Source organism: Zophobas morio, unplaced genomic scaffold (assembly GCF_036711695.1).
Source record: "Zophobas morio isolate AGI-343-1 ecotype UQ-CSIRO unplaced genomic scaffold, CSIRO_AGI_Zmor_V1 ptg000029l, whole genome shotgun sequence".
Lineage (NCBI taxonomy): Eukaryota > Metazoa > Arthropoda > Insecta > Coleoptera > Tenebrionidae > Zophobas > Zophobas morio.
The window spans coordinates 9,593,978-9,715,873 of NW_026972134.1; the positions used below are offsets into that span (position 1 = coordinate 9,593,978).

At 34.2% G+C, this 121,896-nt stretch overlaps 7 protein-coding genes and 1 long non-coding RNA gene across 11 annotated transcripts; 2 read left to right on the top strand and 6 right to left on the bottom strand.

Annotated features, from left to right (window-relative positions):
* Positions 1 to 508: 508 nt before the first annotated feature.
* Positions 509 to 8,120, bottom strand: LOC135137199 (uncharacterized). The gene is made up of 4 exons (XM_064066787.1): positions 7,966 to 8,120; positions 7,715 to 7,903; positions 6,416 to 6,601; positions 509 to 5,785 (listed from the first exon to the last, which is right to left on the bottom strand). Exons 3-4 carry the CDS (start codon positions 6,587 to 6,589, stop codon positions 728 to 730), a joined length of 5,232 nt encoding a protein of 1,743 aa, XP_063922857.1. The 5' UTR covers positions 6,590 to 6,601; positions 7,715 to 7,903; positions 7,966 to 8,120; the 3' UTR covers positions 509 to 727.
* Positions 8,121 to 40,148: 32,028 nt separating this feature from the next.
* LOC135137380 (uncharacterized) lies at positions 40,149 to 42,062 on the top strand. The gene is made up of 6 exons (XM_064067007.1): positions 40,149 to 40,171; positions 40,294 to 40,622; positions 40,704 to 41,073; positions 41,140 to 41,710; positions 41,754 to 41,851; positions 41,927 to 42,062. The coding sequence occupies exons 1-6, from the start codon at positions 40,149 to 40,151 to the stop codon at positions 42,060 to 42,062; spliced, it is 1,527 nt and encodes a 508-aa protein (XP_063923077.1).
* Positions 42,063 to 69,697: 27,635 nt separating this feature from the next.
* On the bottom strand, positions 69,698 to 77,945 carry LOC135137479 (uncharacterized). Of its 3 annotated transcripts, XM_064067149.1 has the most exons (9): positions 77,621 to 77,945; positions 74,881 to 74,996; positions 74,313 to 74,827; positions 74,097 to 74,260; positions 71,222 to 71,733; positions 71,067 to 71,166; positions 70,910 to 71,017; positions 70,570 to 70,725; positions 69,698 to 70,517 (listed from the first exon to the last, which is right to left on the bottom strand). In XM_064067149.1, the coding sequence occupies exons 4-9, from the start codon at positions 74,103 to 74,105 to the stop codon at positions 70,452 to 70,454; spliced, it is 951 nt and encodes a 316-aa protein (XP_063923219.1). In that variant the 5' UTR covers positions 74,106 to 74,260; positions 74,313 to 74,827; positions 74,881 to 74,996; positions 77,621 to 77,945; the 3' UTR covers positions 69,698 to 70,451. The 3 variants fall into 3 exon arrangements, with proteins under 3 accessions (XP_063923219.1, XP_063923218.1, XP_063923220.1); XM_064067148.1 differs by lacking the exons at positions 74,097 to 74,260; positions 74,313 to 74,827; positions 74,881 to 74,996; positions 77,621 to 77,945 and adding an exon at positions 72,027 to 72,934; XM_064067150.1 differs by lacking the exons at positions 69,698 to 70,517; positions 70,570 to 70,725; positions 70,910 to 71,017; positions 71,067 to 71,166; positions 71,222 to 71,733 and adding an exon at positions 73,155 to 73,839 and having other exon boundaries at positions 77,621 to 77,926.
* Positions 77,946 to 78,547: 602 nt separating this feature from the next.
* LOC135137401 (uncharacterized) lies at positions 78,548 to 80,450 on the bottom strand. 2 transcript variants are annotated; one of them, XM_064067032.1, is made up of 6 exons: positions 80,228 to 80,450; positions 79,866 to 80,142; positions 79,695 to 79,772; positions 79,141 to 79,646; positions 78,939 to 79,090; positions 78,548 to 78,733 (listed from the first exon to the last, which is right to left on the bottom strand). In XM_064067032.1, the coding sequence occupies exons 3-6, from the start codon at positions 79,770 to 79,772 to the stop codon at positions 78,690 to 78,692; spliced, it is 780 nt and encodes a 259-aa protein (XP_063923102.1). In that variant the 5' UTR covers positions 79,866 to 80,142; positions 80,228 to 80,450; the 3' UTR covers positions 78,548 to 78,689. The 2 variants fall into 2 exon arrangements, with proteins under 2 accessions (XP_063923102.1, XP_063923101.1); XM_064067031.1 differs by having other exon boundaries at positions 79,857 to 80,142.
* Positions 80,451 to 85,610: 5,160 nt separating this feature from the next.
* Positions 85,611 to 90,765, bottom strand: LOC135137261 (uncharacterized). Its single transcript, XM_064066875.1, has 5 exons — positions 90,443 to 90,765; positions 86,717 to 86,797; positions 86,159 to 86,658; positions 85,971 to 86,107; positions 85,611 to 85,837 (listed from the first exon to the last, which is right to left on the bottom strand). The coding sequence occupies exons 1-5, from the start codon at positions 90,611 to 90,613 to the stop codon at positions 85,794 to 85,796; spliced, it is 933 nt and encodes a 310-aa protein (XP_063922945.1). The 5' UTR covers positions 90,614 to 90,765; the 3' UTR covers positions 85,611 to 85,793.
* On the top strand, positions 89,325 to 89,774 carry LOC135137262 (uncharacterized). Its single transcript, XR_010281793.1, has 2 exons — positions 89,325 to 89,490; positions 89,531 to 89,774. It is a non-coding gene; the product is annotated as an uncharacterized LOC135137262 (long non-coding RNA).
* Positions 90,766 to 92,057: 1,292 nt separating the features above from the next.
* LOC135137260 (uncharacterized) lies at positions 92,058 to 98,955 on the bottom strand. Its single transcript, XM_064066873.1, has 2 exons — positions 98,784 to 98,955; positions 92,058 to 96,807 (listed from the first exon to the last, which is right to left on the bottom strand). Exons 1-2 carry the CDS (start codon positions 98,790 to 98,792, stop codon positions 92,134 to 92,136), a joined length of 4,683 nt encoding a protein of 1,560 aa, XP_063922943.1. The 5' UTR covers positions 98,793 to 98,955; the 3' UTR covers positions 92,058 to 92,133.
* Positions 98,956 to 109,463: 10,508 nt separating this feature from the next.
* On the bottom strand, positions 109,464 to 113,118 carry LOC135137221 (uncharacterized). Its single transcript, XM_064066816.1, has 4 exons — positions 112,944 to 113,118; positions 110,925 to 111,005; positions 110,199 to 110,860; positions 109,464 to 110,146 (listed from the first exon to the last, which is right to left on the bottom strand). The coding sequence occupies exons 1-4, from the start codon at positions 112,950 to 112,952 to the stop codon at positions 110,056 to 110,058; spliced, it is 843 nt and encodes a 280-aa protein (XP_063922886.1). The 5' UTR covers positions 112,953 to 113,118; the 3' UTR covers positions 109,464 to 110,055.
* Positions 113,119 to 121,896: the final 8,778 nt, after the last annotated feature.

The window sequence follows — 121,896 nt, forward strand, 5'->3', positions numbered from 1 at the left end:
TATTTCAAGGATGAAGGAGTGTGGCCAGTTAGAAATTACCCACATGTAGTATTATTAGAGCGATACAAACTTAATACATTGCAGTGCAGAAGAGTTGTCAGCGCACTTATTTTCTTGCATAAACTTCTGAATAATAAAATTGACTGTGGTGAGTTTCTTTCTGGCCTAAAATTTTATGTGCCGAGATTAAATAATCGATATTCAGTAACGCTTTATTCCAGTACACCACGCACAAATATTGGTAGAAGAGCTCCACTATATGTGATCAGCATGTATACGAACAAAATGGAGAGAAATAGCGATTGTGATATCTTCAGCTGCTCGACCAGAGAACTGAAAACTGCAATCTGTGACAAGCTAAATTTATGAAAGATATAACTGTCAATTTCTGCTTATGTTAAATGTAATTGTGATAGGAAAGATTTGGGAATATTTGCCAATTATTAGTTAGACTAAAATTGTGTTATGTTTTGCTGAAATTGTCCTGTAACTGGAAAATATTCTGTAGGACAATTAAATATTTATTTATTTATTATTATTATTTATTATATTATGTCAAGTATACTCGGGCCCGATAAACGCGAGTTTCGTTTTCGTCTCGTTCTTGTCTTCATCTCTTCTTGTTCACTTCTTGTTCTCTTATTCACCCCAGAGCTGGTACCGTCGAAAGGTGGGGTGATGTCGCTGTTGTAGATATACAGCAAAGACTGCAAAGATAATCTTCACTCTATGCTGCAAGGTTATCACTGCTGGATGTCATCTGTTCTGCTGCCTTTCTCATCAATAATTTTATTACATCTCCATTGTCTTTTTCTGATTCCAATGCGCAATGCAACGCGTTCTTGTAATTTTTGTCCGTCATGTTAATCGAAGCGCCGGCATTTAGTAACATTTCTACGATTTCATAGTCGCGTTCTTGACACGCAAGTTGTAAAGCGGTCGTTCCATTTTCATTTTGTGCATTTACGTCGATGCCTTTTTCAATGAGTAATCTTATCACATGTCGATTGTCTTCCCATGAGTCCGATGCATAATGCAACGCGTTCTCGTTGTCGTTGTCCGCAAGGTTAATCGAAGCGCCAGAATTTAACAAAATTTCTGCTTCCCTATAATCACCGTTTAGACATGCAAGTTGTAAAGCTGTCATTCCATCTCGATTTTGTACATTTACGTCGATGCCTTTCTCAATCAATAATTTTATTACGTCTCGATTGTCTTTCCATGATTCCAATGCAGAATGCAACGCGTTCTCGTTGTCTTGGTTTGCTATGTTAATCGAAGCGCCGAAATCTAACAACATTTTTACATTTTCATCAGCACCTTCCAGAAGTGCAAATTGTAAAGCGGTCGTTCCATTTCCGTTTTGTGCATTTACGGCCATGCCTTTCTCAATCAACAATTTCATTATAACTCGATTGTCTTTCCATGATTCCGATGCATAATGTAACGCGTTCTTGTTGTTTTTGTCAGCAGTGTTAATGGAGGCGCTGAAATCTAACAACATTTCTAAATTTTCATCAACACCATGTAAACAAGCAAGTTGTAAAGCGGTCGTTCCATTTCCACTTTGTGCATTTACGTCCATGCCTTGCTCAATCAATAATTTTATTATATTTCGATTGTCTTTCGGTGATTCAGATGCACAGTGTAACGCGTTCTTGTTGTTTTTGTCCGCAATGTTAATCGAGGCGCCGAAATCTAACAACATTTCTACATTTTCATCAACTCCTTGTAAACATGCAAGTTGTAAAGCGGTCGTTCCATTTCCATTTTGGGCATTTACGTCCATGCCTTGTTCAATCAATAATTTTATTATATTTCGATTGTCTTTCCGTGATTTGGATGCACAGTGTAACGCGTTCTCGTTGTCTTTGTTTAGTATGTCAGTCGAAGCGCCGGCATTTAGCAACATTTCTGCGATTTCATAATCGCGCTCTCGACCTGCAAGTTGTAAAGCGGTCGTTCCATTTCTATTTTGTGCATTTACGTCGATGTCTTTCTCAACCAATAATTTTATTACATCTCGATTGTCTTCCCATGATACCGATGCATAGTGCAACGCGTTCTTGTTGTTTTCGTCCGCCATATTAATCGAAGCACCGGCATTTAGCAACATTTCTACGACATCACAATCACCTTTTCGACACGCAATTTGTAAAGCGGTCGTTCCAGTTCCATTTTGTGCATTTATATCGATGCCTTTCTCAATAAATAATTTTATTATGTCTCGATTGTCTTGACAGGATTCCGATGCGTAATGCAAAGGGTTATTTTTCTCCTTGTCCGCAACGTCAATCGAGGCGCCAAAGTCTAACAATATCTTTGTCATTTCGTAATCACCATGTTTAGACGCCAATTGTAATGCTGTGATTTTAAATTTAACTGGTGCATTTATATCAAAACCGTTGTCTAAAAATAGTTGAATTGCTTTTCTATGGCCGTTTAGGATGTCGCATTTATTAGTCTGTCCTTCAACTTTAAAAGAAAATTTGTCTTTAGTTCTAATAACTGCTGTTGCCATGAGATGTTCTCCAAATGCTTCGTTATCGTAATCGAAACTTGTTTGGCGTAATATCGTATGGACGAGCCTTGGGTTGTTTGCTATAACACCGGAAAGAATGTTAGGGTAACCCATCTGTGCTGCGTAGTATGCCAATGTGTCTTCCGTATAGTGTTGATAAACGTCTTCTTGTATGTCACAAAACTTCAACAGTTTCCGTTCTAAAATTAGTTCGATGGGGTACAAACATTTTGCTTCTAGGCAATAACTTAACCAAATAAAATTGAAAACGTCATTGTCTGCGCTTGCCTCTATTATGTCGTTCTGTTCTTGAACGAGAATTTTTGCCATATGCACAAACCAATCAAGCTCTCGATTGAGTCTTAGAAACGGATGTAAATAAGAATAAAGAGGATATTTCAGACCATACGAACAAATAAGCTGCCATGGCGTTCGGCCACCTTGGTCTTTCGTATTTATTTCATGTTTGAATTTTTCAAATTGTTCTAAATTTTTATAAACTATAGATAAATGCAACGGTTTATTTTCCGCCAACATTACGTCAAATATGAGCCGTAAATTTTCGTACCTCGGAGTAAATATCACTCCTCTCAGTAAAGGCGCTTTTTCTTTATTCTTTTTCAGCCAAACACACGCAAAGTATTCCGCGTATGTTTGATGATCAAATACAGCCTCCCCACTTTCGTTTATATTCTTAATTATTCCGTTCATGTCAAGCTTCTCTTTAAAGTGGCTTATAACATCTTCTAATTCGTGTAAGTCCACATTTAGTTTCCTAAAATCCTCAGTATCCAGACATGTTTTTAAAGCAATAACTTCGTATTGTTGGAGCGTTGCTTTAATGTTTCCAAACATATGTGCTCTCTCCCTACCTGCTATTTTTTCAATGTTGGATGTTACTTTTCCCTCGAAAAACAACTTATACATTTGCGTTAAAACGAAAATATTTTGTTCTTCAATCTTGTTGTAAGCTTCGTCGTTGGTGAGAAACATTTCTGCGATTATGTGTAACTGCAACGGGATTCCTAAGAGCTCTTGACTGTTGTTTAGGTCTGTGCTAGCAAATACTGCATTTAAAATTTTTGCTACTCCTGTTTCTCCATATTTTTCTTTTAATTTTTTCCGGATGTACTCTTCTTGTTGTTTTTGGCTTAATTGTTGTATCTCTACAAACACCGTATTTAATGCTTCTGAGACTTTCTGGCGTAGATTTTCTCTTGAAGAAATCCATACGTTGATACAATTTGATGACGCTTCTTTAACAAAATTTAAAACACAGTCGATGGAACTACTTTCCACTTCATCTAATCCGTCAAGAAATAGATACAATTTTTTATTTCTGAGCAAAATAGTCTTAATTTGTTGTTCTAGACTTGTCCCTTTTGCCCCTTCAGGCCCTAAAAAGTGATTCCACATTGCTGTCGGATCTGGTTTCTTCGCTAAAAATGAATTACAGTTTATCAAATCAACGTAGATTGCCCAACACTCTGAAGGACAATTGTTGTAAAGAGCTTTCATTAATGTCGATTTACCCATTCCGGGTGGAGCACAGATCGCGTTAAGTGGATTATCGAGACAATTTAAAATATTCGTTTCTGATATATTCCATGCCTCATCTAAAACATCAGATGGTAATGCGTTCCCCTTTCTTAAAAGTAGGACACAAGACTTGTCATTAAATGTTTGCAGCAGATATACGTTCGACTTTTTTGTTTTATCACAAACCCGAAGAAACTCAGCATGTGTTAACTTGCCTTTTGTGGCAAGAATAATAACGTTATCATTTGCAACATATTCTGGACTAAGGTATTGAGATATTTCAACAAAATTGTACTTTGTATGCGTTAATAAACGATCTTTAAATGCCGGGTCGCAGTTAATTATTACCATTGCTTGGGATTTATAAATAGTAAAAATTTTATCTGTCTTTACGACAGTGGTAGATACATCTCTTGGGATGTGCAATACTGGCAGATCTTTTTTGTTTCCCATTACATAGAGGGCTTGAGACATCTTCAATAGTTCACCGACTCCAACATGCTTAGCGATTTCTCTGTCAATTGTAATAAACTTCTCCAAACAAACTGGTTCTCTTCCTTGTAAAGAAATCGTAAAATTGCGCAAAATATCGCGACAATGTTCCTTGTTTTCGGCCTTGTTCATCAGGTCAGATAAATCTTGAAAAACGTCCATCCCATCGAACTCACCCTTCATAACGTTACCCACCAAGATGATTTGCTTCTTTTCGACACTTTTATCCATCATTACTCTCGTTACACATTCGACTATTGCTTTATTCGATTCGTCCACTTTTACAATCAAAGGAAGTTTGTTTAAAAACCATGCAATCGTAACTTGATCCGTTACTTTTAGTCCAAATTTCTCTTTGGTTTTCATAAATTCTTCATTCGGGATGTCCACATTTGGCCATATATTTTCGATAACATTTTCCTCGCTGTTTTCTACAATCGTTAATGGATAATTCATTATTGCTTTTCTCAGGTTTTCTGTTTTTGTATTTTGTTTGCTAGCGCTTAAAGTTTTGACGTAAGGTGTTATAACTAACTGAGTTAATTTGGCAATGACTTCGTCTTTGCTTAAGACAAAGTTTTTCGACCACCATTCGCTCATAAAGTGCATAAAAGAGTCGTAAACGTTGCATTGTAACATCTCGTGTAACATTTTTTCCACTAGCACTTTAGTCTTATAGATGTTATTTTGTTCTGTAAAAAAATAAAACATTTGTGTTTTGTCATCTAGTTTTTGTCCAACTTGAAAAATGTGTGATGGTTTTCTTCGTTCGACGTTAAGTAGCAAATCTTCATATTCAATATTATCACATAATTCTAGATTAATATTTGCTGATATTTGGGTATTTTGTGTGATATATGTAGACGAATTTGTATAGAGAATGCAAACAACGTCTTCCGTGACATTAAGGGTCGATACAGAATTAAAATATTTTTGAACGCCAAAATCATTTTTGTCATTAAGTAGATTGTTACTTGTGACGGACTTTCCTCCTTCTTTATGTTTGAGTTGAATGAGATAGGTGCGTTTTTTCTGGTTTTTGAATGTAACCATGAGTCCGATATCATCGAAAAGTCCATATTCTTTGTTGTTCGTAGTCATTTCAAAATCTTCCACGTCATCACGCGCAATCAGTTTTAAAGCGTAGAATCCACACATCATTTTTTCATATTCCTTGCCATGATCTACAACTCCAGGAAGCTTTTTGTAGGTGCGAAACCGATCCTTAGGGCACTGAAAAATATTAAAAAAATACCACTGAACATTTCTGAAGGCTTACGTAGAAACAAAAACAAACATTTATTATTTCGAAGATTACGTTATCAATTATTATTGTTTAAATAAATCTTTTAAACAAATGTAACGAATACAAAAATTTTGGTTAAATACGAATTGTGTGTTGATTTTGTGGTTTTAATTTTTACCCCTCGAGCATATGCTAAGGAAGTGTTGTAAGCGAGTCCATCGGGCGACTGGCTACTTTGAAATTTTCTCTACGTTTCATGACCTCTTCCGTCTGTCTGTGCAGATTTTTATTAGATAGATAATCTCCGAAACTGCTGGACCGTTTTTTGTCAAATTTAATACCCATTTTAGCGCGTTCGATCCACCAACATGAAGTTTTTTTTTTTTCTTAAACTATGGCTAGTATTTTCCATATAGTTTTTATTGTATAAAAGTTATCACAAAAAAGTAAAATTTTGCAAAAACAAATTTTATAGTTTTACGCACGAATAGGGTTTATTGGACTATACCTCAGGAGTGAAATAAACTTTAATCAATTTTTCAAGTATTAATTACTTTTAGAGTTATAACGTTCAAGCTTTTCATTTGCCGCACAAAATACGGATTTAGTGAATTTACCACGTTGGAAGAGGAACTAGCTGCTTCAGGTTGCAGAGTGATGGAGGTTCCTGTGCTTTGTCTTGTCGATGAGTTTCTTTTAATTTTCTTTTCTTTTATCCGCTTGATTTCTTCTTCCAATTTTTTTAATCTATCATTTTCTTCTTGACTATCCTGGTCCGACCCTGAGTTCATGATGATATAATACTGAAAATTTTAAATCATAAGTTCAGACTCGTTATAATTTGCACATTTTAGTTAGGATTTGTATGGACAAAATTTTGAGCTGTCGTCATCAATTTTTTGCAGGAGATAAGCAAATATATTTTGAATTTATTATGCTCTTCACAACTTTAAAACATTTGCAAGATTTCAAACAAATTCAAAATTAAATTGTAAAATGTTCCATCATTTTGATTTTTTTTCCAAAAATCTGGACGTTTCGCGTGAAAGCTCAACACGGAGTCATAAACTACATGTGTAGGAATATGTTATCTTATACGATTTAAAACCCATTTACTAGGCACAATTTTGAAGTGACGTCATCACTTTATATTAGTAATCCGTAGTTTTCATCTGTGCAAACCGGTTGACGCCATGTTCAGACTTATTGGATTCAAAATATTTAAAAACTTGGTTTAAACTTATTTTAATCCTTGAAATTGGTTAAAAATAAAATTTTGTACGCACCACGGACATTATTAGATAGATTATAATATATAAATAATATAAACCCATGGGAAACACGTTTACGCTTCCTAATCTTATGCTTTGCGTCATAAAAAACACAGTTCTTATCGTGCCTTATCATCTTATCAAATTCTAAACAATTAAAATATTTTGTTAAACTTTTGAAATAATTTTGTGAATATCAAGATAGATCTTATTATTAAATTTTAAGTACGTATAGCTTTATAACATAAAGATAATAGCAGAGAAATAGTATGTTTTCAAAAATTTTGAATCCACAAATCAATGAACATTTATTTTCGAAAAAACGTACTTTGCTTACATTATTACCTTCCGAATAAACAAAAATTAATGAAATTGTTCACAGTTTTGTTTTCGCATTACAAAAATGATAAAACAATATATATTTAGTCTGAGCCAAAAAAATTGTATATATGTATACATATACCTACTTATATAAGAGAGAATTTCATTCACTAACAAATAAAAATTAATTAAATAATAACTTTATCTGACATTTTTTTGTTGTAACTTGTAACACTAATTCGTCACGCGTCGTGCCGCAAAAGCGGAGGTAATATTATTTTGTAATTACTAAAATAATGCAATGTTAAAAATACAAAAACTTACTTGTCTTTATAGCTTGTCTTGACTGCAGAGGTTTACAATTATGTACTTCCTAATTTTTGATTTAGCTGGTACATGTCACAGAGAAAAATTCTAAAAATAACACGTTCCCGTTTTCCGACAACAAAAGTTGATAAGCAGAAGTGTTACTGATTGAAATAATGAAAACTTGTTTATACGTTGCTATTCGATCTGGCAATAAGTTTATATGTTTTCATGTGTTTGAATATCATGATCACCGCAGAATTACTCACTCTGATACGGGGAAAGGCCGAAATAAGTGAATACTCGACAAATAACCCCCACTACAACTACGCACAGCACTATCTTGGGTTTATTCGTTTCCGTCCAAAACAATTTTGCATTGTTTGTTGTTTGTATACATAAATACCAAGTTTTTTACATCTTCATGGATCAAACGAGTGTGTTTTAATATTAATAATGTCTTGAATGGTGAAAACGATCGTTGAACATCGACACCATTCACAACTGGATGATCCAAATGGTGTTTAAATTGTTTTCTATGTGGATAGTTACCGTCTGAATCTGTGGAAATTAGTGTGTTGTAATACAATAAATGTCCGGACTTTTCCTAAAAAGTCGGGTATTTTAAGTTGTACACCAAATTCATTGCATATATTTTGTAAATAATAATTATTAGTAGTGGTATTCGCGGTCGCTTCGGCTGCAAGTTATTCCATTTGTCAAAAATTGTTAGATATACTACATAATTTACTTAATGACTAATGTGTATGTACAAATCAATACGCCCGATCGCGTCTACTGCGAGATGCGTTCTGTTAAACTGTTTTGGTCCAGGTCCGTACCACCAGAGAATATAGAGAAGCGACATAGAGGCTGATTTTGCAAAACCACCCTTATTGACACTGGAGTCCTCAACCGCCAAAGGCAAGCGCCAAATTTAAATAGTCGATGCCAATAAAAACCTTGGTTCACTATAATTGTAATTCGTGTGACTTGAATGAAAATGAAGGAAACAGTAAGCAGCTTGTAATATTCTGGTAAATCTAGTGTCAATTTGTCGAAAGTAAAACGCGTCGTTAAAAAAATTGTGACATTTCTTCTAGTTAATTTTATTCCTAGCTAGAACCAAACACTGCTGCCAACATAAATTTCGGAGTCCTCAACCGTCATTTAATTTAAACTATGGCGCTTCTCTGTGTTCTCTGGTACCACCTCGGTGCCGTCGAATGGTGGGTGGTGGGGTAGATCGCTGTTGTGCAGGGCTGTACTGCGCACAGTGTTATAGTCTTTTTATATTTTTTAAATAATCAAATTGATACCCGTGCGTTAATAAATTCTCTATGTTTTAATGAACCTAGGATTAGTAGCAGGTATTCTGTAACTTTTTGCAGCAGCAGACCGAGACAAAATATTGAGAAAAAGACACCGTTATATATCGTCAGTAGACTACATAAAGGAAACTACTTAAAGAAATCGAAAACAACGCTGATTTCGATATTTATAACTCTAGCATAAATTCAATAAAATCTACTATTAATCGATACCTGCTGAAACAATAATTGTTGAAAACACTGTATATAGAGACGCTACTTTGTTTAGACATAAAGCACTATTAGGTATTAGTTACCATGAAAAAATAAAGTTTAAACTATAAACCTGCTAAAACAAGTAATATTGTGAGATAATGGTGACAAAAGGATAAGAAATAAACACATTAATAGATGTAACCAATAGATTTAACGTTCTGCTGCATGTTAAAAATTATTATTTAACAAAATTTAAGTCACTTCTCTGATTTAATAAAAATTTTCTTCTGTCAGTTTCATATCTTCATAGATGTTTTCAGATTCTGAACAAATAATTCTGAATTTTGAATATTTTAAAATCTGTAATTTGGAAGGTGTCTAAATTCCATTCCTAAACGAATTTAAATAAAATTGTTCTTCTCTTACTTCTTTTACTCTTTGATCAAGAACCATTTTGAGAAAGCATATCATAGGAACATTCTCTTTAAGTAAACGGATTTTTGATAAAAATTCGCCAGTGTCACGCGATTGTAGCCACGAAAAATAAATCAAGTTTGTTTTTTCAGAATACTGATTTTACAACTTTTTGATCAGCGAAAATAGGTGCATCACCACTCCAGACAACGAAGACCCACAAAAATTGGTGTACACTCTTTAAAAGTGAAAGATTCTAAAAAACGAACTATATAAAACTCGTTCTAAAAACAAACATCGGTCCGAATTACAAAAGATGGCATTTTACAATTTTGACCTTTCCCTGTCAAAGCTTATTAATATAATAAAATCTTGTTTTCTAAAAGCGGCTAGTTAATTATGGAACTATAAATTCTGTGCAGCTAAGTTAACAAAATGTGGTTGCTATGGAAATTCGATACTTTGTACAATTTTGTGTCTTCCGATGAACGTCCATATGTTGTTATCAACTTGACTTGATAAGGTCTATTCCTAGCTTTTTTTGGGAAGTGCCCTAAGTGCTCCAAGTCTACCTCAGCTTCTGTTTCTAATAACAAGTGTGATTGTTGTGACATAATTCCCCATCTAAAGGAAGTAATTGATAAGCTATCAGCTACAGTTGAATCTTTAAAAAACCAGTTATCACAAAAAACGCCGTCCGACATTGGACTTGAAGATATCATTCGAGAAGTAAACGAACGTCAGCTCAGAAAATCAAATCTAATATTTTACGGCTTCGATGAACTACCCCAGCATACGCCCGCATCTGAGAGAAAAATTAAAGATCGAACCCTCGTCACTGACTGTTTGGCGTTTCTTGAAATAACTGGCGATGATACAGTTACGGATCTTGATTGTTTCCGTTTAGGGAAATATGATGTCAATAGAAGTCGTCCTCGGCCCATTAAAGTACATTTTAAGGATGAACAGCAAGCTAAAAAAATTGGTCTAAAGAGTTTAGACAGTACTTCCCTCGCTGTCGGAAACTTGACGATTGCATGCCTATTGTGTTTTTTTCTCATTACATTTTTGTAGTGGGAATTTAAAAAAAAATTGCGATGACGTCATCAACATTTTTGCAAGGACACGTATATCAGTTGGGATAGATGTAGTGTAATACTAAGAATAAAATTATTATATTCTAAAATTTTCGGGAAAATGAATTATTGGGTCGTTTTGAATATTGATTTGTAATAATCAATAAAATAACGAAACAATTTACTCACGTATACGTATCAGAGGCAACTGAAAATCGTGTATGTATAAACATTCTTAATTTAAGATGACAGGCGTAACAGCATACGTGAGAGTCAAACAGAGAAACTGTAAACAAAACGACCATCGGTTTTATTGCTTCGACTTCCGCTTATTATATAAAACATTGGGTTTTATTTTAATTCTTGACGGTGAAATTCACAATTGGTTGGTTATAAACATGTCTATTTCACATTCGCGGAACCAAGTGAGCGCATAAAACAAATGCAGGTCTGTAATGTTAAAGTCGATGTAAATAAGCGTGCTACCCTTATGTTTCAACCGAGTTTTTCCTTTAACAAATTTTGTGTCTACCAAATTGGGTTGGTTGGGGTGTAATACTAATAATAAGTGTTGCCTTTAATTTAATCAATAAAATAAATTGATTTCATTAATTTTTTTGAACCACCTCTTAAGAAAATCTAAAAAATATGAATGGAATGATAAATCACAAGTACAAACTCATCATATTTTTTGCATTTTAGATAGGATTTATTCAGCAAAATTTAAGGGTGACGTCATCAATTTTTTTAGGAGGGATGAACAAATACATTTTGAACAAAAGTTTACCATGCTTATAACAAGTTTAAAATATTCCCAAGATTTCAAAGCATTCGGTTTTGTAATTCCTGATTAAATCGATAAAATAAATTCACGCCTTCATTAATTTTTTTGAGTCACCCTGCATATGCAAATCCAAAAATATGAATGGAATGATAAATCACAAGTACAGACTCATCATATTTTGTACATTTTAGATACGATTTATTCGGCAAACTTTTGAGCTGACGTCATCAGTTTTTTGTAGAAGATAACCAAATATATTTTGACTAAAAATTTATTATGCTCTTTATAACCTTAAAACATCTGCAAGATTTCAAAGCATTCGGTTTTGTAGTTCCTGATTAAATCAATAAAATAAATTTACGCATTCATTAATTTTTTTGAGTCACCCTGTATATGCAAATCGAAAAATTTGAATAGAATGATAAATCACAAGAAGAGACTCACCATATTTTGTACATTTTAGATACGATTTATTCAGCAAAATTTTGTGGTGACATCATAAATTTTTTAGCGGGGACGACCAAATACGTTTTGATCAAAAATTTACCATGCTTATGATAAGTTTAAAATATCTTCAAGATTTCGAAGCATTCGGTTTTGTAGTTCCTGAGTAAATCAGTAAAATAAATTTACGCTTTCATTTATTTTCTTGAATCACCCTGTATATGCAAATCCAAAAAATATGAATGGAGTGATAGATCACAAGTACAACTGATCATATTTTGTACATTTTAGATATGATTTATTCCACAAACTTTTGAGCTGACGTCATCAAGTTTTTGGAGGGGATAAGCAAATATTTTTTGACTAAAGATTTATAATGCTCTTTATAGTCTTAAAACATCTGCAACATTTCAAGGCATTCTGGTTAGCAGATTAAAAATTAAATTTCAAAATGTTGTTTTATAATTTTAATTTTTTTTCCAAAAATCTGGACGTTTCGGGTGAAAAGTCGATTCAGAGTTGTAAACTACATGTGTAGGGCTATGTTATTTTATACAATTGAAAACCCATTTACTATGTACAATTTTGAAGTGACGTCATCGCATTAGTGGTGGGGATGATTAGACAAATTTTGGTTAGCGTTTTACCATCTACATGATATTCTTAATATAAGTACAAAATTTCACAACAATCGGTCGAGTACTTTCGGAGATTATCTGTCTAATAAAAATCCGGGACGGCAGACGGACAGACGGACAGACGGACGGACAGACGGACAGACGGACAGACGGACAGACAGACGGAAATGGGAGACCTATTTCTTCGTCTTCTAGGGGTCATGAAAGATCGAGAAAACGTAAAAGTAGAGAGTCGGCCGACGGACTCGATTACAATACTTCCTTTGCTTACGCTCGGGAAGTAAAAATTTTACAAGCCGTTCGTACAAAGACTGCTCAAATCCAGAATGATCGACAACTTAAAAACGTCGGTGTATCCATAGACAGAACCCCACTACAATTATCGTACCTACAGTCAGTCAAAAATGATCTGCGTCAACGTATAAATAACGGAGAGGATAATATTGGAATCAAGTTCATACAGGGTGTTCCGCAAATAGTTAAGTCAAATTTAAACGCTTAAAGCCCAATGGCTCTTTACTGATTTATTATCAGAATGCTCGTAGTATTCGCAATAGGACCCAGGACTTTTATAATGCTACAAGTGACTCCACATTTGACATTATTTGTATTAGTGAAACTTGGCTGTGTGACTCAATCTCCAACTCCGAAATATTATGTCCACAAATCTACACTACCTTCAGATGTGACCGCAACTTTAGGCAACTGGGTATTTCTAGAGGTGGAGGAGTTCTTTTAGCAGTAAATAACAAGTTACAGGCGGAATTACTAAACTTATCATATCTTCGCGATAACATCACTTCTATTGAAGTAATTGGTTGTAAATTTAACTTTAAGACCAAACCACTTTGTATCATAGTAGCTTATTTCTCTAAAAGACCATCTGTAAATGACTTGTCTATATTTTGCAATTTCTTTGAAGAGCACTACAATTCAGACAGCAATGATTTAATAATTTTGGGTGATTTTAATATACCATTCTTTAACATGGACATAAATAATAATGTAATGAATACAATTAATAACTTTTGGAGATTCTTGAACTTGACCCAATACAATGATGTGAAAAATTCTTCTGGTAGATTACTCGACCTTATATTTGCTAATGTAAATCGTAAAATCAGTCATGATAATGACTCTATTATCCCTGAAGACAGCCACCACCCTGCTCTGTTAATTTCTGTTGAATCGTTTAACACTTTTCTTAATTTTACTAATGATTACAGCAACTTTTGGACTTATAAAATTAAGAAAGCTAACTTTCAAACGCTTTATCGCTACCTGTTTGATATTGATTGGTCATTTTTAGACAAATGCAATAATGTTGATGATTCAGTTGAACAGTTTTACAATGTGCTCTATAGTACTCTTGATAAGCACGTTCCACGTTATAACTTCACTTCTAAACAAAAAACAACGTATCCCCTTTGGTTCCATTTTGATATTATAAGTAAACTTAAACTAAAAACATATTATCATAATAAGTATAAACAAACCAAAAATGAATTTTATGTAGACAAATTCAAAGAATATCGTAAATGTGTCAAAAAAGATATTGCCTTTGCGCATAAAAAATATATTGAGGTAACGCAAAATAACATAACCAAAGATCCAAAGAGATTCTCGTCCTACATTAAGTCCAGGAAAGGTGAATCAAGAATTCTGGGTAGAATGACATTCGAAAATGATATCATAACTTCAAGCGGAAAAAGAGTTGACGCTTTTGCAACTTACTTCCAGTCATCATACATAACGTCTGAACAAAATTCTCAAGCAAAAACGAGTTCGTCCGATATCCCCGCACTAACTATCCGCACAATAACTGAAAATGATGTTTTGAATGCTTTAAACAAATTAAAAAGTTCACTAACAACTGGCCCGGATAAAGTTCCATGCTTTATGGTTCGCGATTCCAAATATGTTTTTGTAAAACCCCTTTCAACAATCTTTAATTTGTCACTGAAAGTAGGTTCTTTCCCATCTTTATGGAAGCTCTCAAAAGTCACGCCCGTGTTTAAAAGTGGTGACAACACATATGTCAATAATTACCGTCCTATTTCTATCTTGAGTAATTTTTCAAAAGTTTTTGAAATTGTTATATACTCCTACTTATATCCTCATGTAAAAACCTACATATCGCCCCAACAACATGGCTTTATTAATAAAAGATCTACTTTAACTAATCTGACATGTATTACTCAATTTATATCTGATGCTATTGATAAACAATCGCAGGTAGACGTAATTTACACTGATTTCTCAAAGGCGTTTGACACAATCGATCACGGCATTTTATTACAAAAACTTGAGTTATTTGGTTTAACAGGTAGGATCTTTCAACTTATTAAATCATACTTATCTAACAGATGTCAGTTTGTGTATTACAATGACTGTCGTTCGTTGACATATGATGTGAAATCGGGGGTTCCACAGGGTGCAAATCTTGGACCACTAATGTTTTTGATTTTCATCAATGATTTAACTGCCACTGTAAAAAGTCCCGCCCTACTGTTTGCTGACGATGCTAAATTATATAGAATTGTGAACAACATCAATGATGCACTTTTTCTTCAAGAGGATCTTGATTCTCTGAATAAATGGTGTCTGGACAATAAACTTTCATTAAACGCCGCCAAATGTAAAATAGTGTCATTTACTCGTAAAAAATGTCCAATTGCCTTCAATTACAAAATTAAAGATAAACTCTTAAGCCGCCACAACGTTGTTAAAGATCTAGGCATATATTTTGACTCAGAAGTAAACTTTCATCACCATATAAACGAACTTACTGCCAGAGCAACTTCTATTCTTGGTTTCATTATCACAAATAGCAGGGATTTCACTGATTTAAGCATTATAAAACTGTTATATAACACTTTCATCTTATCTATTCTTCAATATTGTTGTCCTATATGGAACCCAATTTATGTCACACAAATTAACTTACTCGAATCTGTTCAAAGACGATTTTTAAAATTTCTTTGGTATAAGTACGGTGTCTACCCTGAACGAGGAATCGACAACGAACTTCTCAATAGAGCGTTTGATACGTTACCTTTAACAATCAAAAGGCAAATACATATTGTCATATTTTTCTATCAACTTCTAAATTATAATGTCGACTGTGCTGAATTGTTAGCTAACATATCTTTTCATGTACCTCGCCAAAATTCCAGAAACATTTCCCTAACGTATACCTCTACACCACGTTCTAATACTTTCATTAAATCTCCCATATACACAATGTGCAAACTTTATAATAAGGAATTCTGTATTATTGATATACTCCAGTTTAATAACTTAAAATTTAAAAAATTAATCATTCAACATTGTTATGCAAAATTAAATGTTTAGCACTGTTTTCTCACCTTGTTTATACATTATAATGATCTGTTATTTTTTGTCCTTCCTTTTATTACATTTATATGAGTAAATTTTGTTCGGTTTAGAATGCTAATAATTTTGTTCTTTTGTATTAATATCGTTGAACTGTAATTGCTGCAACTGCTAATAATAATTTTGTCCTTCTTTTTATTACATTTATATAAGTATAATTTTGTTCGGTTTAGAATGCTAATTATTTTGTTCTTTTGTATTAATTTTGTTGCTCTGTACTTGGTTTTGTAAAAACTGTTGGGCAATAAACGCTATTATTATTATTATTATTATTATTAAATACGTGGTTGCCAAAAACGCAGTTGTGTATACCACAAGCAGGGTAACCTGCGCCATTATGATTAGTTTGTGTTCAAATATTTTTACTGATAAGTAATGAACAGTAAACAAAACGTCGGCTGCAACAAAACACAAAATGTACATTTCTTTTACTATTAAAAAATGCGAGTGGATTGGCGCTATAAGAGATAAAATAAATTAAAAAAGACTTTTATGTCATACGCATCAACAGCTTTTTGAAAAAACACGAAAATCTTCCTATAATTATTTTTCATAATATCGGATGTAATAATTTCTAAGCGAAAATTGCCTGTAATAGTAAAGAGAACTGAACTTAATATTTGAATTTCAAACACGAATAATGGACTAGAGAACTAGGAGTTACAGTGTTTCGTTGGACAGGTCTCAACACTTTATTTCTTAGTAACTCTAATTTACACGACTTATTACAGAGCGATTATGTAAAAAAATATTCCGGCGCAACTTGACTGTACTCTCTTGGACTGAATTGACTGAATCTTCCCGTTCCCGACGGTGGTCTCTATTTGAACCTATACGTTCCTCTCGATGGATCAAGAACGCCGCTTCTACGTTTTTCTACGCCCCACAAACGAGACTTTCGGTAACCCGCTCCAGACTCGTCTTTATGGAACCCCGCCTGTCCACTGTCACCGATAATGACTCACCCATCATCACTGCACTTATTAGAAAGTTATCGACGCCACGGGCCATAGAACTTAATATATGATATGCCCAAAAAAAAAATGCTACAGGACCATCTCGATCCATACATCAATTTCGATAATTTTGATTTATCCCGGTTCCCACTGGAACAGCTGTCTTCCAGGATAACGACCAATGTAGGTTCTCGCTGCAGCATTTAAGGAATCGAACTAATTCAGTTTCAGTAGTTAATAGTTCAACGGTATCTGTGAAATAGTTAACTGGTCGAGCTGTTCCAATAATTTGCAATAAGTAATAAAAATAAGTGAACTAATTATTTACTTACTTGTAATAAGTGAATAGGTAAAATATTGTGCAGTGACGACTGATAATTGTGAAAAAAATTACAAAAACTTAATGTGGAAGGAATTTTGTTATACACGTCATGATGGATGAGCCCAATTACTACCTAGTATTTGAAAAAAGAAATTATGATATTTGTGAACACCACGCAGCACAAATAAAACGTTCGGAAGTGAAAAGCAGGCACCTGAAACACTTCGAAGTTCAAGTGGTTCCTCATGAATGACTATCCAATATTATAATTATTGTATTTAATACGAAGCAGAAATTAACCACTAGGAAATTTTAAAGTTAACGAACCATCAACAATCGATAGGTTAATATTTGTTTGTATATCACACAACAATCACAGAAAGTTAAACAGTTCTACACCTTTTTTGTGGAGTTTGTAGAGAACGACTACGATTTCATTTCAAGATAACATCTAAATTGGTATAGACAAAGAAAATATTAGGTACGTATGCAGATTCTACGTCCAAATATATAAATATATTTTATGTAAAACTCTGACAAAAAATGTTTATGCAGTATCGTAAGTAACTCCATGTCCTTGTGTAGACAGAGACCCAAAAAAAAACAACAAGAAATAAACGAAACGAAACTTTACCTGATGCCGACTGCCGATTTTGATGATGATCATCAGACATAATTTCTTCTCACACCCTTCTAACAACTTTGTAATTTACACTGTCACTGTTGAAACGTGGAAACAATTTGTATGTAAATTCAAACAATCGATCCTAGTTTTAACTACTTCTGTTACGTGGCCAAGATGGTAGCAAGCATTCATCAGAAAACACTTATCGCTGGAAAAAACAGCAGTCGGTAACTACCTTATTGTTTATTCATCTGTAGCATAAGCCTCCGAAGAGAAATGTAAAATGGTGAGATGAATGAATTATCATGTCGATGGTAGAAAACACTAATGATCTCCACCAACAGTGTGATGATATCATCTATTCTACGTTAAAATTATTTAAATGTTAGGCAAAATATACTCCCACGCTTCTGATCCCAATAAATTAAAAAAAATGTTTTACATATAACCGATATCTCCCGCATGTACGGTATAAATGCGCTCTGGTTATGTGAGATAAACCGTTGGAATGGGATCTGCACGCGTGAGTTCGAATCTCTTCCTCATGGAAACTTTTTTCTAAGACATTTAATTTGTTTGAATGTTTAACTTCAGATGCAAGGGAAGTTCTGTCTAAATGACTATATACCAATTTATATTTCCCGAGCGTAAGCTAAGGAAGTACTGCAACTGAATCCATCGTACGATTGTCTATATTTATACGTTTTCGCGTTTCGTGACACCCTAGATTAAGAAAAAATGAGTTTCCTTTTCCATCTGTCTGTTGTCTGTCGTCTGTCGTTTGTCTGTCAGTGTCGATTTTTATTAAACAGATAATCTCCCGAAACTACCAAACTGATTGTCAAATTTTATATATATCGTGTACTCGTACATGGTGTCATCTCCAAAATTTACAATAGTAAATTTGATTTAAATTTTCAGTTTATTAGTTATTAATTTTTGATTTACTGCTGTTAATGCGTTCTTATTTAAAAAACTGGACATCTTACGTTGCTTATAATGGTTATGTGTGATATAAATTCTCAGTTAATTCCGGGGTTCCGCAGGGTTATTATCTTCGTCCTCTTTTGTTTATCAATGATCAACTCGAACAATTTACGTGCCCAGTCGTTGCATATGCTGATGATATTAAAGTATATCACGCCATTAACAGTGCAGTTGATGTAGATCGGAAGTGAGTTCTAGAGCTCGAAGTCTAGAAGAAACTCTGTTTAGCTAAGTTTCGAAAATGTTGAAAAATGGTTGTTACTTTGCAGACGTTATCACAAAACAAAAATCGCAAAATCAGATTTTATAATTTTTCAAAGAAGCTGGATTTATTGGACATTTATTTCAGACCCGAGGTAGTCGAAATAAACTTCTGCCAATTTCTTTATATCATTTTCTGTACTACATTAGAACTTACCTCGTCGAGACAACAAATGCAAACATATTTTTTATCCTGACTGATATTTTCTTAATTATCTTTCTTATCCTTGACTCTTCGTTAACTAACAAACAAATAATATATTCGTGATCAATACGAAACAGTTATAACTCTAGGTAAGGCTAAATTTTGGACATTCGTAATTTTACCTGCATCTAAAGAACTACGTTGCTATTAGCATGATGAACAATACATCAAAAAAAACTAACAACCAACAAACAGCACCGGGTAAGATTGTATTTAGTTATTTAATAACAGTACATTAATTAATTAGCACATAATGTAGCTTATGATACAAGAGAATAATAAAGTTTACACATGAGCCGAAGGCGAGTTTGTAAATCATTCCGAGTGAATAATAATCCTTAGAGGCGACTTTTTAATTACGACTCGTACCTACAACATTTTAATATGTATGCATTTTGTAGTAATTGTAAACGACAAATATTTGAACTCCTAAGACTCAATTAGTTCTATTGAGAATTAAAACTAAAATTAAAATATCATGATTTATTTCAAAATTACAACTGTGTATCATTCGTATCAAAACTAACATACTAACTAATTTTGAATTTTGAATCAAAATTCATATCATTTCCAACGGTAGGCGAATTTTATAGCAACCCGTCTTTAAAAACCAAAATTCCGCTAGAGTCGTAGGTATAAATTATAGGAGTATTATTCATCCACTTGAAATTCAATCTCTAAAATGTTTGTTTTACTTTTGCAGACGATGTTTTATCTTCTATATATTTCCTTGTAATGAAAATTTATGAAAATAAATACATGGTAATGCTTCAAATTTTTGTACTTGTTGTGTCGGTATTCGTTGTCCTGCTTAACTCATACTACTTCATCAAGGAATTCAATATGAAATTTTTTAATCAGTACGTCTCAGTATATTTAGCTACATTGTCGGTAAGTACAAAAACCTCAAATGTATTTATTATAAAGTTTTTTAAATTAGTCTGGTCAGACAAATTATAATTAAAGAAAGATTTAACAATCGTCAAAATTTTACTCAATTCCTTCCTACTCGTATGTTTTCTCGACTTTTCATAACCCCTGAAGTACGAAGAAATGGGTCTCCGGTTTCCGTTATCTGTCTGTCTGTCTGTCTGCCTGCCTGTCTATCTGTCCGCCTGTCTGTCTATATGTCTGGTTGGCTGATTTAATTTTAATATAGTTTATCGGTAATGTCACGTAATATTGTTTATTCTTGTTATTTTTAGAGCTTAGTTACTGGCGCAGCTCTATTGTGGAAACAACCAGCATTCAAACATCTTGATACAGAATGTAGACAGTACACGAGAGATATAAATGACGCTACGCAAAAGAGAGCACAACTTATACAAAAAGAAGTCAAATATGTAACCATTTTCGTAAAAGTTCATCTAGTATTAGCAGTAATAACCGGATGTGTTATTATTCCAATTGGAAAAGAGAAAAAGTTCCAGCTTATACTCACCTTCTTGGAGGACCACCATTTGTCTATCTTGGAAGTATTTTACTATACTATATTTCCGACATATGCTTTACTGTCCGTCCGCTTGCCACATGGACTGTTGTATTTCGTCTCACATGCAAAGTTTAATGTTTACATATGCCTTGATTTCATACAAGACATGTGTTCTGATTATGAAAACAAAGACGACAACGAATTACTCGAATCGAAAGAATATCAAGATGTGATCAGAGAGCGACTCATATCTGTGGTTACCAAAACGCAAAACTTGTTAAAGTAAAACAACATTCTAAATATAATTCGCTTAACTGCCTGTTTTCGTTTTAGAGTAACTAATTGTACATCGAATATCTGCACAGAAATGATACCAGCAATTGCAGTTTCGGGATTTTTAATGGCTCTTAGTGCAATGAGTTTCGCTTATCTTGTAAGTTGACATCATCTCCCATGTTTTGGGTTAGAGCTATTGCATTTTGTAGGGTGATTTTTTCGGCTACTGGTGTTATTTTCAAAATTTCATGTGGTGTTTCGCGACAGCGCCTGTCTTAGTAATATACACGCATTGTGGGCAAACCTTTGAAAATGTGGTAATTATCTGAAGCCTATTTGAAGCGACACTAAATCTAAACGCCCAGCTTGCTTGTAAGAATATAAACTTTAAATTCAGAACGGGAAAACGGTTTCCCTTGTTTTCTTACTACGACTTGTTTAAATTTAGTGTCGTGCGACTGTGCAAAATCTCAACTTTATTTTGTGGGAACATTTCAGACAGGGAAAGTTTTTGATGTACTTTATGAAACGCGTTGGACCTCGTTTGACCGAAGCAACAGGAAAATTTTTCTCCTGACGTTGATGGCGGTACAGGAACCCAAGAAACTTAGTTTTACGGACACCGTTTCTTGCAACTACGAACTTGGAGTGCAGGTAAACTCATATTAAAGAACGGTTATCGGTTTACCGAACAAATGGAGTTGTAAAGGTGCGTGGTTTCACGTGATCTTTTCAAACCATAATAGATTCACCAGCACAAAAACTTTTTAAACATGTTAAATGCATTATATTCATTTTTAGTTATTCGTAGACTTACTTTAAGAAAACTTAACGTATGTAATGTACATGTTCCATGAAACCAAGTAAGTTGGAATACCTTGGATGTATGTACACATGTTAATATTACAACTACACAATTAAAGTTAATTTAATATTTGTATAAGTAATTTATAAATAAGAATAAAAAAACAGTAATAATTTAGCTCAAAAACGAAAAATGTACTCTTTGCAATTTCATCAAGATTAAAGAAAATAAAATATAATTAAATGGAAATAACATAAACTTTACTACAATCTCTCCTAACTAAAATTACAATTACCTAACGTTACTGTTATTTTTACTTTGAGTAGATCATACAGCTACTTTGCTTTATAATAATAGTGTAAACTTGTTGAAGTAGATAATAAAACTTAATACTATTTTTTACTAAATATTATTGTAAAACTTTTCACTAAATAAATGACACATCTGAAAGAAAGATATATTGAACATTTTTTAATTCTGATTAACTGTCTATGCAGCGTGCCTATGTCGGCATGGCAAAAGAACCCGACCCGAGTGGGAGTCTCCGCAGTCCAGCACGTGCAATTGTTGTCAAGTCCAAACACCGACACCGACACCGACACTTTTCAATTAGTCTTTAGCTCGCTTTAGATGTGTCGGTACATACATAGTTGATAATACAAAGTCCGACTTCACTGGCTTGGCAGAAAAAAAAATCTGCCTAACCTGCAAAAGTTTTTTATTAGCGCTGAATTAATCAATGAGATTTAAGCCTAGTCGTCGTATGTGTTAATGTTGATCTTCTAATTGTCGAAGTTTTGTACTGCCAATGTCAATCACAGACAGCTGTCAAATATCAATTCCCACTATTCCGTCAGAGTCGAGTTTATAATAATTGTACTAGAACTTGTCCTTTATAGATTTTGCAGGTGGCATACTTTGACAGGGGTTGTTTTAAATAGCTGGAGTTGGAATATTAAACAAGAAGAAAAGGCATTTCCGTTAGTAAATTTTTCGACTCACCTATTTTCACATCAAAGGGAAAAACTGTATGGATATTGAAAAAAAATCACAAAGTTTTAGAGTATAGTAACTCCACTTTATCTGCCTAGGCGGTAAAAGTGAGGGGTAAGTACTGTTTGGTTTATGATCGTAATTCATGATCAAAATTGTCTTTGAATTTTTTAGACTTTAGAATAAGCGTCAGTTATCGTTTTAGTGCTTTAAGAATCAGCTCCAATTGATTTTGGTCACAATTTTTTTATATTTCAACATTTTCATGTCCAATAAATTGAATCCAGTTTCACGTTTAATGAAAAATGTATGTTTATTCGGAGAAAAATGACTTTTCGTGGGTCATCTGTAATAACCGGCCTAGAGATTCGCCACGAAATGTCTCATTTTTGCCCCTAATAAAACAATATGTGTACTAGTATCCTACACTATAAAATGAAAAATATTCAACAATAAAAAGTGTTATAAAAAAATAAATGGCTATACAAATTGGGTTAATTACATTAATTACTTAAAATATTTGTTATTTTGTTGTTAAATTTAGCTCTGCGTTTATTTGTCTTCTTTTTTTTTGCTAATTTGTAGATCGTGTGTCAATAGTGAATGGTTCTTTAATAAAATAACGATCACTAGTTAAATTAATAATTTTTAAAGTGTTTTTGCGAAATTTTTCAGACTGGGCGGTTTTTTTTTTGCCGGTCAGTGTATAATAATGGTAAGTGAGTCAATTTATTTTATTGATTAATTCATGAATGGTTCACTCCGTTTTCCTAAAAAATTTGGGGAATACAATACTGTTATTTTTAGTATTGCACTGCACCAATCCAAGTTGATATACGTGTCCTTGCAACAATCTGAATCACGTAATTACAAAATTGTGGAAAAAACTCAACTCGAAAATACTTGATATGTTTCATTATATTTCAGTAGCAAGGGAAGTTCTGTCGAAACAACTTTCGACCAATTTTTTTTGTTTTGTTTCTTCAACTGTCAATATTCCAAGTTTGTCTCCACGCTACCATAGTAACGTTGGTATTGCCATCCACTCACTTTGGTCAAGATCTTTCGAAGTACAGACTTTGTTAAATTAATATTAAGCTGTAATACTGCATTTGAAAACAATGGGGAGATTTTTTAGTTGAGAAAATACAATCGTTAATTCAAGGTCCCCACCGTTGCAATTCACCATTTTGCATTAGAACACATTCCACCATTTTAAAACAGCGCGTAGGGCTGCGCTTTATAGACAATCACATTTCATGACCACTTTTTAAACGTTTTGTGAGTTAGAATTTTGTGCGCATGCAATAATTTTGGCGGAACGTTTGAGTTATCACAGTACATACCATGGAATGAACAATTTGGAAAAAGTGTTTCAAGATATACTCGTATATCATAAACAAGCTTAAAAATTGGGGTTTAGAACATAGCTCTTATTTAAATACTAACCGACTTAACATGCAACTCCTGGAGTTTATTATTTACGAATCCCCAACTAAAAAAGAGGGGTGTTATAATTTTGACCCCTTTGTCTCTGTGTGTGTCTGTGGTATCATAGCTCTTAATGCGGCTTTTATTACTTGAAAGCTTGTTCGGTCGGGATGGTTCTTGGCTATGTTTGATGGTCATCACTTAAGCTACTTTTTAACTTTGTAGTCTTTATTTGTCTGTGGGACCATTGCTCCCAAATGGACGAACCAATTTCAATATAATTATATTTTTTAGTTGAAAGTTGGTTTAGTCAAGATGATTCTTAGCTATTTATGTTTGGTAAGTTGTTGTCTGTGTGTCTTTCTCTTGCACCGTAGCTCCCAAACGGATGAACCGATTTCAATGCGGTTTCTTTTGTTTGAAAGTCGGCTCAATCGGGAAGGCTCTTATAAGGGTGGATTGATGAATAACTCGGTTCGAATTATCTTGGAGGGCGAAAGAAGAAAATCGTACTAATGTGTTGAGTGATATGAATTTAAAAAATGAGAAAATTGCAATTCGTAATGTGATTCAGTTCTTCTTTTTGGAAGGGAAAACTACGAAAGAAATTCGCGAAGCACGTCAAAAAGTTTTGCTGTCTGAAAAATGTTCATTCTCATGTAATGAGAAAACCTAAGCACTTTAATACAACCCTAGTTTTAAAACACTTGCAACGTGGATCCAGAAAATAAGGAAAATCGTTCTCTTATTAAGAGTTTAAGATTCAGATTTTTCTTGTTTGTATTGTAAAAGTTGTGCCGGGCGGTGTTAAATAGGTTTAATACATTACCATATTTTCAAATTCTTGCGCACATTGCGTGTACAGTATCAAGTGACACACCACATAAAATTTTGAAAATAACACCAGTAGCCCAGAATACCACCCTAAAAAAATCTAAGGGATGAGATTTTACGAGTACATGTAAAAATGTTTTGTTTTAATTATTGCACGTAAAATTATATCCTGTCCAAAATGTAAAATATATAAGAAAATAGAGCTTGTGTCACCGTGTAGAATATTCGAATGGAAAAGGAACACCCAAGGGGCAACATCTCGAAGAAATGCGCTTTAAAACTATCAAAGAAAATTAATGTTCTAGATGGGGGCACGTTCATTCTTATACCAGAAACCTCCTAACATTTGGCAGGTGAAGGACACTTTTAACTTCGAATTAATAATAATAAGAATAAAATTTATTTACCACATTACTATATTATACAAACAGTTTGTCGCTGCTCAAACATGTAAAATGGGACAAACCAACATAATATAATAATAATAATGTTGATTGCCAAAAAACTTCGTATATCATAGGCAATTTTAAAATACTATATGCGAACAAAATAAGAAATACGTTTAGAAAAAAATATAACTCAATTATGACAAAAAAAAAACATAAATAAATAAAATAACTGTCTATATATACTTAATAAGAAAGAGAAAATAAATAACAATTATATGGTCCTTGGTGGCAGTTATTTCTTTCCATCTCTTCCGGTCTGTGGCTACACTTTTCCAGTTTTTCACTCCATTTGTTTCCAGATTTTTCTGCACCTCCTCTAGCCATTTCTTTCTTGGGCTTCCTCTTCTTCGTTTCTCCCCCCCCCCCCCTTCCTTCTTCTAATACTCTTTTTGCTATTCTTTGTCCTGACACTCTAATTATGTGTCCTCCTTCTGTACTTTTGACCTCTCCGAAAATTTTTCTCAGTATTTTTCTTTCCCATGTTTCTAATTTCATTCCGTCATGTTTATTCAGTGTCCATGTTTCACTTGCGTACGTTGCCACTGGTCTTATGATTGTTTAGTATAAATTTATTTACATTTTTTTATCTTGTATTCTTTTCTGTTCTGTTTTTAATTTAATATATCTGTCTTCTTTTACGTCGTCATCTTCTCCTTTCTTTTTTCTTCCCTCATCGGCTACTATATTTTTTAAAAGACTTCTTTTATTGAATTAAACTAAACTCCTGAACTAAAATTGAAGTCGAAGTAAAAAAAATCGAGCGTCAGCTAAGGAAGTATTGTAATCGACTGGTTGCTTTTACACTTTCTCAGTGTGTCATGAACACAAGCGTATGAATAAAAGGGGCTCGCGTTTTCGTCTCTCTGTGTGTCTCTCTCCCTGTCTGTTTGCCGTCTGTCCAGATTTTTATTGGTATATAATCTCCAAAACTACCTCACCGATTGTTAGCAAATTTTACATGAATGAATTACATGTGATATCGTGTGAAACGCTAAACAAAATTTGACCAGTCTCTCTATCAATCTCTTCGAAATTTTTCATAGTAGGCAGGATTTAAATTTTATAAAATAAGATACTCCTTTACCTGTTTTATTTATCAAATCTATAGAACGGTAGAACTCAGTGTCTTATTTTTAGTATTACACAGCATGTGTCGGAACTGACATACGTGTCCTTGCTGACATAATGTCGTTCGAAACATTTTTAAATGGGAAAATTCACCAACAAGCATAGCCTATATGTATATTGAGTAATTTCTTTTTAGAGCAAAACACAGCTGTAACTGTAAATTCTTTATTTATCCTTCAATTTAAAATATAAGACAGCCATATTGCTCTGTCGTTTGTAATAAACATGTGTAGAACAATTACTTAGGTATACTTAGTGTACTTAGTACTTTTACTACATAATAAATAAGCTTACATAATTAATAATAAACAGTGCATTGTTTTTAAAAGTAGCCGTAGAGATACTCATGTTAGATTAAAATTTTAGACCTCACATAATTTAATTGTTTGAAAGAAGTATCGTTTCATTTGAAGCATACATTTTAATAAAATCGACAAAGGATAACCCAAGTTACATCCAATATAAATTTCAACTCTGAATCTTTTCTCAAACATAGCTTAATATGGGGTATAAAACGTGAGTTAATATACAATAACAATATTAATTAAGTATAAGATTCTAGTAGATTTGTATCACACTGAAGGTCAGACAAACAACTTGGTTTAATAATAAATTTCCTTCCTTAAATTTTACTATTGCTTCACAATTGTGGACTTATATCAGAAGAAATCCGCATTTTCAATATTTTAAAATCTCGAATTTGGATCCTGACCTTGAGCCGTTCTAGAAACAAACATTGTTCCGAATTACAAAAGATGACAATTGATTCACATATGCAAAAATCGGCTAGTTAATTATGGAACTGTGGTTATTATTGAAATTCGATATTTTGTACAATTTTCTCTTGCGATGCACGTTCATATGATGAAGAAGAAAAGTGCGGAATTATTTATTACTTTGAGCGTCGCCTAATCTAGACATAACAACGGCAAAAGACCAACCAACCAACAATCAGTAACTACCTCAGTGTTTATTCATCTCTAGCATAAACTTCTGAAGATGAATTTAAAATGGCAATGATCAAGGAATTATCATGTCGATGGTATAAAATTCTAATGATCTCCACCAACAATTTGATGACATCATCTCAAACGCGTCTACATTAAAATTATTTAAATATTACATTTGTGGTGTATGAATCCGCATTGGGTTTTAACTTAGATCATATAATAAATAGATACCACCACGCCGTGTTCTTTCCCTATGAGAGCCTGTGACGACATCCTCCTGTCACACATCTCTCTTGTGCATGGAGGGATTACAATAAAGCTCTCCTTGCCTGATCACTATTTGAATTTTGCGCGCCTAAATTTTAGGAAGTATGTCTGAACTAACTTCGTACGAAAGATGTTGACAGCTTGATTTTATAAATAATTCACAGTAGATAACGAAAGGAATGGTAAATTATTGGGCAGCAATTGTGATCCTTTATGATTACATCACTTAAAATAGGATCTTTGTTCTAAGTTCTAAAATTGTTTCTCGTACAAGAACTCGAAAGAGAGGTTAGAAGAAACATCTGTCAAAAGCGATTTGTTGCGCTGGTGCGGTACAAGGATGGAAGTGAAATAGACATATACAGATGAAATGCATATAACAAAGATGAAGATGTGGTGATCACACAAGGATAGCATTACACTACTCCTCTTGACGTAGAAAACGACAACAGATAGCTTCATGTCTAGTCATAGCTTTCAGTTTGAGTATTGGTATCTATTTATTATATGATCTAAGGGTTTTAATAACATTTCCATATAACCGATATCTCGTGCATCTACGATAGATAAAGAATTTGTTTGAATGTTTAATTTCAGATGCAAGGGAAGTTCTGTCTAAATAATTTTACACTAATTTTTACTTCCCAAGCATAAGCTAAGAAAGTACTGTAACTGAACCCCTCGGACGATTGTCAGTTTTTTGAAATGAAAAAATTGTTTGAAAGAAGTATCGTTTCATTTACAGCATAAATTTTAATAAAATCGACAAAAGATAACAGACGTTACATCCAATATAAATTTGAACTCAGAATCTTTATTCAAACCTAACTTAATATGGGGTATAAAATTAACATGGAAATCTCTATGGCCACTTGAAAATAGATGCACTGTATATTTCATTTAGCGAAACAATGGCATATATCGGAGTGCCCCTTTGTTTAGACATAAACCACTTTTATAACTAAGTAGAAATCAATTTCAAAATATATATGTATAAACCTGCTAGATTATGAAATACTATGAACTGATGCTGATACAAAGAGAAAACACAACACATTAATTATAATTAGATAAATATTGTACAGAACGTTAAGGATTATTATTTAAAAAAAATTAACCTCAGTTGTTCAAACAACGCCACTGCTTTTTTATTCATTCAGCGTGAGTTAATATACAACAACAATATTAATTAAGTATAAGATTCTAGTAGATTTGTTGGTTTAATAATAAATTTCCTTCCTTAAATTTTACTATTGCTTCAAAATTGTAGACATTTTGACTTATATCGTTGATTCTTCATATATATCTTCAAATCCGCATTTTCAATATTTTAAAATCTCCAATTTGAATCCTCACCTAGAGCCGTTCTAGAAACAAACATTGTTCCGAATTACAAAAGATGGCATACGACTCTGATCTTCCACTGTCAAAGGTTATTAGTTTAATAAAAACTCATATTCAAACTATGGCTATTATGGAAATTTGATATTTTGTACAATTTTCTCTTGCGATAAACATCCATATGTTGAAAAAGTGCGAAATTATTTGTCACTTTGAGCGTCGCCTAATCTAGACATAACAGCGGCAAAAGAATATATCGTCTTAACAAGCTAAAATTTGAAATAATTTGATTATATATAAAATTTGTATAAAAAAAAAACACAAAATATCCTCTTACCTGCACACCAATTTCATAGTTGCAAGACATGGTGTCAGTAAATTTTAACTTCATGGGCTCTTGAAAAATAATCATCGTTATGATAATAGTTTTTCTGTTGTTTTTATTAAATGAAGTCCAACGGATATTATATATGGCATCAAATACTATTTCCGACTAAACAAGAAATGAACTTTAGACTGTACAAAAACCACTTTTTCTTAAGACCTACAATGTTTTCAAATTCTTGACCATAGTGGACATAAATGACCAAAGTTGATACTGAGGTAATACACCACATGAAATTTTGAAAGTAGCACCAATAGCCGAGAAAGTTGCCCTGTAATCGATAAAAAAAATTGAGTTCACAAGAAATTATGATGACTTACAAAATAAATGAAACTCAGGACACTAAGTCCCATCAAGAATCCTGATATAGCAAGCGGTGGTATGAAGTGTACAGCTAACATAGATGCCGCTAAGTTTGCCACTCTATCAAAAATAACAGATTGCAGTAATTACTCACAATTTGATTTCATACCTTGTCAACTGGATTAGTTCGGTAACAATTAAATGAAGTCTTTCTTTTATCACTCTTTGATATTCACCACAATCAATCAGGTCATTATCACTTTGGTCATCATACTCAATGGTAATGTGTTCAATCGCATCAAGTATAGTGTAAAGTCGAAATTTTACATGTGAAACAAAATACAAAAGTGCGTATGATAATCGCACGAACACGTAGGCAGATACTGGAAAGCCGAGAAAGTAAAACGCCTCTAAGACATACGAATGACAATAATCCTGAAAAAAAATTATCCCAAATTGAAATTTCCTTTCCGTTCCGACGGGGATGAGGACACATCCAGCTATTAGAATAAAAGCAAGGTGAAATTTAACAAAGAGCGTTATGTCCTTGGATTCCTTCTTTATGCGATTAGACGTTTCTAGTGAAACTGCATCAACATCAACCATGAACGTGCGACATTCGTCTTCAAATTTCATTATAAGTGGTTGCTGGTACAATATGCTTGCATATGTGATTACCGTCTAAAAATATTCTGTGTAAAAAAATATGTAAAAAACAACACCACCTTAAAATTTGTGGCTTTATTCTTTTTTGGAGTTGACAAGAATTTAGGCAAGCCTCAGAAACTTACCGCTAATATAGCCAAATACACAGAAATATACTGACTTAGAAAATCCATACTGAACTCTTTAATGAGGAAATACGTGGTGGCTAATAGCGCAGTTGTGTATATCAGAAGCAAGACAGCCTGCAGTAATATGAACAATTTGTGTTCAAATATTTTTATTGATAAATAATGAACAGTAGGCAAAATGTCGTCTGCAACAATACACAAAATATTACATTTCTGTTACATCTAAAAAAAAAGGAAATTACGTTTTACAACGGTATGCTTGCGTGCAGTGAGGTGGAGTGCGGTGCTCTTTCGTTTTTCTCTATTTTTGTTGGAAAATATTGCGTTGACTATTTTGAATTTTAGTCAGTAGTAATACCATAAGTACGATGAATATTTGTGATAATTCAGACGATTTATTAGTTAAACGAATTTTGTGTTGCGATGGAAATATCACGAGTTGCAGCAACGAGTGGTATTTCCTCAGCGCAACAGAAATATCACGAGTTGCAGCAACGAGTGGTATTTCCTCAGCGCAACACAAACTGAGTTTAGTTAATAAAAGTCTGAATTATAAAAATATCCATCCTACGAATTGTATTTTGCAAGACTATTCCATGCAGCTAGTACTAAAGCGCAATAATTATAAACAATTTTCTTCTGTATTTTTAATTCACTTTCTACGAAAGAATTGTTGGCAAATGAACCCATTTTTTAATAATATCAAAAAATTAATTTGTTTACATGATCGTAACTATAGTTTGCTATTAAGCATCAAATTAAGATTTCAACGACAGTTTTCTATAAATGTGTGGGCTAGTGTCGGTTGGAGGAAACATTTAACCCAAGCAGCAGACTGTCGTCTAATTCACGTCAATTTTTGGTCATATCTCGTCGGCGACGTCATTCGCCCAAAAAAACACGTGAAAATGACGAGATTTTTATGACTTACTTCTGACGTCAATTAATGACGTCAAAAGGCCGTCGTTTCTTCGTCATTTTTTATAGATTATATGATCAATTAGATGTGGGTCGTCGTATTCTTTAAAAAGTGGCCTTCATAATGCTTGATTATATTTAGAGCAAAAAATACAACGGCTTAATTAGAAAGAATTAGAAGAACCAAAGACAAGTTTTTTGATTCTAATAATTTCTAATAAAACAATTATTTCTGAAAACTTGTTTACTCTGGAAGTGTCATTTTGTAAGTACCTGCTTGGCAAATTATAAATAGAACATCTGGGGTTGAGCGAAAAGACCCAACGACACAAACAAAGTCATAAAAATTCTTTGTCCATTGTCCCTAAAACGGGACAAGGTTTTGAAGAATTCCTTCGTCGAGTTTTGATTTTATTAAGACGTTTATAAAGTGATGACGGTTACCAAAAAAATTCGAGAGTGATTAATATTCAGTTTTATTAAATTTATTCTTATCCGCATTTACTATACAATACATCAGATGTTTGGGGTGTGCATTCGGACTTTCCCTTTTTTCGGTATTTATGTTTATTGCACTTTACAGAAAATCATTCCAATATTTCCAGTTGGTTCTCAACCACCGAAACTTTCTGGTGTATCCGTTACTCACTTTATTTTTAACGCAGTTTTGTGCAAATTTATGCCATTCAGTGTGGGTTGTACTTATTTATAGTAGGTAAGTTAATATCTAATAAAGTAATCATTTTAATTTTTACGTGTTTCTGTTATTTTTGATAACTGTACGTAGGTAACAAAAGCAGTTTTTTCAGATAAGCTGGAAAGACCACCATTAATCACTGAAGATACTCCCACTGATTATGAAGAACTTACGGTGATTGTTTTTGAAAATGAGGCGCTATAAAATATTGCAAAGGTATGTTACTGCAATTTTTTATGAACTAATGCTAATGAACATAATTTTATTTTAGATTTGAAACAAATACAAAACACATGTGCGAAACGAAAGAAATGCTAAAGGAAACGAGTGAAAAAATCTTCAACATAGAAACGTCATCAAATCTGACAACTGAAAAAGAAAACAAAAACAGAAATTATGCCGCCAAAACCATACCTAAACAAATTTTGGCGAATTACACGATTATGTTTGCATATTAGAACAAGCAGATTTCTTTGTAAGTTAAAAAAATACAATGAATTAATATATACATATATATAACATTAGAACATAATATTGGATATTATATACCGGTAGATGCCTGTAATACTACGATACTTTTTGGTAACTTACTATTTACACATACACATTTCGCTTCATTGTAAAAAGTATTGACAACGAGATTTTCCTGATAGGCTGTACGTTTTTGTCAATGCAACCATTTTAAAATTATCCGTTAGATTCAAGTAAATTTAGCATTTTTAAAATACAGAATGTGTCTTCTGTTTTAAGCTGTAATCCCTTAAATTTAATAATAGTCAAATGCTTGCTATTGCCCATAGATGAAAAAATGATTGCATTTCCATTAATCCATGCACTCTAACGGGTTTTTCTTTTCAGTGCAATAAATTGAGGCAAACTTAAAAAACTTAGGTTATTGATATGATTGTTAAAACAGAATTAATTCTTAACGGTACTTTTTTGTGTGTTGAGGACAGTCAAGTCATGGTGAATTAGATAGTTTTACATATACTGTGGTTTTACAGTGTATTTTCAATCAAGTAACTTCAACAATGCGATTCAATTGTCTTTTCCCTTTATTCTAGTTTTTTTTTAATATTTTTTGTAAATAGATTTGTTTGTGTTTTTAAGACTGATCTATAGTTTATTATAGTTTTTTTTTTAATATTCTTTGTAACTAAATAGATTTCTTTGTGTTTTTAAAACTGATTTTTCTTTAAATAGCATATTTTATTGCAACGTTTATTTTTGATTATATATTGTACAATATCCTTTTTTTTGTTTATACTAATTATACTCGTAATTACCTGTATGTAGATTTGTTTGTGTTCTTAGGAGTGGTTTATCTTTAATTTGTTTAATTGACATATTTTTTATTTGTTTATTGAAGTTCATTGTTGGTTGTACAAAACTAGTAAATTTATTTTTTTTACACTAATTTGTTTTAACTTTAATTAATATATACTTTGTTTTGGGCTTTACTTGGTGATTATAACGAATTATAATATTTTATTTAAGCTAAACAATATAAAAAAATAAAATTATTTCAGCGTTTTATTTATTGCATATTTTTTTCTAAAAATCAAAATATAAAAAACGTCTTAAAATGGACAATAAATGCCGTCTCTAGGACGTCAGTAAATCACGTCAATAATTCGTTACAAAATAACGACTCTAAAACGTTAGTACATCACGTCAATAGTTCGTGAGAAAATGACGTCATCTAGACGAGACATTTGACCGTCATTGGTACGTCAATATAACGTGAAATCTTTGGTCACTATGACGTAAATGATGACCATTTATTCACGTGAAAAAGACGACATCATGTTGCCTGGGAAATTATGGAAATCAACAGTGTCCAGAAACTATCGAAGAAGTTCAAGAGTGGATATGGCAGCCGCTACAGTTCGTAGAACGTGCAAACATGTTGCGACGCATTGGAGCCTGTTTTACTAGTCAAAGACAACATTTTCAACATTTATTGTAAAACGGTAGTAGCATTCTAAGTTGCTATTATTTTTGTTCTAATAAACGATGTAGAATCGTTATGACAAGGACCAAATATCCGTCATAATAATAAGTCGATCACCGTGAAGCATTACCAAAAATCGGCCCTTCTCAGGACCACCATTTGAATGAAATTAATGCATGAATGAACCAATGATAAGCAGCAAAAATATCGATTTTACTTTTAATTGAAGCTGAAAGTGTTTACATCGTTTTTATTCCAACATTTTTCCACCTATTCTTTAAAAGGTTGATCAGTGGCATCGCATCGAGGGTGGTTTCATGGCGGTTTTGCCCCATTCAACTTTCAATTTGGTTTTTTTTCCACATTATTATTAAATATATTATTGCATATACTTATTTGGAAATCGCCCTGTATTCTGGACACTAAACAATGCCATAATTGACATGATTAACTACAGTTGACCATAATCGTACATTTTTTTATTAAAAAAAATTAATAATTTTTTACAAATTGGATACTTATTTTGGGACAAAATTTATTTTCTAATTGGACACTTAATTTGGAACAGAGGGAGTTCTTGTAAACATCACTCAGTAAAAATCAAACTTTCGGAAGTGAAAAGGAAGCATCTGAAACACTACAAACTTCAAGTGGTTGCTAATGAATGACTACCCAACATTACAATTGTATTTGACACGAACTAGATTCCAAATTTATCAACAAAAAATTTTCAAGTTGAGGAATACATTACACATTTCCATAGAACGATCAAAAATCGATATGTCAAAGTTTATTTGTATATAGGACAATCAGAAATCTAAATATTCCTACATAAATTTTGTGCAGTTTCTAGAGAAACACAAGTGATCATTATTTAATATCTAGATATAATCTACTTATAGATATAAGAATATTATGTATGCAGATTCTATACCCATATATCTTTTGTGTAAAACTCAGTCAACAAAATACCTTATGACAAAAAAGTTTCGTGAGTACCCTAACTCGACGTGGTTGTGTCAATACAGAAGAAATAAACGAAACAAACGAAGCAAAACTTTACCTGGTGCCGAGCGCTGATTTTTATGCTGATCATCAGACATAATTTCTTCTCGCACTCTCCCAACAGCTTTGTCATTTACACTGTCACTGTTCAAACATGGAAACATTTTATATGTAAATTCAAACATCGATCCAGGTTTTAACTATTTCTATTACGTGGCCAAGATGGTGGGAAGCATTCATCGGAAAACATTTATCGTTCGAAGAAGGAGCAATCAGTAACTTACTACCTCATTGTTTATTCATCTGTAGCATAAACCTCTGAAGGCTAATCTAAAATGGCGAGATTCTTGATTGTTGATGATCGTGGTAGCGTTATGGTGATTACCCTGCCCGACACTAAAACGAACAGACCCCGAATATTTACCATTATTAATGATAGAGTTCCAGAAATATCTGGCGACTTTTTTTAAATTGTCAGAAGGGAAAATGTACGGTGCAGCCAGTTGGAGAAAATAAAATTTGCAAGATGCCGTCCGTTATTGCGTCATTTCTGGGCCTTGTGGATCCACAATGGTCAATCATTTTGGAGAACATCAGCTTCCCTCCTTGTTAATGGTGGAGCAGATATAGTAGAACTGAAAAGACATGTGGGTAGGAGTTCCACTACGTTGTAGATTCTGTGGAGAAGAAGAACCAAATATGTAAGAATATTTTTGGAAGTAGCAGCTCTACGTCAAATGTCAACATTTCTAACGTACCATTATGTTCGAGTGTGGTTCTAGCGCCTGAGAGAAATACAAATATTGTGTCTGCTGATGGAAGCATCCAAAATTGTAATATTGTTGTGTTGGACAACGCTTGAGTTAGTGATTTCAGAAATTTAATGCATTGATTAATTATTATTAAATTGTTGAACGTAATTGATTTATTTGTTTAATAAACATTTGGTGACTTTCAACTTTATTAATTTTACCGTAACCGTGGTTTTAAAGCAGCAACATAAAAATTTTATTTCGCTAGCGGTTTAAAAATTTTGTAGCGCTACCGGATAAACCAAAGCTTTAGTGGCCTACTGAGGGCAAAATAAACGTTTATTTACATGTCAGAATTGACTAAATTTATTTTATGTATAAAATATTCATAATTATATTACCGAACTTTTTCGATTCAATTTTTTTAAAACATCTCGAATACATTGAAATTTAACTTAAGCGCTCTTATTTGTAACAGTTAATTAGATCGTTTTCAATTAAAAGAATCCACGTGTTCTTTTAAATGAGACAATCGATTTTTCATTTAGTGCTCGTTTTAAACTTGACTGACAATAACATTAAAGCAGCATTGTTACCCTAATTCGTAATCGATATTTTTTATAATCGTTGATTTTAAATTCTAAACGAATTGTTAAGCTTCTAACTAAAACTTAATAACATTATGACTGACTAATCAGTGTTCGTATTGCAACGAAATTCCGGTGTGACGGACGGACGGTCTGGAATCTCGCCGATAACGTGTGGTGCCGACTAGTGTCGCTGTAAGCAACACGACTGGCCAACCTAAGCTTATGCGGCGACCTTCACGTCGCCGGGGGTGGCGCCTTCAGTCAGGAGTGGCGGTCGCTCGGGCGCCAGCTCCCTTTCCGGGGGAGGGAACGCCGGGGTTGCTCTCAAGGCGGAGACACGGATCTCAGGTGGTGAGTACCCGTGAAAACGACAGAATAAAATAAAACCGCCACCAGCTACACGGCTAAAATAATAAAACTTACGAATAATCTTAAATTACTACAGGAAAAATTAAATAAACAAACAGAATTAAACGTCCGTCACGGTCGTTCCTCCTAAGCAACAACCTTGAAGCCTGGAAATCGCGCGAGGACGATACGGAGACCCGGGAGGGGAGTGTGGTGGCGGTACACGACGTGTGCACGACAAAAAAAAACCGATGACGGTGGTCGGTTCTTTCAAAGCTCTGTACTTCCTAAAAAGACATCCACTTAAAAAAACCGGCTATGGTACTTCGGCAGCTCTTCTCAATTCCAAGCCTTTTAGAAGAATCTTTCCCCGTGTCGGCGCGGCGATCGCGAATTTACCCCGGGCTCTCGGTACGCGCTCCGGTTTCCCGTCCGCGAAAGTTCGCTTCGTTACACCACTATGCCCAGAATAACGCCCACCGGATTTTACTACAAATGCCTAGTGTGGAATATTTGGAAACAAAATTATAGAACCATACTTTTTTCGAGAAAGATTAAGTGGTCACGAGTATTTAAATTTTCTGGGAAACATTCTACCAATCTGGTTAGATAAGGTAGATTTACAAAAAAGACAAAATATGTATGTGGCTTCGACAAGATGGCATACCCTCCATTTCCAAAAACGTGAGACGTTATTTAGACGCAGTGTATGCAAATAAGTGGATAGATAGGGATTCAATTAATTCCTGACCCCCTAGAAGTTCTGATACAACTCCACTAGACTTACTTTTTATGAAAAATTCAGTGTTATGACAACCGCTCAAATTTGTTGTAAACAACGCGTCAGTTTTTAGACAAAAAAAATTTGTTCGATCGAGAAATAAGTGATTCTGAAGCAGAAAGCGTGCCTTTCGAAATAGAAGAAGCTGCTGAAAATGTAGTGTCTTCATCGTTGCCTGACAAACCAAAAACCAAACAGGAAAAATTTTATAAATAAGTTAAGAATTAATTAATGTAATTTGTTGTGATTTGCATGTTAATAAAATTCAATTAAGGAGTGGACACCTTCATTACACCACTAGTAGAATAATAAGGTTTATTACTTCACGCACACGATCGCACTCACTAAAACAACGGAAACACAACCTGTAGTGACTTCAATTCTTCAAAATATAAATAACTGGCTTCAGTGCAATCAATTAATCCTAAATCTACAAAAAAGTGAGTGTATTGGATTTAAAACTAAAAACAATAATTTTATATTTCCTCCAAATATAAATTTTAATCAGGTTTCTATTAACTTTACAGAATCATGTAAGTTTCTTGGAATCCACTTCGACACTCAGCTAAACTTTAAGGGGCACATTGACCAATTAGTTTCGAAATTATCAAGAGCAGCTTATGCCATCAAAATACTAAGCAAAAATGTATCGGTACAAACAACACTAAGTGCGTATTATGGTTATGTTTATTCCCTGCTGAATTATGGCATAATAATATGGGGAAATAGTCCATTCTTACAAAGTGTTTTCGTAATGCAAAAAAGAATAATACGTAACATCTTCCATATGAGGATGAGCGAATCATGTAGAACTATATTCAGGGATAATAAGTTACTGACAGTATGTGGAATATTTATATATAATTTACTGACTTATGTAAAAAACAATCCGAAAGAATTTCAGTCTTTCTCTTTTCGCCATACTTACGAGACCAGAAATAAAAGTAACTTCTGCTTACCGGAACATAGACTCACGCTGTTTGAGAAGGGTGTGCATTATTCAGCTATGAGGTGTTATAATTAATCACTTACCGTCAGCAATTAAAGAAAATATTTAAAGGAAAGGTGTTCAAATATATTTGTGAAACTGAACCGTATAATCTGTCTGAATTTCTTGTTTAATTGTAGTTTGTTTATTTTTACAGTTTCGCGAAAGGTTGTAGGCGCTGCAATCGTGTGTGCTCTCATATTTTAGTGAAAATAGTGCGTTTTTTTTCCACTATTGCAAGTGTATTTGGTACCAAATGGAAGACTTCAGTGTCCTTTATTGATGGTATAAATTTCATCTCTCCTTATTCTGTCTCACTGGATTAATTAACACTTTTTACCGCCGCGAAATTACTTATCACCAGAGTTTTTCTCACCCACATAAGGTCGAGCAATCAATTAGTTTTTCAGTTTATGGATATTAACCTCTGTGAGTTCCTCTCAGACACCTTTCCGTGGCCTTCTTGTGTTGTCTTTGTTAGCCACCTTGACGGGCCCCTAGGTGCGAAAATTTGTATCCCCGTTTATTTCCCTATTTAATTAGTAATTAAAAATACAGGTAGAATGACCCTCTGTGTAAATTGCGGCACAATATGTGCAACAAACGCTGGCAAGACACAATGTGATGGTTGTCAAGGTAAGGTTCATCTGTCATGCATTGGTATCTCTGAAAAGGAAGCAACAATGACGAGATCTAAGTCCAAATCCATAAAGATTGTATGCAATCAGTGCAATAACAATATGTCCTGCCTTAAAGATCTCAGAACACTTATTACATCTCTTCAGCATGAGTTGTCATCTTCAATTAACCAACTTAAAACTGAGTTTCAGTCCCAACTTGATGACATTAACGTCAAACTCACCCAGTCATCACAACAACGTCAGTCCACACCTGTACTGGAAGAAGTTGTCCAAGAAGTATTGGAACGCCAGAAACGTGCCAAAAATATTGTTATATTTAATTTACCTGAGCAGTCCAATAATTCTTCTGATGAGATAAGAAAGGAAAATGATAATCTTCTAGTTAAAAATGTTTTGAACATCACCAACCCCAATGTCGATTTCGAAAATTTCAGTGTACGCAGAATGGGTAGATTTAATGAATCTCGCAATCGACCCATTAAGGTGTTTTTTAAGAACGAATCTGACGTTTTCAGTGTAGTCCGGAGTTCTAAAAATCTCAAAAACGATATGCGGTTCAAAAACGTCAATATTTCTTTTGATAGGACACCTAAGCAATTAGAATTATATAATCAACTTAAGACAGAGATGAACGGCCGTATTGCTAGAGGCGAATCTAATCTAAAAATTCGATATTACAATGGCACTCCTAAAATTATACGTTTAAACTGAAAGCGCCACCCAGTTACACTACTCCTCTCAATTGTTTTTACCAAAATGTCCGAGGTTTGCGCTCAAAAGTTAACTATTTTTATAACAATATATATATGTGCAATTATAATTTTATAGCTTTAAGTGAAACCTGGTTAAGCGACGAAATTCAGAATAGTGAACTTTTTCCTGATAACTTTGTTGTCTTTAGAAAAGATAGGAATCAACAGTTGACGCATGTTTCAAGGGGCGGTGGAGTTCTTTTTGCTGCGGAAAGTAAATATATGTGTTCTCAATTGGACCTCTCCCCCATTACTAATACTCTACCATTTATCGATATTGTTGGCGTGAAGATCTCTTTTGATACTAGTACTTGTTTATTTGTTTTTGTTCTTTACATAACCCCATCTGTGTCCGTTAATGATTACCAATTATTTCTTGACATACTTAGTAATATTGAGGAAACTCACAACGACAGAGTTATAGTATTGGGTGATTTTAATGCGCCAAATTTTTGCCAAAAGTCCAACGATAGTATAAGTACACACTTAAATAATTTTAGTCACTTTTATAACTTTACCCAATTTAATAACGTGCCAAACAAATTCAATTGTACCTTAGATTTAGTTTTCGCTAATCTTAATTGTAATGTGACCCGATCGGAGCACGCTCTTGTCATTGAAGATGACTACCATCCAAGTTTAGATTTAAGCTTTGAGGTAATAAAAAAGCCATTTGTTAATTTCAGCACGAACACCGATTCAGAACAATTTAACTTTATGAAAGCTAATTTTTTGTTATTGTATCAAGACCTTTTATCTGCAGATTGGTCTTTCTTGTATGACATTAAGGATGTAAACGCTGCTTGTTCTTCTTTCTACAACGCTTTGAACAAAATTTTTACCAAGTCTGTTCCCAAATATAGAATTAATTCCAACAATTGTCGCAAATACCCTCCATGGTTTGATCGTGAGATAATTGACTCGCTAAAGTTGAAATATTCTTTTCATAAAAAATATAAACGTTTCAAAACTGAACATTATTTGATCAAATTCAGATACTACAGATCACTCTGTAAGACACTCATCACATCTGCATACCAACATTATTTGAGTAATATTCAACATTCGCTCTCAACCGATCCGAAGAAGCTCTGGGAATATATTCGTAAGAAAAAGGGTCACACAAGAATTCCAGGGGTAATGTACTACAACGATAGTGAGCTGTCCAGTCCTTCCGCTATTATAAACGCCTTCAATGATTTCTTCAATTCCGTATATATTGCTTCCGATTTTAGCCAGCAGTGCGCTGTAACAAAATGTTTCTCTAGTACTCCCATATCTGTTACATCTATCTCAGAGGATGAAATTCTAGAAGCCTTAAAGCGATCTAAGAATTCACTTACAGCCGGCATAGACGGAATTCCAAGTTTTATTTTAAAGGACTGCGCTTGTGTTTTGGTCAAACCGTTACATGTCCTGTTCAATCTAATTATAAGAAATTCACAGTTTCCTGAAATATGGAAAAAAGCCAGTGTCACCCCTGTTTTTAAGAAGGGCGATCCAACATTAATTCCTAATTACAGAGCAATAGTTTTGCTTTGCAATTTTTCTAAAATATTCGAGTCAGTAATTTATAAACACATTTATTTTCAAATAAAAAGTTTGCTAGCAACTGAACAACACGGTTTTGTCGATAAACGATCTACTGTTACAAATCTCGCCTGTTTTAGCCAATTTGTATCCGAAGTCATTGATAAACAAGGTCAAGTAGACGTTGTCTATACAGACTTTCAAAAAGCTTTTGACCAAATTGGCTATTACATTCTTCTTAACAAATTACAGTCGTACGGCTTCACTCAGTCCTTATTATCACTGCTCGAATCTTATTTACTCAACAGAGTACAATTTGTCAGATACTGTAACTTTTACTCCTCAAGCTTTTCTCCAACCTCTGGGGTACCTCAAGGGTCAAACTTAGGCCCACTTTTATTTCTCATATTCATCAATGATATAGTTGATGATATCTCTTGTGGTAAATTGTTATTCGCCGATGATATGAAACTTTACCTTGAAATACGTGCTCCTGGTGACGCTCTCACTTTGCAAAAAAATCTTGACATCATCTCAAACTGGTGTGCACAAAATCGCTTAACCCTTAACGTATCCAAATGTAATGTAATGACTTTCTCGAGAAAATCTAAATTATTACTACATGATTATTCGTTAAATGGAGAGGTTATAAATCGTGTTGATTCAATCAAGGACCTCGGTGTTCTATTTGATCAAAAATTCTATTTCACTGATCACATTTCTGATACTTTGGGCATGGCTTACAAAACTTATGGTTTCATTTATAGGAATTGCAAAGATTTCACCGATGCATCTGTTCTGCTACTCCTTTATGCATCATTGATTAGATCCAGGCTGGAATACTGTGCATTGATATGGTACCCTATATACAATATTCATAAAGATCACATTGAATCGTTGCAAAGGAAATTCCTTAAATTCATTTCTTATGTTGTTGATGGTGTTTATCCCCCTGTTGGTCTTGATCATTCGCTTCTTTTGGCAAGATTTAACTTAACAACCCTAAATACCAGACGTGCTATAAGTGTTATTCGCTTCCCTTACAATCTTGTCAACTACCGAATAGACTGCATTTATCTTTTAAATAAACTTAGTTTTTTAGTGCCTCGCATGTGCGCAAGGAACTCACGTACTTTTTATTCTGCACCTAAAAGAACTAATGTTTTAGTTAAGTCACCGATAGCGCTGATGATGGATTTATTTAATAGCTTAAACAGTGTATGTGATATTCATTTTGACTCCATTTACAGAATTTCGGAAATTGTTATTACGGTTTTTGAGAAATAACTTTTTCTTTTTTACCTTCCCTTGTTTCTTTTTCACTTTAATATATTTTTTTCTGGTTAAATAAGTTTAATTTTAAGTTTATGCCTACATTCTTTGTTAGAACTAAGTATTTTAATGTTTCCAGTAATTGGGTGTAATTTGCCTGTTGGAAATAAATGATTATTATTATTAATATTATTATTAATAATATTATTTTGTTATGTCATTTAGAATGTAAATTTCATCTTTGACGTGTCTCGTGTTCTAATGTATTTCATCACTGTAGACAAATAAAACTAACTTACTTACTTACTTACTTACTTACTTACTTACTTACTTACTTACTTACTTACTTACTTACTTACTTAACTCAAACAGTGCCGAATGAGTCCTGTAATAAGGCTTTTATAAAGCAGTTATAGGTAATAGCTATTTGATAATAGCTATTTATATATCAAGTTGCAAAATGTACGCTTCTTCCGCACTAGACATCAAGTTTCTCACACGAGCGTAGCGAATAAGATTTTCGCAATTTTTTCACAACAACACAAGAAAGTTTCAAAAACTTGAACTCGGTGAATATTATTCGCAAATATGCAGCACTGCGTCCATCTCATACTTGTCATCAAATATTTTTTATAAATTGTAAAAAGGGAAAATGTACTGTTCAACCAGTGGGCATCAATTGACCCTTTTCCTGTAAGATCGTAAAACTTCCGTAGTGACTTTTCGTGCGCACGCATCTTCAAAACCACATTGGAAATAGTATCCGGCGCTCCGGCAGCAGAGCAAAGGTCTGTGACGACAAACCGCTTTGACAGAATGCAACCGGAAACACATGCGTAACCTGTCGCTCATTGGTTAATTTTAACTTGGCGCTCCAAAAATCTGACTTCGCCTGCGCGATGGTGTCTCACTCTGTATCACTGGAATTTATATAATCTCTACTCACTTTGCTTAGAGGAAAAGGGTCAATACCTTCGGTGGGCTTCCAAGTAAGATTGCAAATTTTCTCGAACTACCAAATGCAGAACAATATACTGGTCACTGTTTCAACGAACTTCAGCCACAAACCACTTGTGTTGATGAATTATCATAGCAACGGCAGGCTTCTATGTTTTATTCCGTTAAAAAATGACACGCTACGATTAATTTTTTTCACTCAAATACGTGAAAAATGAACCGCTATGACACTTTTTTCACGCATTTGAGTGCGATGAAATAAACGTCTCGTTTATAAACAAAAATTGGTCTAAAGAGTTTAGACAGTACTTCCCTCGCTGTCGGAACGTGACGAGTGCATGCCTATTGCGTTTTTTTTCACATCTCCAAGATTTCACAGCATTCGGTTCTGTAGCTCCTGAGTAAACCCATAAAAAAACTTTACGCATTAATTTTTTTTTTGAGTCACCCGGTATATGCAAATTGAAAAAATATGAATGAAATGATAAATTACAAGTACAGACTCATCATATTTTGCATTTTCTAGATAGGATTTATTAGGCAAACTTTTGAGCTGACGTCATCAGTTTTTTTGAGAAGATAAGCAAATATATTTTCACTAAAATTTATTGTGCTCTTTATAACTTTAAAACATCTGCAAGATTTCAAAACATTCGGGTATGTAGTTCCTGATTAAATCAATAAAATCCATTTACGCATTCATTAATTTTTTTGGGTCACCCTGTATATGCAATTCCAAAAAATATGAATGGAATGATAAATCACAAGAAGAGACTCATCATATATTATACATTTTAGATAGGATTTATTCAGCAAAATTTTGTGGTGACGTCATAAATTTTTTAGGGGGGATGAGCAAATACATTTTGATCAAAAACTTACCATGCTTATGATAACTTTAAAACATCTTCAAGATTTCAAAGCATTCGGTTTTGTAGTTCCTGAGTAAATCAGTAAAATAAATTTAGGCATTTATTAATTTTTTTGAGTCACCCTGTATATGCAAATCCAAAAAATATGAATGGAGTGATAAATCACGAGTCTAGATTCATCATATTTTGTACAGTTTAGATAGGATTTATTCGGCAAACTTTCGAGCTGACGTCATCAAGTTTTTGGAGGGGATAACCAAATATATTTTGACTAAAGATTTACGATGCTCTTTATAGCCTTAAAACATCTGCAACATTTAAAAACATTTGGGTTAGCAGATTCAAAATTAAATTGCAAAATGTTATTTTATAATTTAAATTTTTTTTCCAAAAATCTGGACGATTCGGGTAAAAACTCAAGTCGGAGTCGTAAACTACACGTGTAGGACTATGTTATTTTAAACAATTTAAAACCCATTTACTATGTACAATTTTGAAATGACGTCAGCGCATTAGTGGTGGGGATCATTAGACAAATTTTGGTTAGCGTTTTACCATCTACATGATATTCCTAATATAAGTACAAAATTCCACAACAATCGGTCCAGTACTTTCGGAGATTATCTGTCCAATAAAAATCCGGGACGGCAGCCAAACGGACAGACAGACAGACAGACGGAAATGGGAGATTTATTCTTCTTCTTCTAGGGGTCATGAAAGATCGACAAAACGTAAAAGGAGAGAGTCGGCCGACGGACTCCATTACAATACTTCCTTTGCTTACGCTCGGGAAGTAAAAAGAAAACAGTTGGGACACCCGAAAAGATTTTACATTTTTAAAAAAGTCAGTTGAAACCCGCGAGAAGGTTTCACATAAAAAAAAATTGGTCTAAAGAGTTTAGACAGTACTTCCCTTGCTGTCGGAAACTTGACGACTGCATGCCTATTGTGTTTTTTTTTCTCATTACATTTTTGTAGTGGGAATTTAAAAAAAAATTGTGATGACGTCATCAACATTTTTGCAAGGACACGTACGTATATCAGTTGGGATTGATGTAGTGTAATACTAAGAATAAAATTATTGTATTCCCAAATTTTCGGGAAAATGAATTGGGTCGTTTTGAATATTGATTTCTTACAATCAATAAAATAACGAAACAATTTACTCACGTATACGGCGCCGGTGTGTAATATCTAGAGAGCGGATTTCTGTCGGGCTAGGCAAGGCCAAACTCGATACGGCTCGTACGGGATGCGAATTCATTGCGGTTGCGGACTGCACTTCGTATATTTGAGATTAGAATAACGCTGTTTCGTTGCACTCTGCTGTTAATTCCCGTTCTCATTTACTTAGCCGTTTGATTAATAAATCGTTAATTATATTTATGGAATTAGTACTGATTAAATTCAGTGATTATCGATCACCCGCTACTGAGTCCCGGCGATCCAGCGCGTTCCCACCTATAATCGTGACGTAGCCCGACAAAAATCCGCTGTCTAGTAATATGAAAGGCAACTGAAAATCGTTTATGTATAAACATTCTTAATTTAAGATGACAAGCGTAACAGCATACGTGAGAGTCAAACAGAAAAACTGTAAACAAAACGACCATCGGTTTTATTGCTTCGACTTCCGCTTATTATATAAAACATTGGGTTTTATTTTAATTCTTGACGGTGAAATTCACAATTGGTTGATTATAACCATGTCTATTTCACATTCGCGGAACCAAGTGAGCGCATAAAACAAATACAGGTCTGTAATGTTAAAGTCGATGTAAATAAGCGTGCTACCCTTATGTTTCAACCGAGTTTTTCCTTTAACAAATTTTGTGTCTACCAAATTGGGTTGGTTGGGGTGTAATACTAATAATAAGTGTTGTCTTTAATTTAATCAATAAAATAAATTGACTTCATTAATTTTTTTGAACCACCTCTTAAGAAAATCTAAAAAATATGAATGGAATGATAAATCACAAGTACAAATTCATCATATTTTTTGCATTTTAGATAGGATTTATTCAGCAAAATTTAAGGGTGACGTCATCAATTTTTTTAGGAGGGATGAACAAATACATTTTGAACAAAAGTTTACCATGATTATAATAACTTTAAAATATTCCCAAGATTTCAAAACATTCGGTTTTGTAATTCCTGATTAAATCGATAAAATAAATTCACGCCTTCATTAATTTTTTTTGAGTCACCCTGCATATACAAATCCAAAAATATGAATGGAATGATAAATCACAAGTACAGACTCATCATATTTTGTACATTTTAGATACGATTTATTCGGCAAACTTTTGAGCTGACGTTATCAGTTTTTTGTAGAAGATAACCAAATATATTTTGACTAAAAATTTATTATGCTCTTTATAACCTTAAAACATCTGCAAGATTTCAAAGCATTCGGTTTTGTAGTTCCTGATTAAATCAATAAAATAAATTTACGCATTCATTAATTTTTTTGAGTCACCCTGTATATGCAAATCGAAAAAATTTGAATAGAATGATAAATCACAAGAAGAGACTCATCATATTTTGTACCTTTTAGATACAATTTCGATTTTTTTGAGTCACCCTTTACATGCAATTCCAAAAAATATGAATGGAGTGATATATTACAAGTACAGACTCATTATATTTTGTACATTTTGGATAGGATTTATTCGGCAAACTTTTGAGCTGACGTCATCAAGTTTTTGGAAGGGATAACCAAATATATTTTGACTAAAGATTTATTATGCTCTTTATAGCCTTCTAGGTGATTGCTATAAAAAAATAAGTTAAACAAATAATAAATCAACTAGTACTACAGCCTACTGCATACTGTGCTGCAGCCTAATGTAGGTAAGAGACCTATTATGATCTGTTATGATCTGTTATGATCTCATGACATTTAAACAAACACAGCGAAAAATCCTAACATTAATAACAAAAATATCAACAGCAGATGAAACATCATTGAACAACGGCACATATTATTTAACGGAGAATACTTAATACTGATTGGTTCTACAAACGTTAAGTGAAAAAATCACCGAATGACTGTTACTACCGTCGCCTGCGTTGACATTTGCGCTGATAAAGCCTGCCGAATAGCCACCTTTGACAGATAATCCAGTAGTTACTTTCGACGCCATTTTCCTTCTGAGGGCGCTAGTTATCCTTGAATGACAGTTCAAATTTGAATTTGACACATTTGTTTGTATATGTAATTTTCGTAATTTTGAACTAATAAAATACGATTAAAAATGCATTGTTGTATACCATCCTGTTCAAACAGTGATTTAAATGTTACCTACCACGAGTTTCCAACGCAGAAGCAGAGGTTTTCTGCGTGGATAAAAAGTATCACTCTTGGGGAAAATTTGAAAGGTTTGCATTCTTTAACTATTAAAAAATAAATAAAATTCTTGATATAACGTAATAATGAACGTTAATTTCATTTAAGAAAACTTTGAACCTCCTTCGGAGAGGCCAAAAGTCTGTATTCTTCATTTTAATAAAAATTATTTTTTCTACGATTCTGTGGGTAGATGCAGGCTAAAGCGCCATGCAGTGCCCCAGTTTAACAAAGGTGTAAGAGAGAGGTGTAAGAAGGTGTGTAACTGATTAACCGAAACCATTTTCATCAATCAATAATAATCAATGAAAAACTTCACCAACAATCCTAAACCTACACGGAACATCATAAACCAACAATTTCTTCTGTACATTCAAATTGGTCAACTGTCAACGAAGGATAACTAGCGCCCTCAGCAAAATGTGTCAAAATTTTGCATATCGTCCAATTTCGCTATTCGGCAGGCTTTATCAGCGCCCTGTCAACGCAGGCGACGGTTACTACTATTCAATCGTGGCACTTGAAAATTTAGACTACTCAGTAAGCTATTACTAACAATGTACCCATGAATCAGTTTAAACAAAAAGAATATATTGGCGTAGGTTATTCTATTTTTAAGAGTCAGTAAATTGAAATCAGCCAAAAAATGTTCATAGGGATACAATCTTAGAGGATAGCTACCATATTTTACAAAATGCAAGAATTTACAAAATTTACGGTGTATGCGTTCAATTGAAAAAATGTGTACATTATAGTAGGGATCCCATACAACTGAACAGTACTTCAACTTTGACCTTACATAAGCAAAATACAGAGTTAACAAAGATTCCACCTTTGTAAAACCTCTAGTGTTTCTAAATATAAATCCAAGCATTTTTGTAGCATGGGCGTAAATATACAGAATGTGTGGGATGAATGTTAAACGAGAGTCAAGTATGACACCTAAATCTTTTATTTGACAGACACGCTCAATTTGGATACCATTAAGCTCATAATGAAACTCAACATTGGTGGACAGTCTTGAGAAAGAAATTAACTTACATTTACTTTCATTTATTTTAAGCTTATTTTAACATACTGCATGCGATTAGAAAGGAATGAATCAAACAGCTCAACTAAACTATTACAAACACCTACAGAACTTAACTTTTGTAATAAAAGTCTGGCGTGATTAACAATGTCGAATGCCTTAGAAAGATCAGTATACAATACATCAACCTGCATCTTAGATTCTAAAGCATTGAGTAAACTCAGTTTATATCCTGAGATGAAATTCTTATAAGCTTTATGAATATCTATCTTAATACGTTTCCTCAGCAAGTTGACTTGAGCTAAGTCCTTAGGAAAACTGACTTTCATATACCGTTTCCACAACCGATGTTTTAGTCTGATGTCCAATATTATTGATGGAGAAAACCAAACAGGATATGATGATGAGTTGACAGGACATTGGGAACAGATTCATCAAGTAATAGGAACAGTTCATTGTAGAACTACTTACAGGCTGCATTAATATCTGTCATAGATAAAATATCCGACCAATCTTTTGTTGCTAGACGAGTGTACAACTGGGTGTAATTACCTTTGCCAAAAATTGTATTTCACGTTACTGTTAGAATGATCAAATTTTTCTCTCTAGTGATTCCTGGTATAAGAACACTGATATCTAACGAAGGATGGTAGGCATCTTCACTAACCAACGGATTATCACAACAACGAACATTGCAAATAAACTCATCAGGCCCCAGGACCAGATCTAAAATACGCTGATTCGAATTGGTAATAAAGTTGTACTGCTTTAAATTATTTACATTCAAAAATTCACATAAAGGAATCGAAGAACCTGTTAATTGTCCTACTGCCTGGGTGGACGCCAGCTGTTTGATGTATTGTGGAACGTTGAAATCGCCCAATATGAGGGTGCGATCAAACAATCCACAGTTGGCTTCCAAATAGTCAAATATAATGTCATAACCATCGCAGGACAAAGCCGGAGGTAGATATAGATTGATTATATACTATTTACGGTTATCACTTAGAGACAATTGATTACCAATTAGATCAGCATCAGTTATAGGAGATGTTAAAGGGAGCTGTTTTGGAAATTAAATAAGATTTGACAGCAAGCAGAACACCCCTTCCTCTACCCCTACCATTAGCTCTATAAGCCGTGAACTCAGAATTGAAGTATTCACTGCTAAGCACCTCAGGACATAACCAAGTTTGTGTGATAGCTATAATATCATAGTCACTAGCGATTACATTGGGATAGAAATTGTTCACTCCTCTGACATTTTGGTAATTTATCATCAACTTAGTAATTTGGGTATTACCATTAGTCTGTTGGATATTTACATGTTTTTTCCAGTACCTTTGACGATGCTGGGGATACCATTTCTAAAGCGTAAAAATATGTCTTTTTCACCCAGATTAATCATGTTTCTAAATTCAGAGCGAATTTCGAAGCAATAATTTTGCTGATGAGGCGTTAAATCCCGATTAAGATACAGTGTGCCGTTACGTTTGTAGGATCTAAGAACGTCTAAAGCTTGCTGAGAATTATCAAATATGATTTTTACAGGACGAATTTTGTTATTATCTGCTTTACCCAGGCGAATACAATTTTGGATTTTCACGGTGCATTTTCTGTCTACCGACATAACGATTTGTTCACAACGGTGCCAACTTCCGTACATCCCTCTGGCGAAATCAGGTGGCATAATGTTTAGGTTGATAAAATACTAGAGTTAGCAATATTTAGTTTATTTAAGGCGTGTGTATGAATTGGGAGTAAGCAGAAGTAGCGTGATAGAAGTAGTTATTGTTAGTGTATTAAAGAACAGTGAAATAAAGATGTGAAACTGAGTTATTAGTATGTTTCCACCCTGGTAACCCCCCATCAGGGAATTCATGGTAAACAGAGGTTATCACATGGCGATCCTGCTAACTCCTGGATTTGGAAAACTGGTTGAAGACTTGGTACCATAAAAGTAGCTGGCAGTTCGTATTTTGAAAAATTGACAACATGGGCAAAACCGTGTCTAAAGACGGTACAGAAGAAGAGAACATCATCGTGCAAGCAGGAAACAGTGGCGGCGTTTCAGCTACTGCGACAATTTCGACGTTCGAGATATTGGGCATAGTGACGTTTCTCGGATTGGTCGCGATGGTGGCGTTCCTCATCTATGAAAGGTGCAAGAGGAAATTGGAGAAGAGGATTCGCAGGGAAATCGTCAAGAGTAGAGTCGACCTGGGAGAAGACCGCTTCTAAAACTAGTAAGCGTAAATTTTTTTTTTGGTGTGTGCGAAAGTAGATTAATTAAGTACTAAGGGTAAAAAAAAATTCATTAAAAATGTCCGAAAAATTTGATTTGAAAGTTGCCTCTGGCTTGTTGCCACATATGGATAATTCGGAAAAGGTAACACTACGCCTCATCGAAGGTATTGAGTTATATGATTCAATGTTAGAGAACGCAGGGAAACCATTGTTAACTATGTACGTGCTAAAAACTAAGTTGTCACAAAGTGCAAAGTTGCGATTAAACAAAACGTATTCGTCAAATTCAGATTTAATAAAATATATGAGAGAAAAACTAATCGCGAAAAAATCTATATCGGGTTTATCGATGCAACTTTTTTCAGCCAAACAACGCAATAAATCGATATATGACTTTGGTGGTGATATTGAAGAACTAATGTTCAATTTAACAATTGCACAGGCAGATGGAAATGATACCGCGAGCGGCATTTTAGCAAATACCAAAGAAAAATTGGCGATTTCGGCATTTGCCAATGGGTTGCAGGACAAAAATCTTCGCCTAATCACCAGGGCGCGGGGATTTTCGATTCTTGCAGAAGCTATCAATGGTGCGGTTGAAGAGTCAAATTTCGTCAAAAATTCGGAGCAAATATTCTATACGCGAGATCAGAGTGTGCGAGGACAGAATACGCGTGGTCGAAATAGTTTCGGAAATAGACAAAGAAATATCCGGGGTAATTTTCATTTTGGCAATAATCATGGCAATCGAAATGTTGATTTTGATCAAAATCGAGGTCAAATACGCGGAAGAAATAATTTCAGAAATTCGCATCGTCAGCGTAGTGGCATTGATTAAATACATATAGATAGACCCATGCTATTGTTTGGAGCGAACAGGCCAACGGCCGGCGAACAAGAGATGGCGCACCAACAGTCGGCCGTCAAACGCCGGCGAAAAGCTTGGACACCAATCGCGCGCGTAGATAACCCAAATCGCAGCAACAATACATTTAATAAAGCTACCACTCGACAGAGGGCGACGAAAACAATGTGTAAAAATCTCATAGTAACCATTTATATAATTTGCAACGTTGCCAGATGAGCCTAGCACAACTTTGCCGTTATTTCTAGTCGATTAGATTTTATTTCGTTTAAAAGTTTCTGGTGAATAAATGGAATTATTATAATGAATAAACAATACAAACAAATTATTACTTGTTATTTTAAATATTTGTTAGTGTTGATGAAAACATAAATGGTAATTAAAGTTATTCTAAATACGGTCCGGTCCGGTAGCTCAAATTTTACAGTACGAGTAATATGTTTCAGGACGAGTAGGTAGCCGAGTCTTTAATTTCGAAACGAGTACTGCGAAAAGAGTTACCGGACGTATGTTGTTATGTATTTTATTTCATACTGTCAACATACTTTTTTATTCGATAATATTATTATTATTTTGAGAAAAAATCCAAATCGAGTCACTTTTTCTGACATCGTTAGCAACCGCTCTTTGGTAAATGTTTTAATTTGTTTATTCGTGCAAATCAGCATCATATGTTTAAACACATAGTACTTATAACACTTTACAGGACTTATTGTTTTGTATAATCCGACTCGATGGACGAATGTTTTGTGCAATCCGTCTCGAAGGACCAATGTTTGTGCAACTCGGCTCGTCCTACCAGTATTTTTTGTAATCTGGTTGATACGACAATGTGATACCGAATTGTACTTTGATATTGCTCCAAGGACCTTTGTTTTCTTGCGTGCGAGATAATAGACAGCGTTCGGTTTCGATGTTTAATACAGGACGGTTACAGAAGTACTAAATTTACATTTGTATTTACAATAACAGGTAAAGCAAAAGAGACCCAAAAGGGTCAGTGGCCGCTTCCGGAAATGGAAGACTTGTCCTTTTTGGCCACGGAGGTAGAAGAGTGTCTCTTCTACCTCCGTGTTTTTGGCTCAATTTTATCGGACTTGTAAAATAAATAAATTTTATGATGTAAATACAATTAAGTGTATCGATAATAATTCGCTACTGAAAATTTATTGAAATATAATTTGTGTTAAAAAAAGATTTTTGTGGTTTTATGGTTTATTAAATGTAATTAAAATAAATAATATCAAGAACTTGTATTATATATCAAAAACATTCATTGTAAATAAGAAAATTATGTAAATAAACCATAAAACCATACAAAATTTTCCTGCGACCTCTATTCAATATCCCAGTTTACCAATAGGAATTAAGGCACAAAGATGTTTCACTGAATTTATTACCGATTTTTCAAGAAAAGTATGCTTATAAGCCTATAAGCGTCTAATGGGTTAAAACAACAAATAATAATCACAATTTATTTGTTTTATATGTTCATTACAATAATCCCATTTATTTACCAGAAACTTCTAAATGAAATAATATCTGGTTGACGAGAAATATCCGCAAATTTGTGTTAGGCTCATCTGGCAACGTTTTCGGTAGGTAGGTATCAATGGAATAATGCGATTAGGTATACTGACCGTTTTAAGGAGTGCTCGTCCAATAGTGCGTAAACTAAAAGATTTGGTAATTTTCTTGGAAGAGTTTGTTTCTTCAATGAAAATTTATGGTTTTTAATTCTTCGGCCGCTTGAAAGTCTCGCCATGTGAAAATAGATTATTTGATAACCTATTTCGTAATAATTGTAAATACGAACAAAAGCATATTTGCATATTCTAAACAACTGGCCATATCGATTCCAAACTTGTACAGATATGTTTTTTATTGTTTCTGTTTTCAATGAAATAAATTTTATTTATTTATGTACTTAATGTCTAACGACATATCACGCATACATACTACCCCATTTACTATATTTTCAATCTGTGCATTTTTCGCTTCATTCGTAGGAGCCAAGTAAGAAGTATCAGTGAGACCGGCGGACTTTCAATAGCTCGTAAATGAAAAGATTTAGTAAAGTTTCCTAGAACAGTCTGTCTCTTCATAAAAAAATTTAGACATTTTTACTATGAAATATAGGTACAATACGGTATATTCCACTGTTTGTTTTCTTTGAGATACGACTAGTTCTTGTGCCGAAGTGAAACACCAAAAAGTCTAAAGTCCGGAAATCAGAGTGAATTTTAAAACACATAAAACGACTTCTTTATTTATTTAAATATTGTCCTGTAACGTCCTGTGACGTGGAATGGAGTTTCTTAATGTACAAAAGTATGTTAGATAATAACCGAAAAATTTTCTTGATTAAAACTAAAGGAAACACAATTATTACTTGGAATAAAAATAAAGAATATCAAGAACTTGTGCTATGTATTAAAAATATTTAATTTCAAATCAGTAAATTATGTTAATAAACCATAAAACCACAAAAATCTTTTTTTAACACAAATTATATTTCAATAAATTTTCAGTAGCGAATTATCGATATACTCAATTGTATTTACATCATAATAGTTATTTATTATACAAGCGGTTAAAGTGAATGTTTAATGAGCGGCCAGTTTAAGGCGAGAGCGGCGTATGCCGCGAGCGCCTTAAGACCACGAGTTACACATTCATTTTAACCGCGAGTGTAATACAAACTTTTATTCAATTTTGACAACCCCAAGTCCCAAATTGTGAAAAAATTGGTGATTCAAAGTTCACATTCGAGAAACGTCAGAATTGACAGCGACCAAATAAAAGTTTTATATGCGTAGAATTTAGGTTACAATATCAGGTGTGTGTGTGTAGTATGTGACTCTGGCGACGGTGTTTGTTTATTTTAAGCAAACTAAAATTATCGAAAAATTGCAAAATCATGCAAGATTCCAACGGCAAAACTTGCTCCCAAAAAAGAGCAAATCAGAAAGTGTATCAAAAGTTCCTTAGATGGAAAGAGCAGCAAGGCATTGGAGAAATTACAGAAATGGTAACCATGGTTTTAAAACAGCAAAATAAAAATTTTTTCTTCAAACGTCAGAAATACGGGTTATTGCATACCTCAATTGATAAATACAAAGTCCCACTTCACTGCCTTGACAGGAAAAAAAATTTCTGCTTAGGCTGCAAAAATTTTTTGCTGCCGCTGAATCAACCAATGAAATTTAAGCCTATCCGTCTTATGTGTTGATGTTGATATTCTCACTGTTACTAGTGTTTTGTGCTGCCAGTGTCAATCACAGACAACTGTCATATGTCATTTGTCACAATTCAGTCGGTCAGAGTCGAAGATTCGAATTATAACTGCCACCTAAATTAACCAATCATCATGCACAATCAAGAATAGTCATAATAATATAAAAAGGTAAAATTTTACAAAGGACACTTCACGATTTCGCACAAACTGTTTGCACACAACTCTTCTACAGCATCCCCTGAACACGTTCCTCACCTTCAAATGTTGTAGAAATGCTTACTTTTGCCACAAAAAAATTGTTACATTTCCCACACTTTTCAATGGGAAGCCGTTTCCAACATAACCTAACTTTTTATAGTCAACAACACGCGTACATGTAACGTCGCGTATTTAGTGAACGCAGGGCGCTTCGCGCCCTGCGCCCCATTGCAAACATACCCCTGAACGTGGCACTTCTTGCTCCGTGGATCATTGTCATTGGAATTCGTGCGAATTCAACTATGTGTGTAGTTGGTTGCCTACATGTGGCGCAACTAATAGGGTACAAACTGCAAACCATAGGGCGAAAGGGGCGAACACTAAATATTTTTTTGTGACACAAGGAAGCATTTCCACAACTTTTGAAGGTAAGGAACGTGATCAGGGGGTGATGTACAAGAGTTTTGCACAAACAGTTTGTGCGAAATCGTGAAGTGCCCTTTGTAAAATTTCACCGAAGTAACAACATTTAAAATATTGTAAAATGATAGTATTTGTAGGAGTACTTACCTACGTGATGGAATCAAAGGTATTTTGATTGCTAGAACTTGTCCTCTACAGATTTTAAAGGTGGCATATTTAGGTGAAGGTTGTTTTAAATAGCTGGAATTGGAATATTAAACAAGAAGAAAAGGCCTCTCGGTGAGTAAATTTGCCACTGACCTATTTTCACATCAAAGTGAAAAACTATATCGATACTGAAAGAAAAAAAATCACACAGTTATAGAGTATAGTGACTCCAATTTTTCTGCCTAGGCTGTTTTCGCATTTTTTCTGCCGGTCATCAGCGGCAGAAAAAGTGAGGGGTAGGTACCTACCTGTTTGGTGATTATGATTTATGATCAAGTGTCTGAATGTTTTAGACCTTAGAATACAAGTTGGTTATCGTATTAGTGCTTTAAGAATCAGTTCTAAGTGATTTTTGTCACAATTTCTTAGATTTCAACATTTTCATGTCCAATAAATTGGATCCAGTTTCACGTTTGAAGAAAAAATAGCATGTTTTATACGGAGAAAAATGACTTTTCGTGGCTCATCTGTAATTGCCGGCCTCGCGCGCTCGGCCGTCAAACCTACAGATTCGCCACGAAAAGTCTCATTTTTGCTCCTTATAAAACAATATACTATTATTTCGCTAGCGGTTTAAAAATTTTATGGTGCTACCGGATAAACCAAAGCTTTAGTGGCCTACTGACGGCAAAATAAACGTTTGTTTACATGTCAAAATTGAATAAAATTTATTTATTTTATTTTATCCTATATTGTAACCATACCGATAACACGTTGACAACGAGTTACGTTAAGGCATACTTTACATTACTAGTACTGTTATGAATTTTCATAACACCACTAGTGTTGTTGTGAAATCATAATCTTCACTGACATTTTCCCTTCAGAGCTGTTGACATAAAAATTTTAAAAACTTACTAATTCCGAAGCGTCTGCTAATAGTAATTAATTTATCTATCGTGTATTTTTTTCTCCAGGTCTTAAAGTTTACTACCTCTTTGAGATACCTGCCAGCTGTTTTTTTGTCTTTCAGCAACGGCCTTTTATTTTGGAAGTCATTCTCGCATTTACAAAATCAGAAACAATCGTTTTTTCAGTGTAAACAACTAATACCGTGGCTACCAGCGCAGGCATAACTGATTGATTTTTCGTGCGCTTTGAACTTTGTCGTTAAAAATATTTTTGTTATAGTTTTAAATTGTGATTATAGGATAAAATAAAACGTGTTACGATGCACGTAACGTTATCTGGTTTTACATTACTCGGAAATTTTAAAGAACTCGGGGCTACCGCCCCTCGTTCTTCAAACATATTCCTCGTAATGTAAAAACCCTAATAACGTTACTTGTATCGTAAACTACTATTACTTTATACTATGTCAAGTTTGACGTTTTACTGGATCGAACGATTCCGGTAAAATCAAAAAAACGGACAAGTCCGATAAAATTGAGCCAAAAAGGACAACTGTTCCATTTCCGGAAGCGGCCACTGACCCTTTTGGGTCTCTTTTGCTTTACCTGTTATTGTAAATACAAATGTAAATTTAGTATTTCTGTAACCGTTCTGTATTAAACATCGAAACCGAACGCTGTCTATTATCTCGTACGCAAGAAAACAAAGGTCCTTGGAGCAATATCAAAGTACAATTCGGTATCACATTGTCGTATCAACCAGATTACAAAAAATACTGGTAGGACGAGCCGAGTTGCACAAACATTGGTCCTTCGAGACGGATTGCACAAAACATTCGTCCATCGAGTCGGATTATACAAAACAATAAGTCCTGTAAAGTGTTATAAGTACTATGTGTTTAAACATATGATGCTGATTTGCACGAATAAACAAATTAAAACATTTACCAAAGAGCGGTTGCTAACGATGTCAGAAAAAGTGACTCGATTTGGATTTTTTCTCAAAATAATAATAATATTATCGAATAAAAAAGTAGGTTGACAGTATGAAATAAAATACATAACAACATACGTCCGGTAACTCTCTTCGCAGTACTCGTTTCGAAATTAAAGACTCGGCTACCTACTCGTCCTGAAACATATCACTCGTACTGTAAAATTTGAGCTACCGGACCGGACCGTATTTAGAATAACTTTAATTACCATTTATGTTTTCATCAACACTAACAAGTATTTAAAATAACAAGTAATAATTTGTTTGTATTGTTTATTCATTATAATAATTCCATTTATTCACCAGAAACTTTTAAACGAAATAAAATCTAATGGACTAGAAATAACGGCAAAGTTGTGCTAGGCTCATCTGGCAACGTTGCAAATTATATAAATGTTTACTATGAGATTTTTACACATTGTTTTCGTCGCCCTCTGTCGAGTGGTAGCTTTATTAAATGTATTGTTGCTGCGATTTGGGTTATCTACGCGCGCGATTGGTGTCCAAGCTTTTCGCCGGCGTTTGACGGCCGACTGTTGGTGCGCCATCTCTTGTTCGCCGGCCGTTGGCCTGTTCGCTCCAAACAATAGCATGGGTCTATCTATATGTATTTAATCAATGGTAGTGGTGATAGCCGTGGCCGTGGGTCATACGTTGCGTCACATTCGCGACAACTAGGTCAGGTCAGGGGCGTTTTTGTTGATTTTAAAGGAGCGTTTGATAATAATCTGAGCTGTAATGCGATGTTACGTAAATTGATGGAAGTTGAGTGTAAGGAGATCAAAGTTTGGGCGAGTTATTTTAGAGATCGGAAAGTGTGTGTCCACAAGGATCTATCTCTGGACCGGCGGTTTGGAACATGATGATGGATGGGTTGTTGGAAGAGACTGGAAGAAGGGGGATATCGTGTGTGGCATATGCAGATGATCTGTTGTGTATGATCGAGGCGGATAATAGAAAGGAGGTTGAGGATGTGGGAACGGAAGTGATGGAAATGGTGGTTGCTTGGGGAAATGGAGTGGGTGTCGAGATCTCCAGGGAGAAAACGGTGATGAAGGAAGGTGGGGGTTCAGGAAAAGCATGGGAAATATGTGAAAGAGGTGAAGTATTTGGGTATAAGAATTAGTGAGGATATTAATTTTAGGGCGCAGGTCGAGAGTCTCAGAGGTAAGGTGATCGGAGTGATGGGGAGATTGAGGCGTGTATTGAGGAAATAATGGGGTCTGGATAAACGAACGGTACGAGTGATATATAAAGGATTGATGGTTGCGTGTGCTTCGTTTGGTGTGGGGGTATGGTGTGATGTCTTGAGGTTTGCATACGCGAAGGAGTTGGTGAACAGGTGTCAAAGGAGCGTGTTGTATGGGTGCATGGTGTTTTGTAGGACAGTAAGCACGGATGCGATGCAAGTGTTGATGGGAGAATTACCGTGGGATTGGGAATTTTTGAGGAGAGAAGTCATTTTTAGGGCGAAAAGGGGAATGAGTATAGGCGAATTGGGATAGCTACAGATTAGGCTTGGAAAGAGAGAGAGAGAGAGAATCTGGAGAAAAAGGGTGTGTTGGATGCGACACTGTGGGAGATCTCGCAAAAAAGATGGGATATGAGCGAAAAGGGTAGAGTGACTCATTATTTTGTTCGAGTGTGAGGTTTGCGAGTGAGAATTTTTGGTTTGAGCTAGGAATGTCAGGGCTGTTTTTGTGGACTGGGCATGGGGGTATGAATGAGTTTTGGAATAAAAGAAGACTGAGTGATACGGATCTGTGTGGTTGCGGTAGGGTAGAGGAAAGAAGGAGTTGTGGATGGTCAGGATGGATGGAGGAAGAGGAAAGACAATTTAAGAGGTTACTGGAATCAAAGGAGTTGTATGAGAGATTAATGGTATTTGCGGAAAGGGTGTTTAAGAAAAGGAGAAGGAAAAGTGAAGTCGGTGCCGGTGAGGTATGAAAATACAAGTACCGGCACTGTAATATAGATGAAATTTGTGGTGTCTTGGAGCATGGCCCACTCCATTAATCTCTTTAGAGGCGAAAGAAAAAAAATCAGTATAAATGACGTTTATATAACGTTAAGTCATTTTGTCGGTAATTTTATACTCTGTTTAGCAAATAATTGATCACTAGTGTGTCGAATGATCTGTAATGAAAAAAATGAGAAAATTGCAATTCGTAATGTGAATCAGTTCTTTTTGGAAGACAAAACTACCAAAAAAAGTGGAGAATTTTTCCCTCATTGGACGATTCATATTCTTCTTATGAAGCCATTCGTCTTTAAGTGAATAAGTTCAAGCACGGAAGAACGTCCGTTGAAGACTCATCACGTTTTAGAGGATCAAAAACTGCCGTCATACCAGAAACCATTGACATTAATAGGGTTTTGTCTGATAGATGAACGAAATTGCGTGAGTTAGTCCAAGTAGGAGGTAGAACTCAACTGAGAAAGTTCCCGCAGCTTTCTCAAACAATTTCAGACTTTTGGAGGGTTAGTTTTTATTGTTAAGGGTTTTTAAGGATTACATTTGTTCTTCTAAATAACATTTATTTTATATTAAGCCCATTTGACACGATCCAAAATTTACACGGAAAATTGCACATTAAAAATCTTGTAAAATATCATGTAAAATTTTATAAAATATTTGTAATAATTTGATTTTCTTGTATGCCACCTAAGTTAAAATTTTACTTAAATTTGCCTCGTACGCATGCGTACGAATAAAAACTTTTCCAAAAAAGTGACATTGTTTTGACAGATTGTCTGTGACAGAATCATTATAACCCATAACCTCTAAAAGGGGCTGTGAGAGCACAGAGGTAAATCAAGTGTGTTTTTGTTGGGTATTTATTGTCGTGTGGTCGTACAGTATGGACGATATTGAAGTATCTTCTGCAATTGTACTTTTAACCACTCTTGTCGCAATGGTGACAAAAGAAAACACAAAAAAGCGGCGTACCCGACGCTCAGGTGTAGGCAGTGGTTGCAAAGAAAAGAAGAAGGAAGAGGTATTTTAAATATGTTAAACCAGAAATTATTAGTAGAAGATCCCATGTCATATAAAAATTTTTTACGCCTGCCCAAATCATTGTTTGAAATCTTATTTATTACTAGAGAGCGGATTTCTGTCGGGTTACGTCACGATTATAGGTGGGGACGCGTACATCGCTGCGTATCAGTAGCGGGTGCTGATCAGTGCCTTTAATCTTCACTTATTCCATAAATACAATTAACGAAAACTTAATTCGTAAAACAGCTAAGTAAATGAGAACGGAAATTAACAACAAAGTACAACGAAGCACCGTTATTCTATTCTAAAATAAACGAAGTGCATCCCGCAACTACACTGAATTCCCATCCCGCACGAGCCGTACCGAGTTTGGCCTTGCCAGGCCCGACAGAAATCCGCTGTCTAGTTATTACACACCATTGAAAGTGATATTAAAAAAACAGACACTGTAATGAGAGATTGCGTTTCAGCAAAAGGCAAGTATGTTGCGTTTTTATAATTAAGAGCGTGTGTTATTACTTTATTTAATATACATTTTTAGGTTAGAAGTGACTCTTCGATTTTTAGCAACCGGAGAAACATTTAGGTCCCTGATGTATTCAACGCGAATACATGAGTCAACGATATCTAGATTTATTCCTGTGGTTTATCAAGCAATATATAAGCACCTAAAAACACAATATTTAATGGTAAATGGAAGAACTTGTGTATATATGTATGTAATATTTAGTGAACATGTATTGTTTTTTAGGCACCAAATACAGAAAACATGTGGATTGAGGTTGCAAATAATTTCTATGCTCTTTTAGATAGGTACATAACATATTAATATATTTTAGGAATTCTTTAATGGGGTTGGTGCTCGACCATGGCAGAATACACAGGGGGACAACTGTAATATGTAAATTATCAAATAAAATAAAATAAGAATTAAAAATCTATTATGTATTTATGTAATTATTATTTATTTATAAACATTCCTTTGACTTCCGACAGCCTTCAAAAAAAATGGCCATAATTTTTTCCTCCACTTCATCAGCCACTTGTTCACTCATTGTCTCCATTTTATTCGCGACCTAAGTCATGAAAGAGAAATATTTCGATTTTGTGTTTTCGTTCCTATTGTCTGTTCTTTCCTTGACAGAATTTGACAGCACATGAATAGCCCCACTTGCTGCCTTTAAAAGTTCGTCTTTTTGCACTTCGTAAACAGAGCTAGTGTTGGCACCTTGTATGCCAACAATAGATGCAGGTGAACACTGACTTATTGCATCCTGGTTGCCTTCCTAAAATATGAACATTATTAGAAAACATATTTATCACTGATAATTCTACATACTGTAATTTGACTGTCGAACATACTGTGATAACCCAAACTTCCCGCCTCTAAATTGACCTTGGAAAAGTTTGAAAGGCCCGCAAAAAATTCAAAAATTAAAAGTTTGGCCTTGGCTGTGATCGTCTAACAAATAGGAACCTACGTTGTGTGTTCTTTTTTTTGTTTTTGAAAACTGGCGAGAAGACGTTCTTTCATACAAATGCATTTACTGCATGTGAGTTGAGAGCGAGAAATAATAGACAAAATTGTTTTGGAGGGGGGAGTACGGCACCCCCTCACAGGAGGAAAGACGCTGCAAAGATTTACTCCTCAGAGCAAAAACCCCCTTTTTGTTTTATTCCGGGACATATTACATTTCAAACACCTTAAGATATATGAAAGAAAAACACTCGCGAATTGACAGACATACACATATGAAAAACGAACAAACGGAAATTCTATACATCTGTTTGGGATCATTGCAAATATTTGAATATCACAAATTTAATAAAACAAACCAAAAGCTGAATCAAGTAACTGGATGCAAATACACAAGTTATTACAGGCGTGTGGCAGCCGATCTCTTTTTCCCTTTTAAGTTACGGCAGTTAACAGGAGCACAACAAAAGTACCCCTGGGGTATTGTAGCATAAGCGGAGTCTGGGCTACCGGTCTGGAACTGTTCTCCCCCCGCGACGGTGATTCTATCTATCGCAAAGCCTACCCCACACGCATATTCCATTACGAACTGTGCCCTGCGGAACTAGGCCATTACGGTCGTCCAACCCGCAAGGGATCTAGGCTAGCACGAAGTCTAGAAACTTACAACATCGGCGGCCGCCCCTGAATCTATCCAAACATGTGGACCTGTACAGGTGACCCGATAAATCTCGCCAGCTCGACTAGGAACCGAACCTCGCTTCTGCCACGTTTTCTGTGTCATTTAACCTCAATTCCATTTTAAAATATTCAATCTCTTATAACTCTGATGTTAACAATAACTGAACAAGTGTTAAAGTTCCAAAGAGCAATAAACAACATTTAGATTCGCCATACAACCTTGTGAAATTTTAAACAACAATTAATTCTTATGTGGGATTAAAGTTGGACATCAAATAATTTATATGATAGAAACATTCATCAACAAAGTATTTACAAAACAAAACTTAGCAAGGATTTATGAAACAGAAGATCTGGTGTGAAATAAACTTGTACAGAAATATTATGCGAGGTTAAAACTGTAGAACATGAAATTTACGTTCAATTAAAATTATACAATAAATAAAATTACTGAGGTTAAAATTGTGAGATTAAAGAAATATAGTATGATGTGAAAATTTGCAGAGTTAACAAAATTTTCAGGAGATTAATATTTGCCACACTTTATCAACGGTTCAAACAAAGAGTTTACATAATGTCAAATTATATCATGATCTAAGTGATTGGTTACTTCAAAAAAAAAAACAATTTACTTCGAGAGTTTAAAATACTACGAACTGGTTACCCCAACAAAACACATAATAAACAAACACAAAAATATCCAATCATCGCTCCGAGGGAAAAGCGTCTGGGGGATGCAAATTTCAAAATCGTTGCGAGGAAAAAGCGTCTCGGTAATGTAAATCCCAAAATCGTTGCGAGGAAAAAGCGTCTCGGTGATGTAAATTTTCTGTAGCGTTGGGGGGTATGCCTTGATTAATTAATCAATCTGGCGTTGTGAAGCATGCCCCGATGAATTAATCATAATAACGATGATAACCACCTAAGGGGAGAAAATATCATAACCCCCCCCCCCGCCAGTTCGCAGTATAATGAACTTGTTTAACTGCCGTAAATGAACTATTAGCAATCTTGTGTAAAGAATTTAGAAGTGTTATAATGTAACACTTACGTAGATGCATATAGACCTATTCGTAATTAAACACAAGGTGTTTTTCCTGACTAAGTGAATTTCATGAAATCTTCTAGCAAATGGTTTATTTAAATAATCTTGATTGTTAAATTGTGTTTGCACTAGCTGACTATTAAGAAAAACACTAGCTTGATTGGTGAATTTACAAACGAAACAAAATTTACAGCACGTGTTTCGGGGGACCGGAAGTTCGCATTTCTCCGATTAAAAGGCCGCAAGAATTTACCGCGCGTGTTGGGGACAACTGTATCATTATGAAAAATTCGTTTGATTGTCGTTAAACAAAGGCTTCCTCCCGTTTTATTAACTACCAAACCAACTAATTTAAACCTAGCGCTTACCACGTTGTTACACTCTCACAGCCACATTCATAATGAATGACACATTCTACGCCATGCAGCTTCTCTCTACCAACCCTCTAACTGAAATCACCCTAGCGCTACGTGCTGCCATCGAACTCAATGATCATGCAAACTAACCCCTAAGCCATTGATTAAATACATATAGATAGACCCATGCTATTGTTTGGAGCGAACAGGCCAACGGCCGGCGAACAAGAGATGGCGCACCAACAGTCGGCCGTCAAACGCCGGCGAAAACCTTTTACACCAACCGCGCGCGTAGATAACCCAAATCACAGCAACAATACATTTAATCAAGCTACCACTCGACAGAGGGTGACGAAAAAAATGTGTAAAAATCTCATAATAAGCATTTATATAATTTACAACGTTGCCAGATGAGCCTAACACAACTTTGCCGTTATTTCTAGTCGATTAGATTTTATTTCGTTTAAAAGTTTCTGGTGAATAAATGGAATTATTATAATGAATAAACAATACAAACAAATTATTACTTGTTATTTTAAATACTTGTTAATGTTGATGAAAACATAAATGGTAATTAAAGTTATTCTAAATACGGTCCGGTCCGGTAGCTCAAATTTTACAGTACGAGTGGTATGTTTCAGGAGGAGTAGGTAGCCGAGTCTTTAATTTCGAAACGAGTACTGCAAAAAGAGTTACCGGACGTATGTTGTTATGTATTTTATTTCATACTGTCAACATACTTTTTTATTCGATAAAATTATTATTATTTTGAGAAAAAATCCAAATCGAGTCACTTTTTCTGACATCGTTAGCAACCGCTCTTTGGTAAATGTTTTAATTTGTTTATTCGTGCAAATCAGCATCATATGTTTAAACACATAGTACTTATAACACTTTACAGGACTTATTGTTTTGTATAATCCGACTCGATGGACGAATGTTTTGTGCAATCCGTCTCGAAGGACCAATGTTTGTGCAACTCGGCTCGTCCTACCAGTGTTTTTTGTAATCTGGTTGATACGACAATGTGGTACTTTGATATTGCTCCAAGGACCTTTGTTTTCTTGCGTGCGAGATAATAGACAGCGTTCGATTTCGATGTTTAATACAGGACGGTTACAGAAGTACTAAATTTACATTTGTATTTACAATAACAGGTAAAGCAAAAGAGACCCAAAAGGGTCAGTGGCCGCTTCCGGAAATGGAACACTTGTCCTTTTTGGCTCAATTTTATCGGACTTGTCCGTTTTTTTGATTTTACCGGAATCGTTCGATCCAGTAAAACGTCAAACTTGACATAGAATGAAGTAAAATAAATAAATTTTATGATGTAAATACAATTAAGTATATCGATAATTCGCTACTGAAAATTTATTGAAATATAATTTGTGTTAAAAAAAGATTTTTGTGGTTTTATGGTTTATTAAATGTAATTAGAATAAATAATATCAAGAACTTGTATTATATATTAAAAACATTCATTGTAAATAAGAAAATTATAACCATAAAACCATACAAAATTTTCCTGCGACCACTATTCAAAATCCCAGTTTACCAATAGGAATTAAGGCACAAAGATGTTTCACTGAATTTATTACCGATTTTTCAAGAAAAGTATGCTTATAAGCCTATAAGCGTCTAATGGATTAAAACAACAAATAATATTCACAATTTATTTGTTTTATGTGTTCATTATAATAATCCCATTTATTTACCAGAAACTTCTAAATGAAATAATATCTGGTTGACGAGAAATATCCGCAAATTTGTGTTAGGCTCATCTGGCAACGTTTTCGGTAGGTAGGTATCAATGGAATAATGCGATTAGGTATACTGACCGTTTTAAGGAGTGCTCGTCCAATAGTGCGTAAACTAAAAGATTTGGTAAATTTTCTTGGAAGAGTTTGTTTCTTCAATGAAAATTTATGGTTTTTAACTCTTCGGTCGCTTGAAAGTCTCGCCATGTGAAAATAGATTATTTGATAACCTGTTTCGTAATAATTGTAAATACGAACAAAAGCATATTTGCATATTCTAAACAACTGGCCATATCGATTCCAAACTTGTACAGATATGTTTTTTAATGTTTCTGTTTTCAATGAAATAAATTTTATTTGCAAAATACTTAATGTCTAACGACATATCATGCATACATACTACCCCATTTACTATATTTTTAATCTGTGCATTTTTCGCTTCATTCGTAGGAGCCAAGTAATAAGTATCAGTGAGACCGGCGGTCTTTCAATAGCTCGTAAATGAAAAGATTTAGTAAAGTTTCCTAGAACAGTCTGTCTCTTCATAAAAACATTTAGACATTTTTACTATGAAATATAGGTACAATACGCTATATTCCACTGTTTGTTTTCTTTGGGATATGAGTAGTTCTTGTGCCGAAGTGAAACACCAAAAAGTCTAAAGTCCGGAAATCAAAGTGAATTTTAAAACACTTAAAAACGACTTCTTTGTTTATTTAAATATTGTCCTGTAACGTCCTGCGACGTGGAATGGAGTTTCTTAATGTACAAAAGTATGTTAGATAATAACCGAAAAATTTTCTTGATTAAAACTAAAGGAAACACAATTATTACTTGGAATAAAAATAAAGAATATCAAGAACTTGTGCTATGTATTAAAAATATTTAATTTCAAATAAGTAAATTATGTTAATAAACCATAAAACCACAAAAATCTTTTTTTAACACAAATTATATTTCAATACATTTTCAATAGCGAGTTATCGATATACTTAATTGTATTTACCTCATAAAATGTGAAAGAAAATGTCTTATTTTTGACTTTATGCGGCATATGTTACCCGTTTTTTAAGATATATATGAATGCATAAGTTTTGTGTTTAGTATATATCTGCCCGTCTCTAGTCTAATAAATTTTCTAAAATAATGTAGTAAGTTTTAAAAAAATGCATTTAAAAGCATTTTCCTTTGTATTATTAGGAACAAAAGCGAGCACACGAAAGCGTAGAAAAAATTTCCAATGTGTTATTTACATTTATTTTACTTCATACTGTGTCAAATTTGACGTTTTACTGGATTCGAAGGAGTCCGGTAAAATAAAAAAAAACGGACAAGTCCGGAAAATTGAGCTAAAAAGGACAAGTCCTGTAAAATGTTACTATGTGTTTAAACATTTTTGATGCTGATTTGCACGAATCAACAAATAAAAAAATATGTTGACAAACGTCCGGCAACTCTTTTCGCAGTACTCGTTTCGAAATTAAAAACTCGGCTCCCTACGGTCGCCTCGTCCTGAAAAATCTCACTCGTACTGTAAAGTTTGAGTATTTATAATAATGTTAGCACTAACAAATATTTAAAATAACAAGTAATAATTTGTTTGTATTATTTATTTTTATTCATTATAATAATCCCATCTGTCGAGTGGTAGCTTTATTAAATGTATTGTTGCTGTGATTTGGGTTATCTACGCGCGCGATTGGTGTCCAAGCTTTTCGCTGGCGTTTGACGGCCGACTGTTGGTGCGCCATCTCCTGTTCGCCGGCCGTTGGCCTGTTCGCTCCAAACAATAGCATGGGTCTATCTATATGTATTTAATCAATGCCTAAGCGCTACGTGCATTAGACCAGACATGCATACTTGGTTGCCTATGTTTAGCGATTTCCATTTTGTGATTGAATTTTTTTTTTTTCAAATTCAAATTATTCAAATGTGATTTCGCGCCGCTGTTAATTAATTTCAGCGCGAAAACTTTGATTTAAATTCGGTCACCACAATACTTTCCTCGTCTTCATTTAATTTTGCCTGTATAGTCTCTTCCAAGGTATCAACTGCCCTCCGAGGCTCTGCATGATCAAGCAAAAACTGCATTGCTTCGTAATACCATATAGATGGTTGATACACCTACGCATTGATTATTTATTACGAAATGATGGCATTGAGAAGTAATCAATTACAAACCTCATCATTTCCCATCCCACTGTGCAGGGATTGTAAATGTTTTTGTGGTGAAGGAAAAAATTCGTTTTCAGGCCATGAAATTTTTCCTTCACATCTTGTAATGAAACACGAGGTCTTTGAACCGCTAAGGCACTGGTTATTGCCTCAAGTGCCACCTTTTTTGCGTGCCTGTTTTTGTACTGGACAGATTTCACAACAGGCAGGGATGTTTTCTCCATTCCTCAATTAGGCACTGTACTTGTTCCCAACTCCACGACATGGTTTTTTTAACTTACGTCGTACTGTCACTGAAATTACACGGGAACTACCTAAACAGTCCGCCTCTGCAGAGAACATAGAGAAGCGTCATAGTTTAAATTAAATGACGGTTGTGGACTCCTCAATTTATGTTGGTAGCAGTGTTTGTTTCTAACTAGGGATAAAAGTAACTAGAAGAAATGTCATAATATTTTTAATGACGCGTTTTATTTCCAACAAATTGACACTAAATTTACCAGAATATTACAAGCTGCTTACTGTTTCCTTGACTTTCATTCAGGTCACACGAATTACAATTATAGTGAAGCAAGGTTTTTATGGGCGTCGACTATTTAAATTTGGCGCTTGCCTTTGGCAGTTGAGGACTCCAGTGTTAATAAGGGTGGTTTTGCAAAATCAGCCTCTATGTCGCTTCTCTATGTTCTCTGGCCTCTGCATTTAAGGTCATGTTCTGCCGCTACGAGAGTATCGCATCTATGCGCATGTCTGCGCAAATTGTCTGGGCGTCGATTTCTCAATATATTTACCCAATATTTATTTAGAACACGTTCTAAATAATTTTCACGAAAATTTACAAAATATTTTGCTACATTTTTCACTTGTATGCAACGCTGAATTTTTTTTACAACAAATTTTCTCGTAAATTTTCATGTAAATTTTGCATCGTGTCAAACGGGCTTTAAGGTGAAAAGTCCTCAGCTTCAGCAGTAACAAAAATACCAATTTTTTGGATGATTTGATATATTTCTGTTAGGTAAGTAGCAACTGTAGTAAAAATTTTTGTGCATAATGAACATTATTATAGCTATTATTAAATTAAATAGAACATCAGTTTACATCACAGCAACTAATAGTACATTATTATACGTATTTCATATAATAATGATTATTGTGGCAGGAATGAGTTTTGACCACGACGAGCGCAGCGAGGAGTAGCCCAATAGAATGAGTGCCACAAGTCGCCATATGAAAAGAGTGTAATATTCTATTTTTTCTACTTTGCATTGTAAATAAATGATAAAAATATATTCTAAAAAAAATTATTTTCGATTAGGAATTTTTAACAGGCGATTAATAACAAAATCAACATTTTCGTGATCATTTAACACAGAAGGGAGCAAATAGATGAAATTTTGGCTACTTATTCTTAACAATGTTCACTGGCAATCTTTCGACTGCCCGCATAATAACATTGCCAATAAAATCAATGAAAAAGGTACTGTTTTGCGTGCTATAATAAAATGAAATGCCATTATCTATTGTGAAACGCATATGCGTTTCATAATGAAAATATTATTGACGCAAAGTAGAAAAAGCAAATTTTACAAGTTACTCTTCAACATACCACTGTAATGCAAAGCTAATAGTGAACAAGACAAAGCGCCATTTTTGGCATACCTAAATTAAGTAAATTTATTTATCGAACTCGTTAACTCGTTCAATAAAGAATCACTTTACTGAATTGGTACAAAAATAACTACTATGTAATTTCAGTATTAGAACGTAAAAATTATTATTTTAATCTTCATGGTAAATCCTTAGCTTAGCCATGAGGGCCGCAAACGAGTAGAGAACTTTGGAAACCTAGAAAGAAATATAGAAATGCAATGTAAACTTAACTTCAGTGTCAGTTTACCTGCACTCCAAGTTCGTAGTTGCAGGAAACAGTTTCGGTAAAACTTAATTTCTTAGGCTCCTGAAGCGCCACCATTGTCAGTAGAAATATTTTTCTGTTGCTTCGATCAAAGGAGGTCCAACGAATTTCCCAAAGCACGTCAAAAAGTTTTTCTGTCTGAAAAATTTTCACTGAACGTAATTAGAAATCCTAACGGCCCTTTAATGCAATACTATATTTAAAACAATTGCAACGTGGATAAAGAAAAGAAGGAAAATCGTTTTCCTATTATGAGTTTAAGATCCAGATTTTTCTTGTTTGTGTAGTAAAAATTGGTGTTAAACAAGCTTTAATAAATTACCATATTTTCAAATTCTTGGCCACATTGTGTATACAGTAGCAAGACAGATACCGTGGAGACACACCACATGAAGTTTTGAAAATAACACCAGTAGCCCAGAATACCACCCTAAAAAAAAACTAAGCAGCACAGAACTGCGGAAACATTTGTAACTTACAAGATAAGCGAAACTCATTGCACTTAGTCCCATCAAAAATCCAGAAATAACGATTGCTGGTATCATCTCTGCACAGACATCACATACATTGTTTGTTATTCTAGAACAAAAAATGCAGTAAACCAAAGTGTAAGAAATAAGTAGTTATTTTTTACTTATTTAAATGGTTGACTCTGATAACTGTAGACACGAGTAGCTCTTTAATTACGTGCTGGTATTCTTTCAATTCGAGTAATTCGTTGTCGTCTTTGTTGTCATAATCTGAACACATGTCTTTCATGAAATCAAGAAACACGTAAATACCAAATTTTATATGTGAGACAAAATACAACAGTGCATGTGACAAGCGAACGGACTGTAAAGCAGACACCGGAAATATGATGTAGTAAAACACTTCCAACATAGGTAAATTGCAGTAATCCTCTAAGAAAGCGATTGTGAAGTGGAACTGTCTCTCTTTTCCAATGGGAATAAGAACAAATCCAGTTATTACTACTAATGCTAGATGAACGTTCACGAAAATCGTTATATATTTGGCTTCTTTCTCTATCGAGTATGCTGTTTTCTTTGTAGCGTTCTTCAAATCTGGTAGATATTTTCTGTATTCTGTAGCAATACGTTCCACAGCGGACATTTTTCTCAGCAGAGCTGAACAAATAACTAGAGTCTAAAAATAAATCGTAAAAATATAGTATCATTAACAATAAGGGAACGCCGTCAAAGAAATATTCGAGGATTTTATGTTTTTCAGATGTGTGTTATATAAGTTATCAGATCGAAATTTAGCTAAGTAGCTAACCGTTTGGTGTCATATTTTAAATGTCGTATCGTCAGTTTACAATATGATAAATTTCTCCATAGATGAATTTTTGAAGAATCCCACAACTTAATGAATTATAATCAATAGTAGCAGAGTGTAAATTTATCGTTTTAACAATAAAACATTATTTATCTACTTACCGACGCCATACCCAAGTATACTGACACGTACTGATTAAAAAATTTTATGTTGAATTCTTTGATGAAATAGTATGTGTTAATTAATATAATGAGTATTGATACAACAAGTACAAGAACTTGGATGATGACCAAAAACTTATTTTCGTACATTGTCATTGCGAAGAAACATACAGAGGAGAGAACATCGTCTGCAAAAAAAATTTTTTTTGAATTAATGTTTCTGTAATAGGATTTGAAATAAAAACATAGAATACAATTTAAATGAGTCTTACCGGGCGTTTGCGGTTGGTTAAGTTTTCGTGATCTATTTTTTCTCATTCTAGTAACAAATCAAGCTTTAAAATGTACAGTAAAACTACAAATGTGAAAAGCATTTGTAGTTTATGAAGGTAGACAGAAATAATTGACTGGGTTTGCTCATAAAAATACTACTTCGATATTAGTTGACAAAGAGTCAAGGGAAAGCAGATAATTAAGGAAAAATCAATGATGCAAAAAAATGTGTGAGTGTTTGTAACATGGACGAGAATTCCAATACATTACAGAAAGTTTATATACACAAAAAATTATAACTATCCTCAAGTGACAGTAAAAATAATTAATATGAAACTGAGCAAGCTTTTTACCTAACAATTATCATTTATAAAATATTCACTGATACTGGCATCAAAAGGACAAAAAAAACATCATCAGCTAAGAATACAAAATGCGAAAAATTTAAAGCTTCCTGAGACACTCTCCTCTGAAGTCCGTTAATTTCATGATTCTTTTCTGTGACAAATTATGTTTATCGTAGTATTGCTTTTCAAAAAGTAGAAACAACTGGGCGAAAAATTGTTGCCACTATGAGAAGATGAAAAAAATGGTCTAAAGAAATTAGTTTCTGCGTCTGAAGAAGCACAAGCCGATTCAAATCAGATTTTTTCTCGTTTTTTTTTTTTATAAAAATATGGGTCTAAACTGAAAATTCTAAAACAAGAACCATAACAGGTCAAAGAAACTTACAGATTTATATTTTTCACTTCGAATTAATAATAATAACATTTATTTACTAAATTATTATATTACATAAACAGTTTGTGGCAAGTCAGTCATATAAAATTGGGACCAGCCAACATAATATGTATAATAAACGCAATTCAATAGATGTTACAAGTGTACAAATAATTTACAAAGGATTTATTTAGAGTACATCAGATAATCTTTGGTGGAATAAAAGCAATAACTTAGAATAAATTTTTAACGGTAATCTTAAGTTTAGAAGTAGCCATGTTAATCCAGTGTTCAGGTATATATATTCAGAGAATTATTACACACTTAATAGTTCCTAGTACTCGGAGAGCCCATGACACATGTTTCATGAAGTGTTTGATGCACTTTGTAATTTTGTCTGGTAGTTCCAATAGAATATAGGAGTAAATAATGAACGGTCTGCCTAACCTACCGTGGAACACCAGGTACTGCGCATAGGGGACAGGTGCGAAGAAAATTTTACCAACAATTTTTTTTATACATATTCATATTATTCATAAGGCAACAAACACATTTCAATAATTGAGTCGGTTTACAATAAAAAATAAAAAAGGCCGACAGTTTGGAGGGGGTTAACTTTTACTTTTGTCTGATAAAGGATGCACTACATACAAATTCATACACAGCCCTGCCATAATAAAAGAGCTGCAGGAGTCTCAACCGACGCTTGAACAACTATAGAGGACTAATGAAAAAATGGACATCAAATTTGTTCAGGCTCGAGTAGCTCAGGGGATTTAAACGTCTATTATATTCCCATTATTAGAGTGTAATCCCCGATCTGAAAATAATACTGTTAGAATTTCACATGAATATAAATCTTAGCAAAAATGTTGGTAAGCATCTTATTATAGGCAGCAAAAATAAAGAAAAAAAACTCGAAAAACCCACAGAAGAGTTTCTTTGTCACTCGATATTAAATTTAGGCACACATCAACATTTTCTTTTTATTTAAACCAATTACCCATAATATATACCACAAGAAACAATATTTTAATATATGTGTAATTTACCTCCTTACTTATTAAAAAAACGTACCTGTTTCATCACTATCCGGGATCAAAATAAGTGTATCATTTTGACATCCTTCTTCTTCTTCTTCTTCTGGTCTAGTATCACGAAGGTTTCTAGATTTTTTCCTACAACAAGCGGCACCACTTGCTAGAAGCACACCCAAAGCTGCTGCTCCTCCTCCTAATTTTCTAAAAGTCGTATTTTGTGCAAAAGACTAAATATAGTCACAATAATACTTACCCATATTTTCCAACATGAAATACTGGCTCTTCAAAATTTATTGAATGATTTGGAATTTTTAAATTTGTTACTCCCAGATTAGCCCATTTTTGAATTTCAAGCGGGGACAAATCGTTATGAAATTGTATAATTCCGTCTTTAATGGGTTTCTCGTTTTCCCCTTGCGGATAGGTCCTGTAGAAATTATTCTTGTGTGTACTATTGTCTCCTATATTTTCAAATGACACTGGTTTAATGGAAGCAAAATCGAACTGTGGGACTGGTGGGAAAGTAAATGATTTACTGAACTCATAAGGCGGTGAAAATTTCGTCTTTGGATAAACACGATGGCGTGTTCTATTTTTTCTGCTTCTGGAGACTCCAAGGCTCAAAGCGGTTGTTAAATTAGACGGAAAACCAAGTGTTTTATTGAAAACGTCGAGCGGAAACAAATCTAGAAGAACTGGATTCTGCGTTACAACTTTCACGTCAGTGGAGACTTCGTAATGCAAAGGAGATGTGGTGGAACTTTGGCTCTGCAGAATGTAGAATGTCTCAACAGATTCGTGTTGTAAGATATAGTTCATACCTGTGCGATAACAACAGAAAGTGCGGTCCCCCATATCAAATACTGGTAGACGAACATACTCGGATGTATCTGTCTGATTATGCATCTGTCCGACTCTATGAGGCAATTTCTTACACCTTTAGAACAAATAGCAAAATTAGAATGTGTACTCTCAACAAGTCAATTTCTTAATTAATTTTAACAAAATTCACATCAACAAGTTTCGAAACTTTTTAGGTATCATCCAATTTTTAAGGTTCATTAACCTTAGAGTTCGAAAAAAGTGATCTGCCGTCTGTTTGTCTCTCTGTCTGGTGTCTGTATCAATTTTTATTAGATGGTTAAACGCTAACTAAAATTTGGCTAATCATCCCCACCAACAATTTAATGACGACATCTCAAAGAATTTTATTTTAAAACGATTTAAATATTATACAGTAATAAACTCCTATCCTTATGGTGTACGAATCGGCTTTGAGTTTTTTCCTAAACGTTCAAATTTTCGCAAAAAATTAACTTAGTATAGTAACATTTTACCACTAACTGAGGAAATAATCGTTCGTGGGGTTACGGCTAAGATAAGAACGAGTCACCCGATTTTGCGAAAATGTGCGAATACGCAAATCTTTATTTAATAATGATTAAATAAGAATTATAATATTCAGAACATTTTGTTGGATTGTGGCTTAATTAATAATTTTAGTCCTCTGTTTTAAGGAGATAAACTCAATCAAACCAAACTAATTTCTATGTGACATTCATTGGATTTATAAACATAAACACTTAAACTTAAGATTGGCAATATTGATGAGAGGATATTTTTTCCTGTTGGTTACCTGCTTTAACTAAATTACATTGTCCACAACTGAGAGCGCAAATTCTTCGCGCAGGTGCTGTGGGGGTGTTATTTATGCTGCTTGTTTTTACTTGGGAAAAGTTATATCACATAAACGAAAATCGAAAAATCAAATTTTATATTTTTTTAAGACTGGGGGATTTGTCGGATTATATTTCAAGGGCGGGGGAAGTTCTGTCGATCTTCGATCAATTGTTTTTTAAATCTTGATGCGATACTTTCAAATTTCTGCATTTCTAAGATTAGAAGATAGACAAGATTTATCTTTTAAATACAAGATAACTGATCATGAAGAAAATTATTCTTAAAATTGTTCAGCAAAAGCGAATTTCGCCTGTATCTAGGTAGGTGTAATGACAAGAGAATAGAAATCACTATACTGGATTATTTAAGTGGAAAGTCGCCAAACTTTGTTTTAATATCATCAAATTAGGGTCCAAGGGAAATAATAAAAGCTTTAGAATAAGTGTAGATTATAATAGAGAACTGTTTATTTCTTCTTACAATTCAACTTCATGGCCGAATAATATATTAGTATATATTATTCAAACGTCTTAGATTTTTTCGAGAAGACTCAGGAAACTTCTTCATCGCCTCAGCATAATATCGTACTGACAACAATTCACTGGCAAATAATACTCTGACATTATGTTACAGCAACATATAATAGCTATTTATTATACAAGTGTTTTATAAGGCAAATAAGTCGCGAAAGAAATGTTTAGCCACAAGAGCTTGCTCGAGTGGCCTAATTTTTCTTAAGCGAAACAGGTGAAATAGAGTTTAACGTTCCACCTAGCGCAACCTATTGCACGTCTTAAACGCAGATAATTTTTGGCACATGTTAGAATAGTTTGATAAAATGGAAAAAAAAACAAATCGTTATAATTTCTGGATGAAGCTCCAAATAAATGGTGTGTAGAAGATGTAGATGAAAGAAGGAAGAAATTAGTAAATATTCTGGTTGATTATGCAGAGGATAGAGATTCCGTCGTTGTTGTAACGGTTCCTCACCGCTGAAAAGAAGCGATTTTCGCAATTATTGTTAAAAAAGAGAAAGATGAATCCAATTCGAAAATATGTGCCGTTACGACCGCAGAGTTCTACCGTAAGAATATACTTTTTGAATTACAAGAGTGTTCGAAGTTATGTCCAAGTCGTAAGAAAAATATCTTTGGAAAGATCACAGGAGATAGCTTGCGAAAAACTGATGCAACTATGTTAGCGAATACACAAGCGGTAAGGTGAAAAATAACAGCTGCCGCGGAACATATTTAGAGGACAGGATTTTATCATTCCAAATGTTAGCGGATGTACCTTCCTGTTTACAAGAGTTATCATTTTCTGTGTATTCAGATGACGACATTAGGATAGAGTGCAACACTGAATCGTCAAATTTTGCTTCCAGAAACATTACTTTCACTTACTTTTACTAATCAACATATTTCAATAATTTTGTTGAAAAAGTACTAAAACGAGGTCGACAGCCACACTCAGAAGTAAAAAAAAATCTGATTTTCTTTTCTGTCCCGTAACAACATCCGACTAAATGGTTTTAATTTTTTATTTTCTAAAAAGTTACTTACATCTCTTAATATTTTCAGCACAATAATTTGAGCAAACCAAATGGTCAGTAGCTAGTATCTACACTTTAATTTTTTTATTGTTGATGCTCAAACACGGCGTTTAAATTTACATTTCAAAAGAACAACAAACAATAGCAACAATTTATCTAAACAAAACATTTTAGACTGAGTTGATTAACAATAATTAATTTCATCACAACCTTCTTAGGCACTATGTTTGTTGTAATACTCCTCTATCATTCATCGAACAGTCAAAAACCGTGATAAAATTATTTTGTAGTTATCAAAATAGTGAAATATTAAAAGGCAAAACACTTACATTTGTCATTAGTACAGCTTCTCTTGTCCACAGAAGTTTTCACGTATTAGTTTCCTAATCTTTTGTCCACCTGGCACACATAAAGGACAACAATTCTGAAATACGACACGTTTCAGTTGTTCAAGAACAAAACTAGTAGACGTGTTACTGTCTGAAATGCTGAAAACTTGTTTACTATGCATTGTTCGATCTTTTAAAATTATTATCGTTGCCGCAGTATTACTCATTCTGTGACGCATCTGTTCCCAAGCTATCATGCATTTTGCATTTGCCGAAAATATCATTATTATTAAAGCTTACGTTAATGGTGCAACAATAGTTTTGATCTTCTGTTGAAATATTAAACATAGCAAAAAGCGACAGCACTTACATCCATTTTTTTCTTTGTTTAAAATAATTTTAAAGACAAACCTACTCTTTGAATATTGATTAACTAAAACGGTAGTATTTAACGTACAAAACAAAATTTAATGTAGGTATAACAAATAATAAAGAAAGTCAATTTGAATAACTGCAGGTACTATCGAACATAGACGAGATAAAGGATCTTCCAATTATGGGAGAAATGGGTAGAGTTGTTCTTGATTTAATCAATGAAATAGATATCGTCATTCACTAATTTTTTAAACCACCCTGTATAAGTAATTTTAAAAAATATTATAACATTATAATAAACAACAAGTAGTAGGTAGGATGACCTTAAAACGTTTGCAAGATTTCAGAGCGTTTTGCATTTTCAAAGTTAATAATTCGCTAAATGTTCTAACAAAATTTTGATTTTTATAAAAGTTAAATTACTATTGTAAATTTTGGAGATGACGTCATCCCATGGGTAGTGGGGATAATCAGACAAATTTTGATTAGCGTTTTATCATGAAACGTCGACAAAACATCTCCTTAGCCTACGCTCGGGAAGTAAAAACAAAATTTAGGTAAATATGGCTTTTTTATTACTTGTGTACCTACAATATTCTAAACTAAACACGCTTGCATTTTCTTACGTCATGTCCATTTCCAAACACTCATAAATGTAGAGACGGAGGTGTACATAAGTTGTAACCGAATCTCTTTATACATCTATCACATTTCTATTAGAAGAATGCGATCGCTGACCTGAAAACACTGCTATTATACTAGAAGTTAAAATATTTATAAGTCTACAAAGTCAAACTATTTTTTACTCAAAAATATTTTGTTAATGTAGAAGCATACGTAATGTATCAACTTAGGCAAAATTAGCGAAACAGATTAAATGAAATGTAAACAATTATTCAAAGAAATAATATTTTCTTAATTCTGATATAGAGAATCGTCCTACCTTCATCATTAGTCTCTATCATCAAAACTGTATCGTTTTGTTCAATTCCCTCTTCTCCTGGTTCATTATCACCATTGTTTCTAGATTTTTTCTTTCGATAAGCAGCATAACCTCCTCCAAAAGCAGCAAAACCTCCTCCTCCTCCAATTACACTAAATATTTGTTTTTATGTAAAGAATCAAAATACTCTCAAATTACATACCTAAATGTCTTGAAAGAAGATTTTTCCGTTTTAACATTAACTGAATACTTCGGAATTTGAAAATTTGGCTCTGCTAAATTAGTCCACCTGGGTATATGAAGTGGCGGCAAATCTTTAAAATGTCTCGTAATATCGTCGGCGACAGCGATTTCTTTTTCCTTATGGTTTTTCAAGATCCTGCCTACTTTAGTAAAATTTAATACCTCATTTCCTAAAACATTAGGTCTGACAGTCCCAAAATTTGGAATTTCTGGAAAATCAAATCTTTCATTGAAATGTAAAGGTGGAACAAAAACTGTGTCTGGAACAACAGATTGTTGTGCTGAAGTGTTCCTGGCTGTGGAGACTTCTTGCTGGAAGATGGTTGTGAAGTTTGTTGAAGAACCAATCGTTTTATTAAAAAGGTCAAGTGGTAAAAATTTGAACTTTAGAATTGGACTCTGTGTTGAAGTTTTCGAGTCGCTGAAGACTTTATGGTGTGGAGGGGTTGTAGTAGAATTTTGGGCCTAAATAAGTCGATATATTTTTGTTTTAAAAAAGTTATACATACGTACGTGTGTAATGGCAGCAAAAGTTACAGTTCCCCATATCAAATACCTGTAGATGACCATTATCAGATGAATCTGCCTCATCTGCAATGGTATAGGGTTTAATCAGGTGCTACGTAAGAGACAGTAGGTAATGATAAATCATACCTATTATCTCTTAAACAATACCTTTAATACGGTTTTCAAATTTTTCTCAATCCTTATGAAGGGTTAGCTACTGAAGATCTTCCTCATTTTATTTCTGTTCGGACTACAATTTTTTGTTAGCTACAGAGAGAAGTCTTGTTGCCTTATTTTATTTCTAGTTATTTCCTTCTATATTAGTGACAATTTTGAATTTAATTCCATAGGAAATCACGTTTACGCACTCCTAATCTTATTTGCACTTGTCAGAAAAACCACAGTTCTTATCTTGTCTTAATAAATTACTTACAAAATTAAGAACGTTTTTGTCCTGAAATAAATCATATGAGCAAAATATAATTAGGGTAATATTTACCCAAAAGATGTCGACAAGTATAATTAAAATTCTTACTTACTTGATAACAACTTTTTTTCTCTTAACAACCCTACGTTGCACGTCGTGCCGTCAGAACTTTGATAAAATATAGAATTGACTGACATCCGAAACAAAAATTCTAAATTATACTCCTAATATTTTTCAGTTCTTCAGCAACAAAACAAATAGATTCGTGTGTTATATAAATAATGAAAATCTGCTTAGTAGCCACTATACAAACTTCCACTGCTGTGTATTTTTAAATTATTATCGTCGCCACAGAATTACTCATTCTGATAACTTTTTTTTGTCCGTAGAGTTGTAGGCTACGGTTGTACTTGTGAGCTATACCAGTTGCCAAAGATTGGTCGAAGTCTATTTCAACAGAACTTCCCCTGACCATAAAGTATATATATTCATATTAATAATTACATTTTTTGGGTATATGAATGTAATAATTGTGTGTAATTTGAGTTCCTTTGTTAGTTATCTTTTATAAGCGAGTATTTGAAATTCTTTCATATTAAATATCCCATAATAACAGTTGAAAAAATACAGCTTCGAAAAATTATAAGATTTAGCTTTAAGAATTTTATTTTAATTTTGATGATCACCTCTATAAGCTAATTAATATACCCGGTGTTTCTTTTATTTGATACAACCCCTGTAAATTTTTTATTTTTAAAGATAAATCTGTAGTTCTTTGAGCGAATTTGTATCATTTTAAAAGATCTAGTGATGGCAACAATTATTTAATTGTTTTTCAAGCAACTAGATTTTGAAATAAACGGAAAATTTTGGAGATATTTTACTAAATAACTTTTTTATTATTGATTTTAGAATATTGGTTGCTTGTGATTTTTTGTAGTGAAAAAATCAATGTTTCCATTTATGAAAAAATATACCTAGTGTTCCATTAAAAAAAAATAAGTTGACGTCATTTCCGGTTCTACCGCCAGTGATAATAAAAATGTGTGCTTACCATCATATAAATCTTTCAGAATGATACAAATTTGGTTAAAGAACTACGGGTTTATCTTCAAGAATAAAAAAGTTACAGGGGTTGTATCAAATAAAAGAAACACCCTGTATGTATGGATTTTTAAAATACAGGTAAAAACATCCTGTGCATTTGTTTCTAGCGAATTTTTCCGCAAAAATTCCAGTAAATCAATATGAAAAGGTGTAGTACAATATTATTAGTACTGTACTATTATAATATATTGTCAAATTTTCGGACAATGAAATGGTTAATAAAACACATCGCCTCAATCATTACTTTTTTTGAATCACCTTGCATAAGCAATTCTAAAAAATATGAACAAGTATAAACTCTTAGCACTGAGTATATACACGGTGATTTCGAAATATATGCAAGAAGAAAAATGGGGAATAGCTCACAATAAGATTATTTCACTCTGTAAAATTCACGCTCCTAGGTGGTAGCAATGTCTAGAAAAAATTGTTTGAAATTATGTATAAATTGTTATACACGCCGCTGGTAGTGTTTCTTGACCTACTTCTTTCAATGAATGGCACAGAACGACTCGGATTAAGAACCAAAAAAGTGACTGATAAGAAACGTGCAAAAACACGAAAACGACCAGTCATGATCAGTTGCTTGCATCGAACGATCGGGAGTTGGTTTATGGTGAATTTTTCCAATTCAGAGTGTGTCGATATGGTAATACTTGTGTGCGCGAACATTTGCATCAGTGGTACAGCATCTCCGAGATCATGGTACCTTCAACCTCAAGCTCAAGACCATGACCTAACTTTTAAAATAAGGGTAATTTATCAAGGACAAATCTTCAAAAATCCATTATTGTTTTTGCTCATGTTTTTTGTTATATGGGGTGAACAGCATAATAAACATCCAAAAAAAGCAAATTCTAAAATTAATTTAAACAATTTTTTAACCTTGATTTCAATTTTACATCTAATAAGAACCGGGTGGGCGGAGCTAGTACTTCGTAAGATAAGATTGATTTTGGCAAATGACATATCCTCTGAGAAAATAAGGGGCAGGTGGGTGGGGCTAGTACTTGGTAAGATAAGACTGATTTTAGCAAATGAGAAAATAGGGGGGCAGATGGGTGGGTCTAGTACTTACGTAAGATAAGACTTATTTTGGCAAATGACATAGCCTCTAAGAAAGTAAGGGGTGGGCGGGTGGGGCTAGTACTTGGTAAGATAAGACTGATTTTGGCAAATGACATACAACGATTGAAGAGATGTACAAGATTATTCCCGAAAAGAAGACCATTCTAGGAAATTGAGATATTGTAGACGGTCAATATAGGGATTTTATGGGATGTTTTAGAGCAAAAGTAAATCTAAAAAAAATTTTTAATCAAAATATATTTGCTTATCCCCTCCAAAAAATTGATGACATCATCTGAAAATGTTGCCGGATAAATACTATCTGAACTGTATAAAGTATGATCAATATGGGATTTATCACTACATTCATGTCAAATTAACGAATGCGTGAATTTATTTTATTGATTTAATCAGGTACTGCAAAACCGAATCCTTTGAAATCTTGGAGAATATCATAATATGGTAAATTTTTAATCAAAATATATTTGCTCATTCCCCTCTAAAAAATTAATGAGGTCGTCTCAAATTAATGCTGAATATACCCTTAAATCTGCAAAATATGATGAGTCTATACTTGTGATTTATTTTTAATTGATAATGAATATTTTTTTATTTGCTTATACAGGGTGTGTCAGAAAAAATAATGACTGAGTTGTTAAAAAATAAAAATCCATCAGATTTAGGAATTTAACTCGTTACTAAGGAAATATGCGCCCTCTATTTTCTCAGAGGGTATGGCATTTGCCAAAATCAGTCTTATCTTATCAAGCACTAGTCCCGCCCACCCGCCCTCTATTTTCTTACAGGGTATAGTGTCTGCCAAAATCAGTCTTATCATACCAAATACTAGCCCCGCCTACCCGCCCCTATGTTCTTTGGGGATATGTCATTTGCCAATATAAGACTTATCCTAGCAAGTACTAGGAAGTACTACCCTCTGAGAAAATAAAGAACAGGGAATAGGGGGCGGGTGGGCGGGGTTAGTACTCGGTTAGCGACCTAACATGACCTACTAACCTTATCTTAGTACTATAATCTGACCTGACCCTTTGTAACTGATCTGACTGGACCTAACTTGCTGTAGTCTGACTTGACCTGACCAAATCTGACCTAGCCACCACAGACATCTCTTCCTCCAGGATCAAAATTATCGTAGAATCTTATATAAACAAAAAATAAAAGTCTTCACCTGACTTGATTAATCTAACCTGACCTGACCTGCTCTAACGTAACCGGTCCTAACCTGACCTAACTCGTTCTAAATACCTGACCTGGCCTAGCCACCATGAACATCTCTTCCACCAGGATCAAAATTATCATAGATTCTATTATAAACGAAAAATTAAAGTTTTCACCTGAATTCACCATACCTAACCTGACCTAACCTGTCCACATCTTTCTCAATAGAATGAAAACTGACTTATCTTTATTTAACTTGCTGTCCCCTGAGGGGACCTGACCATACATGACCTAGACACAATTCTAAATAAACAAATTCTTTATAAATAAAAAATAAAATTTTTGACCTGACTTGATCTACTTTATCTTGACCTGATTTTATTTGCTCTAACCTGACCTGACTTTTTCTAACGTGGCCTAACCTGACCGGAGTAGACCTGATTTAGCCACCAACAACATCTTTCACCAGGATTAAAAATTATTATCACAGAATTTTTTAAAAACGAAAAAACAAGTCTTGACCTGACTTAACCTGCGATAGTCTAACCTAGCCTTACTTGCTCTAACCTGGTCTGAGCTGTTTTAACTTAAGCATCAAGAGCATCTCTTTCAGCAGGATCCAAATTGGTTTCACCTACTACAACCTCACTCAACCTGACCTAAATTGTTTTGACCTGACCTCACCTGCCCTGAGCAGTTTGATCTGACCTAATCGAACTATAAGACCACAATCAAAATTACCAAACAATCTTTCACAAACAAAAAATAAGTCTTGGCCTCTTACATTTAATAACTATATACATTTTGCCCTAAAGTGGATTCCCTTTCCTTTCACATACACCGCAATATTGTAAAATACTTCGAGTTGCTTGAACACGCCCAGGATATTTAACTTCAAGCTCTTTCTCCTCAGTTTATCAATTTTCAGTCATTCTCGAATCCCCGCCGCGTTTCCACAAGGTAATTAAAACCGGTCGGTAGGTATCTAATTATCTCCGCCATGTCGACCCGATTTGATGGACGTTGATTGGGATCCGTGCACTAACAACATCGAAAATATCTCGAGCATAACACTAGCCGTATCAAATGTTTTCCAACAATGGCGGTTCGGCCAAATATCAACTCAGGTAAAATAAATATGTGGGTTTCCGTACAGGTAGGCGGGATGGATATATACCAAAACGAACTATTTAAATAGTTTTTAAGTCTCGTTAGGACTTTAACAACTGTCACATGAAACGTCTCTTCTAACTGTTCTTGTTTACTTGCTTGTTGTTGCTTCCTGGAAAAACAATATTTACATTAAAAATACTTCTTCTCAAAACTTTATTTGAGTATTCGCATATTCACTCCTCCGTTGATGAGCGACAGAAAAAAATACGAAAACAGCCTAGGAAAAAAAAGTGGAGTCACTGTACTCTATAACCCTGTGATCTTTTCTTTCAATATCCATTCAGTTTTTCACTTTGATGTGAAAATAGATCAGTGGCAAATTTACTCACCGAAAAGCCTTTTCTTCTTGTTTAATATTCCAATTCCAACTATTTAAAACAACCCCTATCTAAGTCTGTCACCTTTAAAATCTGTAACATAACTGATCAAAAATCGATTCTGGTCGACTGAATTGTGACAATTGACGTTTGACAGTTGTCTGTAATTGACACTGATAGCACAAAACATTGAAAGTGAGAACATCAACAGCATATAAAACGGCTAGGCTTAAATTTCATTGGTTGATTCAACGAAAGCAAAAACTTTTGCAGCCTAGGAAGATTTTTTTCTACCAAGACAGTGAAGTGTTGCTTTGTATTTATCAGATGAAGTATGCAATGTCTCGTGTTTCATAATCATAACATATTTGTAAAATTTAACAATCTGGTTATCTGTTTAATAAAAACTTGGACGGATGGCAGACGGCAGACGGACAGACAAACGGAAACAGGAGACTTAATGTGCTATGGGGGTCATGACACATCTAGAAAACATGAATTAGTCGTTCGTTTGGTAGACCCTATTACAATACTCCCTTAGCTTACGCTCGAGGAATATAGTAAACGAAACGATTTTACAAATATGGGAATACAAATTCTCCGGAAATAAAAAGTTTAACTTCCTAATAAATCGCGAAAAAAAAAACAAAATTTATGTAAAAGTGGCGTATTATTGATTTTATACATTGTAAACTAACTATTTATAGAACTAAGAATAAAGCAAATCACATCTTTATTCTTACTCACAAGCTTGCCTTTCTTTTTTCCTTTTCAACCATGCTTTTCAACACACACAGAGGGTAGACGATTTAAATAGTATGTAGCAGAGTGACTTTAAACATCTACTACATGTCTATTAGAAGCACGTGGTCCCTGACCTGCAAAAATACAATAATTAAAATGTCACCTAAAAAACATTTTAATCAAAGTTTTTGAAATTTAAGCAGTGAAGTTGTTTTCTGCTCAAAATCACTTTGTTATTAAGAAAAATCCAATAATCCGTTTCCTTACTTCTTGCCGTCGAAACTGATGTATCATTTTGTTGATCTTCATTTGCTTCAGCATCCCGACTGTTTCTAGATTTTTTTCTACAACAAGCGAACCAACTTGCGACAAGTACACCAACCCCTGCTGCTCCTCCTATTCCACTAAAAGTTGAATTTCGTGTAAGAACCACAAAAAGAACTCAAATCACATACCCATATTTAGCGGAAGATCCTGCAGGTCCAGCATTTACCGAAGGCCTTGGTACGTTGAAATTTGGTGTTCCAAGGTTACGCCACCTTGGAATATCAAGTGGCGGCAGATTTCTATGAAAATTAGTAATATCGTCGCGAACGGGTTTATCGTTGTGGTTGTTTTGGTAATTCCCATTTACACTAAAATGCCATCCCGAATTTTCAACAGAAGACACAGATCTAACAGTGGCAATCTCGAATTTTGAAATTGGTGAAAAGGTAAATGTGTTGTCGAATTTAAAAAAAGGTTGGTTTGGAAAATCCAAATCTGGTTTTACACTTTTTCTAATCCTGGAAACTTTATGTTGTGAGGGAGTTGCGAAATTTGGTGAAAGTCCAAATATTTTGTTGAAAACACCAAACGGTAAAAAATCTAACTTTGGAACGATTGGAATTGGTGTTGAGATTTTCGAATCACTGGAAACTGCATGATGGAGTGGAGACGTTGTGGAATTGTGACTCTAAAGAACTAAATATGTAGATTTTTGTTTCAAGTAATATACGAGTATGTGTACATACCTGGGCTACAGTGGTGGGAACAGAAGCTGTCCATATCAAACAATGGTAGACGAACAAAATGAGATATATTTGGTCATGCATCTGTAAAGGGAAAGATATTAGTGAAATGAATTAATAATACAGGGTCATTATAAAATATTGTAGTCAACTCACCTATGAAAAACAAATGAAATTTTTCTCGTGCCGCTAATCACCAAAATGATTTGAACTGTTTTGAAATGTCACGAACGTCCAAACAAATCTGTCAGATGTGTCAAAAATTGAAATGCCCGGTTCGCGGTTTAATTTCATTTTAAATAGACACGAAAAGACGCCAGGCCAGAGCATTAAGGGTTGCAGTGTTATCGAGCATTTGTGAACGCCACTGCAATACATTTCAGTTTCAAAAATTGTAAATTGTCAGAAAAACGTTCAAGGGCTTTGTCATGAATTACACCTTGGAAAGTCGATTGGAGTTGAACAGAATAAATCATCTGGTCTGTTTTGCAAAGAAGCAATAATTTTTCAAATAATGAAATCCAAAAAGTGAGGTTAAGTTTGTCGAAACCAATGAACACGGTAATTATTTAAAAAATTGGTCTAAAGAGTTTAGCCAGTACTTCCCTCGCTGTTGGAAACGTGACGACTGCATGCCTATTGTGTTTTTTTTCGCAGTAGATTTCATATATTTTTTTTTGAGTTACCCGGTATATGCAAATTCAAAAAATATGAATGGAATGATAAATTACAAGTACAGACTCATCATATTTTGTATATTCTAGATAGGATTTATTCGGCAAACTTTTGAGCTGACGTCAACAAGTTTTTGGAGGGGATAACCAACTATATTCTGACTAAAGATTTATGATGCTCTTTATAACCTTAAAATATCTGCAAGATTTCAAAGCATTCGGTTTTGTAGTTCTTGATTAACTCAATAAAATATATTCACGCATTCATTAATTTTTTGGAGTCACCCTGTATATAGAAATCCAAAAAATATGAATGGAGTGATAGATCACAAGTACGGACTCATCATATTTTGTACATTTTAGATATGATTTATTCCACAAACTTTTGAGCTGACGTCATCAAGTTTTTGGAGGGGATAAGCAAATATTTTTTGAGTAAAGATTTATGATGCTCTTTATAGCCTTAAAACATCTGCAAGATTTCAGAGCATTCGGTTTTGTAGTTCCTGATTAAATCAATAAAATATATTTACGCATTCATTAATTTTTTTGAGTCACCCTGTATATGCAAATCCAAAAAATATGAATGGAGTGATAGATCACAAGTACAGACTCATCATATTTTGTACATTTTAGATATGATTTATTCCACGAACTTTTAAGCTGACGTCATCAAGTTTTTGGAGGGGATAAGTAAATATTTTTTGACTAAAGATTTATGATGCTCTTTATAGCCTTAAAACATCTGCAACATTTCAAAGCATTCTGGTTAGCAGATTAAAAATTAAATTTCAAAATATTGTTTTATAATTTTGATTTTTTTTTCCAAAAATCTGGACGTTTCGGGTGAAAAGTCGATTCAGAGTTGTAAACTACATGTGTAGGACTATGTTATTTTATACAATTGAAAACCCATTTACTATGTACAATTTTGAAGTGACGTCATCGCATTAGTGGTGGGGATGATTAGACAAATTTTGGTTAGCGTTTTACCATCTACATGATATTCTTAATATAAGTACAAAATTTCACAACAATCGGTCGAGTACTTTCGGAGATTATCTGTCTAATAAAAATCCGGGACAACAGACGGACAGACGGACAGACGGACGGACAGACGGACAGACGGACAGACGGACGGACAGACGGACAGACGGACAGACGGACAGACGGACAGACGGACAGACAGACGGAAATGGGAGACCTATTTCTTCGTCTTCTAGGGGTCATGAAAGATCGAGAAAACGTAAAAGTAGAGAGTCGACCGACGGACTCAATTACAATACTTCCTTTGCTTACGCTCGGGAAGTAAAAATTACAGTTTTATAGGTACCCTGAAGGTAAAAATTGTGAAAAATCACGTAATGGACAATGGCAGAGCAAGTCTTATCACAGTTAACGAACACTATGAGTACCTAATGAGTTTTTGCAGTAAATAATTTTGCCAAAGTTGTGATCCCGCGAAAGTTCTGTTTGTAAATTGTAAGGAATCGTCAAAATATTGGTGCAGACATGGTTTGTGACCGGTGCTTTTCTGTTGAAAAAACACAACTGAAATCCTTGATCTTCATCCCTACAATAGGTGAAAATTGCTATGTCCAAACATTACCTTCAGCTTTGCAGTTTCTAGATATCTGAAACATGCCAGATCTGCATAACAGGAATGTCAAAGAGGTTCTACCCAAAACACGCCCACATGGCCATCCTAATATCAAGATTTTTCAAAATTTCTATAAGAAAAAAGATGAAAAAACCAATAAAATTTCAGGAGCATAGTGTTAAGAGTTCTGTAGCTGATTATGAGATCTCTTGAAACAACAGAAATTTTAATAAAGATTTTTAACTTTCCTAATAGTAAAATTACAATTATTACTAAACAGTAAGTTGAAGTAAGTTTTAAATTAAGAGAATGCAACTAACACCGAAAGAAAAATGAAAGTTACTGAAAATAAAAAACTTTATTGCAGTACCTACATACACTTTCTACATCTAATTTTGTTTATTGATCACATTCATTTACTTGAAAAAGTATCAGGCCTATGAATCGTCGTCTGCTAACCACACACCAACCTTCATTGCGTGTGATGGTGTTTCTTCAAAAGCGTGAGTATTTTCTATACACCAAATTCTGAAGTTCTGTCAGTTGACATAATAGCCTAACAGATGAAACCAGGCTTCATCAGAAAAGAACGACAAATCGAGAATCCCGTTATCGTCCATATCAGCTTGAAACCAACTACACTACCCAACGCGGCAAGGAAAATCAGCTGGTTGCAGCTCCTGAACCAACAAAATCTGGTATGGATGCATATGTAACTTCTCTTTTACGATTTTCTGACATGGGCTGTATGGTACTCCGGACAGTAAAGAGTTTTGACAAAGCTTTATTCGGACTTTGTTCCATTCTCATCCTTAAATCTTCAACAACGTCTTCACTAACTTGAGGTCTCCCCGTCGGTTTTCACTTAGAAATGCTACCAGTGTCGTTAAATCTGGCCATAATTCGCCATATAGCGTCTTCAAAGATTCTTCATCAATGACAACAGAACATTTCACTAGATACTCGTTTTTAGACGCTTCCACAGAGTACACTCCATCCCCATCCTCATTTAACACCCCATTACGGTAATAGGCATGATGATTGCGCCAAAAAATCATTTGTAACACTGACCATAGTTATTCCTCTCTGTTCATTACCTGAGATTATTCCACAATGATCTGTAGTTTTGATAAAAACTGTTTTTTGAGACACTTATTAAAGTTCTAACAAAGGGGAAGACAGCAAAAATGAAAACAAGACAAGTCAATTAACGCACAAAGTGAGGGAAAACGTACCAGTACAAACGAAAAAATTATTGACATCTGACAGAATTTGATGAAGCGTTGAAACAGTGCAGCCGCTAATGTCAACTAATGTGGCGCTAAAAATAAAAATTCCAATATTAGTGTAATCCTTTCCACAAAACTGAAAAAGGCGGCACAAAATGTCACCAAAATCATGGCCTTCTTCGACTACAATATTTTATAATGACCCTGTATAAGTAATAAGTAGTACACATGTGAAAACAACTGTCCATCCACTAGATTTTTTTGGGAATTGGAGGAGTCGGAAAAGTTTACGAAGAAAGTGTTTAGTTGAATCACGGAAAAATCTCAGTCCAAAGAGGAAGTCCTGAGTCATGACGGTACAAATTATTAAGTAGAAATATTGAAGCAACGACATCATCACTACGAGTATATGAAATGAATATTACTGGAACTCATCATCCATAATCTTCTGTTGCCAGTGTTTTGGGAAAAACGTCTAAGACTTGCTGAAAACATAGGTCATAGCACCATCTTTTTGAAATTATTCTAGCGGCAATTCTTCATCAATCAGTTGGTTGACGAACTGATCTAAAATCACTTTTCTGTGTCGAATTTATTTTTTAATGTAATGTTTTTTTAAAAATAACAAATTTTGTTTATGTAAGACCTATGTGCAAATTTGTAAAACCTACATAATTAAAGTTCAACTAATCACGCGGTAGATTAAACCAGGAGTAAGAAATTATAAATAATAAATTCAAAAATATATATATACTTATGTTTTAGTTATGATTTGGCTTGTATTTACGTACCTTTTATTAGACCCGAATTAATAGAATATGCAGTGATAAATTTTAAGCTAAAAATTAACTTAATTTGAAAAGTCTACGCAAACATTTTGTTGCTGGAATTTTAAGTACCCCACCCCTTTTTTCTAATATGTGACACTTAATAATTTTCTTGTATGTATTTATTAAAAAAATATATAGCAATTACTACAAGATATCTAATCATTAAAATTTCTGCGTTTTTAATAGGTAGTTTTCTATTTATATAAGTTGTAGCTTACGCTACTTGAGTCTAGATCGCGCTCATAACAACACATTCAGTTCGAATTTCGGGTACTCCCCCTCTCATTTCCAATAATCTATAATTTGTAGACGTTGTGATATCGTAATATCAATAGCATAACGTGAATTATAAAAAGACGAAGATTCGCGTTTACCGACTCATCTGAGGTGGTCACTTTGAGAGGACGAAACGAAAACGTTTCGATTCAATCTACAACGGAAATAACAAACTGTTTGTACTTTTTTGTAAATCATGGCGACGAAAATGAATCTAAAAGACAGATAGTGAAATCCTTTCGAATTATTCACTCGAAAGTAAAAATATGACATAGTTTTTTTAGAATCATTACTCCAACCGAAGTTACTGAAGGATTTCACACAGTTAATCAGACTTTTGACAAGATTGTTTAAAATATGTTGAGTACAGAATTTAAACGAAATGTTGTGGGTACAAAATTCGCCAGTTACACATTTGACAGACAAAGCTTTTTACAACAGAACCATTCTGTAGTGACAGATATTTCAAATTTCAAGCATAAATATTTCTGTTAAACAAATATCTCAGGTAAATTTTCTTGTATGTATAACTGCGAAACTATACAATTTTAGGTTTAAGTCATTACTCATTATATCTTGATATTTTAAATATCGATTAGGAGTCTTCATATGGTCTGACCAACGCTGACGAAGCTTGTAATCATTTCTATAAACTTTTGTGCTCAACATAGCTATCCGAAAATATACGAGTATCTTAGGATAAATAGTCGCAAGGCCTCAAATAGCAAACGGGAATAGTTAACTACTTTTTTATTCTAAAAATCTAGTTTAATACACTTTAGTAAGTATTATCCACAGTAGTTATTTCTTTTCAACACAAAGAACACCTGCCAGATTGTCTACGCCTCTGAGTCCTTGTCTTCATCAACAATTCAACTATCTCACTATATCCTTTAGATTGCGCTACTTCGACAGCAACGTTGTCTATCTTCACCCCCGCTTCGATCAACACACCAACAATTTGGATAAATCCGTGCGAACAAGCAATGTGAAGAGACTTCCATCCACGTCTAATCGAAGCTTCAATATCTGCCCCCATTCGTATCAAAAGCTCCGCCAGCTCTTTGCTTCCTTTATCGACAGCAAGATGAAGCGGCTGCACCCCGGAAGCATCAACAGCATTAACATTAGCTTTGTACATCAACAACAGCTCGACGATTTCTATGGCACCGTTAGAACAAGCAGCGTGAAGAGGTCTCGAACCTTCTCTATCAGAAATGTTCGGATTAGCTTTAGCGATTAACAAACTTTGTACCATCTTCAGGTTTCTACGAGAACAAGCCACGTAAAGAGGTGTCCAGCCGTCGTTTGTACGAAAATCAACGTCTGCGCCGTGTTTTGACAAAAAGTCGACGATTTGGGCTTGCTCTCGATGACACGCTATTGCTAGTGGAGTAACTCCAAACTGATTGTAGATGTTTATATCGGCTTTGAAAGTTAAGAGGGTTTTAGTAACGTCGACGTGTCCGTTCTGAGACGATAGGTACACTGGTGTAATGCCGTCTCTGTCGACAAAGTTCGGATTGGCGTTTGCTTTTAATAACAACGTCACGACTTGGAGATGTCCATGAGCTGAAGCGACATGAAGTGGAGTGTAACCATTCTGACTTTCAACAGGATTGGTGTCTGCACCGTATGCTATTAAACTTTCGACGATATGTTCGTGGCCGTTGTAAGCAGCTAGATGTAGAGGCGTTCTTCCATCGTTGAGTGGAAGATTAACGTCAGCACCACTCAAGATTAGAGACAGTGCCGCTCCAGTGGAACCCTTATTAGCACACAGACACAACGGCGTAACTCCTTTTTTCGTCTTGACGTTACTATCGGCACCTGATAGTAACAAAAAGTTGACTATGTTTTCATATGAGCCATCACAAGCGAAGTGTAGAGGTGTAGCCTTTTTTTCATCTTGTGCATTAGCCTTAGCACCATACTTTATCAAAGTTACTACAATATTGTGGTGACCATAGGCAGCAGCTAGATGCAACGGTGTCAAGTTTATTTTATTAGACATATTTGCATCTGCTTTGAATTTGAGTAGTAGTTCGACGATGTCGTTGTAGCCATATAGACAAGCTAAAATCAGAGGTGTGGTGGAAGCAAAATGATCCAAACTGTCTAGATGTATGCGATATGTAGGAAAGGAAAGGAGTTTTTCAACACACTTTATGTTGTTCTTGACAACTGCGAAGTGTAGTAAAGATCGACCACCTAACTTCGCGACAACGTACTTCGCATCGTCAAACAAATTTAGAGCAGCTGCATCTCCCAACAGCACAGAGTAGTAGAGAATGTTGCAGACGATTAAATCCGAATCGGAAATTCGAAAGTGGTATTTTAGGTTCATGGTCATTAAAGTTACCAAACAGTTGAGTTTCTCTGCGTACGACTTTGAATTTAGATTAAACAGACGATCTTCCTCGTAGATGTTACATTTGTCCAACAAAAATTCTAAAATCTTTATGTAGATTGAACTTTCCACTTCAATAGTGAAATCTTCGGCAGATTCGTCATCGATGAGGTAATAATTAGACTGTTTTGATATTTTCAACAGTGGATAGCGTACACCCCAGGAACATGCTAAATGTAAGGCAGTTCTACCTCCTAGATCTCTACGATCTATTAAATTTTCGTATCTTTTTAGAGCTTCTAAGTTTTTCTGCAAAACGGCAACGTGTGCAAGGCAGTCTCTAGCCAATATCAAATCAAAAAAGAGTCGAATGTTTGTAAATTTTGTAATGAATATTATGTCTGAAAGTTGCCGCCATACCTCGCTGTGTTTCGACAAGAAGCTAGCAACAAAGTACTCAGCGTACGAATTGTGGACAAATACGACTTTCCCGTACTTCGTTACTTCGAGAATGAATCCACAACTGTCACCTTCTTGTTCTATCTCTTGCAAGAATTCGTCTATGTTGGTATTTTCTGGCAATAAAAACTCTTTTCCAAACAACAGCTCCAACGACAGTTTCTCGTAATTGGCGATCCTGTATTTTTTATCCAAATCAAGCGATTGTTGCAATATATGATTTGGAGACGACACGTTTGCTTTGTCTCTGAAGTAGAAGGCAAAGCTTTCTTCGATAAAGTGGTGGTACAAATCTGTTATAGATAAAACTCCTTCTAACAAGCTCACGTATTTGTCAGGGTTTTTTAGAAACAGTTCTGTTAACATGAACATTTGTATAGGAACGCTTAAAATAGCGAAGTGGTCAGTCTCAACTATCTTCTTTTGAATTTCTGCTATTAAGTTTTTGAGATTGTCTTCACTGAAAAACGAACAGAATCGCTTTTCCATGTAAGCCAGTTGTTGAGAGACGTCGAATTGAGTTAAGGTCTTTGACAAAACTGTAAATTTTTTCTCTAGAGCTTTCTTCAAGTGGGGACGGCAAGTTACAAATTGTTTATAACATTTCTTAGAAAGCTTCTGAATAAGGTTGGTAACTTGTTTTAACTCTTTGTCCGATATTTCATCCAGAGCATCCCAGAAGTAAACCACGTGACCGCTCTTAATTAACAACTTTAATAACTTCTTGTCGAAAATTTTTCCATGGCCATACTTCTCGTTCATAATAAAATCTATAAAAGCTTCAAAGTTACCACTTCTGTTTCTGAGATGAGAACATAAAAAAGAAATGTCTTTCGAAGAGAATATAATTGTCCATATACTTGGAGAAAAATTGTTTTTTAAATTGCTCATCAAGAGGGATTTGCCCATACCAGGATCACCGTTGATAATATCAATATTATTGTTGAGTGATTCCAAGAGCTCTGCTTCTTCCATAAAGTAGTCTATCATTGCATATTGGTCTAAATCGCTCACACCTCCTCTACTAGATATCCACTCAAGGTGTCCATCGTCGTTCATTCTAAAAAAATGGAATTTTTCCGACGATGAGAAGTTTTTAGCGGAACTAACAGATAATTCATTTTCTGTTACGTATAACTTGCCTTTAACTAAACCGACATCGTCTAGTAAGTCTAGATTTTCGCCGCTTTCGTCTTTGTCTTTGTCGAAAAATATTACCTCATATCTCTTCCCATTAAAGTTGTTTTTAGAAAAGTTGCTAATTATAACTGTCGTGTCGTTGTCTACTGAATCTAAAAATTTTACTTCTATAAGATTTTTCAAAAGACTTCTACTGATGTAAGGAGATGGTATTAAATCTTGACCACCTCCTATTCGACACGAGTCATTTGCCATCTGCAAGAGTTCATTTGTTGTCACGATGTGTTTAATGCCTTCGTTTTGTTCCATCATCGCCTGCAAGGTTACTGGCTGTTTTCCTTGAAAGGAACACTTGAAATTGATAGTTATCTCCTCCAATAAAAGAGAATCGGTTATGTTTGACAGTCTGTGAAAAATTGATATTTTTGATAATTCCGATGGCTGACTTCCCAACAGAACAAATTTTAGATCGTGGCACAAATCTAAAACTTGAAGAGTCGAAGAATTTCTTGTTATTATTAGTGGAGCTTTCCTCATCAACCACAAAAGTTGGGAAGCCTCGGTGTCACTTAATTCTTCAATGGACTCGATACATTTTAACGACAGTTGATATTGTTGACATAAAGAATTTATTTGTGTCATATCTTTTAAATCACTACTAGCGTCGCCCCAGATTTGTCTCACACAATCTAAACAATCTTCATCAAAGCACGTTACGTTAAATGTATCAATTACTTTTTGTAACAATTTGATATTCTCATTGACGGAAGTGAAAACTAATGGTTGTATATATGGCAATAACACTTGCATTCCGATCACTTTCCTCATCATGTCTCTATCCAACTTCTCTTTCATCCCTTCCCGAATGCTCCATTCTGCTACAAACTGGAGATACTTTTCCCCGATTGAAATATTAGAACAAAAATTATCTTCAAATCTCGTCAAGACATTAATTTTCACTTGATCTACGTTTTCTTGATTTGGGTACAAAAAGAAAGCTTGAAAAAATTCATCGTACTGAGCCAATTTCGCAAAATTACAGTCCTTCTCGATTTGGAACTTGTAGCACTGGTCTGACTTCTGCGACATGTTTATAAACGGATTTGCCTCGCATTTCACTGCCTTTACAAGGATTTTTTCGTTTTCGTCAAAAAACTCAAGCGGTGTGCCACCTTGGGCCTCAAATTTTGCGTTGGTTAGAATTGCGAGTTTATAGCCTCCGGCGTTTTTCTTGAATTGTTGGTAAGATTTAAAGTATTTCTTGATACTGTAGTTTCCGCTGTCTTCTGTCAGTGCTTTCAGTGTTAGGGTTTTTCCTCTGACATGTTTCAGTTGTAAGGCGTACTTTTCTTCAGAGTTGTTGTCCGTCTGGTACTCTAAAACAACGTCATCGAAAGCGCCGAAGTTTTCGTCGTTGGATGATATTTGGAAATTTTGAATTTGCTTATTCGTGACTAGTCGTAGAACGAGATTAGCGACAGAGAAATCTTCGTAGTCTTTTCCTTTGTCTGTCGTACCTGGACGCTTATAAAATGTCTGGAATAGACAGAAGTAGGTACTTTAAATAAATTTAACTGCGTTTTAGATTTAGCGAATTTAGAATCGTGTGCCCAAAAATAGGTTGTAAAGTTTGAATATGCGACAATATTTCATTATTTGAAAAGATAGAAGTTTAAAACGTTATTGATATCTTGTTTTTCCATTTTTCCGTAACTCTGTTAAACTGAATATTTTTATTTTTTCAACAACAGATCAGCTATTTGAAAAGATAAAATTATAACACTTCATATGTTCATTTGACATAAAAGCCTGTGAATATACTTTTGGCGTTTTATCGTTGTGTAGGTTTTCCATCAGTGATAAAATTTGTACTTTAATTTTTCAAATGCAATGAGACAAAAATTGTATCTTTTTTGCAAAAATTGAAAGCGATCCGATTCCACCATCAGAACATTTTAAAGGTATTTTTCTGTTAATTAAGTCTTTAAAATTTCAAACTTCTATCACCTTAAACAACTTAGACTACCAGTATATAGATTGGTCCAGTGATTCTTAGTTGAACAGTACGGATTTTCATAGATTACTAAAACATTCTATAACGCAGTCTAATCAAACTAATTTAGGGTGACAATGGACAATTATTTTCGAATACATAAGTTATTTCATTTAAAAGATGACTTTTTTTAAATAGGATACCCTATATATGAAATTTTGATTATGCAACTAGTGCGAAATAAAATCAAAATGTAGATTTTAAGTAAATGTAGTTCAAATAGAAATTATAAGTAAATTAATACTGTTTTTTAACGAAGTTTGTTAGTCGATGACATTAACTTTTAAAACACAAATACTCGTCTAAATAACATTTCATATATTTAAAATTCTCTTGAAGACAATTAATGTGCATGTATAAATCTTGAACCCTTTTTACGAAACGTCAAATTTTAGATAATTTACATAAATATGTCAAACCGCTGTGAACAGTTACCGAATTTAAAGTAATAATTCTTGTTGATTTCGTTAATAACTTAACGTTATTTGATAAAATTTATGACAGAAGTTTCACCCATATTTTAGAAATACCAGTTCAAATATATATATTTTTGTGCTAATTAAAAAACCGACATAATAATAACAAAATATAATTATCAATATATGTACTAATATAACTCAATTATTATCAAGACAGCATTTTATGTAGTATAACGTCAAAGAGGAAACTCCACACACATTCTTATCGTAATCTTCCCTTATCAAAAAAAAACCGCAATTTCTGTCCTGTGTTATCGTATTATGGGAAAGCGTTGCACCATTGTGGGAAAATTTGCAGATTACAGAATTGAAATTTTGCAAACCACAACACATTGCGTTCTCCTATATTTTTTATTGTTAATAAAATTTACATCTCAAAAATTAAACAATATTTCGTTAAAATGCATTCAATTGCAACAAAACAATTTCAAAAAAATTTCTGCATGTGCTTCAGACAATACTAACAAAGTATTCCCATTGTTATTATTATAGAAAATTAAAGAAACCCTTAATGCTCATAAATATTATTATCTGAATAATGTTCATAAATAAATCTAGAGTACCGTTAACAAATATTGACCATAATGTGCAAAATAAATAAAAAAAAAATCGATTCGTTTTGAAATTTCCCAAGAAATATTTCATATCTGGTTCTATGGCACATGTTTCGCCAAACTGTTGTTTTAAAAACATCTTACTTCTAAAATATGAAATAAAGCACGGTTCTCAAAATTTCTAACACCACTGAGAACTCTATCAAAAAAGAAACTTGGTATATGAATTTTGCCGATGAATTTTTTCGAAATTTTTACAGTCAACTTCCATTTTAACAAATAATTGATCATTTTCGGGCACTTCATTTCATAATTTCATCACAATCACATTTTTCAGCTGTGCATTGTTATTTTTATAATTACTGTGTTAAAATTATTTTATTATTTATCAGAACATATGAAGTAACAACAATGCAGATAACTTACATTTGCCATTACAGTTTCTCTTGTTCATGGAACTTCTCAGATGTTTATCGTTTTCTTTAGAGGAGGGAAAATTTCCAAATGAAACACTTTGCAGTCTTTATAACAACAACGAAGTAAACTTTTACGCCATTTCCTGAGATGTGGAAGCTTCTTTAGTGGCCACTGTCCGATGTGCAATGGCTTACGTATATATAAACTGTTATTGACGCCGCCACAGAATTACTCATTGTGATAACGCAGGTCTGTACTAAATTTTTTCGCCGACATACACCAAACAATTTGCAGCATTTTGTAAACAATACTTTGTCTTCTAATCTTTATGCCCCTAGAGAAAATTACCATCTTTTTAATATATTTTTTTAATTTTCAAAATTGTCTTTAAAACAACCGTCTGTTATTTCCTAATGTCAAAATTGTCAAAATAACGTACCTTACCACAAGTCGAGTCCGATCAATAGTTGCGTTTTATTTCAGCAATTCATACACCTTCAGTTTGTTTGAGGACCGTACTCAAGTATTTTCACAACACAGCGTTGTTTTTTGTATAAAATAATTGTGTAATGATTTTTTTAACAGGTAAAAGGAAAATAAAATCATGTACAAAACAATTTATTTTTAAAGCAGATAATTTACAGAACACCCAATCATAATTTTATTCGGGGCTCCTTCCGACATTGTCAGTATATTTGTAACACTTCTCCAGTCATATATGTCATACCACGGAATGTTTTTTCTTCAACCGAATGGGTTTATTCCAACATTAATTCATTGACAACTGTCAGAAAGTTTCATTTGCACGAAACAAATTAGTCCTAGTTCATAAACATTAACAAATAATATCAAATACTTTGTGACATGTTTTTAATTCCAAAATAATTTATTTGCAGAAGACACGTGTTCCGGTACCTGTACAATATGTACTTTCAACAGGCAGATGGACTTCGAACAATTTTTCATCTTTATTACAAAAGATGTCGCTTCAATTTTTGAAAGTTCTATTGATTCAGAGAAACTGTTGCAAATTGATAGTAATGTAGCAAACTTTAATCAGATATTTGATTTGAATTCACACCCATTAAGCATTCATGTCATTTGTTTTTATTTAAACTCATTCTCGGTATTCTAAATTGCACCTTTTGTAGTAATGAGTAATAACTGCCAAAATCAGAAAGCTGTTCGTTCTGTTGGGAACATGTTCTATGTATTATGCGTAAGGTGAGGTACAGAATAATAACATAAACATATCCGTATGCCATAACTATGGCGGTTTTTATATTATAATTAATTTATTATTATTGTTGTCCTAGAGTAGACGCAAGAGCCTGTAAATCTGGACACAAGGAACACAGAACTAGTAGTAGATGTTCACTACCGCCTCTATTAAGGGGGTGTTCGACGTTAGCAAGATATACTTATAAAATCATTTTTTAGAGATCATTCAGATGGTTTTATAATTTATTTTTGAAGGAAGCACTGGTGCTTAATTCGATGAGATCTGTCTCTAAACTGTCCCATACGTCAAAAACTCTATTCAACACCGAATCGATGAGTAAGAACATTATAGGTGCACACAAAGTTATTGAAGAGTCGCCGCGTTTCCAAAGAGGGAAGTTTGAATGAAGCGAGTCTAGCATAATTTATCCTTTACTGTTGTTACAGTTTTTGAGTAACGACACTATACCTTTTCTAATAACTGTTTGTCTCTAAGCTGGATGACCGGATTACACTTGTGTATTCCAAGAACGTGTGAAACAAGTAAAATTTTAAACCATTCTTCCGTTGGAATGCTTTTCGGCTTAGGTCCCGTGTAATAGTGGTTTATAACCACAAGAGTGACGTGATCAAAGAAATATAATAATTCATTGTCTAGCAGTACGCTTAGGTTCATGATGTGGTCAACAATTTGTAAATTGTAACACATCGTTATCAAGAGTAGGATACGATATGTTTGGAATAATAATATTAATAATATTATTAATAATAGTACCCGTAATGATAGAAGTCTTGCCTGAATGCCGGTCATTTCCGGGTCAGTGGTGGGTCTTAATACTTTATTACGGGATATACCGAAAAAACTTCAACAACTTAATCAGTTATACTACTAAACCAGTACTAAATCAACATTTATCATACAATTCTAAATCACTAATCTTATCACTAATTTAAATAAATTCAAAAACTAAAAATTAACATGTCGTAGCAATCTTCTGTTGTTGATACCCCTAATAACTCAATCTCGTTCTTATAGAAGTTTGCTTCACGTGCTAATCTTGAAATTGGAGAGAAAAATCCGTAGTTAGTATTGTGAAGTTTGCAGCAAAATAAGGGACTACTTCTTAAAGATCTTGGAGGACAACATATACTAAATAAAGAGAGAAGTTCAGGACAGTCAATCGCACCGTTAAATAACTTATGTAAAAAATTTAAATCCATTTTGGTTCTTCTGATTTCCAACGAGTCTATTAAAATTATCCGCCTGATATCTTCATAAATGTACTCTTCCCTACGAAAACCCATTCTCCATGTACAACGACGCAAGAATTTATTTTGGACTTTCTCAATTAATTTAATATACGTTATGTGATGCGGCGACCATACTATACAAGCGTACTCAAGAGAAGAACGGACTAAACTAATATATACCTTAACCACTGCATCCAGAGAAAAATCTTTCAATGAACGAATAATAGGTCCTAATGTTTTTATGGATTTGTTTACAGTCAAATTTAAATGAGAAACAAAACTCAATTTGGAATCAAAAATAACTCTCAAATCACGAACCTCCGAGACTCTCTTAATCAACAAAGTGGCAGCACTATAGTTAAATTGTATCCATGCATGTGATCTAGAAAAGGTATAACATAAAATTTGACAAAATTTACATCCATGTCATTGATACACCAACACAAAATATTATCCAGATCCATTTGTAGTTGAATACTATCATCGATGTCCTAAACGGCTTTAAATATTTTAATGTCATCTGCAAGAAGAAGATATTCAGATGACTCAATTACTTTACAAATATCATTAATAAATAATGTGAAAAGAAGAGGACCACAATGGGAATCTTGTGGTACACCTAATGTGACTAAAATTGGAATTGAGACTGTACCGCCTATTTTAACGAATTGTGTTCTGTTTGAAATAAAACTGTTAATCCAGGAAATAAACATATCGTCAAATTTCATAGCTTTCAATTTGTACAATAAGATTTTGTTGTAGACTTTGTAACGGATTTTTATTAAATTTTGAATTGATTTGCATTCGAAGTGGTGGCGCATCTATCACGCGTAGTGTTGGTGCGAGCTACGGGAAAAAACGAGGAGAAAAAGGGAGATAAGAACAGGGGAGAGATAGCGGGGCAGGAAGGGGTGAGGAGCTCAGGAGGAAGAGAATCAAGTCTAGGGGCTTTTCAAGGAAGATTTTCGGGAAGAGACGGGACCTGAGAATCGAAGGAAGAGTCAGGAGCCTCCGCCGCCTACGCTGAGGAAGGAAGAGGTGCCCTTCCGCATTTTAACAGTGATTGGCTTATCGTATGTAATATCTTTAATAATATTATTTGTCGTAAACGTAGTTTTATTGGGCTCGGGTTGAAACCCACTTCGTGAGGTAACAATAAAGTAGCATTTATTTGAAATCCTTTAAGTAGGTTACATAAATTTTGGCGCCCAACGTTTCGTAGAGTCCTTTAAACTGCGTTTATGATGGCAGGATCCTATTTTAATATGGAACCAAATTTTTTGAAATCGAGCGAAGTTAATCACGAGTTAAAAGTGCGGGGGGTTACGCCCGATCGCTTAGATCTCGATACAAAGCGTAAACAGCTGCGACGGAGACTACGAGAAGATTTGAATCGTGGTGAAGTCCTGTATGCTAATCCCAATTTCGATTTCGAGGCGGAAAAAACGGAGGTTGAAACAACACTAAGTGATATCCGAGCCTTGTTGGATTCTTTTGATGGTCGACGGGGGGATGGGAACAGGAAACTTCTCACCAAGTACTATCATGTAATGGGTCGCTTACATCGATTCCCAGCGACGGCACCCGTAGCTGTGCAAGAATTCAAACATGATCAAATGGCGATGGCGGAAGCATTGGATGAAACCAGGTATGAAATGGTGGAACAAACCTCTCTACCTCCAGATGATGCGACCGCGAGTCCGGCGGGAGTCAACCAGAACACTACGATCCTTAAGCCTACTCCGGTACACAAGTGGAATGTAACTTTTGATGGTAAGTCTCAGCATGATTCGGTCAATGGGTTTTTACAACGGATAGAGGAATTGCGAGTGGCTCGAAATACCTCAAAAGCGGAATTATTTAGGTCTGCTGTAGATTTATTCGATGGAAAGGCACTTTTGTGGTATAGATCGATAAAACCATCAGTCAGTTCGTGGGATCAGCTGGTTCAGGCTTTAAAACGAGATTTTTTGCCGCCGGATTATGATCAGGAACTTCTTAAGGAAATTCATAATCGAACGCAGGGATCTCGTGAGTCAGTTGTTCTGTATCTGGCGACTATGCGCAATTTGTTTAATAGGTTGTCGGATATTCCACCTGAAATTTCCCAATTGCATCTAATTCGTCGTAATCTCTTACCGGTTTTCCAAACCCACCTCGCTTTGCACGACATTAAAACGTTTACTCAGTTGTCGGATATCTGTAGGACCCTGGAAAGCGTTTTAGCCAATCAGGAAAAATTTCGACCACCTCCGCGGCGAAGCATCGCTCTGCTAGAACCCGATTTAGCTTGTCCAGACGGGGATAACCAAGAAAATAAGTTATTCTCGACCCCTCAATTCGTAATACCTCTAAAATTTCTTCTCCACACCAAAAAAGTGAACTGACATGTTATGCATGTCGGAAACCGGGTCATTTTCGCCGTGAATGTCCTAATAAAACCCTGAAAAAACCTACTTGTGCTGGCTGTGGAAAAGTAGGTGTCATCCACCCTAACTGCCCACGGTGTAGGCCGGAAAACTAAGTGGGGGAAAGCGCTTACCATCGGGCCGCCGCTTTCGTTACTTCCCTAAGGCCCCTAGCCAAACTACGTGTTCACAGCGATTAGTTTCAGGGAAGGAAACAATTAATACTTTACTTGTAGAGACATCTCATGATAATCGACCTTATTTGGCAGTAGAAGTTTTGGGAAATTCAATTACAGGACTACTAGACAGCGGCGCGACTCATTCTATCGTTGGTGGGGAAGGACTTGATTTGTTAGATCATCTAAATCTATCCATTTATGAATCGGAGGAATCCACTGTAGGGACTGCTGATGGTGTACAACAGCAGGTAGTGGGGTATGTATATTTTCCGGTTACTGTCGATGGTATCTCGCGTACGATTAAGTTTTGGGTAGTTCCATCTCTCAAACATTCAGTTATTTTTGGCAGTGATTTTTGCCGTCAGTTTGGCTTAGCGATTGATTTTTCTTCTTTTAGCTGTACGGCTCAGAGTAAGGATTCTATTAGGGCAGTTAATCGTCAAGATGATATCTTAGTGGCGGCGATGCAAGGTATTCGTTCACTACAGGACTTAAGTCCGTCTCAAATGTCAGAGCTTCAGGAGGTCAAAAATCTCTTCTATGAGTTATCGTGGGAAAAAGGTACGAAATTGGGAAGAACCACACGAACCGTTCATTTTATAGATACTGGTAATGCGCGACCAATTAAGCAACGTCATCATCAGATCTCACCTTACATGCTGGTTCACCTCAATCGGGAACTAGACAAGATGTTGGAGTTGGGAGTTGTGCGGCCTTCATCGAGTCCTTGGTCCTCTCCTGTTTTATTGGTAAATAAAACAAACGGTGAGAAGCGCTTTTGTTTCGACGGTCGAAAACTTAACTCTGTGACCAAACCAGATGCTTACCCTTTACCTAAAGTCGATTACATCTTAAACATGTTAACTGGAGCACGGTATCTATCAAAAATTGATCTTAAGTCCGCTTTTTGGCAAATTCCCTTAGAGGATACGTCCTGCGAAAAGACTGCCTTTGTTGTTCCCTCTCGAGGGCTTTATGAATTCGTGGTGCTACCGTTTGGTCTGTCGAATGCTCCTCAGACTTTGCAACGTCTAATGGACCAAGTGTTAGGTCCTTCGTTGGAACCATATGTGTTTGTTTTTTTGGATGACATTGTTATCTCGACACCAACGTTTGAACAACATCTTCAAGTGCTTAGGGAGGTTTACCAACGCTTGAAAGAAGCCAACTTAACCATCAATGCAGAGAAATGTGAGTACTGCCTACCATCTTTAAAGTACCTTGGTTTTGTTGTGGATAAATCAGGTTTGCATACAGATCCAGAAAAAGTCGCCGCCATGGCGGAATTTCCTAAACCCCAAACAGTCACAGAAATGAACCGATTTCTTGGGCTCTGCTGCTGGTACAGGCGCTTTATTCCGAAATTTTCAGATTTCACCTCTCCTTTAACAGCTCTTCTCCTGGGCAAGCGAAAAAGAAATAGGTTGGTGTGGACGCAGGAAGCGGATAATTGTTTCCACCAACTCAAAAATGCCTTGATAAACGCTTCTTTGTTGGTAAGCCCAGATTTTTCTAAACCCTTTACCATCCAGAGTGATGCTTCGGATGTGGGAGTGGCAGCGGTTCTAACACAACCAGATAGCAAAGGAGGTGAGGTAGTGATAGCTTACGCTAGTCGCACTCTTTCGCCAGCTGAGAAAAAATATTCGGTAACCGAAAGACAATGCCTGGCAGTTCTATTCGGGATAAATAAATTCAGGCCGTATATTGAGGGGGCAAAATTCACCGTAGTAACTGATCATCACAGTCTCCTGTGGCTTAACAACTTAAAGGATCCCAGTGGTAGATTGGCAAGGTGGGCAGTGAAGCTGCAACAGTTTGAGTTTGTTTTAGAACACCGAAAGGGTTTTATGAACGTGGTGCTGGATGCCTTAAGTCGAGCGCCACTCCAGAAGTTGCTGTAATTCAGGTGAGCCCGGGAAACACAGATAAGTGGTACCATAGCATGCTTAAAATTCTTGAGGAACGTCCAAACGATTATCCGGATTATTTAGTTAAGGATGGTGTCCTATATAAACATGCGAGGCCTCGGTATCGAGTCCCAAATGTCCTTCCAAGTTGGCGAATAGTAGTACCCAAGTCACAACGGCTGGAAGTGCTTCGTGAATGCCACGACTCTCCTCTAGCAGCTCACCTTGGATCATATAAAACTCTGGAACGGATACAAAAACTCTATTTTTGGCCTGGCATGCAAACTGATGTTAAACGATATGTCTCTCGATGTTCAACTTGTTCAGCTCAAAAGGCAACTAATGTAGCTGCTCCCGGATTGATGGGTTCTTCTAAAAAGGCTACTTTCCCATGGCAATTGATTTCAATTGATATTTTAGGTCCTCTTCCTCGTAGTATGCAGGGACATTGTTATATTTTAATGATCTGTGATTGGTTCAGCAAGTTCATTTTATTACACCCTCTTCGTAAGGCAAATTCCAAGTCAATTATCAAATTTGTAGAAGAAAACGTCTTTTTGATGTTTGGTGTCCCTCAAATCATCACCTGCGACAATGGTACTCAATTTGTTTCGCGTGATTTTCAGAAGCTAGCGGATTTGTACAAATGTAAGATTTGGTATAACGCAAAATACCATCCCCAAACAAACAGCGTAGAACTAGTGAACAGAGTAGCCGGGGCTGCTATTCGTTCCTACATTAAGGATAATAATCATCGGTATTGGGACGTCCATTTACCAAAAATTGGGTTTGCGCTTCGAACGGCCATTCATGAAGCCACCGGATTATCTCCCACGTATATAAATTTTGGTCGGTACGTACCAATTTCAGGAGATTTTTATGACAGGAACAGCGACCCATCGAAAGTTGATTTAACGAACCCTGACCGGAGTCAATATTTTGAAAATTTGGAGGGCTTGTCTGAAATCTACAAGACAGTGCGTCAAAAACTAACGGCCGCGTATAAAAGAAATTCTCACACGTATAATTTACGACGCCGTCCTGCTGATTCCTATCAAGTAGGTGACCGGGTGTGGAAACACAATTATGTACTTTCAGACGCATCAAAGCACTTTTCCAGTAAACTGGCTCCAAAATATGTACCATGTATCGTCACCAAGGTTATCTCTCGTCTCGTATATAGATTAGCGGAGGCTGAGAGTCATCAAAACCTAGGAAACTGGCACGTTTTGTTATCATAGGGGGGTGTTAAGTAGGTTACAACTTTGTCGAAGGCTTTCGAGAAATCAATGTACACAGAATCAACTTGAGTTCCTTTCTGCAACGATTTTATAATAAAGTTCTGATATAACAATAAATTAGTTGTAGTCGATCTTCCTTGACGGAAACCATGTTGAAACGCCACTATTAACTGTTTACATGGTACTTTAAGTTGACTAAAAAATAATTTATCGAAAATTGTTGGTATTGTTTATTGTATACAGACTCCTCTATAATTATTGACATCATCTCTCTTCTCTGATTTAAAAATAGGCAATAAAAAACTGTTTTTCCAAACCTCAGGGAACTGTCCATGTTTCAAAGATAAATTAAATAATTATGTGTATCGGTTTAGTTATACTGAATAATGTATTAATAAGAAATTTTGAAATATTCCATCTGGACTGGGGCTTTTATTAGGTTTTAGTTCTAATATGGCATCGAATACTTTAGAAACCGAAATATATCTAAAATTAAAATTCGATTCAGCAGAGACCCGTATTTTAGCGAAATCTGTATTTTGCTTATCCACTTTCTAAATAGATTTGAAATTATCTGCAAAGAAATTAGTTATATCTTTTAGGTTGGAAGATTTTCTGTAATTCGAATGCATTTCATTAGGAATGGAGTTCATGTTATTCTTATCTTTCCAAAATTTCCAAAAATCATTAGAATTTGATCTTATCTTAGCTTCTGTATCCGATATATATTTAATGTAACATTCCATTGATTTTATCTTACACAAACGTCTACAATTCTTGAATTTTTGATAAACGCTATAGTCATTCGATAATTTGTATTTAAAATGATATTGATTCTTTAAATAAATAAGTTTTTTTAACTCGGCTGAAAACCATTTAAGAAATTTAGAACGTTTAAAATACTTAATAGGGACAAATCTAGATAACAATTCATATAGAACTGACTAAAAGATCTCAATGCATACACCGACCTCTTTCCCAAGGAATGTTTTTGCCCAAATGGAAATCGAAGCATTTTTTTTTATTCAAGGGCATTAACCAGTTGTATGCAGCAGTCAGATCGTTTTGAATAATGAATTAATGATAGAAGATATTAGGGAGTTATTAAACAGGATGCCGTCATCTACGTAAAAAGCATAACACGATTTTAACAAAGACTTAAAATGGGATATAGGTATACACAAAAAACAGTATCGGGCACAATATCGATTCTTGAGGGACAACTGATAGCACTTCTCCCTTGGTAGAATTAAGAAGAACCCACTCTCACCCTAATACGATCTACAGGCAGGAAAACTTCGAGCCACTGTAATCCGACCTTATCTAACTTCCGCAACAATTAACTGGTAGAGAAATCTATGTTGTTGTGAAAAATATGTTTTGCTCGTTAAAAAACCGAAGCATTTGATTCCATATTACTCTTTGCACAGCCTTGCTACATATGGAAGTAAGGGTAACAGATCTATAATTCTCTGCTTTCGTTTCATTGCCTTTCTTAAGTATGGGCGTGATTAATGCTTAAAACTGTTTAATCTACTTTGCGTTCGTACTAAAGCTAGAACGATACGCAAAAGCGTTCCGTAATAAAAAAGTCCTATGCTGTAATAGATATTGTTCTACCTTGATTTAGAAACAGAGCTATTAAAGCACCCAAATGACGTCAAAGCGGTTCATTAATAGCGGAAAAGGGTTCTGGTGTAATTTAGATCGGTAAGGTTGGTAGCCATGACGTGACATGTCAATACTATTCTGTGCAATTTCCCGTATTTCAGGAAGCGTAAGGACTGCACTAACGTCTTCATAAGACATTTTAACCAATTTTACTTACAAAACTCGAATTGATTCGAATTGCAATTGTTGTTGTGAAAATTCGAACTTTAAATGTTTCGTGGTTTGTGTCATACCAGATATTTGTACCAACCCATCACCAACCACGACAAAATTCCCCAGATTTAAAAAAACGCAAATTCCAATTAAATTGTCCGAAAAAACGTGCGCGGTAGAAAAAATAGTATAAATAACTCGTTCATAAGGCCATTGTGGCACTCATGCTTTATATAACTCGCGGCTTCGCCGCTCATTTTATATACTTGGATTCGTGCCTTGATATTTGCCTTATGAAACTCGTTCTTTAATATACTAATGTCGCACTTACTCTAAAACCGTGCCTGCGTCAAAATGCTTCTTGTAAAACTCGCATTATAATATACTATTTTTATTTATACAATAGAAAATTTCGAAAAGTAGTGTTTTATCAAAAAAGTCTCAAGTGGAACAAAATAAGCTTTAAGTATCAATACCAGAGAAATCAATTACGTGTAAATGAAAATGTTATGTTGGCGTATTAGTGGCGATCTTTCCAGTAGTTCCAATTCATCAAAGACAACTGAGAAGCTTACATTACCAAGAATTCATTTCTTAGAATGCACAATCCATTTTTACTATGACAAGCAGGACTGGATGCTCTTAGGATTTGCGATATTTTGTAACAATTTATTATTGTATGTTCCAAATAAGAATAAATGTTGCTTAAACGAATAAATATCTTTTTGACTATATATGTATCTCTAGGGTAAAATTAACATACCTACAGTGTTTGCCAAAATTAAAAAAACAACACTGACCAACAAGAGATAATTAACTCAAATTTTATAAACGTTAAAATAATTGTTTTATAATTTGTTTATCCTTGCATGTTTCATGTTGACAATTCTGACGTTCGATGAAGTTTCAACAGTATAAACACGTAGCATCGCTAAAGAATATGAAAATCAGCACTGGAGTTCTAGTTGTTAGCAACTAAAACCAGTAAGTACTAGTTTTTAATTGTGGCAAAAACTATATCAGTATAATAAAACTTATAACAAACAATAACATTAATACCAACATATTTTTGTTTATATAAACTTGGTATTATTTGACAGAAATCGAAAAATCAATTTTACTGATGAAATCAATTACAATGTATGGTAATAATCTAATAGGAGTAACATATAATCCCAATCGCACGATTTATGGTCTCTATCAGTGATTTCGAGACAAATTATGAATGAGGTTTCTACACCTCACTTCTACCACCGTGCTCCATGCCGTCGAAACGGACTCATATGCGTGAACTTATGTGGCACAGGCACACCAACCCCTGCTGTTCCTCTTATTCCACTAAAAGTGTAAGTTTAAGTAAGAACCAAACAAAAATACTCAAATAATATACCCATATTTAGAGAAAGGTCCTACTATCGGGTCTGGCCTCGGTCCTAGCCTAGGTACTGGCCTCGGTCCTGATCTCGGTCCTAGCTTCGATGGTGGCCTCGGTCCTGACCTGGATTTTGGCTTAGATCTTAGCTTCGATGCTGACCTCGGTCCATGCCTGAGTCCTGCCTTCGGACCTAGCCTGGGTCCTGACCTCGGTATTGGCTGCTCAGCAATTACCGAAGGTTTTTGTACGTCGAAAGTCGGTGTTCCGAGGTTACGCCACCTTGCGATGTGAAGTGGAGGTAAATTTTTATTAAATCTTGTAATATCATCTTTCACGGGTGTAGGTTTCTTACGATAGGTCCAGTAGCCCCCATTTACATTGGGATGCCATTGCGTCTCTTTAGCGGAAGACACAGATTTGACAGTGTCAAATTTTGAAATTGGCGGAAAAGCGAATGTGTCATCGGAATTGAAAAAAGTTTGGTTTGGGAAATAAGGATATGATTTAAAACATTTTCTGATCTTGGAACTTTTGTAGTGTAAAGGAAATGTGAAATTAGGTGGAAATGGAACGTCACATAGTAAAAAATCTAATTTTGGAACGACTGGACTTTCTGTTGAGATTTTCAAATCAGTGAAATCTTCATAGTGTAATGAAGATATTTTGGAATTTTTACCCTAAAGAAATATGGATATAGGTTTTTGTTTTAAAAAAGGTACATATGTGTAATTGTGTACATACCTGAGCGACAGCAGCGGAAAGCACAGTTCTCCATACAAAACAATGGAAGACGAATATAACCAGATATATATGGTTATGCATCTGTAGAGCAAAAGGTATTAGTTGGATATTGTGTGATCAGATAAATAAATGTGATCAAAAAGTTTTTAGATTAAAGTTGGTCATGAAAATATTTGTCATGCATAACCTCCTTTGTATTTCAGTAATTTGGATTTTTGACACTTGCATTTTAATTAAAAACGTGACAAATATTTCCATGGTCAACTCTACTCTAAAATTTTTTTGATCACTGATTACATATTTTAAGTGACACCAGTACGGGGTTATTTATAAATGTTTCTAACATCTTAGTGAGTAGTGGAATTTGACGAGCACATTTCTATCTGACTGAACCTTTTTTAATCGTTTAAAAATAAATTTATTTGGTTGCATCAAAAGTCATTTAAATAATTTAAAAATTTATCATAGCCGGTAAATGCTTGGGTACGAAATATATCTATACAGAACCGACTGATTAATTAATGAAGTAATTCTGTATCACCAACCAAATTGTGTTGAAAAAGAGTAATTATATACTTTGTAACGTATAAACTCAACATTTTCAAAAGCCTGAATAATCAGTGTATACAACTGAAATGTACGATTTGCTTGTAACATATATTAATAAAACGATTAACGAAAAACGAAATCCTGATACATGCATATACTCTAAAATAAAATCAGAATGTATCATTTAATTATCGCAATTCAAACATAAATTATATAAGTAAATTAATTTTGTTTTTGAAAGTATTTGGTTGGTCAATAACATCATTAACTTTAAAATTACAAAGAGAAGTACTCTTACAAAAAACATGTTATGCTCTTATTTAAAATTCTAAAAATCTTGAATAGTGAGCCAATATTTCATACTTTTCAAAACATCAGATTTTAGATAATTTAATAAATAAGTATGTAAAAAGTTACCAAATTTGAAACAATAATAATTAATTCTCTAAACAGCTTAACATTATTTGCTAAAATATTTTTTAAATACGAGTTCAATTGTTTTTAGATTTCTGTTTATCCGTGAAGAGAGACTATTTATTTTCAATTACACTTAAAGCAAAAATATTAAACAAACAGCTATGATCAATGCGAAGTAGCTTGAATGAATGCTAAGTACTCCGACCTAAGCCACATTTTTAATGATCCATTTGTAAATTCTCCTTTTATTAACTGAAAAGCAAATATAATAATAATAAAATACTATTCTCACACTAACATAAACTCAATTATTATTAAGAACGCGCTTTTAGGTAGCATAAACTCTAACAGGAAAGTCCAAACATAGTCGTAATCGTATATTATCACACATAAAACCACAATTCCTATCTTGTGTTATTATATCGTGAACAAGTGTTGCACAATAATTAATGTGTCCACCAACACATACTGAATACTCCTATATCTTTTACTAAATTTACATTTCAAAAATTAAATATTTCGCAAAATTTAGCTACTTATTTAAAACAAATAAATTTCTATAATGTTCAAGGTTTATTCAAAATAATACCAAAAAGAAGTACAATTCCCTGATCAATTCAAGCACTTCAGATTAGTAGGCAACATACAAATTATTACCTCCAAAGTATGACATAAAGCATGGATAACAAAAAATAACGAGAACTCTTCGAAAAACTGGCATATGCTTAAAGAGATCTTATTTAAAATTATTTATTTATCAAATTGCATTTAATTATCAAAGCCATCTTATTTTCTTCGAGGATAAAGAGAACACTATGAAAATAGTAGTTCAAAACTACCGTTCTTTTTTTCGGAAATTTTTGATAACGTTTGAAAATTACGGTCAACTTCCATTTTAACATATAATTTGTAATGGATAATTTTCGAGTACTCACAATGCATAATTTCATCACAATTACATTTTTCAGTTGTGAATTGTTTTATTTATAATTGTGCTAAAATTATTTTAACATTTTCAGAAGCCATGAAGTATCAACAATGCAGATAACTTACATTTGCCATTGCGAAAGTTCAGGGAAGTTTTCGGAAGTTAGTATCCTTTTCTTTACACCTGGTCCATGTAGGAGGAAAAAAAATTGACATGAAACACGTTGTAGTCTTTGTAACAACAAAGAAGTATACTTCTACGTCATTCCCTGAAATGTGGTTACTGTCCGATATGCAGTACGTTACGAATATATAAACTACTGTGGTCACCACAAAATTACTCATTTTGATAAATAAGGAGCCCTTCCCAATTTTTGACCGATGTACAACAACCAATATTATTGTACATTTTGTAAATTTTCTAAATGAAACATTGTGTCTCACTCCTTATGCCCAAACAGAAAATGACACTTAAAAAAAATTGTATATTTCAAGATTACTTTTGATCAAACTAATAACGTAAATATTAGTGTCCAGTGTTTCAAAACTCACTTGAAGCCTTACCACAAATCGAATCTGAACAATGGTTCGGGTGATCTTAATTCATACACTTTCACTTCCTTTCAGGTCCGTACTCAAATATTCTCACATTACAGAATCCTTTTTTACATAGAAAATTTAGTTGTTAATAAGGGGGCCTGGTGATGGGGGACACAAGGGCACGTGGAACCCCAAAATTACAACGTCTACAAACACACTGGACATAGCAAAATAGTCATTTTCAATATTTAAAAAATTATCCAGAAATTTGTGTCATAATTATCAAAACTAATTTTTTTTATCTCGCTCCACTTGTATAAAATATATCAAAACTTACATCCAGTTACATCTAAAGATGTGTGTCTTGAATATATTACATGTTACTGCTGATTAAAGCCGGGCACAAAGACCGAATCATGGCTGATTTAAACGTTTTGTTTACACCGTTGCCATGGAAACCACATGCCCTAGCCATTTCAAGCAGTGGAACTGCGGTCCCGTTCTGACAGTGCTCGGCAGGTGTAACTCAATCGCGGGTTTTAATTTTCATGCTGGGCGAGATAGACGTAAAACAGGTATGATAAATATTTTGGATAACCTTCTCATAATACAGACATTCGGAAACAACTAAACACCGCCTATATTAATAATATTGGGGCACATAACACAAAGTTCCACAAAAATCGGCATATATTCTGCCGATTGATAACGTGCCTAAAATTTTGTGGAGTGTTTGAACTTGCTTTACGTGGACATGACGAAAATAGGAAACCATAAAATCCAGGTATATTTCGAGGTTTGATTGATTTTACGGCTGGATTCGACTCTGCTTTATCAGATTATTTGAAAGAAGCAACGGTTTTTAAAGGAACGTCTAAAACTGTCCAAAATGAACTTTTAGATGCTATCAACGTAAAATCTTGACCGAAGGCAAAAAGGTATGTGGAGAAATCCTTTTTTACTTTTATTAAATGTATTTTTGTATTTATTTCCGTCACAATTTCGTCTATTAATTGATAATAACAACCTGTTTTATATCTTCATATTTAACCCATCAATCCATTTGTGTCCCCCATTTCAAAAGGTCACGAGCCGCCACTGTTGTTAATCAATTTGTTTTAAATAGCTACAACAAAAATAAAGACATGTACAAAATAATTTTTAGTTGATAATTTACAAAATACGTAATCATAATTTTATACAGTTCTCTTTCTGACATTGTCAGCACATTTGTAACATTTCTTTAGTCCTCGAAGAATGTGATCATGTTGGTCAGGACTCAGGATAGGGCAGGGCAGGGTAGACTAGTGTAAGGTAGGCCACCTGTCGGGTGATGATCGGTTAATCACTCTAGTCTCGTAAGGGTGGGATACAGAATAATAGCACACATATCTTTATGGCGTAACACTACGAACGACGTTTTATAGTAGGCCAAAAGGTATATGGTTATATGGCCATCATAAAATCATCCCATTGTGTCGAAGTTAAGTTGTTTACAATAGAAAAGGTTTGAGGGTCGTAAATAACGTGTCCACTGCAGCTCGACCGGCTGTTGTGGTTTCGTTCAGGGGCAGCTTTCACTAAATATGAAAGGCCACCACTCCACTATTTCTTTACTACCTGTAGCCGCTGAGGGTTCCGAAATAACCACTAGCTTTGAAAGCCGGCCCTGTTAAATGTGAGCAAGAAATGTTTAGAAGACGATTTATTGCCAACCGGTAAGCTTAGTGCGAACCACACAAAGGGGGTATTTATTTGCGGTCAGCTACTTTTATGATGGTCATATAACCTTATACCTTTTGGATAAGTATATTTTGTCAACAATCTCATCAGTGCATATCATATCATAGAAATATCTGTTAAGTTAAGAATGTTAATCGTACATTAATTTGATTGGCGTCGTACACTTTCGCTCTGCAAATAAGTGTATCAATTTGTTTACTTATGTATAATATATAATTGTTACCTAGTGTTTAGTGATACTAAACTAATCATGACGTGTGAATGTATAATATGCAACAGTGATGTCAGGAATGACGAAAAAATTACTTGTGATATCTGTAAGTCACCTCTACATTCAGCTTGCTCAGGCCTAAGTCGTCATGAAATTATTTGTCTAAGAGAAAAAAATCGACAGTTGCACTATTTCTGCCCCAGATGTAAAAAATTGTGGACATAATTTCGAGTTTACAGTCAGAAATTGCAACGTTGAAGGTCGAAGTGAATACATTAAAAAAGGAGACTCCAACTCTACAAGAAGCCGTCAGGAATTCACAGCAAACTGATAACAACACCATTGATTATAAGATAATTAATGAAATTGAAGATCGTCAGAGAAGAACTCCAAACGTAATTGTCTATAATTTACCCGAAATTCAAACAAACTCCGAAACTGACTCAATAGATGTAAATCGGGAAAAGGAACGCCAGAAACTACTAAAATTTCTTTCAAAAACTCAGGTTGCAGTTAACGCTAATAATATAAAGTGTTATCGACTAGGGAAAAGCTCTGATGGTAAGCACCGTCCTCTCAAAGTTATTTTTCCATCACAGGATATTGCAAATGCTATTGTAAGTGGTTACAAACTTGAGAACAACATATTTATTAACAGAGATCTAACTCCCTTACAACGTAATCAAGCATAAAAGATTCGCAAAGAATTTGCCCAAAGAAAGAAGAATGGCGAAACTGACATAAAATTAATTAATCGAGCTGCTGTTCCCAAAATTGTTAGTTTCAACAGAAAAAACATATAAACATCCCAAGAATAAACAAGACTGCCATCAATTTAAGTGTTCTGTATCAAAATGTAAGAGGTCTTAATACGAAACTTGATTCATTTTATACGAGTATCTTAGCTTGTGATTTTGAAATATTCCTATTAACAGAGACTTGGCTTAACAAGCATATTTTGTCTAATGAATTGTTTAGTAATAATTATAATGTCTTCAGAAAAGATCGAGAATTTACCAGGGGTGGTGGAGTACTAATTGCTTTTGATAGCAAGCTCAATGTGGTAGAAATAACATTGAGTAATCCTGTTTCAGAAATTGATATTGTGGCCTGTAAGGTTCAATACTTACCACGATGACACAATTAATATTATTAATTTGTATATTCCTCCTTCAATAAAACCTGAGAAGTATCAACTTATTTTTGATTATATGGAACAAACAATAAATTTTCAAAATATAACTCGTATTGGAGGAGACTTCAACTTTCCACACATAACAACATCTGGAGGGTTTAATACCAAATCAGTATCACTATCACTATCCTTCACAATTTTTTAAACTTTAATGATATGTACCAACACAATAATATTTTGAACAGTAAAGGCCGTACTCTTGAGTTATTTATCACATCTAATGATGTCAATGTTACCGTCAGTCACCATGATCAACCTTTAGTAAAAGAGGATAGTTATCACCCTTGTTTGTCAATAGAAGTAGACTGTTTGATTAATAACGACTGCAAATTTGTAAATGATAAACTGCTATCCAGATACAATTATCGTAAAGCAAAGTTCTCAGGTATGTACACAGCAATGCAATTTCTAACTTGGGATGAGATTAATAGCACTGAAGATGTAAACCATGCTTGTGATATATTGTACAATAAGATATTTTCAGTTATTGAAATGCATGTCCCAAGATCTACTGTGAAAAATTCTAAATATCCTATATGGTTTACTAATGAATGAGATAATAAAAAATATCAAGAGTAGAAAATATTACTGGAAATTGTATAAGAAGACCAATTTTGAAATGTATCGCGACAAAGCAAAAAATTTACAAAAGTCAGTAAAGAGAAGCATACAACGTGAACACAAACAGTTTATCTGTTCGGCTGAATCTGATATCAAATTGAATCCAAATAACTTCTGGAGTTATATAACTAACAAAAGAAAAACCAGCAGAATACCAGGGAAAATGTTCCAAAATGACTTCTCCTATACTACAGCTCAAGAAATTGTTGATGGTTTCTCTGATCATTTTAAGAGTGTCTTTGTTAAACCTTTCAACTCTAGTCGTCAAACAAGTGATAATTCCTGTGATATTTTTCATTCATCTAATGATAACATAGATCCAAATTTTGATAGCGTTATTGATACTAATCTTAGCTGTGATAAATTTAATGTCTGTGATATCCCTGTCAATTCTGATATTGTTTTGCATAGGTTTGAAATTACTGTTATTGATGTACGTACAGCTAGTCGTTAACTTAAGCCAAACTTTACAATGGGCTGTGATCAACTACCCTCATTCTTTATAAAAGACTGTCTTAGCTGTTTTAAGGTCGCTCTTTGTGTAATATTTAATCGAATTATTAGAAATTGCACATTTCCTGATATATGGAAAGTTTCTAAAGTGTGCCCAGTTTTTAAGTCTGGGAATAGATCAGATGTTACAAACTATCGTCCTGTAGCTATAATTCCCAACTTCGCAAAAATTTTCGAAAGTATAATGGCACACAAATTATACAGCCATATAGCTAACTCTCTTGTTCCTGAACAACATGGTTTCGTTAGAGGCCGGTCCACAAGCACAAATCTTTGTAATTACACTCAGCTTGTGACAAATGCCCTGAATGATAGAAAACAAGTTGATGTCGTATATACTGATTTCAGTAAGGCGTTTGATCAAGTGGGTCATGAACTTGTTGTAAATAAGCTGCACACTTTTGGTATCTGTGATAATCTTGTAGAATTATTCATTTCACTATTAGATGACCGTAAGAATTATGTAGAGTATCGTGGCGTTCAATCATATTTATATGACACATTTAGTGGGGTTACTCAAGGGTCAAATTTAGGGCCTCTTATGTTTCTAGTATTCATTAATGACATTGTCAAATGTTTTAATTCAAAAGTTTATTTATATGCGGATGACTTAAAAATTGTTAGAATAATCGAATCATATGAGGATTGCCTAGTCCTACAATCTGACATTAATGCTCTATGTGGATGGTGTAATGGTAATAAACTTCAAATTAATAAGAAGAAGTGCGATGTCATGACATTCTCACGGAAGCCTGTGAATATAATATTTGATTATACTTTTGATAGCGATATAATTAATAGGTGTGACGTTAAAAAAGATTTAGGTGTCATATTTGATCCAGTATTGTCATTTATACCACATTATCAGTATGTTGTAGGTAAAAGCTACAAGATGCTTGGTTTTATAATAAGGAACTCTAGAAGTTTTACACATATTGATAGTTTCAAAATATTATTCTTTGCATTTGTGAGAAGTCATCTAGAATACTGTAGCATAATATGGAACCCGCACTATCAAATACACATCCGCAACATTGAGTCAATTCAGCGCAAATTTTTAAAACACTTATATTTTGTTAAACATAGAGAGTACCCGGAGCGTGGCTATCCATATTATAATCTTGTGACAGAATTTGATATAGATCCACTTTATATAAGACGACAAATAAGTTCTGTAATGTGTCTTTATAACATCATTCATAACAACATAGACAACTCTGAATTGTTAGAGATGTTAAACTTTAACGTCCCTAGGTTAGGTATACGTGGTGTTAAAACTTTTTATTGTTCAAGTGCACGAACTAACCAGCATAAAAGTTCACCTATGTTATTGATGTGTACGTTATATAATGAGTTACAAATATTTGCAGATATCTTTCTAAATATTAAAAAAAAATCTATTCTGATATTTCAACAGCACTTAAAATGCGTGTATTACTGTAAGTTAGATACTTATTTAGTATCCTTATTTATTACATTGTATTCCTTTAATTTTTTAATTAGGCATAGGGTAAATGTGTACAAGAGTACGCACTTAGTGTAAAACTGTCAATAACTTTTTAATTTTTTTGAATAGACAAATTTTATGATATGGGTTCGTCATATACATGTTTAGAGATCAGATATATTTAATTGTACGTCCTAAGACCACTATATTTTAAGAGTAATTTCAATTTTTGTCAAGATGTGTAAATGCGCACTCTTAGACAGTCCACTGCACAAGAGTGCGCATTATTGAACGCTTATGAGTGCGCATTACATTTTATGAAAAAAATCTTTATTACTAAGGTGAAAATAAATAGGGACAAGTGACTACAGACTACACATACAACGAGATCCATATTTCTTCGTACTTTAGGGGTCTTGAAATTCGAGAAAACGTAAAAGTAGAGAGTCGGTCGACGGACTCGATTACAATACTTCATTCGCTTACGCTCAGGAAGTAAAAATTAAAAAACAAACATTACCATAACCACCACCACACAACTTGAGAAGCAGTACAAAGTAGTAGAGTTTAAATAATTCATTATAGTATCATATGTATCTATAAGACTACGTATCGCAAGTATTCCGCACTCTTGTGCATTTGTACATAACCTAATGTTTTCAAAGTTAAAAGCTTTTGATGTATAGAAAGTATAAAACTGCTAGTGTATAACGACACCTTAAAAGTTACAGCTAATGAACATTATTACTGTAAAATAAAAGAACTGCTATGTACCTTACAAAAAACTAAAACTATGAGCGGTAAAAATTACATCCACACAACGCGTAAACATAAAATCGTCAGTACGATCAAACTATAAACTATATACAGGTCACTGTTGCACCTTTATCTCAGGTTTAGCATTGGATTGTGAATGGTATAACTTCATCTTACCCAGATGGCACTAATAAGCAGAAATCATCAGTGCGTACTCTTATACATATGCGCACTCTTGTACACATTTACCCTAATAGTTTTATTAATTTCTTCATTATCTTAAAGTGTGTCCTAAATGGTACCCTTCTTGGACATTTTGTATTTTGTTCTTGGGTTAAATATATTATTATTATCATACATAGTAATCCATGAATTACGAACTGTCTAGCCTCATAGTAAAACCATAGTTACACCCACTGGCATGTAATGAATGGACAGGCACGTAATATATATATATATATATATATATATATATATATATATTACGTGCCTGTTTGAATAGTTTCCATAGCAACTATAAACGTTTGCTTTCCCAAAAAAATTTCTTCTGAAAGTGGTTCTTCATTATAGATTGTAGAAAAAGTATATGACACAACTCTGGTGGTAAGCTAATTACGAACTCATATTACATCACTCGCTCGCTACGCTCGCTCATGTATAAACTTCGTTCGTAATTAGCTTCTTACCACCCTCGATATGTAATATACTATATTATATCATTACTTCGTTTTGCCACACATAATGATAGAAATATTCTATTAATAACGATCATTCTGGGTTAGTGGTAGTAAAAATCTATTTCGAAATTATGACTGCCTATAATAAACTAATTTCAATAATGACAGCCTATGTATATTACTGTAACTAGGCTTTCTGTATGTCATTTTATGCATGTCCAGTAATCACAACAATCAAGTGTTGGAGTTCGGATAAACTATTTACTAATTGCAGCTAAATTTGTTGTAATTATTACGACTCCAATTTCCTTTTTTATGGTCCTACAAAGCTAAACAGCTTATCAATTTTTTATTAAATTTACGCTGGTACTATTCCATAAAGGAATTGCTACTTTTTTGTCGATGTGTTATGTTGTTCGACAGGTCACACTTGTTTGTCGAAGCCTGAAAGCAGTAGATGAAATTATGGAGTATACAATTAAGAATACCATGCACAGTAAGACATATTACTTATTATTATTATCTACACTATACACATTACAATAAATACTTGAAAGTCCAGCACCTTGCACGCTTCTCTTCTTACATTGGTTACCACTTTCATCGGTGGCTGATTTATGTATATGTGTATCTAATATTTTTCATATATTTAATTTTAAAAGGAGAAAATAAAGGTACCCCGAAACAAAAGGAATTCGAAGGCTAGGCTTCATGGCTAGCACTATTTTATCACAACTCGTAATTTTTTTTTCTGTTTATTTCAATACCAGAAGATGTTACAAAATAAATAAAAAAAAGATTAAGATACAGTTTTTTTATTCGCTATAATTTTTATATTTAATGTTTTGCTCTAAAATAATTAGGGGAGCCAATATTTTCAAGTTTCTGTTTTTACATGTAAAATCCCTATGTTCCAAAAACCATTCTACACCCGGTACATACGTACTATTATTTTAGTGTATGTTGCCAGGTTATTCGAATTTCTTTGTACTAAAAGTTTAACATCTATGAAATGTTTAAATTTGCTGTAGTATCAATAAAATTAAGCATTAGTATAGTTTATCGATTGTTCTACAAAATTATAACATACAAATATTCATAACTCATTTTCTCAGTTAGAACACTATATTACCTCTTACTATTTTTTTAATCCCATTCTTTTTCTAAAATATGTCCTGTGACTTATTTATTCTATCAATATTTCAACTTTTTTTACAAACGATTAAAGACCAGACATATCTGTAGATATTTGACACAGATCTTCACATGTAACACTTTAAGAACGCACTCTTCCTTGATAAAGAATTATCAAGACTGCAGAAAGCAGGGTGATACTTTCCACAGATATTTCTCACAATTTAACAACTTAACCACAA

What these genes read in the sequence shown, in the direction of transcription:
- LOC135137199 (XM_064066787.1), bottom strand. Translation starts at nt 6,589, where the DNA reads ATGAACTCAGGGTCGGACCAGGATAGTCAAGAAGAAAATGATAGATTA. An exon ending in CTAGTTCCTCTTCCAACGTG is followed by an intron (nt 5,786 to 6,415) that starts GTAAATTCACTA and finishes AATATTTTTCAG; the next exon opens with TGCCCTAAGGATCGGTTTCG.
- LOC135137380 (XM_064067007.1), top strand. Translation starts at nt 40,149, where the DNA reads ATGTCCGAGGTTTGCGCTCAAAA. An exon ending in AAAGTCCAACGATAGTATAA is followed by an intron (nt 40,623 to 40,703) that starts GTACACACTTAA and finishes ATTGTACCTTAG; the next exon opens with ATTTAGTTTTCGCTAATCTT. An exon ending in GAGATAATTGACTCGCTAAA is followed by an intron (nt 41,074 to 41,139) that starts GTTGAAATATTC and finishes GATCAAATTCAG; the next exon opens with ATACTACAGATCACTCTGTA.
- LOC135137479 (XM_064067148.1), bottom strand. Translation starts at nt 72,344, where the DNA reads ATGAGAAAAAATAGATCACGAAAACTTAACCAACCGCAAACGCCCGGT. An exon ending in AGAGTCAACCATTTAAATAA is followed by an intron (nt 71,167 to 71,221) that starts GTAAAAAATAAC and finishes TTTTTGTTCTAG; the next exon opens with AATAACAAACAATGTATGTG. An exon ending in CAATGAGTTTCGCTTATCTT is followed by an intron (nt 71,018 to 71,066) that starts GTAAGTTACAAA and finishes GTTTTTTTTTAG; the next exon opens with GGTGGTATTCTGGGCTACTG.
- LOC135137401 (XM_064067032.1), bottom strand. Translation starts at nt 79,772, where the DNA reads ATGAGGCAGATTCATCTGATAATGGTCATCTACAGGTATTTGATATGG. An exon ending in CTTTTGCTGCCATTACACAC is followed by an intron (nt 79,647 to 79,694) that starts GTACGTATGTAT and finishes CGACTTATTTAG; the next exon opens with GCCCAAAATTCTACTACAAC. An exon ending in GATAGAGACTAATGATGAAG is followed by an intron (nt 78,734 to 78,938) that starts GTAGGACGATTC and finishes CAGTGTTTTCAG; the next exon opens with GTCAGCGATCGCATTCTTCT.
- LOC135137261 (XM_064066875.1), bottom strand. Translation starts at nt 90,613, where the DNA reads ATGATGTCGTTGCTTCAATATTTCTACTTAATAATTTGTACCGTCATG. An exon ending in GGATCTTCCGCTAAATATGG is followed by an intron (nt 86,108 to 86,158) that starts GTATGTGATTTG and finishes TTCAACTTTTAG; the next exon opens with TGGAATAGGAGGAGCAGCAG. An exon ending in ATCAGTTTCGACGGCAAGAA is followed by an intron (nt 85,838 to 85,970) that starts GTAAGGAAACGG and finishes GTATTTTTGCAG; the next exon opens with GTCAGGGACCACGTGCTTCT.
- LOC135137221 (XM_064066816.1), bottom strand. An exon ending in TTTCCGCTGCTGTCGCTCAG is followed by an intron (nt 110,861 to 110,924) that starts GTATGTACACAA and finishes ATATTTCTTTAG; the next exon opens with GGTAAAAATTCCAAAATATC. An exon ending in GGACCTTTCTCTAAATATGG is followed by an intron (nt 110,147 to 110,198) that starts GTATATTATTTG and finishes TTACACTTTTAG; the next exon opens with TGGAATAAGAGGAACAGCAG.